The 127,613-nt window shown below is 43.2% G+C and overlaps 5 protein-coding genes and 2 long non-coding RNA genes across 15 annotated transcripts; 5 read left to right on the top strand and 2 right to left on the bottom strand.

The window, feature by feature from the left end:
• Positions 1-6,753: 6,753 nt before the first annotated feature.
• On the top strand, positions 6,754-18,517 carry fam185a (family with sequence similarity 185 member A). 2 transcript variants are annotated; one of them, XM_071343633.1, is made up of 8 exons: positions 6,754-7,481; positions 7,748-7,857; positions 13,115-13,207; positions 13,342-13,480; positions 16,486-16,527; positions 16,644-16,742; positions 16,931-17,065; positions 17,216-18,517. In XM_071343633.1, the coding sequence occupies exons 1-8, from the start codon at positions 7,058-7,060 to the stop codon at positions 17,326-17,328; spliced, it is 1,155 nt and encodes a 384-aa protein (XP_071199734.1). In that variant the 5' UTR covers positions 6,754-7,057; the 3' UTR covers positions 17,329-18,517. The 2 variants fall into 2 exon arrangements, with proteins under 2 accessions (XP_071199734.1, XP_071199735.1); XM_071343634.1 differs by lacking the exon at positions 16,644-16,742 and having other exon boundaries at positions 6,836-7,481.
• A 2,638-nt stretch (positions 18,518-21,155) lies between these two features.
• On the top strand, positions 21,156-55,676 carry LOC139540077 (leucine-rich repeat-containing protein 17-like). Its single transcript, XM_071343632.1, has 8 exons — positions 21,156-21,382; positions 27,026-27,290; positions 27,445-27,581; positions 30,468-30,807; positions 30,990-31,216; positions 51,692-51,847; positions 53,023-53,164; positions 53,310-55,676. Exons 2-8 carry the CDS (start codon positions 27,163-27,165, stop codon positions 53,584-53,586), a joined length of 1,407 nt encoding a protein of 468 aa, XP_071199733.1. The 5' UTR covers positions 21,156-21,382; positions 27,026-27,162; the 3' UTR covers positions 53,587-55,676.
• LOC139540078 (uncharacterized) lies at positions 55,016-65,023 on the bottom strand. Of its 2 annotated transcripts, XR_011668078.1 has the most exons (4): positions 64,903-65,023; positions 56,353-57,034; positions 56,067-56,147; positions 55,016-55,858 (listed from the first exon to the last, which is right to left on the bottom strand). It is a non-coding gene; the product is annotated as an uncharacterized lncRNA (long non-coding RNA). The 2 variants fall into 2 exon arrangements; XR_011668077.1 differs by having other exon boundaries at positions 56,067-57,034.
• A 10,487-nt stretch (positions 65,024-75,510) lies between these two features.
• On the top strand, positions 75,511-78,014 carry LOC139540076 (uncharacterized). The gene is made up of 3 exons (XR_011668076.1): positions 75,511-76,741; positions 76,791-76,897; positions 76,936-78,014. It is a non-coding gene; the product is annotated as an uncharacterized lncRNA (long non-coding RNA).
• Positions 78,015-90,718: 12,704 nt separating this feature from the next.
• Positions 90,719-95,046, top strand: LOC139540075 (uncharacterized). Of its 2 annotated transcripts, none has more exons than XM_071343631.1 (5): positions 90,719-90,973; positions 91,067-91,125; positions 91,410-91,910; positions 94,861-94,898; positions 94,981-95,046. In XM_071343631.1, the coding sequence occupies exons 1-5, from the start codon at positions 90,951-90,953 to the stop codon at positions 94,999-95,001; spliced, it is 642 nt and encodes a 213-aa protein (XP_071199732.1). In that variant the 5' UTR covers positions 90,719-90,950; the 3' UTR covers positions 95,002-95,046. The 2 variants fall into 2 exon arrangements, 1 of the variants encoding a protein (XP_071199732.1); XR_011668075.1 differs by having other exon boundaries at positions 90,819-90,973; positions 91,410-94,786.
• Positions 95,047-108,702: 13,656 nt separating this feature from the next.
• Positions 108,703-116,708, top strand: armc10 (armadillo repeat containing 10). The gene is made up of 6 exons (XM_071343630.1): positions 108,703-109,313; positions 109,799-109,944; positions 110,220-110,354; positions 114,388-114,564; positions 114,686-114,757; positions 115,097-116,708. The coding sequence occupies exons 1-6, from the start codon at positions 109,046-109,048 to the stop codon at positions 115,346-115,348; spliced, it is 1,050 nt and encodes a 349-aa protein (XP_071199731.1). The 5' UTR covers positions 108,703-109,045; the 3' UTR covers positions 115,349-116,708.
• Positions 116,709-118,685: 1,977 nt separating this feature from the next.
• Positions 118,686-122,410, bottom strand: LOC139540073 (putative nuclease HARBI1). Of its 6 annotated transcripts, XM_071343627.1 has the most exons (11): positions 121,670-122,410; positions 121,406-121,582; positions 121,254-121,315; positions 121,085-121,171; positions 120,956-120,997; positions 120,714-120,887; positions 120,599-120,634; positions 119,946-120,500; positions 119,761-119,876; positions 119,553-119,664; positions 118,686-119,458 (listed from the first exon to the last, which is right to left on the bottom strand). In XM_071343627.1, exons 8-11 carry the CDS (start codon positions 120,415-120,417, stop codon positions 119,088-119,090), a joined length of 1,071 nt encoding a protein of 356 aa, XP_071199728.1. In that variant the 5' UTR covers positions 120,418-120,500; positions 120,599-120,634; positions 120,714-120,887; positions 120,956-120,997; positions 121,085-121,171; positions 121,254-121,315; positions 121,406-121,582; positions 121,670-122,410; the 3' UTR covers positions 118,686-119,087. The 6 variants fall into 6 exon arrangements, with proteins under 6 accessions (XP_071199728.1, XP_071199730.1, XP_071199724.1 ...); XM_071343629.1 differs by lacking the exon at positions 119,761-119,876; XM_071343623.1 differs by having other exon boundaries at positions 120,714-120,997; positions 121,406-122,410.
• Positions 122,411-127,613: the final 5,203 nt, after the last annotated feature.

The raw sequence follows: 127,613 nt of genomic DNA, 5'->3' as shown, positions 1-127,613 counted from the left end.
AAGCAGCCAACAATATGTGGGAACTCCTTCAAGACTGTTGGAAAAGCATTCCAGGTGAAGCTGGTTGAGAGAATGCCAAGAAGTCATCAAGGCAAAGGGTGGCTACTTTGAAGAGTCTCAAATATTAAATATTTTAACTTTTTGGTTACTACATGATTCCGTGTGTTATTTCATAGTTTTGATGTCTTCACTATTATATAAATGTAGAAAATAGGAAAAAAAGAAAAACCCTTGAATGAGTAGGTTTGTTTGCTAAATATGCAAGTTAAAGCTTCTCGGATTTAATTTGATCCTGCCTCGTCCTTTACAAAAATGTTTCAAACAAGCAAAGTATGTGGGGCATGGGTTACAGAAAAGCTTTAATTTTGATTGCCTTTTGATTTCTTAGATATTACATGCTCTGTTGATTAGAACCTACAAGGTATTTGCTTGTGCTTTTTCCAGAAATGCCCCTCGGTTCTGCTATCAGTTGTTTTGTTGTCTGAGCATTACACTTACTGGAAATGTTTAGACTGTGAATCAAAGGTGTAATGCCCATAGGCATATGCCCCCTCAGATGTATCCTGTTTAAAAATGTTCAATTTAAAAACATGTATTTTTTAAATATTTTTTGTTGTTGATGTTTCTCTGTAATACTAGCCACCTAGCAATTTTATGATGCTGGCCCAGATATGAGTTTGAGAACCTAACTAGCTCCCAAGAAGCCATTTCAGGCTATCAATGAAGTTAGAGTAGCTAGTGTGTCTAATTATCTTAGCTGGCAAGGTTGGTAGACTTTAGAAAAGCAAGCAATTACTAAATGTACTCAATAAGACTCACATTCCTTTCAATCTTGTACCCAGATTTTAGCAGAGATGTGGAGAAGCATATTTTGCTTATTTAATAAAATAACCAGTCAGGAGGATAAAGACAGCGCAAGAGGTATGCAGACAAATATACATTTTTTTTTTTACATAGAAGGAACCATAACAATTATGGCTCTAAATTGCAGTAAAATGTGTTTCAGGGGTTTGAAAAAGGCTAAATTTCCTTACGGACAGTAGCAGTGCGTACATACAATCACAGGGGAAGCCAAGCCAGGGAAAAAAGCCATATTACAACCTGTGTTGTGATAATGATGTTGTTGGCTCTATAACCTGCTAGTTCATATGCCTTGCCACTGTGATATATATATATATGCCTAGACAATAAGACGGTGGCAGAATAAATTCAACCACACCATTGTTTCATCACAAAACCGGAGAGCAACATCTGTCCGATGGAGTCAACAAAGCATATTGAATGTAACAAACAGTTACATGACCATCAACATGGTCAATCAAGTTAATATTTGACATTTTTGGAATACACGAACACCAGAGTTACGGAAAGTCGCAAAGAAAACAGGAACTGCCTCCATTATTTCAACATCATCAAATCACCTATGCTTAGTCTAATACTGTGACAACTAAAATATTCCCAAAACAATTTAGTCCAATCAACGTAAGCTTAATATCATGTGGCTGTCCATGGTACTGTTGTGTGTGTGTGTGTACGTACATAAATAAGCAGAAAAAACATGTTGACTCACCCTACCTACAGTACTTGTAGAGAAACGCAAATACCATCCTCCTGTCTTTCATGTTGCCGAAGCGGTCTGACTGTCATACAGTACAGCTTTTAGTTGTTGTCCTAGGTTAACTGGCTAAATTGCTTGCTCACTAGCTTAACTTCCTTGTCATGGGCAACGATTAGCCAGCTAGTTAACATTAACCTACCAGAGGTACAATGTATGAATTTATGGTTGGATCAGAATCGCCGTTATAATCATTGTCCAGAATGAGGAATTAAGTAAAACCACAAGTCCAAATCCCTATCTCCATCCATGGCTAATTTAGGAAAAGGCCAATTTTAGCTAGCCACCAGAGGACAACAACGAAATGTAACAATTAAAAAAAAATAATTGTCAATGACTTTCGGCTTTTGATGAGATGTGATTGATGTGAAGCCAAATCCAAACTGGCTTCCCTTGACACTTTTTTTGGCCAGGACCATTCAGAGTTAATTCAGTTTAGCACAACGCTGATTGGCTATTATTGTATAACAAAAAAATATCAACGAACGCCAAATGCCCCCCGGCTTCCCTTGCATGCAATACTACGGGCGGCAACAATATCATACTTTTTAACCAGACAGCATCAGATAAACGGGCTACACAGAGATAGTTGGGCAGTGTTTCACTCGCTCAGATGCTTTCTCTGGTGAGATACATTGTCTCTTGAGAATTGAAGGAAAATTATTTTAAAAAGTTACATGTTTTTTGGGGGCGGGTGTTCAAGGGGCCGTTCAAGAACCTTGAACGGCCCCACAAACCGGGGGCTCAGCTTCTTGCAGGGCAGGCGGAGTGGGACGTTCCTAGTGGAGAGCCAGACGCGATCACCAGGATGGAACACGGGCGACACACTGCGGTGGCGATCCACCTGCTCCTTCTGGAGACTGACACGCTGGAGCTTCACGCCAAACTTCTGCACGCCGGAACCATTCGTCCACCACAGGGGCTTCAGTCTGGCTCGGCGTCAATGGAGCCAGGGCTGGCTGATAACCCAGGACACACTGGAAGGGAGTAAGCCCGGTGTGAGTGATACCTGGGTGTCCAGTGAGGGATGTGTGCGCCCAAGTCAATAGCCTATCCCTTACCTCCGAGGGGGATGTAGATGCTTTCAGGAGGGCAGGTAGAGGTCGCGGTTTCCCTCTCCAGAGCCTGGCGGATGTCCACATCCACGTCCCAAAACACGGGGCCAACAGTAAAGGGGGGGGGGGGAATAGGCTGGTGGGCGATACCCGGCTCTCAGAAGTGGAACCACAAGGTGGGGGAAAGCAGGTCCTCCGGCATCCTGGTGCCCAGGCGGTGATTCTCATCCTCGACCAGGAGATGGTGGGGTTATGACGTTGAAGCCACGGGAGGCCGAGGACGACTGTGCGTGGGTGTAGTGATGAGGAAGGGAAGGTTATCCTGGTGCATAGGTCCCACAGTGAGGGTGAGTGGTGCGTGTGACATTTCAGGATCCCAGTGGTCGTCCAGCCAACGCTTGAACTGGAAATTGAGAGCAGATATGAGGGGGATGTTCAGTGAGGCTGCAAGGGCCTGTTCAATGAAATTCCCCGTGGCCCACTAGAGCAGTAGACAACATTTGAGGGACAGCCAGCTAGTGATATGGATTCTGGAAAGGGTTTGGCGGAAAGTTAGGATGGTGGAATACTCACGCCAAACCCAGGAGACGGATGATCACGGGACCGTCCCTCTACTCTTGTGGACCCCGGGTTGGGACATATCAGACACTGCTGAAGGTGGTGCCCCTCCTGTCCGCAATAGGTACAGAGCCCCAGCTGTCTCCGACAGTGTCGCTCAGCCACAGGTAGGTGAGGGGCCCCTACTTCCATGGGTTCAGGCTCTGACTCAGATTGGTCAATGAAGGAGGGAGAGAGGTGGTGGTACCGATGCTCCCACAGAAGGTTATCTAGATGGATGGCCAGCACGATAAGTACGTCCAAGTAGAGATCTCAGCACGCCAACACCGTCTGGATTTCCTCGCGCAAACCCTCTTGAATAGGGTGCGGAGTGCCGGCTCAGTCCATCCGCTGGATGCTGCCACTGTCCTGAAGACTCCGTAGGTGGAGTAAGCACTCGCCTCCATCTCTGGTGGATGATCGAAGACCCCCTGAACAGAGCTGACCTGGACAGACTGCTGGATGGGCTGGGATACTGGCTCAACAATATCCCAGCCTCTTGGGCAACGATGATACACCTCACCCATAGTCGTCACCAGTTGAGCCAGCTGGTCATGGTGTTGGCGAAGTATGTCTTCCTGTTCGTTGACCATCTGGGAGATGCCTTGATCAACTGCTGCTTCCATGAGGTGAGGTGTTATTCTGTAAGGAACATGCAGGGCGTTAGCAAGCAGTTGTGTTCATTTTTATAAAATTCTCCGTAATGATACACATCCAAGCAAAGCATCTGGACATGAGAACATAAACAGAGACAATAACGCCTGATGGGAAATGACAATGGAGTGATATATATATATATAGGGGGAGTAATCAGGGAAGGGATCAGGTCCAGGTGTGCCAAATGATGAGGCACAGGTGTGCGTAATGAGTGTTGCCAGGTGTACGCAGTGATGGGTTGCCAGGCCTGGTGGTTAGTAGACCGGCGACGTCAAGTGGTGGAGCTGGAGTAGACGTTAGTCTTTTTCTACCATTTTCTGCTACACGGGGCACAGACATAACAAGAATATCTGGTGTGGTGGTCCAAACAGTCTGTCTAATCAATACACCATCACATTGACTGCATTTTGTGTGTGCACCGCCTTTAGTGATTAATTGCCTGAATAGAATATCTAGCAATGAAGTGTCTGTATTTAGACTAACCTGAAAAATGTAGCTGAAGTAATGCTCATTGTGTGAGATGCTGTTTTTGCAAGTTCCACAGCTATCAGTATGCATAGCACTGATCACTGTTTTAATGCCCAACTCTTTTAACCAGGAGTAATTGATACGTCAAATCTAGATGTGTCCAGGCCTCTGAACTGCAGACAACAAGAGAGCAGCAAAGTTCTTATTTAATATCTGAACATTTTGTCATGGATTGTGGGTCAAAATGTTTGAAGGTAGTTTTCACTATCCTGAGATATAACAATGATGCAAGGATGAGTTGAACTAACAGTTTGAAGCACTGTTTGCAAATCTACATATTGTTATCTTTGTATCATTTAAGAAATCCTGCTGAAATTTCAACCTATTGACTGGATTTGGCACATTACACTGTAAATTCTGATCATTGTTCATCCCTGTCTTTTTCATTAAGACTGAATGATTCAGAACTTATAGCTGGATTCATTTGAAAAGACCTATAGAGATGCTTTGGTGCTTTTTTTCCTTTTCTCACAGCTTTCCTCGGGTTGCGGAAGTATGCGTTGCCTTTTGGGATTTCCAAGTTAGGTTTTCTCACATGTTTCTCTGGATAGCTTTATTCAGAGTATAGATTTTGACAATGCACTCGTCAATTCTATGTTTTGTATCATCAAGAAATAAAACTATGATTTTGAACATTACCTCACTAATTGCTGTACTTATTCTGTCTTGGTTTTGACTTGTATGATGCAGAAAACCTCTGTACATTTCCTGTCAAAGGTCAGACCAAGTTGGTTTTACAGGGACAATGGTTTTGAAAAGTGTGTCCAACAGCCCTTTCTTAAAGTAAGGGTTTTGATTAGTGTCCAATGCACAGATACTAATGTCTCACAAGAAATCACAAGAGGCCCGTACATTTTTAATGACTAACAATAACAACAAAGAAACACACTATTGATAACTATACCTACTTGAAAATAGAGTTAAACTGTAAATGAATGTGAATTGGATAGCCTATGGATCTGTAATGCATTGAGTGTAGTGCGATCCTCATCTCATTTGAGTGCTGGATTTAGGCCTCAGGGTTGGGGTCAATTTGAATTGAAGGCTGTTTATTTTCATTTTCTTCAAAATAAGCTGATAAGGAAAAGCTATTTAAGTCAAGAAGCAATTTTTCATTTTCATTTTCTAATTTAAAATTACTTCCAGAATTTATTGACTTCAATTTGACTCCAACTCATGTAGACCTATTAAATTAACAACACATAGACCTCCATACACAAACAGTAATAGTGACACAAAATGTACCAATAACAACCAAAACACTGTATTGAGACCAATGTGGGTTTAACAGAATCGTTGGAAGGCAATGAATATTTGGGATAATATATAACTATAGCAATATGATTTTACTAGGATATGGCCTCAAAAATATTTTACTTGTTGGGCCAAGATACATTTTTGGCACAGGTGAAGGCTGGCCTTGGGTTGATTTTAATGTGTAGTCCCGTGTGGCTCAGTTAATAGAGCATGGTGCTTGCAATGCCAGGGTTGTGGGCTTGATTTCCATGGGGGACCAGTATGAAAATGTATGCTCTCACTACTACTGTAAGTGGTTCTGGATAAGAGCATCTGCTAAATGACTAAAATGTGTAGAAGGTGCAACTGGCTCATCCTTAATCTAGGTTAGTATGTCAGTCCTACATTGTGTCTTTGAAGTAACTAGTCACCTGCTAATAATTGGTATGTGGCACCTCCATTAGGGCAAAGCATGGGTTCATGAAAGTCTAGTATGGAATGGCATTTTATTTCACACTGGAAGCAAACAGGGTAAGCTAAAACATCATTTTATAGACCTACAGTGTATTATTGCATTGGGGGTGGAGTAGAAAGTGTTGCTGGGTATTTAGACCAGAGTCCCCCATGAAATGACACCATATATAGATTTTACACCAGTGGAGGCTGCTGAGGGGAGGACGACTCATAATAATGTCTGGAACGGAGCTTATGGAATGGCATCAAACACGTAGAAACCATATGTTTGACACCATTCCACCGACTCTGCTCCAGTCATTACCACGAGCCCGTCCTCCCCAATTAAGGTTCCACCAACCACCTGTGCTACAGACTCTACAGACTATTCCCAACCCTCTTTTTACAGTGGCACATAGTACTTTTTTCTCTACAAGCCCATGTGTAATTTATAGGCCTACAGTGTATTGCATTGGGGACATTTGTTTAACTTTGGGGGGAAATGTAAATGTCACTTAAATATGAACAAATATGAATCATTGTTAATGTTTAGACAATTATCTTTCATATATTATGAATAAATACAGGTTAATTACAGTGTTCTACTATTACGTGGGGGACTTTTATTTAGACAGTTACAAAAATTCCCTCACCCGGAAGTACTTAGACGCCGATAGTGGGTGACGAGAGGCTGGGTTATTATAGGACAGGGCTAGAACACAGTGCTTCATTCCAGTCTTTGGTTAGAATATCACCTAAGGAGTTCGAACTTGTTTCATCAACCTTTGGCCAAAAGTATTGTCTATCCGTAGGACGTGGAACGTAACGCAACGAAGTTCCGTGCCTCAATAAAGGAGCCCTGGTGCAAATGTTTAACCGCAAGTTTTTTCAAGACTGTTTATGATCTGTGACCGTGATGTTTTGTTGTTCCGCGAACCAACGTATACGTCTCGGACTTTTACGTTGGTGGTCTCTGGCAGCGTGTCCAAATAACCTCCAAGACTCTTCCTTGTTGATTCTGAAGGCGTTCTCGACCTCTCCCTGCTCTTCAACCAAGAAAGAGGCGAGCAAACCCTTGAAGCAGTGGACTCTTGTTGTTAACCCCTTCAGCAAAGTACGGGTTCAGCTCCAATGTCACATCTCCGTACGACCTCTGGACCCGCACGCTTTCCCCGAGGCGAACCGGGCCTTCATCACCATTCATGGCACCAGCGCAGATCAAGCCGTCCAACTAGACAACTTCCAGGTGCACTATGATGACCAAAACAAGGAACTGTACATCTTGTCCGAGGTCAAAAACAGCAACGTGTCAGTGGAGTTGACCGCTCCCATCAAAAGTGGTGAGTGTTTTGGTTTGTGAAGTTGAATCATGAGTTTAGAGCCACTGTCTGCTTCATGAATTAAAGAAGTCCATTGAGAGAATGGCTCTAGGTGTACTAACTGTACTAGGATCAGACTGTCAGCTGATGCTCATGATTACATTATTGATATGATGACCCCCTAGCCAAGCACTTCCCCTCCCTCTTATAAAACCAGTGATTAGTTAGATATATGACAGCAAAACGGTGAGTGAAATCACGTGTGTGTGTGTGTGTGTGTGTGTCAGACCTTTACATCACCACTCAAGGAGAGGGCGACGTGCATGTCCAGAAGATGGAGTGTGATACCTGCAGGGTGCAGACAGAGAGGGGGAATTGTGTGCTGCACTCAGTCAAGGTAAATATGAATATGATTAAAGTCTGTACAGTCCAGTGAAATATGAATAAGGTTATAGTTTGACTAAAACTACAGCCACATCTGTTATAATGACCCAGCAGCCCCTTCAATTCTTATTCAAAGGGCTTTATTGGCATGGGAAACACATGTTTACATTGCCAAAGCAAGTGAATACAGAATAAATATATAAAGCATATAGATAAACATCGTAGCAATTGAAAAGGAACAGTTTGGAGATTATGAGAATTATTAAACCAAAAGGTGAGGCCACAACAGTTCACCTGACATGAAACTTAATCCAAACATTACATTAACCACGTTTACATCCACAACTTTCATTTTATTTGATTTCACCTTTATTTAACCAGGTAGGCTAGTTGAGAACAAGTTCTCATTTACAACTGCGACCTGGCCAAGATAAAGCAAAGCAGTTCGACACATACAACAACAGAGTTACACATGGAATAAACAAACATACAGTCAACAATACAGTAGAAAAAGTCGATATACAGTATGTGCAAATGAGGTAGGATAAGGGAGTTAAGGCAATAAATAGGCCATGGTGGCGAAGTAATTACAATATAGCAATTAAACACTGGAATGGTAGATGTCCAGAAGATGAATGTGCAAGTAGAGATACTGGGGTGCAAAGGAGCAAGATAAATACAGTATAGGGATGAGGTAGTTTGATGGGCTATTTACAGATGGGCTATGTACAGGTGCAGTGATCTGTGAGCTGCTCTGACAGCTGGTGCTTAAAGCTAGTGAGGGAGATATGAGTATCCAGCTTCAGTGATTTTTGCAGTTCGTTCCAGTCATTGGCCGCAGAGAACTGGAAGGAAAGGCGGCCAAAGGAAGAATTGGCTTTGGGGGTGACCAGTGAGATATACCTGCTGGGCGCGTGCTGGTGGGTGCTGCTATGGGGACCAGTGAGCTGAGATAAGGCGGGGCTTTACCTAGCAGAGACTTGTAGATGACCTGGAGCCAGTGGGTTTGGCGACGAGTATGAAGCAAGGGCCAGCCAACGAGAGCATACAGGTCGCAGTGGTGGGTAGTATATGGGGCTTTGGTGACAAAACTGGTGGCACTGTGATAGACTGCATCCAATTTGTTGAGTAGAGTGTTGGAGGCTATTTTGTAAATGACATCGCTGAAGTCGAGGATCGGTAGGATGGTCAGTTTTACGAGGGTATGTTTGGCAGCATGAGTGAAGGATGCTTTGTTGCGAAATAGGAAGCCAATTCTAGATTTAATTTTGGATTGGAGATGCTTAATGTGAGTCTGGAAGGAGAGTTTACATTCTAAACAGACACCTAGGTATTTGTAGTTGTCCACATATTCTAAGTCAGAACCGTCCAGAGTAGTGATGCTAGACGGGCGGGCAGGTGCGGGCAGCGATCGGTTGAAATGTAAAGCAGTGGAACCTCCTCTGAGGAGGAAGGGGTGGACCATCCTCTGAATTTCATAAAAATAGAGAAATATTAAAGTTATGCTAAATAGATTCACATGTCACCAAATAATGGATTAAAACACTGTTTTGCAATAAAGGTCTACAGTAGCCTCAACAGCACTCTGTAGGGTAGCACCATGGTGTAGCCGGAGGACAGCTAGCTTCCGTCCTCCTCTAGGTACATTGACTTCAATACAAAACCTAGGAGGCCCATAGTTCTCACCCTTCCATAGACTTACACAGTAATTATGAGATCTTCTGGAGGACACCCTCCAACCAATCAGAGCTCTTGCAGCATGAACTGACATGTTGTCCACCCAATCAAAGGGTCAGAGAATTAATCTAGTACTGAAAGCATAAGCTACAGCTAGCACTGCAGTGCATAAAGTGTGGTGAGTAGTTCAAATCAAACTGTATTTGTCACATGCGTCGAATACAACAAGTGTAGACTTCACCGTGAAATGCTTACTTACAAGCCCTTAACCAACAGTGCCGTTCAAGAAGAGTTAAAATATTTACCAAGTAGACAAAAATAAAAAGTAATAATAAAAAGTAACACAATAAGAATAACAATCATGAGTCTATATACAGGGGGCACCGGTACCGAGTCAGTGTGTGTGGGGGTACAGGTTAGTTGAGGTAATTTGTACATGTAGGTGGTGGTGAAGTGACTATGCATAGATAATAAACCGCGAGTAGCAGCAGTGTACAAAAGGGGGTGGTGGTGTGTGTCAATGTAAATTATCCGGTTGCGATTTTATTAATTGTTCAGCCGTCTTATGGCTTGGGGGTAGAAGCTGTTGAGGAGCCTTTTGGTCCGAAACTTGGCGTTCCGGTACGCTTGCTGTGCGGTAGCAGAGAAAACTGTCTTTAACTTGGGTGACTGGAGTCTCTGACAATTTTATGGGCTTTCCTCTGACACTGCCTATTAAAGAGGTCCTGGATGGCAGGAATCTTGGCCCTAGTGATGTACTGGGCCGTTCGCACTACCCTCTGTAGCTCCTTACGGTCAGATGCCGAGCAGTTGCCATACCAGGCGGTGATGCAACCGGTCAGGATGCTCTCGATGGTGCAGCTGTAGAACCTTTTGAGGATCTTGGGACCCATGCCAAATCTTTTCAGTCTCCTGAGGGGGGAAATGTTTTGTTGTGCCCTCTTCATGACTGTCTTGGTATGTTTGGACCATGATAGTTCGTTGGTGATGTGGAGACCAAGGAACTTGAAACTCTCGACCCGCTCCACTACAGCCCCGTCGATGTTAATGGGGGCCTGTTCGGCTGCCATTTCCTGTAGTCCACGATCAGCTCCTTTCCCTCACTGTTAGCAAGACAGAGGTTGTTGTCCTGGCACCACACTGCCGGTTCTCTGACCTCCTCCCTATAGGCTGTCTTGTCAGTGATCAGGCCTACCACTGTTGTGTCATCAGCAAACTTAATGATGGTGTCGGAGTCATGTTTGGCCACGCAGTCGTGGGTGAACAGGGAATACAGGAGGGGACTAAGTACACACCCCTGAGGGGCCCCAGTGTTAAGGCTCAGTGTGGCAGACGTGTTGTTGCCTACTCTTACCACCTGGGGGCGGCCCGTCGGGAAGTCCAGGATCCAGTTGCAGAGGGAGGTGTTTAGTCCCAGAGTCCTTAGCTTAGTGATGAGCTTCATGGGCACTATGGTGTTGAACGCTGAGCTGTAGTCAATGAACAGCATTCTCACATGGGTGTTCCTTTTGTCCAGGTCAGAAAAGGCAGTGTGGAGTGCGATTGAGAATGCGTCATCTGTGGATCTGTTGGGGCGGTATGCGAATTGGAGTGGGTCTAGGGTGTCCGGGAGGATGCTGTTGATGTGAGCCATGACCAGCCTTTCAAAGCACTCCATGGCTACTGACGTGAGTGCCACAGGGCGGTAATCATTTAGTCAGTCCCTGTGCCCAAGGAAGCGAAGGTAACCTATGGTGGTCTGCTTGAAACATGTAGGTATTACAGACTTGGTCAGGGAGAGGTTGAAAATGTCAGTGAAAATACTTGACAGTTGGTCCGTGCATGCTTTGAGTACACGTCCTAGTAATCCGTCTGGCCCAGCGGCTTTGTGGAATGTTGACCTGTTTCTAGGTTTTGTTCACTTTGGCAACCTTTATCGCGTTATTACAAAGTCATCCAGAACAGCTGGTGCTCTCATGCATGCTTCAGTGTTGCTTGCCTCGAAGCGAGCATAAAAGGCATGTAGCTCGTTTGGTAGGCTTGCGTTACTGGGCAGCTTGCGTCTGGGTTTCCCTTTGTAGTCCGTAATAGTTTTCAAGCTCTGCCACATCCGACAAGCGTCAGAGCTGGTGTAGTAGGATTCAGTCTTAATCCTGTATTGACGCTTTGCTTGTTTGATAGTTCGCCTGAGGGCATAGCGGGATTTCTTATAAGCGTCCGGATTAGTCTCCCGCTCCTTGAAAGCGGCAGCTCTAGCCTTTAGCTCGATGCGGATGTTGCCTGTAATCCATGGCTTCTGGTTGGGATATGTACGTACTGTCACTCTGGGGACTACGTTGTTGATGCACGCTTGTAAGCAGGAATCAGAAGGATAGAATCATGGTCAGATTTGCCAAATGGAAGGGGGAGAGCTTTGTTTGCATCTCTGTGTGTGGAGTAAAGGTGGTCTAGGATTTTTTTTTCTCTGGTTGCACATGTGACATGCTGGTAAAAATTTGGTTAAACTGATTTAAGTTTGCCTGCGTTAAAGTCCCTGGCCACTAGGAGCGCGGCTTCTGGGTGACTCTAGAGAGACAGTTTTGAACAAATTAATTTCTTCAAAAATGAAGGAGAAGCAAAAGAGAGCGCTAGCTATATTTCATAGTGTTTTTCTTTTCACTTAGTCAATCCAGCTAGCTAGTTTAGCCTACTCAAACAGAGGGGTGCTATTTTAGCTAGCTAGCTATGGCTATCGAACACTGGAACTCTTCCAAGTCAAGGTAAGCTTTTGGTAATTTATTGCCACTGAGGCCCGCCAGTGTAACTGCTTGCTGCTTACTGTACTGCATGATTGTTTCTTAACTATTTTTTCCTTTGACACATACCAAAAAACAGGTGTGATCATTCTATAGGGGTCCCTGCAGCGTACGCTCAAACCGGTGTGATTAGAACGCTTATTTAGAGCGTCCAGTTTCAATTGACGCAAGTCAGCGTTTGAGCTGGCCACACTGTTTTTTAACAGAAACATTTTGCACAAACACAGTCCCTACAAAGTTATGTTCTGAATGTGCCCAGTTTGTTTTTGGATGCAATGTTCAGACATTCACAGAATTAGAGACAGCATAACACAATCATGCAAACCGGAAGATGTAGGCTACATAAGAATTTTACACACATCATAGGTGTCCATTACAATCTATGCAATAATCGGAATGCATTATTTGTCACAGTACTTGAAAACATGTGAATAATACAGTAAATACATTATCATAAATATATACCTACATACAGTAGAAACTACATGATATACAGATAATTAGCAGGCAGCGCGGGTTAACTGTCCTGTTGCGTAACAATCACATTTTGTAACAGTGAGTGCATTCTGACATCACGTGCATAAAACAACTCACGCTGGGGTGACCGTTAGAGATATTTGGAACTCGCACGTGAAAAGGTTGATTTCGATTTGTCAGTGGGTGCTTCACCCTCAGCACCCCTACTTCCTGTGGCTATGCCTAGAAGGTTAGGGGGGGGATTAGATATTGCTTGGGCATGCATCTTCTTGTGTGGGTTTTGGGGGCAATAGGAGGAGAGCAAAAAATATTTCCATCGTAAAAAAATCTTCTATTCTACAGGGTCACCAGGTGCAGGTCCACTCCCAGGGGGGCAACGTCACTGGGGTGGGAACCATCCATGGCAATGTGGACATCAGCACCTCTGGACACAGTGTACAGTAGCTGCTGTTATACTCTGAGACCTACCCTACCCAATTCTGTTTATTTTATAAAAGTATATTTGTGCTGAATGGTATGTGTATTACAGTTAATAGTAGATATAAGCTCTTTTTGTGCTCTGTCTGTAGGCGGTGAATGTGAAGAAGATCCAGGGTACTACTATGAACGTGTCGACAGAACATGGCCCTCTGAAGGTGAAAGCCATCTACGCTGAGTCCACCACCATATCGTCCTCTTCAGGGAGGATACAGCTGGGACACATACATGGTGAGGAGGGGAGTGCTGCGCATATAGTGGATAGTACATTTAGCATTGCATAGTAACATGGCCTTCATGAGACTTGAAACATGGTCACCCCAGAGCTTTGGCTTTAATGAGTCAATGGTATTGACAGTGGTTTGTGGAATACTTTGTTATTGTGATATCGGTTTGAATTCACACATACAGTTGAAGTCGGAAGTTTCCATACACCTTAGCCAAATACATTTAAATTTACCACAGGTGGACTCCAAGTTGTAGAAACATCTCAAGGATGATCAATAGAAACAGGATGCACCTGCACTCAATTTGGAGTCTCATAACAAAGGGTCTAAATACTTATGTAAATAAGGCATTTCTAAAGACCTGTTTTCACTGTCATTATGGGGTGTTGTGTGTTGATTTGAGGGGGGAAATGAATGTAATACATTTTAGAATAAAGCTGTAACGTAACAATATTTGGAAAAAGTAAAATGGTCTGGATACTTTCCGAATGCACTGTATATGTTGGCCAAAATATAATACTGTATACCTAGTCATATACAGTTGAAGTCGGAAGTTTACATACACCTAAAACTCAGTTTCACAATTTCTGAAATGTAATCCTTGTAAAAAATTACATGTCTTAGGTCACATTTTGAGAATGTGAAATGTCAGAATAATAGTAGAGAGAAGGATTTATTTCAGCTTTTATTTCTTGCATCACATTCCCAGTGGGTCAGAAGTTTACATACATACACTCAATTAGTATTTGGTAGCGTTGCCTTTAAATTGTTTAACTTGAGTCAAACGTTTTGGGTAGCCTTCCACAAGCTTCCCACAATAAGTTGGGTGAATTTTATCCCCTTCCTCCTGACAGAGCCGGTGTAACTGAGTCAGGTTTGTAGGCTTCCTTGCACACTTTTTTAGTTCTGCCCACAAATTTTCTATGGGATTGAGGTCAGGGCTTTGTGATGGCCACTGCAATACCTTGACTTTGTTGTCCTTAAGCCATTTTGCCACAACTTTGGAAGTATGCTTTGGGTCATTGTCCATTTGGAAAACCCATTTGCTACCAAGCTTTAACTTCCTGACTGATGTCTTGAGGTGTTGCTTCAATATATCCACATAATTTTCCTGCCTCATGATGCCATCTATTTTGTGAAGTGCACCAGTCCCTCCTGCAGCAAAGCACCCCCACAACATGATGATGCCACCCCCATGCTTCACGGTTTGGATGGTGTTCTTCGGCTTGCAAGCTTCACCCTTTTTCCTTCAAACATAACGATGGTCATTATGTTCAAACAGTTCTATTTTTGTTTCATCAGACCAGAGGACATTTCTCCAGAAAGTATGATCTTTGTCCCCTTGTGCAGTTGCAAACCGTAGTCTGGCTTTTTTATGGAGGTTTTGGAGCAGTGGCTTTATCCTTGCTAAGCGGCCTTTCAGGTTATGTCGATATAGGACTCGTTTTACTGTGGAACACCTGTTTCCTCCAGCATCTTTACAAGGTCCTTTGCTGTTGTTCTGGGATTGATTTGCACTTTTCGCACCAAAGTATGTTCATCTCTAGGAGACAGAACGCGTCTACTTCCTGAGCAGTATGACGGCTGCGTGGTCCCATGGTGTTTATACTTGTGTACTATTGTTTGTACAGATGAACGTGGTACCTTCAGGCGTTTGGAAATTGCTCCCAAGGATGAACCAGACTTGTGGAGGCCTACAATTTTTTTTTTCTGAGGTCTTGGCTGATTTCTTTGATGTTCCCATTTCTTTGATGTTCTCAAGCAAAGAGGCACTGAGTTTGAAGGGAGGCTTTGAAATACATCCACAGGTATAACTCCAACTGACTCAAATTATGTCAATTAGCCTATCAGAAGCTTCTAAAGCCATGATATCATTTTCTGGAATATTCCAAGCTGTTTAAAGGCACAGTCAACTTAGTATATGTGAACTTCTGACCCACTGGAATTGTGACAGTGAATCATAAGTGAAATAATCTGCCTGTAAACAATTTTTGGACAAAATTACTTGTCATGCACAAAGTAGATGTCCTAAACAACTTGCCAAAACTATAGTTTGTTAACAAGACATTTGTGGAGTGGTTGAAAATCACATTTTAATGACTCCAACCTAAGTGTATGTTAACTTCTGACTTCAACTGTATTTTTAATTTATTTTATTTCAACTTTATTTAACCAGGTAGGCTAGTTGAGAACAAGTTCTCATTTACAACCTGGCCAAGAATAAAGCAAAGCAGTTCAACACATACAACGGAGTTACACATGGAATAAACAAACATACAGTCAATAATACAGTAGAAAAAGTCTATATACAGTGAGTGCAAATGAGGTAGGATAAGGGATGTAAGGCAATAAATAGGCCATGGTGGCGAAGTAATTACAATATACCAATTAAACACTGGAGTGATTGATGTGCAGAAGATGAATGTGCAAGTAGAGATACTGGGGTGCAAAGGAGCAAGATGAGTAAATAAATACAGTATGGGGATGGGGTAGTTGGATGGGCTATGTACAGGTGCAGTAATCTGTGACTATACTGTATACTGCCAAATACTGGCCAGCACTTTTAGTTAGGGCCCTGAATTTTTATTGAACATGTGACATGACATGCAAAAACCCTGGGCCCTATTTATCAGCTATATCTAAGGTAGAGTTTTTCCTGGTCAGGACTGTTTTGGTTTAGTGACTACCATTATTCAGACTAGACTTAAATGCTTTCCCTAACTTGGTGTAAACAAGATGATTAAGTTGTGGATGGCCTGAGTGAGTCACTGCTTAGATAAATCAAGGTTAGGTAGAGTGAAAGAAGAAGAGGAACCTCTGGCAAAGAAAACAACCAGGAAGAGCAATTAACAGAGAGAAAGTGAGGCGAAGAGGATGAGTCAGCCATAATTAATGGAGATTTCCTCTGAGATAGACAGCCTCTCTGTTCTCCTAGAGGACATGGAAACCATTAGCCTGTGAGCTCTCTGGGTACATCAGCATCTCACGTTTAGTTTCTTTGTCATACAGGTGATGCCACAGTGCGGAATGAGACTGGAGATATAATTGTAGGTAAGTGGGCCAATACTCTGTGCTACATTTGAAAACCGATTGTGTCAAATTTTGTTTGAGGCTATTTTAACCAGATTTTAAGCGTAATATTTTTCTCCTTTGACACGTTTTGCCAGATGGTTCTAATAATGGCTACCTGAAGGTGTTGTCAAACAGTGGAAACATTGATGCATATGTAGGAGACAGTGGCAGTGCAGAAGTCCACTCTCAGCAAGGTAAACATAATAACATTCTGGGTGGATGTACTAGGTATAGAATGCTCAATAGGATGAGCCATATCTGGTCATCCCTCTGAATTGACTCTCTCTCTCTCCAATGTTGCACCTCTGACCCAGTCTTTTCCTGTCACTGTCTTCCCATCACTCTTTTCTCTCTTTTGCTTTCTATTCCCCCCCTCTCTCAGGTGCAGTGTCTGTGCGTGTCCACCCCTCTATAAGAGCAGGAGTGCAGCTGTGTGGAATGTCAGTAGAGATCAGCCCAGAGATAGTCCTTCAGCAAGCAGAGAGAGATTCCAAAGATAGCATGACTACTGTCACTGGTCAGTCATCCCTATAAATACTACTGGGACTAAACTCACCAATGAGTTACACTTACTCCTACTATGTTTACTCACCCAGTGAGTACAGTACACAGCTGCTACTGTTACTACTAAACCCACCCGATTCCATTTTTTCTGCTCTCCCTGTAGGCCATATGAATGGGCAACCCCAGGGTGACCAGTGGATCAGGGCCCAGGCAGACAGAGGCTCCGTCACCCTGAAGGCACAGAGCTGGTTTGAGTCTCTGAAGCTGGGCAGCTGAGGCTTCACTCCTACGCTCCATTCCAACACTTCCAAAAATGTCCTACCTCCTTCCTGTCTACCTACTGAACTAAGTCCTCAGGGACAAGAAGTGTAGACATAACTATCTCACTGACTGTGACTGTTGGGCAGAGTCCAACCACAGTTGTCTTTCTCAACCACAGTTGTCTTTCTCAGTTGTCTTTCTCTGTTGTCTCAGTTGTCTTTCTACTGCTAAGCTGACATAGGAGAGAAAAAAGAAGAGAAAGTTGCCAATGTGGAACTGGGAGACAGATCAGTGATAGGATAAAAGGAATCGCCCTCTGGGAGTCTTGACACATGCAGACGGAGAACCCCATGAGAGCAGATTTAAACAAAATAAAATCTAATTGATTTCTGTTCTCAATCAATAGTTTTTGGTGAATATCATGAAGTTAAAATCACATCTGTAGCATTGACAACGCCTACTAGGCTTTATTACGTGTCTAAATGCAGTTGCAAAACATGATCACGGTTAGTAGAGGCAACTCAGTCATAATGTTTCTGCTTTAGCCAACTGTTGTCATGAAATGGCTCAAGCATAAATCTAGTGGCAGCCAGGCTAGTTCAGTCATTGGCTGTTTCTGAATACCCGCGCTTGCGTTTTAAATACTATGCGAAAATAGAAAGTTTGATAGTATGTGAAATGTAAATGTTTTAGCTTTCTTTTAATGGCAGGATGTATATTCGCTTTGACTTTTCATCTAGTAGAATTCATTGCACACTATTGAGGAAGATAATTGCCTTGTTTGTTATGACAAACCAGGAGAACCTCACTCTTAAGACTTTCTGATCGTAGGGTTGAAACTGCAAAATGTACTAAATGTTTTTGGATGCTTCGTAAAGGATGTGACCACTGTTTGTTGTTGTTGCCTTTATTTTAAACTATTCATGGGGGGTTCAATTTACTGTGAATAAAAAATACTGGGAAAAGTGTTGACACCAACACTGACAATGAAATCATTGAGGCAATTTAGTTTTTTAATATTATTTAAATGCAAAACATATTTGCTGTATGATGTAAATGAAATTCAATCTGTGTTGTAATGCATATAAAAATCTAGATCCTTTCTCCCACTCAGTTGAAATGTTTTGATGTAAAAGCTTTACATAAATGTATATACTGCATTGATGTTCTAAAATAAATTCAACAATATTTCCTAGCCTAAAAATAATCTGTTGTGGTTATTCATCTGTGGTCATTTGAGTCAGGTGCTTGACATTGAGCTAGAGTTAAAGGTGCAGTGAATGGTAGGGATTTGGTTTACCTTAAATTGGTAGTTGGAATGTATATATAAACTCAGTCCTCGTGTGTTTGTCTGCATGGACTGTGTACTCATGTTGTGTAATTGTAGTCCTCTCCACAGGCCTTTATCAAATTCCTATTTTTGTTATTTTTACCTGGTGCTGGCTCGTCTTCCTCCTAGGTGTCCTGGTTCTAGTCGGATCATCTGATTGGATTCAGTAGTCATAGCCAAACTAGTAGGGGGCTACATGGTTACTGTGCTCCCACTGCTCAGGACTGCAGTCTCATGGCCTGGAAACACGAGTAAGGTTGTTGGGGTGTTTGACATGGCTAACTGTAATTCTACACACATATACAGCAAGCTATGGAAGCATTACCTAGTCCATGATGTTGCATCAACTGATGTCCAGAGGGAGGAGAGAGGAACTGCTACTGAGCCAGATCAGACCAGAATCAGACATGTTATCACAGTAAAAGGCTCTGCATGGTCAATCCAACTTCTGCATTGGACATGCAGCATTTACTGCGATGCGGCCTCCGCAGAAGTCAGAGCAAACACACTTTTTGCACTTCGCAGAGCTGTTGTGAAGGAAGTTGTCAAGGAAGTGAGTTTGTTTATACAGGACCTCCCGCCCCCACCTACCGTCAACCAATCAATGCGGAGCTATATGGAGCCTACGCATTATTACAAGATTTGGGAGGCGCATGGCAATGCAGTACGGAGCTCAATTTGGCTTCTGCAAGCCTCCAGAGGCTCCGCAATTGCGTCAAACCCTCCACGAGGAGCCTCCGGATTACATTTTCAGAGCAAGCATAAGTTGGCTTTAAGACACACTCAGGTGGTTCAGGTCACTGCAACTAGTACAAACACATCACGCCAGTCAATCAATGCGTGTACAGTACATGTGTGTGTAATATGTGTGTTTATTTTGTTTGTATGACCTTACTTTGAGCCACCCTCATGATAGATCAGTTGATGTGGCTGCAGTTGCTCAGATTCAGCTCCCTCAGTTTAGAGGCAGAGAGCCCTTAAGTCAGGTATCACTGTCCCTATTATTCACCCTGCAACAAGCATGCACTCATACACACACACACTGTCAGGTGACGCAACCGGATGTCATCTAAAGTAGAGAGACAGTACACACACACAAACACCTACTGCAGTGTGAGATGTTGAGGTAGACCAGGTTTTGGAGGGCGCCCATAGACTTGACTGGCGTCAGTCATTCTGTGGCAGTCAGCAGCATGGAGTGTAGCGAGGCCTGGAGAGCTACGACACAGAGCTCTGACTGCTACCTACAGGAACACACAGATATACTGTCAGAACAACACACACCATAACAAACTATGTGTGTGTTGATAATGCCCCTGAACCATCTGTCTTGACTAATCACATCTTCAGAAACAATCTGACCATCTCCTTTGGCTGAAGAGCTATAATCATTGACTGATCACTTAACAGTGACCTGTGCCAGATACAGCACTGTATAAGGCCAAAAATTTGTGGATTTCCAAAGTTCCAGGGTTGACCCACAACATGGCCCACAAGATGTTTCTCTGGATGCTGCATCATGGTTTGATGTCACAGACCAATCACATGAAATAAGGCGTGTAGCACGTCACTTAGTCACCCAATCAGATTCCCTGTAAACATCACACCGGCAACGAGACTCACCACAACGTGGGTTGCCAAGACAATCAACGAACACTTATACACAGATATGGAACATGAGTCATAGCACACGCACTCACAGACACTCACCATCCACTCTGAACTTGGTGAGGTTGTCCATGTCAGAGATGGAAAAAGTCTGAGAGATGTGCCGTGTTCCATAGTGAGATGGCAGACAGAGAGTGATACTTAGAGGCTAGCTCCAACTGGAGGAAACCAGACAGTGACAGGCAGAGGTCCATTAACTCATTCACTCACAAAATACACAGGTAGCCAATGGTGGTTAAAAAAGATGGTACTACTCCCTAGAAAGAGAACAACTATTGGCCAGAGCCTAAATTAGTTGTCTGGTAGCTCCATACGTACCAGCCCACAGTTGTCTGACAGAGTTGGCATGTCATTGACAACTTCTGCTGCAGCAGTGGGCAGCCCGCTGCTATGTACCTGAAACCATCCACTGAGATCTTTAGGGACAAGAGAGAGAGACACACGCACGCACACACACACACACACTACATTAGAACATTAGAGAGCAGTGGGGTGAGGGAGAGGGTGAATATGGACATGTTGTAATTTTCAACAAACAAGTTAGCTGCAGCCTTTCTGTCTCTCTCTCGCAGCAAAGTACAACCACTTAACCAGCTGGGAAAATGCTGGCCCTGGTGAGAGTCCATGTTCATGCTGGAGTACATGTGCATGTGGGTGTGTGTGTTGTAATTTAAAACCAGTGTGTAAGTTGTAGCCCCCTCCCCCTCCCTCTCTCTCTCTCTCTCTCTCTCTCTCTCTCTCTCTCTCTCTCTCTCTCTCTCTCTCTCTCTCTCTCTCTCTCTCTCTCTCTCTCTCTCTCTCTCTCTCTCTCTCTCTCTCTTCCTTTCAGAGCCAGAGAGAGAACCTTTCTCATTCCCCAGGGTCAACATACAGACTTGGTGAGGAGCACACAAACTGACTCTAGTGCAGCCAGGGGGCAGAGGACACAGATGTGTTGGAAAACTGATCTGGATATAGTTTAAGCAGATAGAAGAGGAGACATATGGATCAGAGAGGACCGCAGAAACTGACCTGAGTGCAGCCGGAGAGATTGAGGTGGATGAGCTTGTGGCAACCCTTCCCTTTGTCCAGGTACTGTAAGCCTTTAACAGTGAATCTACCTTCCGACAGGTCCTGGACAGACATACAGAGGGGGTTTAAGATCAATATGTGAACAGTGCTGGGCCACAACTGGCTGTGTGTTAGCCTCGTATTCATACGGGATGTTCTGAAGGCACCTCTAAAGATCTATGATTTGTAACAAGTAATTGGACAAGTAATACTCCATAGTATTTATAAAGACAATGTGTTCTTTTATTACAGCTCTGCACCTGCAGCCTGTTATCAGCCTGATTTCACTAATTCAAGTCTTCTCACTTTCTTCAATTTGTGTAGGTATGGGTGTTGGGGTTATGACAATATATGACTGATTATTTGACTTCTGGTAGGGTTGCCCCAGGTGAACGTCCAACGTAGGATGGCAAGAAAGGGGCGAGCGGGTTGGTGGAGGGATGTGAGGTAGGCAGTTGTAAATTGACTGTGGCATTTGATTGGGAGAAGATTTTTAACCTGAGTTTAGACCTTGATAATCAGGAGGAATCCCATAAGAACAGCAGAGGAAGGATGGACAGGGAGAGGAGGGACTACCAGAGAAAAAGGGGAGTGTAGGTATGTGTTGACAGCAGCACTGACAGTCAGATGGTTAAAAGTCTTTGGAAATGAACTGAAATGAGACTTTATTTCTGCAGGTTCATTCTTAGCCAGCTCTGTGAAGCATTTTCCACAGATTTCTTCTCTATGAGCTCATAGGGTTTAACAGAAAACAGAGCCTATGGAATTGCTTTCAGGTGTAAATAATGTTGGAATATAAACACTTATGGAGAGGATACAAAGACACATGGTCAAGGTCCCTGTTTATCGAAGGCTGTTCGGGTCAGTAGACAGCTCGTTATTTAACGTCTTAATTTTGACACAAAGACCTGTACGGGCTTCCATGCCTTTTGGGGTTGACACACAAAGCCTGTTTTTTTTCTCTCTCTGTTGCTCTCATTCATTGTTTCAGCTTGCCACATTATCTCACTACATAACTGGGATAACAGTATTGGGCAATCATAACTGGTGTACGATTGAAGTCGGAAGTTTACATACACCTTAGCCAAATACATTTAAACTCAGTTTTTCACAATTCCTGACATTTAATCCGAGTAAAAATTCCCTGTGTTAGGTCAGTTAGGATCACCACTTTATTTTAAGAATGTGAAATGTCAGAATTATAGTAGAGCATGGGTAGCATTGCCTTTAAATTGTTTAACTTGTGTCAAACATTTCGGGGAGCCTTCCACAAGCCTCCCACAATAAGTTGGGTGAATTTTGGCCCATTCCTCCTGACAGAGCTGGTGTCAGGTTTGTAGGCCTCCTTGCTCGCACAGGCTTTTTCAGAGCTTTGTGATGGCCACTCCAATACCTTGACTTTGTTGTCATTAAGCCATTTTGCCACAACTTTGGAAGTATGCTTTGGGTCATTGTCCATTTGGAAGACACATTTGCGACCAAGCTTTAACTTCCTGACTGATGTCTTGAGATGTTGCTTCAATATATCCACATAATTTTCCTCTCTCATGATGCTATCTATTTTGTGAAGTGCACCAGTCCCTCCTGCAGCAAAGCACCCCCACAACATGATGCTGCCACCCCCGTGCTTCACGGTTGGGATGGTGTTCTTCGGCTTGCAAGCCTCATCCTTTTTCCTCCAACGATGGTCATTATGGCCATACAGTTCTGTTTTTGTTTCATCAGACCAGAGGACATTTCTCCAAAAAGTACAATCTTTGTCCCCATGCGCAAACCATAGTCTGGCTTTTTTATGGAGGTTTTGGAGGAGCGGCATCTACCTTGCTAAGCGGCCTTTCAGGTTATGTCAATATAGGATTCGTTTTTACTATGGATGCAGATACTTTTGTACCTGTTTCCTCCAGCATCTTCACAGGGTCCTTTGCTGTTGTTCTGGGATTGATTTGAACTTTTTGCACCAAAGTACGTTCATCTCTGAGACAGAACACGTCTCCTTCCTGAGCAGTATGACGGCTGCATGGTCCCATGGTGTTTATACTTGTGTACTATTGTTTGTACAGATGAACATGGTACCTTCAGGCATTAGGAAATTGCTCCCAAGGATGAACCAGACTTGTGGAGGTCTACAATTATTTTCCTGAGGTCTTGGCCGATTTTTTGGGATTTTCCCATGATGTCAAGCAAAGAGGCACTGCGTTTGAAGGTAGGCCTTGAAATACATCCACAGGTACACCTCCAATTGACTCAAATTATGTCAATTAGACTGGCTTCTAAAGCTGGTGTACAGCAATCTTCTAAAGCTGGTGTACAGCAATCTTTAAGTCATACCACAGATTCTCAATTGGATATAGGTCTGGGCTTTGACTAGGCCATTCCAAGGCATTTAAATGTTTGCCCTTAAACCACTCGAGTGTTGTTTTAGCAGTATGCTTAGGGTCATTGTCCTGCTGGAAGGTGAACCTCCATCCCAGTCTCAAATCTCTGGAAGACTGAAACCGGTTTCCCTCAAGAATTTCCCTGTATTTAGCGCCATCCATCATTCCTTCAATTCTGACCAGTTTCCCAGTCCCTGCCGATGAAAAACGGATGGTCTTCTCGGGGTGATGAGAGGTGTTGGGTTTGTGCCAGACATAGCATTTTCCTTGATGGCCAAAAAGCTCAATTTTAGTCTCATCTGACCAGAGTACCTTCTTCCATATGTTTGGGGAGTCTCCCACATGCCTTTTGGCGAACACCAAACGTGTTTGCTTATTTTTTTCTTTAAGCAATGTTTTTTTTCTGGCCTATTCCGTAAAGCCCAGCTTTGTGGAGTGTATGGCTTCAGTGGTCCTATGGACGTTTCAGCTCCTTCAGGGTTATCTTTGGTCTCTTTGTTGCCTCTCTGATTAATGCCCTCCTTGCCTGGTCCATGGGATTTGGTGGCCGGCCCTCTCTTGGCAGGTTTGTTGTGGTGCCATATTCTTTCCATTTTTTAATAATGGATTTAATGGTGCTCTGTGGGATGTTCAAAGTTTCTGATATTTTATTATAACCAATCCCTGATCTGTACTTCTCCACAACTTTGTCCCTGAACTGTTTGGAGAGCTTCTTGGTCTTCATGGTGCCGCTTGCTTGGTGGTGCCCCTTGCTTATTGGTGTTGCAGACTCTGGTGCCTTTCAGAACAGGTGTATATATACTGAGATCATGTGACAGATCATGTGACACTTAGATTGCACACAGGTGGACTTTATTTAAAGAATTATGTGACTTCTGAAGGTAATTGATTGCACCAGATCTTATTTAGGGGCTTCATAGCAAAGGGGGTGAATACATATGCATGCACCACTTTTCCATTTTTTAATATTTTATTTATTTATTTTGAAACAAGTATTTTTTTTTCATTTCACTTCACCAATTTGGACTATTTTGTGTTTGTCCATTACATGAAATCCAAATAAAAATAAATTTAAATTACAGGTTGTAATGCAACAAAATAGGAAAAATGGCAAGGGGGGTGAATACTTTTGCAAGGCACTGTAGCCCCTTATAACAAACAAGCCCTCAGAGTTCATTAGATGGTTCATAAAAAATCAAACAGGGCCACTTAACAAACAACAATATGTACAGTGCCTTTGGAAAGTATTCAGACCCCTTGACTTTCTCCACATTTTGTTACATTACAGCCTTATTCAAAAATGTATAAAATATTTTATTTTTTTCAGCAATCTACAGACAGTACCCCATAATGACAAAGTGAAAACAGGTTTTAGAATTTTTTTCAAATGTATTAAAAATTAAAAACATAAATAACTTATTTACATAAGTATTCAGACCCTTTGCCATGGGACTGAACATTGAGCTCTGGTACATCCTGTTTCCATTGATCATCCTTGAGATGTTTCTACAACATGATTAAATTCAGTTGATTGGACATGATTTAGAAAGGCACACACTTGTCTATATCAGGTCCCACAGTTGACAGTACATGTCAGAGTAAAAACCAAGCCATGAGTTCTAATGAATTGTCCGTAGAGCTCCGAGAATGTAGTGTTATCGGTAAAGATGAATGGTGACTGTAAATCACATTATACGACAAGCAGTTCCCTCCTCCACCCGAGTCCCCATGTGGTCCTGATTTCACTGTAGCTTTACACCTAAACAGTATTGGGAAGTATACAACATATGGAATAAAGGGAAAAGGAATGATTCCCTGTAGTCCTCTTAATGTAATGTTGTAGATAATAGTAGGGGTGCTGTATAATCAAGCAATGTCTAGTTTTAATAATCTGACTTCAACTGTCAGTCTGAGTGGTGATGAGCTTCAGAACAGTGGCATTCCATCAAGGCTAAGCACTTGGTTTACTAGGTGTTTGTACCTGTGCAAAGTTTGCACCCATTATCAAAAGGGAATGAATGAAAAGCATAAACTAAAGATGTTCTTTCTGTTCTACCGTTAATTCCACCCCTGGAAGATAAGATAAGAGGGTAGTTTGTACCCGTGACAAGATGTTGCCGTTACTCATGTTAATGTTGTAACAATGGCAGGTTCAGCTCCTGTAGGTTTCTGCATTCACCTCTGAAAGAGGGGGATACAGAAAGAGAGAGAGGTGAGAGAAAAGCAGCAGAAGGAACATTAGAATGTTTCCAGATGTGTGTGCTTTATTTGAAATACTATACTCAGGAGCAAATATATATAAACACACACCAACAAACAAATCGCTGACTGTGAGGAATGTTACAGGGAGGGACTGGTTTCTGCCATAACTTGTCTCATCAAGTTTTACAAAGCTGTTTTTATCTGGGTAATCTCGCACACATTGACTTCATGGTTTCAGCTGAATTTACTGTCACATGTAAGTAAAATAAGCAACTGCTAAATGCAGAAAGAATGTGTAAATCAAACAATATTTGAAATGTTGAAATTTAACCATTGTGTTGCTTTAATGCCATCCGTCAACTTTCTCTCTGTCCCAGTCGCTCACACTGTCTGTTTTCTCTCTGTCCCAGTCGCTCACACTGTCTGTTTTCTCTCTGTCCCAGTCGCTCACACTGTCTGTTTTCTCTCTGTCCCAGTCGCTCACACTGTCTGTTTTCTCTCTGTCCCAGTCGCTCACACTGTCTGTTTTCTCTCTGTCCCAGTCGCTCACACTGTCTGTTTTCTCTCTGTCCCAGTCGCTCACACTGTCTGTTTTCTCTCTGTCCCAGTCGCTCACACTGTCTGTTTTCTCTCTGTCCCAGTCGCTCACACTGTCTGTTTTCTCTCTGTCCCAGTCGCTCACACTGTCTGTTTTCTCTCTGTCCCAGTCGCTCACACTGTCTGTTTTCTCTCTGTCCCAGTCGCTCACACTGTCTGTTTTCTCTCTGTCCCAGTCGCTCACACTGTCTGTTTTCTCTCTGTCCCAGTCGCTCACACTGTCTGTTTTCTCTCTGTCCCAGTCGCTCACACTGTCTGTTTTCTCTCTGTCCCAGTCGCTCACACTGTCTGTTTTCTCTCTGTCCCAGTCGCTCACACTGTCTGTTTTCTCTCTGTCCCAGTCGCTCACACTGTCTGTTTTCTCTCTGTCCCAGTCGCTCACACTGTCTGTTTTCTCTCTGTCCCAGTCGCTCACACTGTCTGTTTTCTCTCTCTCTCCCTACCCCTCCACCCTCCCCCTCTCGTTCTCCCTCCCTCTCTCTCTCTGCAGGAACAGCAGCTGAATCACATTATATTAGACACTGTCAACATGCAATCCTCCACTCCCATTTTCCAGTAAAACCTCCACTCCACCCACTGCTTCGCTCCAGCTATCCCGAGCGAGAGGCAGCCCCAGCTGGGCTCAGGATGCGTGTGACCTCCCCTCTCCTCCTGGCTCTTCTAGTACTCCTGCTGCTCCCACCACCCTCCCAGCTGAGGAAGGCAGGCCAGGGTAGGCGGCTCAAAGTAGGCAGACGCCTCCTCAGACGGGACAGGTATGGATGGATTCTAGGTTGTTTCTCTCATTTGATATCTTACTCGTTTGAACCACTATGTTTTATTGACTTTATTAGGTGTTATAAGTAAGTCTATTTAGCTGCAAATATTATCTACATTAATTATGCTGAAATGTATTGTTCTCATCATTAGGGTGAGAGGTCGGGGGCGCCAGGGCAGGTCAGGAGACATCAGGCATCAGGTCCCTGAATGCTCAGAGTACAGCGACTCCGAAGACCTCTTCGTGGACTGCCAAGGGAGAAAACTTTCCTCCATCCCCACTGCCTTATGTAATTATAATGCGAGGGATTCTAGCTTATTAACTTTATGGTTTTACTGTCTATAAAGATCAAATAGGGCCAGATTTAGCCTACTCCTGGACAAAGCATCACTTTCAATGGGGATTGTTCACTGAACACGCTTTTTAGTCCAGGACTGGATTAATCTAGTATCAGGTCACTGGCGAGGGCCGAGTGTCTTGAAAAGTGCTTACAGTATCTGTCTTTTTGGCGCGCAAAACGTTTTGTGGATGGTACTGCGCTGCGTACAGAACCACCACGCTGGGTACAGAACCACCGCGCACTCAACGTTATGGAGATACATTGAGTTTCCTTTTATATCCACAGAGGGCACTTGAGAAGACTCTTGAGACCATATGCCTACTGGTAAAATGCACATGAGGGGCTACTTCAGGGATACTCTGGGAAGAGCAACATTCAGTTAGTGGTACAGTAACTGAAAAAGGTTGGGAATCACTGGCCTAGGTTATCCTACACAATTGCACACAGAAGCCTAACTCTGTGTCCAATCTGACGCACAGAAACATGTGAAAACATTCACTCATTACCTTGATACTTTCTCTGTTAAATATTTTAGACCCTGCTGTAAATCAAGCAACAAAAAAAAGCAGAAAACAAATGTAGGCATATTGGATTGGATCCAACGTGGATCAAAGGTCTTCACTGGCGCAATGACCAAAACATCAACATATTCTGGACATTCTTAGAACACCATTTTCCTGCACTGACTGTTTTTGCATCAGGTGCTATAACACAACAGCTGCTTGTCACTTGACTGTCATTCAGAAAAATATCTCCTGGATCAGCTGATGATGGTCAACAATATCACTAGGCCTAACTAAACAGCTGGATATAACACACATCCAACAAGTAGGTCTATTAGCCTTGCATAGCCTATTGAAGAACGACACAAGTTAGGTGACTTTCGGTTGGAAGCATTTGATTTTGCAAATCTCATACATCATTTTGGATTTGTGTGCCCATAAAAACAGTTTTTTTGGCGTAGTCTAAAGTACTAATATGAATTGATAAAGTGGTGCTGCCGTTAATAGCGCAACATCTTTTAGACTCAGCAATACTTTTGTCCCGCTGATGGCCCATAAGGGGTAGGTTTCGGAACATTTCACACTTATAGTCTATTGGTCAGGACACGTTCCTATCTGCAGGGCAGTCAAGATTTAATTCAGTCTCATTTTCAGATAAAACAAATTGCAACTGGTAGCCTGTTGATACCCCAGCTAGCACAGTGGATCTGGGCCGATTCCGGCTGAGAGTCAGCGCACTCGGCTGTCAGACTCGGCATATGTCATGTGGTCCGAGTTTGGGCCGCCTTTGGCAGTATTACTTATGACTAGAATGCGGGGATTGAGCTCTGGCAGATTCCAGTGTGAGTTATCTGGCCCAAATGTATTACTCGGGGCTCAGGCCGATTCCGGTGTGAGTTATCTGCCCAAATGTATTACTTGGGGCTCGGGCGATTGTGGCTACTCTCTGGCAGATGATTACACAGGCTGCTTTATATAATTAACATTTCATTATTTATTTATTTTCCCATATTTTCTGTCATCAGAAAATAAAATTAACATTTAAATTAAATTCTTTAAGAGTCCTGTTTAAGAAGGATTTTTGTATTTGGATACTTTGTGCAAGGCAGTTGATAAGCATTAAAACCTTTGTGGATGGGGCCTCCCGAGTGGTGCAGCGGTCTAAGACACTGCATTGCGTGTGGTCCCGTGTGGCTCAGTTGGTAGAGCATGGCGCTTGCAACGCCAGGGTTGTGGGTTCATTCCCCACGGGGGGACCAGGATGAATATGTATGAACTTTCCAATTTGTAAGTCGCTCTGGATAAGAGCGTCTGCTAAATGACTTAAATGTAAATGTAAATGTAATCGCAGTGCAAACTATGTATGCTGGTTTGCTACTGATGCTGGTTTGCTACCCATGCCGGCTGCGACCGGGAGACCCATGAGGCAACGCACAATTGGGTTAGGCCGGCCGGGATGTCCTGTGGGCCAAGCACATGTACGCTTCCTCCGACACATGGGTGCGGCTGGCTTCCGGGTTAAGCGTGCATTGTGTCAAGAAGCGGTGCGGCTTGGCGGGGTTGTTTCGGAGGACTCATGGCTCTCGACCTTCGCCTCTCCCTAGGCCGTATGGGAGTTGCAGAGATGGGACAAGACAATTGGATATGACGAAAAGGGGGTAAAAAATAAATAAATAAAATTATTTAAAAAATATGTGGATGGGTATAATTTGTATGTATAATAGTCATTTTTAAAATGACTAAATCAGGTAATTTTGTATACATTTATTTAAAATTGCATTGGGCCGCTTCTGGGGGGATTCTGGTAAAATACCGGCAAAGTCGGCTGAATTCCGGAAGATGGAAACGGCCTGATGTTCTTGGGCCGATTCTGGGCAGTCATTCATTTTGATTCCGGTCCGAGTCCGACACCCGATTCTGGGCTAATTCAATCAGTTCCGGTCCCCCGGAATCAGTTCCGGTCCCCCGGGTCGATTCCTCATTGCTAACTTTGACAGACTTTACATAGGTTATTGATGCCGATCAATGTATTAGTAGGCTTATGGATTACATTTTTCAAGTTATTCATCCAACCCTGTTTTATTTATTCCATCTAAAAGGAAGGCAACGAATGCAGCGCATTTGTATTTATTTATTTTATAACATTTTCTGCCAATATGAACAAATGTATTTTTTGGCGTAAGTGAACACCTTCCTAATATTGAGTCGTCGATAAAGGAGTCTACTTCTGCTGCAACCTTCACTGTAACAAAATATAACACGTTGCGTTTGTGCTTTGCTTGAAAAGTTTTATGGAAATGAAACATAATATCATGATCATTCTTATTGTCAGCCTGGTCACGGGCTCCAGACCACCTCCTGCTGGCCCGTAACCGTATCCAGGCCCTCCACGACGGGGCCTTCTCTGGCTTCGAGGGCCTGAGGAGCCTGGACCTGCAGCAGAACCGGATCTCAGTGTTGGAGGAGGGGGTGTTCCTGGGCCTGATACACCTCACCACCCTTCTGCTGCAGCACAACCGTCTGGGCACGCTCAGCGAGGAGGCTCTCATCCCCATGCCAGCCCTGCGCTACCTGCGTCTCCATGACAACCCCTGGAGCTGCCGCTGCACACTCGACAGTCTGGTTCGCACCCTGCAGGTGCCCAGCAACCGTAACCTGGGGAACCATGCCAGGTGGGTGGGAATAGAATGTGACACAGGGCTCAACAGAGGTGTCCCAAATTACATCTGTGGGCATTGGTCTAAATAAGTGTACTATACTTTATATAATGGACAACAGAAATCTGTGTTCTCATCTTCATGTTGCTATAGCACCTCCCTGTTTTAAAAGAAAAGCTCTACTGAACACAACCTAGGTGTGCGGAGCCAGTTGGGCTGAGGGGCAGGAAGCTGAGACAGGTGGACCCAGAGCTGCTGTGTCTGGAGCTGGAGCCTCCCAGCGACCCCCCAGACCCGCAGGGGGAGGACCAGAGAAACTCCACATACCCTCTGCAGCCCATCCCCATCAGGGGCAAGCCTGACGCCACCACCTCCTGCCATACTTACCTGTTCCCCACATCCCGACTGGACTGCAGAAGCAGAGGTGAGGTCACAAACTATCAGACCCACCTGGTTCAAATACTTGAGGTGCACTTTATTTACACTGAACAATAATATAAACACAACATGCAACAATTTCAAAGATTTTAACAGTCTGAAAATACAGATATGCATGTGTTGGTCACAGATACCTTAAAAAATGTAGGGGCGTGGGTCAGAAAACCAGTCAGTATCTGGTGTTACCATCATTTGCCTCATGCAGCTTGTGGCCTGTGGAATGTTGTCCAATTCCAATTCAATGGCTGTGCGAAGTTGCTGGATATTGGCGGGAACTGGAACACGCTGTTGTCCTCAATGGGTGACATGTCTGGTGAGCATATAGGCCATGGAAGAACTGGGACATTTTCAGCTTCCAGGAATTGTGTACAGATCCTTGTGACATGGGGCCATGCATTATCATGCTGAATCATGAGGTGATTGCGGCTGATGAATGGCCCAACAATAGGCCTCTGGATCTTTTTTGTTCAGTGTAGTTTGCTTGACCAGCATGTAGGGTGGGTGGTATTTGCACTTTTGGAACTATTCCATTGGTTTCATTGTACCATTTTACCTATCTATGTGTAGGCAGACCTGTTTACAGACTGGTTGCTTTTACGCTAGGAAGCGAAGCAGCAGGAGCATTAACAGTTGGCAGCTGTAGGTTGTGAATATCTTAACCAAATCAACATATTTTAGTCTTTCAGCTTGTTTTATCCAACCGTATGTTTGTGTTTCTCTGGAAATTCACTACAGATGTGGATTACCATAATTACATCAATTTACTTCGTCAGAGGGCCGGTTAGAATGAAAACAAGAGCATGTGTATATGTGAGTTTGTGTGTAGAGATTGGTATTTGGTATTTTATTGGTATTTTATTAGGATCCCCATTAGCTTTTGCAAAAGCAGCAGCTACTCTTCCAGGGGTCCACACAAAACATGAAACATGACATAATGCAGAACATTAATAGACAACAGCTCAAGGACAGAACTACATAAATACATAAAGAATTAATAAATTATCATTATAAAAGGCACACGTAGCCTACATGTCAATACATACACACAAACTATCTAGGTCAAATAGGGGAGAGGCTTTGTGCCGTGAGGTCGTTCTGTCCCTGAACAAGGCAGTTCAATTCGTTCTTAACTGACTTGCCTAGTTAAATAAAGGTAAAATAAATAAAAATAAAAAGGTGTTGCTTTATCTTTTTTAAACCAGGTTTCCTGTTAACTTGAACAATATGAGATGGAACAGAGTTCCATGCAATAATGGCTCTATATAATACTGTACACTTTTATGAATTTGTTCTGGATTTGGGGACTGTGAAAAGACTGGTGGCATGTCTGGTGGGGTAAGTGTGTGTGGAAGAGTTGTGTGTAAGTTGACTATTTGGGATTTTCAACACATTAATGTTTTTTATAAAAAGAAGAAGTGATGCAGTCAGTCTCTCCTCAACTCTTAGCGAAGAAAGACTGGCATGCATAGTATTTATATCAGCCCTCTGATTACAATGAAGAGCAATACGTAGCGCTCTGTTCTTGGCCAGCTGCAGCTTAACTAGGTCTTTCTTTGCAGCACTTGACCATATGACTGGACAATAACCAAGATAAGATAAAACTAGAACCTGCAGGACTTGCTTTGTGGAGTGTGGTGTCTGCTTTATTACGGACAGACCTCTATCTTTTCAACCATTGAATCTATACGTTCTAACAATGACAGTTTACAATCCAAGGTAACGCCAACTCTTTGTTAATGCTTTCAGTGACTTTATTAGCCGTGGTTGCTGATGCGTGTATGGTTAAATCATCAGCATACATGGACACACATGCTTTGTTTAATGCCATTGGCAGGTCATTGGTAAAAATAGAAAAGAGTAGAGGGCCTAGAGAGCTGCCCTGCGGTACACCACACTTTACATGTTTGACATTAGAGAAGCTTCCATTTAAGAAAACCCTTTGAGTTCTATTAGATAGATAGCTCTGAATGGCAGAGGTTGATTAAGCAATAAGGCCTGTTTTTTCAACAACAGGTTATGGTCAATAATATCAAATGCTTGACTGGAATCTAACAGTACAGCTCCCACAATCTTCTTATTATCAATTTCTTTCAACCAGTCATCAGTCATTTGTGTCAGTTCAGTACATGTTTAGTGCCCTTCTCAATAAGCATGCTGAAAGTCTGTTGTTAATTTGTTTACAGAGAAATAGCATTGTATTTGGTCAAACACCATTTTTTCGAACAGTTTGCTAAGAGCTGGCAGCAAGCTTATAGGTCTGCCGTTAGAACCAGTAAAGGCCACTTTACCACTCTTGGGTAGCGAAATGACTTTGGCTTCCCTCCAGGCCTGATGACAAAGACTTTCCTCTAGGCTCAGATTAAAGATATGACAGGTTGGAGTGGTTATAGAGTCAGCTACCATCCTCAGTAGCTTTCCATCTAAGTTGTCAATGATATGTTTGTCATTATTGATCGATAACAATCATTTCCCCACCTCTCCCACACTAACTTTATAAAATTACTATGCAATGCTTTTCTTTCATTATTAGTTTTTTTATGTATGAATATGATGGCTCACTGTTCATTGTTGGCATTTCCTGCCTAAGTTTGCCCACTTTTCCAATGAAGTAATCATTAAAATAATTGGCTGATGGTTTTGTGATAAATAAGCCATCTGATTCGATGAAAGATTGAGTTGAATTTGTATTTCTGCCCATAATTTCATTTAAAATACTCCAAAGTTTTTTTTCCATCTCTCTTTATATTATTGATCTTGGCTTCATAATACAGTTTCTTCTTCTTTTTGTTGAGTTTAGTACCATAATTTCTCGATTTGCAGTAAGTCAGCCAGTCAGATGTGCAGGCAGACTTATTAGCCACTGCTTTTGCCCCATCTCTTTCAACCATACAGTTTTTCAATTCCTCATCAATCCATTGAGCCTTAACAGTTCTAACAGTCAGTTTCTTAACAGGTGCATGTTTATCAATAATTGGAAGAAGCAATTTCATAAATTCATCAAGTGCAGCGTCTGGATGCTTCTTATTTATCACATCAGACCAACAAATATTTTTAACATTATCCACATAAGAGTCACAGCAAAATATTTTGTATGATCTCTTATACACTATTTTAGGCCCAGCTGTTGGAACTTTGGCTTTCCTGGATATAGCCACTAGATTGTGATCACTGCATCCAATGGGTACGGATTTAGCTTTAGAACAAAGTTCTACAATATTAGAAAAAATGCTATTGACACATGTGGATGATCTTGTTCCTGTAGTGTTTGTTAACACCCTGGTAGGTTGATTAATAACCTGAACCAGATTACAGGCGCTGGTTACTGTGAGAAGCTTCCTCTTGAGCAGACAGCTTGATGAAAACCAGTCAATATTCATGTCCCCAAGAAAGTAGACCTCTCTGTTTACATAACATACACTATCAAGCATTTCACATACAGTGGGGAGAACAAGTATTTGATACACTGCCGATTTTGCAGGTTTTCCTACTTACAAAGCATGTAGAGGTCTGTAATTTTTATCATAGGTACACTTCAACTGTGAGAGACGGAATCTAAAACAAAAATCCAGAAAATCACATTGTATAATTTTTTAATAATTAATTTGCATTTTATTGCATGACATAAGTATTTGATCACCTACCAACCAGTAAGAATTCCGGCTCTCACAGACCTGTTAGTTTTTCTTTAAGAAGCCCTCCTGTTCTCCACTCATTACCTGTATTAACTGCACCTGTTTGAACTCGTTACCTGTATAAAAGACACCTGTCCACACACTCAATCAAACAGATTCCAACCTCTCCACAATGGCCAAGACCAGAGAGCTGTGTAAGGACATCAGGGATAAAATTGTAGACCTGCACAAGGCTGGGATGGGCTACAGGACAATAGGCAAGCAGCTTGGTGAGAAGGAAACAACTGTTGGCGCAATTATTAGAAAATGGAAGAAGTTCAAGATGACGGTCAATCACCCTCGGTCTGGGGCTCCATGCAAGATTTCACCTCGTGGGGCATCAATGATCATGAGGAAGGTGAGGGATCAGCCCAGAACTACACGGCAGGACCTGGTCAATGACCTGAAGAGAGCTGGGACCACAGTCTCAAAGAAAACCATTAGTAACACACTACGCCGTCATGGATTAAAATCCTGCAGCGCACGCAAGGTCCCCCTGCTTAAGCCAGTGCATGTCCAGGCCTGTCTGAAGTTTGCCAATGACCATCTGGATGATCCAGAGGAGGAATGGGAGAAGGTCATGTGGTCTGATGAGACAAAAATAGAGCTTTTTGGTCTAACTCCACTCGCCGTGTTTGGAGGAAGAAGAAGTATGAGTACAACCCCAAGAACACCATCCCAACCGTGAAGCATGGAGGTGGAAACATCATTCTTTGGGGATGCTTTTCTGCAAAGGGGACAGGACGACTGCACCGTATTGAGGGGAGGATGGATGGGGCCATGTATCGCGAGATCTTGGCCAACAACCTCCTTCCCTCAGTAAGAGCATTGAAGATGGGTCGTGGCTGGGTCTTCCAGCATGACAACGACACAAAGCACACAGCCATGGCAACTAAGGAGTGGCTCCGTAAGAAGCATCTCAAGGTCCTGGAGTGGCCTAGCCAGTCTCCAGACCTGAACCCAATAGAAAATCTTTGGAGGGAGCTGAAAGTCCGTATTGCCCAGCGACAGCCCCGAAACCTGAAGGATCTGGAGAAGATCTGTAGGGAGGAGTGGGCCAAAATCCCTGCTGCAGTGTGTGCAAACCTAGTCAAGAACTACAGGAAACGTATGATCTCTGTAATTGCAAACAAAGGTTTCTGTACCAAATATTAAGTTCTGCTTTTCTGATGTATCAAATACTTATGTCATGCAATAAAATGCAAATTAATTACTTAAAAATCATACAATGTGATTTTCTGGATTTTTGTTTTAGATTCCGTCTCTCATAGTTGAAGTGTACCTATGATAAAAATTACAGACCTCTACATGCTTTGTAAGTAGGAAAACCTGCAAAATCGGCAGTGTATCAAATACTTGTTCTCCCCACTGTATATTATTTAGATACTGACTGTTAGAAAAGCCTTCAGATGTGCCAAGTGAACCTGTAACCACAACACTTCAATAACACTTGACATAAGATCTTCTCTAAGCATTACAGGGATATGGCTCTGAATATATGGAGCAACACCTCCCCCATAAGAATTTCTGTCTCTTCTATATTTGTTATAACCTTGTATTGCTACTGCTGTGTCATCAAATGAACTATCTAAGTGAGTCTCAGAAATGGCTAATATATGAATGTTATCTGATGTTAGCAAGATATTGATATCATGAACCTTATTTCCAAGGCTACATATATTAATATGGGCTATTTTCAGCCTTTTCCTGGGTAGCTTATCAGAGATAGAAATAATATGGAAAAGAGCAAACAAAGCAAGAGAAAAATATATTCATTCAGCAGTCCATTAATCAATTTGTGTGTGTGTGTGTGTGTGTGTGTGTGTGTGTGTGTGTGTGTGTGTGTGTGTGTGTGTGTGTGTGTGTGTGTGTGTGTGTGTGTGTGTGTGTGTGTGTGTGTGTGTGTGTGTGTGTGTGTGTGTGTGTGTGTGTGTGCTGCGGGATTGAAGCTACGAACCCATATGCTTGGCTCTCTCATCCCTTCCAGACTTCTGAGAGGGAGGGTGAACAATGAGCCTGTCATAGCGGATATAAGCAATGTCCCCACATGCTCTGGCAGCTTTCATGGCTGAGATAAGTTCTTTCCTCTTCTGGCGCACAGCTTCAGGATGGTCCTTGTTGGCTCTTTCCAGAACAGCTATCTTGTCCTTGTACCTCAGGAACCTCAGGAACTTGACCACTATCGGCCTGGGCATGTCACCTGGGCCGGTGGTGGGTTTTCCAGTCCTGTGGGAACGCTCCTCCTCAATCTTCCTGTGGTCCATCTTCAAATTCTCAGTGATCATTTCCCTCAGTTTGTCCTCAGACTCCGTCCTGGTCTCATGTGGAGAATCTGCAATTCCGTCCACAAGCATGTTATTCCGCCTTGATTGTCCCTCAAGTCTGATTTATCCATCATTGTTATCATGGATTCACAGACAGAACTGATGTCCTCTCTCAATGACTTACAGATTGCTGTCATCTTGTCGTTCTCCTGTTTCACCTCATCGAGCTGACCCTGGGAGAACTGCAAGCTTGGATCTCAATCCAAGATGGCGTAGCAGTCGTACGTGTGTCTTTGTCTTGTCCCGTCCTGTCCCGTGTATATATATTTTTCTTCAAATATATTTTGTATATATTTTAATCTCATTTTCCATCTACGGACTGAATATACTCTCCTGCAACCCGCCTCACCCAATGTGGTACGGATCTGCTATTTTTATAGTTTAGAACCGGAACCCCCTTCAGGAGCTAGCCAGCTAACTAGCTACTAGCTAGTAGTCAGTTAGGCACTTCTAGCGGTCCTCACCATTAACTCGGACATCAGCCAGCCTCAACCCAGTCAATTCCTACCAGTCTGCACAGCACGATATCAGCCCAGAGCATATCGGACTGCTTTTTCTCTACCACATCTCCGAATTCCTACCTCAAACTCTGAACCTTTACACCGGATCATCGCAGCTAGCTAGCTGCTATCCGAGTGGCTACTCCTGGCTAAGGTCTCTGTCCCGAAGCAAGCACCAGTTAGCCTGGAGCTAGCCTGGAGCTAGGCCCATCTCCCGGCTAGCCAAAGAGGTCCACCAGCCATTTCTTGGGCTACAATACCTCTTTTGCCAATTGGCCTGGACCCTTTACTGCTGACACAGAGCCCCGCCGATCCATCACGACTAGTCTGCCGACGTAACCGTCCGAGGTGGTCTCAACAGGCTCTTTCGTTGCGATGTTGCCGGATGCCGGTCTGCTAGCCCCGTCCCGCTAGCTGTCTGAATCACTGTGTCTCCAGCTCGCCTAGCATAGCAGCAACTACGGAATTGGCTCCCTGACTCCTCTAGTGCTACTCATTGGACCCTATGATCACTCGGCTACACATGCCTCTCCCTAATGTCAATATGCCTTGTCCATTGCTGTTTTGGTTAGTGATTATTGTCTTATTTCACTGTAGAGCCCCTAGCCCTGCCCAATATGCCTTAGATAGCCGTTTTGTTCCACCCCCACACATGCAGTGACCTCACCTGGCTTAACTGGTGCCTCTAGAGACAAAATCTCTCTCATCGTCACTCAATGCCTAGGTTTACCTCCACTGTACTCACATCCTACCATACCCTTGTCTGTACATTATGCCTTGAATCTATTCTTCCGCGCCCAGAAATCGGCTCCTTTTACTCTCTGTTCCGAACGCACTAGACGACCAGTTCTTATAGCCTTTAGCCGTACCCTTATCCTACTCTGTTCCTCTGGTGATGTAGAGGTTAACCCAGGCCCTGCAGCCCCCAGCACCACTCCCATTCCCCAGGCACTCTCATTTGTTGACTTCTGTAACCGTAAAAGCCTTGGTTTCATGCATGTTAACATTAGAAGCCTCCTTCCTAAGTTTGTTTTATTCACTGCTTTAGCACACTCTGCCAACCCTGATGTCCTAGCCGTGTCTGAATCATGGCTTAGGAAGGCCACCAAAATTCCTGAAATTTCCATCCCTAACTATAACATCTTCCGACAAGATAGTATAAGGGCACAAGGCGAGACCCAGATGCAGACATAGGAGGCAGATGATTAGAGTCCAAGATGTTTATTAACAATCCATAAGGGATAGGCAACAGAATGGTCGTGGACAGGCAAAAGGTCAAAACCAGTTCAGAGTTCAAGAGGTACAGAATGGCAGGCAGGCTCGATGTCAGGGCAGGCAGAATGGTCAGGCAGGCGGGTATGGAGTCCAGAAAAACAGGCAAAGGTCAAAACTGGGAAGACTAGTAAAGAGAATAGAAAAGCAGGCGCACAGGAAAAAGACGCTGGTTGACTTGAACATACAAGACGAACTGACACAGAGAGACAGGAAACACAGGGATAAATACACCAGGGAAAATAAGCGACACTTAGAGGGGGTAGAGACAATCACAAGGACAGGTGAAACAGATCAGGGCGTGACAGATAAAACTGCCTAAGGGGGCGGAGTTGCAATCTACTACAGAAATAGCCTGCAGAGTTCTGTCATACTATCCAGGTCTGTGCCCAAACAATTCGAGCTTCTACCTTTAAAAAGCCACCTTTCCAGTAACAAGTCTCTCACCATTGCCGCTTGTTATAGACACCCTTCAGCCCCCAGCTGTGCCCTGGACACCATATGTGAATTGATTGCCCCCCATCTATCTTCAGAGTTCGTACTGTTAGGTGACCTAAACTGGGACACCCCGGCTGTCCTACAATCTAAACTAGACACCCTCAATCTCACACAAATTATGAAGGAACCTACCAGGTACAACCCTAAATCCGTTACCATGGGCACCCTCTTAGATATCATCCTGACCAACTTGCCCTCTAAATACACCTCTGCTGTTTTCAACCAGGATCTCATCGATCACTGCCTCATTGCCTGCGTGCATGATGGGTCCGCGGTCAAACGACCACCCCTCATCACTGTCAAACGCTGCCTAAAACACTTCAGCGAGCAGGCCATTCTAATCGACCCGGCCCGGCTACCCTGGAAGGATATTGACCTCATCCCGTCAGTAGAGGATGCTTGGTTGCTTTTTAAAAGTGCTTTCCTCGCCATCTTAAATAAGTATGCCCCATTCAAAAAATGTAGAACTAAGAACAGTTATAGCCCTTGGTTCACCCCAGACTTGACTGCCCTTGACCAGCACAAAAATATCCTGTGGCGTTCTGCATTAGCATCAAACAGCCCCCACGATATTCAACGTTTCAGGGAGTCAGGAACCAATATACTCAGTCAGTTCGGAAAGCTAAGGCTAGCTTTTTCAAACAGAAATTTGCTTCCTGTAGCACTAATTCCAAAAAGTTTTGGGACACTGTAAAGTCCATGGAGAATAAGAGCACCTCCTCCCAGCTGCTCACTGCACTGAGGCTAGGAAACACTGTCACCACCGATAAATCTACGATAATCAAGAATTTCAATAAGCATTTTTCTATGGCTAGCCATGCTTTTCACCTGGCTACCACTACCCGGCCAACAGCTCAGCACCCCCTGCAGCACCTTGCACAGGCCCCCCCTGCTTCTCCTTCACCCAAATCCAGACAGCTGATGTTCTGAAAGAGCTGCAAAATCTGGATCCCTACAAATCAGCTGGGCTAGACAATCTGGACCCTCTCTTTCTAAAATTATCTGCCGCAATTGTTGCAACCCCTATTACTAAACTGTTCAACCTCTCTTTCGTATTGTCTGAGATCCCCAAAGATTGGAAAGCTGCCGCGGTCATCCCCCTCTTCAAAGGGGGAGACACTCTAGACCCAAACTGTTATAGACCTATATCCATCTTGCCCTGCCTTTCTAAAATCTTCGAAAGCCAAGTTAACAAACAGATCACCGACCATTTCGAATCCCACCATACCTTCTCCACTATGGAATCTGGTTTCCGAGCTGGTCATGGGTGCACCTCAGCCATGCTCAAGGTCCTAAACGATATCATAACCGCCATCGATAAAAGACAGTACTGTGCAGCCGTCTTCATCGACCTGGGCAAGGCTTTCGACTCTGTCAATCACTACATTCTTATCGGCAGACTCAATAGCATTGGTTTCTCAAATTACTGCCTTGCCTGGTTCACCAACTACTTCTCAGACAGAGTTACATTTACATTTACATTTAAGTCATTTAGCAGACGCTCTTATCCAGAGCGACTTACAAATTGGTGCATTCACCTTATGACATCCAGTGGAACGGCCACTTTACAATAGTGCATCTAAATCTTTTAAGGGGGGGTGGAGTGAGAAGGATTACTTTATCCTATCCTAGGTATTCCTTAAAGAGGTGGGGTTTCAGGTGTCTCCGGAAGGTGGTGATTGACTCCGCTGTCCTGGCGTCGTGAGGGAGTTTGTTCCACCATTGGGGGGCCAGAGCAGCGAACAGTTTTGACTGGGCTGAGCGGGAACTGTACTTCCTCAGTGGTAGGGAGGCGAGCAGGCCAGAGGTGGATGAACGCAGTGCCCTTGTTTGGGTGTAGGGCCTGATCAGAGCCTGGAGGTACTGAGGTGCCGTTCCCCTCACAGCTCCGTAGGCAAGCACCATGGTCTTGTAGCGGATGCGAGCTTCAACTGGAAGCCAGTGGAGAGAGCGGAGGAGCGGGGTGACGTGAGAGAACTTGGGAAGGTTGAACACCAGACGGGCTGCGGCGTTCTGGATGAGTTGTAGGGGTTTAATGGCACAGGCAGGGAGCCCAGCCAACAGCGAGTTGCAGTAATCCAGACGGGAGATGACAAGTGCCTGGATTAGGACCTGCGCCGCTTCCTGTGTGAGGCAGGGTCGTACTCTGCGGATGTTGTAGAGCATGAACCTACAGGAACGGGTTCAGTGTGTCAAATCGGAAGGCCTGTTGTCCGGACCTCTGGCAGTCTCTATGGGGGTGCCACAGGGTTCAATTCTCGGACCGACTCTTTTCTCTGTACATATCAATGATGCCGCTCTTGCTACTGGTGATTCTCTGATCCACCTCTACACAGACGACACCATTCTGTATACATCTGGCCCTTCTTTGGACACTGTGTTAACAAACCTCCAAAAGAGCATCAATACCATACAACACTCCTTCCGTGGCTTCCAACTGCTTTTAAATGCTACAAAAACTAAATGCATGCTCTTCAACCGATTGTTGCCCACACCCGCCCGCCCGACTAGCATCACTACTTTGGACGGTTCTGACTTAGAATATGTGGACAACTACAAACACCTAGGTATCTGGTCAGACTGTAAACTCTTCTTCCAGACTCACATTAAGCATCTCCAATCCAAAATTAAATCTAGAATCGGCTTCCTATTTTGCAACAAAGCCTCCTTCACTCATGCTGCCAAACATACCCTCGTAAAACTGACTATCCTACCGATCCTTTTTTTTTTTCAATATTTTTTTTTTGCATTTTCCAATTAACAACATTCAAGACAAAAGTGAAAAGATATTAGACAACAATAGGACAAAGTGACAGTAACAGACGAGCGTAACAAAGAAAGAAAAAATAAAACAAATTATAATTATATATACAAACATGCAATAAAAAATTAAAAAATGAGACATTGGATCATATGGTCACCTGCCGTAGGCTACATATTATACATTACGTGTGAAACATTATATAAGGATAATATAGAGATTCATTCAATGTGATGTGGGGGGAGATTCTCCATATAGTCAATAAAAGGTTGCCAAATTCTGTAAAATCTCTTTAACTTATTCCTCAAGCAGTAAGTAATTTTCTCCAGTGGGATACAACTATCAACTTCTGATAGTCACATTGCAACTGGCAGGGAGGAATCCAATTTCCATTTCAAGGCAATACATTTCTTGGCAATCGCTAGCAATATTTCTGTTAGCTTTATAGTATGGCTTTGCCTAAGATTGGTGTTAGTAAAGTTGCCCAGTAGACAGACCTCCGGGTCTAAAGGGAATGCAACCCCGTGAATTGAGGATATGGTATCGCATACCCCCTGCCAGAAACCGTGTAGTTTTGAACACTGCCAAGTGGAATGGAGGAATGTTCCTTCATCTGAGCCACATCTAAAACATAGGGAGGAGATATCAGGGTTGAACATGTGCAGTCTAGATGGGGTGATATAGAGCTGATGGAGGAAATTAAACTGGATCAGTCTGTATCTGGAGTTCAATGTGGATGTAACACCATCCCTGCATAGGTCACTCCATAGACCCTCATCAAGATCAATACCCAGATCTTTTTCCCATCTAAGTCAGGGTTTATCTAGCCCAGGCAGTGTTGGTCCTGACATAAGAGCATCGTAAACACGGGAAATGGTCTTGAACAGTGGTTGGTCTGCGTGGCAGAGTTGTTCAATAGGTGACATCTTAGGTAGGTTCCATTGTCCCTTGAGAGACACCCTAATAAAATTTCGTAGTTGTAGGTAGCTAAAGAAGTCCCTGTTAGGCAAGTGGTATTTCTGTTTCGGCTGATCAAAAGACATAAGAACTCCCTCCTCGTAACAATGTTCCAGAAGAGTGATCCCCTTATCAGACCATGGTCTAAAGTTACTATTCTGGAAAAACATAGGAATCAATCTATTGTTCCATAAAGGGGTTTTAGGGGAAAGGAATCCCCCCCGTCCGAACAGCTCATGCAGTTTGCACCATGCCAGGACAGAATGTTTGATTAAAGGGTTGTCTGTGATGGTTTTTATAGATTTTCTGTCCCATTTGTAAAACAATTCTGCCCCAGTGTCATCATTTACCTCAAGCTTTTCAATGTTCAACCATGAGGGAGAGGGACCCTTGTCAAACCTCAGCCAGAAACCTAGACTGTGCTGCCCAGTAGTACATTCTAAAATTGGGGAGGTTTAAGCCCCCTTGACTGTAATCAAGGGTCAGTTTATCCAGGCCAACCCTAGGGGTTTTACCGTGCCAGATAAACCGTCTGGTCAGCTTGTCGAGAGAGGAAAAGAATGCTGCGGGAACAGGGATAGGGAGAGATTGAAACAGATATAGAAATCTGGGCAGGACATTCATTTTAATTACATTGATTCTACCCAGTAGAGTGAGAGGTAAGTCCATCCATTTCCAAAGGTCACCCTCCACCTTTTGCAACAAACTGGCCAGATTGAGTTTATAGAGGTTGTTCAGATTACCATCCACCATTATGCCCAAATATGTGAAGCCCATAGGCGACCATCTAAAAGGAAACTTGAGCTTGATGGTATGATGGTCAAAGACAGACAACGGTAAGATTTCGCTTTTATCAAAATTGACCTTATATCCAGAGAAAGAACTATAACACTGTAGTAGGATCTGCAAGTGAGAGAGGGAGTGTTCTGGGTTTGTTAGAAATAAGATAAGGTCGTCCGCAAAGAGTGATAATTTATGGGTATGGCGGCCCACCTCAAAGCCATGTATGTCAGGGCACGTTCTAATAGCCTCAGCCAACGGTTCGATGGCGAGGGCAAAGAGGTGGGGGCTAATTGGGCAACCTTGTCTGTTCCCCCTATAGAGAGGGAAAGAGGAGGAAGTAATCCCATTGGTAGCAATCCTAGCTTTAGGAGATTTGTAGAGTGATTTTATCAAATTTACAAACACGGTACCTAAACCAAACTTTTCCAAGACGCGAAAGAGGTATGGCCATTCAACCCTATCAAAGGCCTTTTCAGCGTCGAGGGAGACTGCGACACTAGGTATTTTGTTTTTGTTAGCAAAGTGAATTATATCAAAGAACTTTCTGAGATTATTGGAGGACAATCTATTAATTATGAAGCCAGTCTGATCTGGGTTGACCAACAGGGGAAGACATGACTCCAGTCTCTTAGATAGCATCTTGGTGACCAGTTTACAATCTGTGTTAAGGAGAGAGATTGGTCTATAGGAGGCGCACTTTAGTGGGTTTTTCCCTTTCTTGTTGATTACAGTAATCACTGTTTGAGAGAAAGACTCTGGAAAGCAGTTGTCTTCCCTGGCTTTTTTAAGTACCTCCATAAGGTAGAACTCTGGAGGGAAGACATCCAGGAGATTTATTAGAAGGTAAGGATTTAATGGCCTCCAACAATTCAGGAACTGAGAAGTGTTCACTCAGGCGCTCGCTGTCTTCCTCTGACAGGCGTGGGAGGTTGAGAGAGGAGAAAAAGGAGTCGATCTCTGATAGATCATCGCTTGATTGGGAAGTGTAGAGGTCTTCATAGTATTTCTTAAAAGTATTATTAATTTCAGTAGGGTCGAAAGATATCTCATTAGTAAGAGTTTCTATAGCATTAATTGTCCTCTTACTTTCCTCTGCTTTCAGTTGCCATGCCAATACTTTGTGAGCTTTCTCTCCAAGCTCGTAATAACGCTGTTTTGATTTAGTGATGGCCCTCTCAGCTTGATATGTGTTCAGAATATTATATTTCAGTTTTTTATTTACCAAAAGCCTGTATAGATCTTTAGTCGGGCCTCTTTGGTAGGTTTTCTCTAGCTCTGAGATTTCAGAATCAAGGGCACTCATTTCCGCCTCGTGTTTTCACTTCAGCCCTTTAGTATAGGAAATGATCTGTCTCCTCAGGTAGGCCTTCAATGTGTCCCAAAGAATGAAACTGTCAGGAGCGGAGGGTTTGTTTGTCAAAGTAAAAATATTGATCTGCTCTTTGATGAATGCACAAAATTCAGGTTGCTTTAGGAGTGTAGAATTTAGTCACCATCTATATGCTCCATTTACCTTGGTAGGAATGGAGATTGATAATATCAGAGGAGAATGGTCACTAAGTAATCTGGGGAGATACTCGACATCTAACACTCTATGAAACAGTTGTGTCGATAGTAAAAAGTTATCTATGCGTGTGTGTGTCTTGTGTGGGTGTGAATAAAAAGAGTAGTCCCTATCCTGTGGGTGCAACTGTCTTCAGATGTTGAATAAATTGAGATCTTTCATGAATGACATGGTGAGCTTGCTGGCTTTAGTAAGAAGTGAGGGTTTATCAGAGGACCGATCAAGAACTGTATCTAAACAAAAATTAAAATCTCCTCCAACCAGTAGCCATCCTGGTGGTGCTTGAGCAACCTGAAGGAAGACATTCTGAATAAACATATGGTCATCGAAGTTAGGAGCATAAATATTCAATAGGGTCCAAGGCTCTGAAAACATATGCCCCTGCACCAAAACAAACCTGCCAGAGGGATCAGAGATGGTGTTGTTGACGCAGAAGGGGATGTGTCTACTTATCAAAATTGCAGTTCCTCTTGCTTTGGTGTTAAAAGAGGACGCAAAAACTTGTCCTACCCATTCCCTCTTCAATTTCTTGTGTTCACTGGCTGTAAGATGTGTTTCTTGTAAAAACACAATATCAGCCTTTAATTTCTTAAGGTATGTATAGACTCTTTTCCTTTTAATCGGGCTGTTAAAACCTTTTACGTTGAATGTGACATATTTTAGTAGATTAAGCATAGGTTGGGTTTCAAATATGTAACTGAATGGAAATCTATCATATGTAGATAGTTAGGAAATGTTTCAACTTTGGTTTGAACACAGAAGTGACCTATGTGTCTCTTTAGGAAGGAAACAATAAACATAGAAAAAAGGGGGGAAAAATAAAGAATCCCACCCACCCCGATTGTCAGACTAAAACCACAATCCCAACAATCAAACATGAATACACTTGTAGAGATACGTTGCTGCTCGCTTTCCATCTTGCTCTTACTAGCTAAACCTTGGCGTAAACTAAAACCTGCGAGCTCTCTAAGTTGAAAACAAACGTTGTGAATAGACATTTATGGTTGAATATTTACTGCCCACGGTAAGGGCTGCTTGAGTCTCTTTTCGAAAGATTAACATAAATGAGGGGGAAAGCAGTGGGCCTAAACCCACTTATTTGCTTTGCCCAGTGGATGTGGACTAAACCAAAATAGACTCTCCTGTAAATGTAATAGAACTCACCCCGGAAAGATACGGTTAGTTGAAAATGTACAAATCAATTATAGCGACCGGAGGATATCAGCGGTTCAGTCCGGATAAGAGAAAACAAACAAACTGCATCTTATCCCCCAGAGAGACCGTCCTGGCTCAGACGTTGTTCAGTTCTTTGAGAAAAGTGTACACTTCTCCCGGTGTGTTGAATAGATGGCTTCGGCCTTTGTACTGAACTTTCATCCGCGCAGGATGGATGAGGTAGCCGGTGATGTTCTTCTCCTTCAGTGCTTTGGCGGCAGGTCTGAACTGCTTGCGACGTCTGGCGAGATCCGCGCTCATATCCGGGAAAAGGCTGACCCTCTTGCCATCGATGGTGATGTCCCCTTTGGCTCTTGCGAGTTGCAGTATCTTCTCTCTGTCTTGGAAACGGAGGAACCTGATCAGGACGGCCCGTGGGGGCTCATCTGGCCGGGGTTTCGGCGCTGATGTTCTGTGGGCGCATTCGATTTCCAGTGGCTTGGTGAAGTTGATTATGCCTAGGACATCCGGGATCCATTGAGTGAAGAAACGGACCGGGTCACGGCCCTCGCTGTCCTCTTTCAATCCCACCACACGGATATTACTACGTCTGCTCTGGTTCTCCATCTGATCTACCTTGTTTTTGAGGTAGGCATTGTTCTTTTGCAGTTGTATCAAGACCTGGTCATGTCGAGCGATGCTATCTTCAACTGTGCTAATGCGCAACTCTGCCTCAGTCGTTCTCAAAAGGAGATCATTCATGGAGGATTTCAGGTCGTCAATGGAAGAATGGAGTTCAGCCGTTTTCTTATAAATTTTCATAGAAAGACCTTTGTTACCATCCTGAATTTCCCGGAGGAGAGTAGCCAGCATGTCGGCAGGCTCGCAAGAGGCCGAGAGCAACAGTCTGGAACTGTCGTCTGAGTTATGAGGGCTAATGCTAATCTTGCTAGCGTTATCATTATCTTGGGAATCAACAACGTTTTGGTCGTCCTTCTTGCCTCTCGGTCGGAGGTCCATGGCTCTTTGTTGAGGTAAGTACTTGACAATTTATCAGCCGATGTTAGAATATTGTTTCAACGTTGTTATTTAGGTAATAATAGAATAACTTTGAAGAGCTCGGTTTGTCAATGTCTGCTCAGCTCCGCGGCATCACGTGCTCTCCATCCTACCAATCCTTGACTTCGGTGATGTAATTTACAAAATAGCCTCCAACACTCTACTCGGCAAACTGGACGTAGTCTATCACAGTGCCATCCGTTTTGTTACCAAAGCCCCATATACTACCCGTAGCACGCGCTCCAGCAGGTATATTTCACTGGCCATCCCCAAGCCAACACTTCCTTCCAGTTCTCTGCTGCCAATGACTGGAACGAATTGCAAAGATCACTGAAGCTGGAGTCTTATATCTCCCTCTCTAACTTTAAGCATCAGCTGTCAGAGCAGCTTACCGATCACTGTACCTGTACACAGCCAATCTGTAAATAGCACACCCAACTACCTCATCCCCATATTGTTATTTATCCTCTTGCTCTTTTGCACCCCAGTATCTATCACTCCAGTGTTAATGCTAAATTTGAATTATTTCACTTCTATGTCCTATTTATTGCCTTACCTCCCTACTCTTCTACATTTGCACACACTGTACATATATTTTTCTATTGTGTTATTGACTGTACATTTGTTTATGTAAACTCTGTGATGTTGTTTTTGTCGCATTGCTTTGCTTTATCTTGGCCAGGTCGCAGTTGTAAATGAGAACTTGTTCTCAACTGGCCTACCTGGTTAAATAAAGGTGAAATAAAAAATAAATACAAATTCTGTTCTTTAGGTCCTGGACCTCTCTGCTCAGGTCGTCCATTATTTTATTAGTTGAATCCACCAGTATTTGGACAAAACACATGAAGCTATTTTCTTGGTGTTGTGACAACTGCTTGTAGAACTCTTTCTGATCGTTTAAAAGATCCTTCACCTGTGATAGAGAGACAGCACTGTCCTCAACAGTACACCCGTTGGCTTTGGTCTTTGTCATGGTAGCTAGCAATGTAGGTTACGCTGTTACTCATCGCAGTTCCAGACAGGGCAGGTCACAGGAAAGACTGAAAACAACAAACAGCAGGGATCTAGACAGCCACAAACCCGGGACAATCCGCGGTCCCAGCCACAATGGCTAACCTCGTAGCGGGCTGCGTTCAAGCCCTCAAGAAACCCCGCTAGCATGATAGGCAGCTAGCTAGCAGCTAGGCTAGCTGCTTTGTCAATTAGCTCCTCAGACCTGGCCTTGGTCGGCAGGATGACTGGACAGAGAGTAGCAGTCCCAGCAACTGATGCCAACTGCTTCGCTGGATCCAAACTAAAAAGTTAGCAAGCTACTAATAAACTTTCCAATATACTTTTAAAACAAACTTTCCAAAACAAGTTTTGAGAATGACACAAATATTAATTTTCACAGTCTGCTGCCTCAGTGTCTTTAGATATTTTTGTCAGATGTTACTATGGAATACTGAAGTATAATTACAAGCATTTCATGAGTGTCAAAGGCTTTTATTGACAATTACATGAAGTTGATGCAAAGAGTCAATATTTGCAGTGTTGACCCTTATTTTTCAAGACCTCTGCAATCCGCCCTGGCATGCTGTCAATTAACTTCTGGGCCACATCCTGACTGATGGCAGCCCATTCTTGCATAATAAATGCTTGGAGTTTGTCAGAATTTGTGGGTTTTTGTTTGTCCACCCGCCTCAATGGGATTAAGGTCTGGGGAGTTTCCTGGCCATGGACCCAAAATATTGATGTTTTGTTCCCCGGGCCACTTAGTTATCACTTTTGCCTTATGGCAAGGTGCTCCATCATGCTGGAAAAGGCATTGTTTGTCACCAAACTGTTCCTGGATGGTTGGGAGAAGTTGCTCTCAGAGGATGTGTTGGTACCATTCTTTATTCATGGCTGTGTTCTTAGGCAAAATTGTGAGTGAGCCAACTTCCTTGGCTGAGAAGCAACCCCACACATGAATGGTCTCAGGATGCTTTACTGTTGGCATGACACAGGACTGATGGTAGCGCTCACCTTGTCTTCTCTGGACAATCTTTTTTCCGGATGCCCCAAACAATCGGAAAGGGGGTTCATCAGAGGAAATTACTTTATCCCAGTCCTCAGCAGTCCAATCCCTGTACCTTTTGCAGAATATCAGTCTGTCCCTGATGTTTTTCCTGGAGAGAAGTGGCTTCTTTGCTGCCCTTCTTGACACCAAGCCATCCTCCAAAAATCTTCACCTCACTGTGTGTGCAGATGCACTCACACCTGCCTGCTGCCATTCCTGAGCAAGCTCTGTACTGGTGGTGCCCCGATCCCGCAGCTGAATCAACTTTAGGAGACTGTTCTGGCACTTGCTGGACTTTCTTGGGCGCCCTGAAGCCTTCTTCACAACAATTGAACCGCTCTCCTTGAAGTTCTTGATGATCCGATAAAAGGTTGATTGAGGTGCAATCTTACTGGCAGCAATATCCTTGCCTGTGAAGCCCTTTTTGTGCAAAGCAATGATGACGGCACGTGTTTCCTTGCAGGTAACCATGGATGACAGAGGAAGAACAATGATTCCAAGCACCACCCTCCTTTTGAAGCTTCCTGTCTGTTATTCGAAATCAATCAGCATGACAGAGTGATCTCCAGCCTTGTCCTCGTCAACACTCACACCTGTGTTAACGAGAGAATCACTGACATGATGTCAGCTGGTCCTTCTGTGGGTGGGCTGAAATGCAGTGGAAATGTTTTTGGGGGATTCAGTTCATTTGCATGGCAAAGAGGGACTTTGAAATTAATTGCAATTCATCTGATCATTCTTCATAACATTCTGGAGTACAGGCAAATTGCCATCATACAAACTGAGGCAGCAGACTTTGTGAAAATTTATATTTGTGTCATTCTCAAAACTTTTGGCCACGACTGTACAGTATCCCTGTCCCTCTTACCCCTATCTCGCTCTGCATATTTTCCTCTCTCTCTTTATAAGGGATCAGCGATCTATTTGCCAAATCAGATTAAAATCAAATCACATGTTATTGGTAACATACACATGTTTAGCAGATGTTGTTGCGGGTGTAGCAAAATACTTGTGTTTCTAGCTCCAACAGTGCAGTAATATCTAACAAGCCATATCTAACAGACTACATTCCCTCTGAAACAATAACATCTTCATTTTATTTGGGAATAAAGTAAACCACTATAAATCCAGGACTGAGCCATTGTCAGGGCACCAGGGGATGCTTTGCACAGGGCAATCAGAGGAGAGTTTCAAACTGTCCCCCTACCAGTTTTCCATCTGTCCCTCCTCCAGGGTTTACCTTTGCGAGTCCCAGTCCTGCCTGTATAGTAATTAACCCACGATAACTGGAAAACCATTCCTTCAGGAATTCCTTGAATATTATCGATACTAAGCTGTAAAATTCGAGTTTTCCCCAAAGACCTGAAACAGGTCTTTAAAGTGGCAATCAGAAGTTGAAACAATAACAAAGCAAACTCCCTGCCCCTGTTTTGGTAAAAAACTGAGGGATGGGGCTGGAGAAATTGAACTACTCTCAAATTCAGACTGAGCTATGGATGAAAAGACTGACTATCCATGATATAAAAATGATAGTTTCTAACATGTTTTAGGTTATATCGTGTCTGATTTACATTTACTTTATTTACAAACATTGGAATAAAACAAGCCTATATTTGGGGTTCTGATGGGGTTCGACAGTTGAACTAAGCTCATGAGGCATTTAGAAGTTATATTCTTCAAGAATCAATGGATACATATCATTAATTCACAAGTCCAAAAATGTATGTAGCAATTGCAGATTGCCCCTTTAACTACAGCCATCTTGTTCCATGCCGATCTGTTAGAGAGGAAACTTTGGAAAAACAATTGTGACAGAGAATGACTATCACCCATCAACTCTCTCTGTTATCTCCCCCATTCCCCTCTCGGTCTCTAGATCTGGCGGAGGTTCCTGCAGACATCCCAGGGGACATGGTTCACATGGACCTGTCCCAAAATTCCCTCCGGCGCCTGAAGGCCAGAGACTTTGTGGAGGCCAGAAGCCTAAGGTCACTCAATCTCAGCGACAACAACTTGGAGGACATGGACACAGGTGTGTGTGTAAGTGAGTGTGTAAGTGAGAGAGAGAGAGAGATAGTGAGAACGAGGCGGAGAGACAGAAAGCCTGATTATCATATCAACCTGTTATGAGTGGGAGTCAGACAGGTAGAATATTCCATAACCAGATCATGGATAAATGAAAACCATATGTTTACTATTCACTGTGATATCCAGGAGAAACCTGTAAACACAGTTGTGTATCCCATCAGCAGATGCCTAACATATGGGAGGTTTGAAGCATTTGCATTGCCAGAGAACTAATTCTGTTTTGAATTCACAGGACAGTCTTGGAAGTACTTAAAAAAAGGGAAGAAAATATTATATTGAACTAAAATATAAATCGCAACATACAACAATTTTTAAGATTTTACTGAGTTACAGTTCATATAAGGAAATCAGTCAATTTAAATAAATTGATTAGGCCTTAATTTACAAATTTCACATGACTGGGAAAACAGATGTGCATCGGTTGGTCACAGATACCTTAAAAAAATAGGCCTCATGATCTCGTCACAGTATTTCTGTGCAAATTGCCATCGATAAAATGCAATTTTGTTCATTGTCCGTAGCACATGCCGGCCCATACCATAACCCCACCGCCACCATTGGGCACTCGGTTCACAAAGTTGACATCAGCAATCCGCTCGCAAACACACAACCGCAGACCACATGTGTAGCATTGAGGCCAGTTTGACGTACTGCCAACTTCTCTAAAACGAATGAACATTCAATTCTCTGGCAACAGCTCTGGTGGACATTCCTGCTGTCAGCATGCCAATTGCACGCTCCCTCAAATCTGTAGCATTGGGAGATATCTGTAGAATTGGGTGGTGTGACAAAACTGCACATTTTAGAGTGGCCTTTTATTGTCCAAAGCACAAGGTGCTCCTGTGTAATGATCATGCTGTTTAATCAGCTTCTTGATATGCCACACCTGTCAGGTGGATGGATTATCTTGGCAAAAGAGAAATGCTAACTAACAGGGATGTAAACACATTTGTGCAGAAAATTAGAGAAATAAGCTTTTTGTGTGTATGGAACATTTCTGGGATCTTTTTATTTCAGCTCATGAAACATCAGACCAACACTTTACATGTTGCGTTTATATTTTTCTTAAGTGTAGTTTGACCGTACTAATGATGATAATCACACTTCTCTGCTTCTCAGCCTCCCTGTCTGGCCTTCTCCACCTCCATGAGTTGGACCTTTCCAACAACAACCTGCACTTCTTCCACTATGGTGTTCTAGAAGACCTCTATTTCCTGTCCCTGCTAAGGTTGGGGGGAAACCCCTGGGTCTGTGACTACAGGTGGGTAGCACTACTTTTAGAGTTACCTAACAACTAATTACAGGTACAATGCATTTGACCATGAATCATTCAATGTGTCAATGTTTCAAATGGGCCTGTCCCTCATAAATAAACCATGAAATAAATAGATAAATTAATATTCCAGCATCCACTACCTGGTGTACTGGCTACGTCTGCACCCAGGGGTGACCCACTCTGGCCTGCTGTGCCACTCCCCTCCTGAGCTCAGAGGAAAGAGTGTGGAGGACTATGTTCACTCCTACAACAGAGCCTGCAGCCAGACAGAGCACAGTCAGACAGAATACGGCCAGACAGATCCGGAATTGTGGGTCACATCTATGGAGCTGCAGGAGGAGCTAGAGGAGATGGAACCGGCACATCTGAGAGGACCGCAGAAATACCACGTCACCAGGTTGAATTAACAAACTACCCCAGGATGGAATGACTGACATCTTGAACACCTTTAAATACTTTGTCTTCCTTTTATAGAGCATTCAAATGAATTATGTATCAGATGGTAAACTTGAACTTTGTTCAATATTGTTGTTCCTGCTTTGTCCCAAAAAAATCAAAAAACAAGAAATCAAGAAATAACAATCCAAGTAGATATATTGGATTGAGCATGTGTGAGAATCCAGAATATACATGTGGTGTGTATAGACAGTATATAATTTGGAAGAGAAATTGGTATGTACAGTATTAGGTATATTAGGATGAGCTATATCTAGAATACAATATATACATACACAGTGAGTAAACAACAGTATATAAACAGAATATGAGGTGACCAGCATTCAATAGATTTTTTGGGGGCGGCAGGTAGCCTAGTGGTTAAAGCGTTGGGCCAGTAACCGAAAGGTTGCTGGATCGAATTGACAAGGTAAAAATCTGTCGTTCTGCCCCTGAACAAGGCAGTTAACCCACTGTTCCTCGGTAGGCCGTCATTGTAAATAAGAATTTGTTCTTAACTGACTTGCCTAGTTAAATAAAAATAAATAAATAAAAATGGCTCTACATAAATGGGGCATTAGTCTGTAGGCCTTGATTTACTGCAGTTCTACTCAAACTTTTCACCCATACTGTTTATGCCATTTGCACTCCCATTGTGAGTCAATCTGAATCCATTTCATTTAGAGAGCACACAGCAGAACAATCGCTCTGCCTCCATTCCTCATGCTATTTTCCCACAATTATATTAAGATTTTGCCATAATACAAATACTAAAAATACTGTCTAAACTGTCAACAAAGCATTTAGGAGCCCTGCTCCTTTCCCAAACATAGTCATGGCCCAGGAATATTTATTTGGCAAGATGTTTGATTTAAAAAAAAAAAAGCATAGTAATCTCTGCCAAGAAATAAGCCTTGGTACCATAGCTACTCTGTAACTGCTAGATTCCTACAGAATGGTCCCAGACAAAACAGTCCTGTATAATATTATTATAGGTAAACATTTATTTTATGTGACCCATTTCCTAGCATATCCCCACACTAAACATGAACCACTGCTGATTAGTTTCCCTGCGGTTACAACACCCCTGGCCCTAGAAATCAAAAACAAGTCACTAAAAATGTGCTTTGCTAGCAGACATAAAACACACAGGGGAACTTGTTATTATGGGGTAACTGCTTTAAGAAAAGGGTCCAATGACACTATCATCGAGAGAAAGAGAGCAATTCCATCCACATAAACCCAATTCAAACTAAACGTTTTTTTTAAAGTGCGCGAACGCTGGAAATAGAATGCATATAGTGTGTGATGACAGCCCATGTACAATTAGCACAAGATGCTGCGCGGCGAAACACCACTTCCCATTCATTTCAATGGGAGGAAAGCGGTGAGAACCGGAGAGGGCGTGGGTCCTTTGGGCGGTGCGAAGGTGGCGTGGGAGGCTGTGAAAAAGATAAACTTTTCCCAACTTTATGGAAAATCACCAGCGGCGACCGCTGGGCGATGACCAATCATATCGAGTGGTTCCTATGACGAATTTGACACAATGCGACCCAAGGCTGGAGACTTTCTTTAGCAAAGATGGCTGACAAAAATACTAGGATGGAAGCAAATGTAAGTGATTATAACGGCATAACGAATCATGCAAAAAATGTACAGTTGACAGGAATATGTCAGTTAATGTAGAGACAAACGATTATGCATATTTTTTTGTCAAAGTTTATTTACGAAAATCGCAATTTAACAAGACCACCTGACTGGCTAACATTAGCCAGCTAGCTGTCTAGCTTTATGGGTGTTGTGACATGAGTATGACATTGTAATTCTGGTTGTTTAATGTTGTATGGACTCCTGAAACAACCAGCAAATCAGGCCGTTGTCTTGTGAAACAGTGGATGTAAAGAATCTAGCTAGCTAAAGCATTTACTGCACATTTAATGTACAATTGTGTAAGCTTGCCTTGCTGATATTTGCCATGCAATGCAGATAGCTAGCTACGTTATTTAATCTAACTATTTTCTTGCTTATTGTGCAGTGGAGAATAAAAAAACCTGTATGTCTATGGATGTGTAGCTAGCTATGTAGCTGATCTGTGTATGGACCCTAAAACGTTTGGTATACATATTAGTTCAGAACCTAGCTATGAACCTTGGGCTCCCAGTCGACCCGAAGGTTATCTTAAGAGCGGGTGAGGTGGCGATGATGGGACTGGGGTTTGGCATCATCTCTCACATCAAAACATACCTGCAGACGAGAGACAGATGAGAGAGATATCATGTTTAAGCCAATTTTCTTTTAAATTCTAACACTGTCAGTCATCAATCATCAGGAGGTGAAATGCAAAACTGACCTTGGATCATTAACTCTGGGACTACTACATCTCTATCTGTATTTCAATGTAAAGCATCTCTTTAATAATACTTCCTGTTGACCTGACCAAGTGACCTCTCACCTCTGATCATGCTGTGCCCTCTATGTAGCCAGTTCAGATGCGGGAGGGGTTCACCGACACAGCTGATATAACCTAGAGGATCTAGGGAGAAGGGGAGAGAGGGATGAAGTGAAGGAGAGAGACTGTTTTTGAGAAAATACGGTAGTTAAAGAGACAGTGTTCAACAGGAATATGTGCGTGTGGCCTCACCTGGTGTCCACACTAAGTGGCTACAGAGTACTTTATACTGAAAAACATGCAGACACGAGGACAAACAATATAGCATATAAATAATGAAGTGTCTTACTGTTCTCCATGGTTGGCCCTCTTGCCTATTCTTTGAAGGTGGAAGGAGCCACAGTTATAGACCTGAGCCTGTTTACTGCACAACACAATCAGATTGATACATGAGTGTGTAGGTGTGGGTTATAGGGTGTCTAATTGTTCTAAAAAAAATCAATATGGGTGACTTAAAATACCCTGTTTTGTTTTTGTACATACATCACACCCTTACCTACACAGCACTCTCAGCACTCTCACCTGAGAAGTAGAAATCAAAGGGAGAGAAAATGGGAATTGAAACTGCAGTTGACATAGCTAAGTACTCTTATTGCAATGTGGATGGCTCTTAAAAGAGTCTTTGGTTGTGCATAGTGTATTCTATGGTGTTGCCAGGGAACAGCACCCTCCTCGAAGAAGTAGGAGGTGAAGATCTCCCGCACACGAATTGCCTCTCTTGCTGAGTTGTTGGACACCATCCTTGAAACATCCTGCAGAGCAGCAGACTTCTCCTCTTGCACATGGCGGTGAGCTGCAGATCCTCTTCTGGACCTCGTGTCCATCCTCAAGAAGTTATGGACATAGGTAGCCTTCACACGCCTGAATTCCTCCAGGAGGCAGTCCCAGATGGCCCTGGTCACCCAACCTTGCAGTGCCCTACACGGTAACTGTAGGTCATTGTTTTGAAAGAATCTCCAGTTACAAGGTATCTGTAGGAATATGGAAGATAATGTCATTATTAGATTTTTACATCACCAGGTAATTGTGGATTACTAAAGTATAATATCCCTTATAACAAATCTGTCCGCTAGCGTCAACGGTGTAATCGCACGTAAAATTAGTAGTCTATTTTTCTCCAGTCTACACGGAGCAATGCTGGTAAAATAAACAGATACATTGCTTGGTCATTTGTACAATGGGAATTAAGCCGAAACCACATCATCAACGGGGTCAAAATTGCGTGCGAGAGTAGTGTCAATTCACATACGCTACGCAGTGTATGTCAACCTAATATTTATGAGAATCCATAATAAACAGTTGTATTTGTTATGTTCTCTATATAGCCCTTGTGAATTATTGTTATGTGTTCCTTTTGACTCACCTTATACGGGGGGCTCCGGCCCCCCAGGAAATAACTCAACATTTGAAAACTAATTTCCTGCCATTCTAAAATATTTAGAAATTCACTAACACATGGGATGAACATTATTATTATTTTTTATTATTTTTTTTTACAATAATTTCTAATAGTGTATTGTATTACATTGCTCTGTTTTTTCTTTTTTACCTTTTCTTGTATGTAATGGCAGAGATTAGGGATTAATAAAGTACAACCATAACCGTAATCATATAAACAGAAATCTATGCATTGTTATATGAAGACAAGTTCAGATATTGTGGCCAAGGTTAAGCAATCTGTTGTTTTTACTTACAAGTAAACTTGGGTGGGCAGCAGGGGCATTTGCTCTGCTCTGCTCTTGAGCCCTCTCCTATATTCTCCTCTCCAGTTATCTCTTCTCCTATCCTCTCCCCTGCTCTCTCCAGTAATCTCCTTTCCTCTGCTCTCCTTTCCTCTCATCTCCTCTCCAGGCAATGACATGTGTTTTGACTTGCCATTCTTCAAGCAAAGGATCCAAAGGCCTTTTTGCGCTTATCGTTGACACCGATAAAAGACTGGCATATTCCTTCAAGGTCCAGTCTGTCCAGTTTCTCCAGGTGCATGTGACACATGGCCACATTATTTAGCCTTGTTTGACTCATCGATGATCTAAGCCATGTCTTAAGTCTCCTCAGGGCACTAAAACTAATTTCAGCCTCTACAGAGGAGGCAGGGATGACCAGCAGAAGCCTTACTAAAGCTTCCACCTGACTGAAGAGACCTCTCACCTCTGGCACCATTTCCCAAATAATGCTAGCAACATCTGAGCTCGTTTGATATGTGTAATTAGCACCAAACATGGCCAGCTGCACCTGCAGTAGTCTTGAATTAAATTCAGGATACTGGTCTACCACCTTGTCCATGTCTCTGCGTAGCAGCACATCTTCAAGCTGCTGCAGCTTGTGGAATCCAGTTTGAGCAAACCTATGAATTTAGTTTTCACTGTGTCCAAGGCGTTGTAGAATTGGGCTCTGTACAGACTGGGCATCCGGATGGATATGGACTGTAGCCTGACTGGTGTAATGTTTTGTAGGTTTGCGGATATAAGACTCTTAACCATCAATATTTGCACGATCTGATATCGCCGTCTTGGTGTTGTTCCTAAGACATCATAATTAATGTTTCTCCAGGACCATCATTGCAACTGACCTGTAGTTAGTTGGTTACCCCAGTCCAAAGACAGAATATTCCCTTGCACCCCACCCTAACCTCAGTGGCACCTGTGCCTAAACCTAAGCTCAGTTGTGCCAACATTAATTATGTCGTAGGAACAACACCAACATGGCGATATCAGATCAGTCATCAATATTTGCTCCTTTTCTCACTCACCTCCATGTCACCTGCTCTCCCTGCCCTGTTAGCATCCTCATGCTTTCTCTCTCCCTCTCTTTACTCTGAGCGCACCAGAGTGAACATGAAATAAATATGATCAGTAAACAAGTGGTGTTTCTTGCCCGGATGTTCAGGAATGGATTACTAACCATTTCTGATCTGAATGGCAATGATTATTATATCAAAAAACTTGTACTACTGTGTACTTCTATCATCTGTTGGTACTCATTTCCTCACAACATACTTTTCTTCTTTTCTGAGGCCCAAAAAACGGACAAATGTCACTGCCACCCTTCCTCTTGATGACACTCAATGTGAATGAAAGCTGACTAATAAAACTGCTTGCACTTTAATCAAACAAACACTAATAATGCTATTTATCATAAGCAAGTACAGCTATACAGTATACAAATATGCAGTAAATTAAAGGTACTACTGTCTACATAAATTACACATGCAGCGCAACATAAATGATTGACACTTTACTCAGACTTCAAATGGGCTTTCTGACAAATATAACGTAATAAAGACATTAACGTTAGTTGAATACGCCCGTGTGCACCGTTGTTGGTCGCTGGGTGAATGTGTGGCTAATTAACTTTATGTAATTTAGCTATGATAGCTAACGTTAGCGATGGTTGATTGATTAGCACTCTCAAATCGGCTTGTGTAAGGAATTGTAATAGATACTGGTAACTTGTTTTAACAACTTCTCAACACTAGCTATACTTGACACAACATGCACCCATCCCCCACTATACCCCCACACTTCGTACCCTTATAATAACCACAGACCCACACACACTCCCCTCCCCCATGAACAGGCCCCTGTTAAAACAAGCGCACATGCATTCTGCTCGAGGATGAGATTCTAAGACAAAGAACTGTGTTAAGAGCCAATGGAACGTCGACATCAGGCCCGGACAGGACTACCCACGACCCAGATCGACCAATCGGAAGGCCAGACTACAAGATCAACCTACTTTACTTGTTGCATATATAACCAGCACAACCTGTTTAGAGCTCTCTTTTCCGACGATTCCATACGAGTCAGACAGAAGGGGCCGTGCTGCACGATTGCTAAGATATTTTTACCTGTGAATAAACTGCCTTATTATACAAATATCCACCTCGTCCTATGTCTCAACTTGATCTCCTGTCTCCAGTAAACGTTTTATCAACAAAACTTGGTATGCAGAGGATGGTTTGTTAAAACCTTTGAATTCGGTCCATAGAAAGTTGATGAGACAGGAGACGAGTTGGAGAAAGATTCCAGAAGGAGGGGTGACCTGTCCGCAGGAGACATCGGCGATTCAACTCACCCAGGAAACTGATCAAAGAGCTCGAAATTATAAGGTAAGCAGAGCCTATTTAATCAAAATCTGTATATTGTATTATAGCCAATATCTAAATTGAGATCAGGAGTACTGGCGTGAGTATGAATTACGGTTAAATTTATGTGAAATTGTTTAGAATCTAAGGCATTGTGTAAAGATATCTAAGTAATAATAGGTCAAAGACTTGTTCACATAGTCTGGCACTAGTCGATATGTTGATCGACTAGATGTACAGTGAGGAATAAGCTTTATAAGGATTCATATAGTCAGGCCATAGGTGAGAGTTGACCACCTAGGGGTTACCGTGAGGAATCCACAAAATTAAAAAAAAAGGGGATTCATATAGTCGGGCCATAGCTGATAGTTGACCAGCTAGGGGTTACCGTGAGGAATCCACAATTAAAAGAAAGGATTCATATAGTCGGGCCATAGCTGATAGATGATCAGCTAGGGGTTACCGTGAGGAATCCATAATTAAAAGAAAAGATCCATATAGTCGGGCAAAAGTTGATTTGGCAATCAATTAGGTGTTACCGTGAGGATCCAAAAAAAATAAAAATAAAGATGAGATCCATATAGTCGGGCTATAGTTGAGTTGGCAATCAATTAGGTGTTACCGTGAGGACCCATAAAAAATAAATAAAAATAAGATTCATATAGTCGGGCTATAGATTGATCAGCTAGGTGTTACCGTGAAGATTCTAATGTGATATTGTATGTTCAAGTTGTGTTAGCGAGATTAACCTTTTGTCAATAGGGGGAGCTGTTAGCATTATTTTTTTTTTTACATTTCCAAATTAAACTGCCTCGTACTCAATTCTTGATCGTACAATATGCATATTATTGTTATTATTGGATAGAAAACAGTCTATAGTTTCTATAGGAGTTGAAATTTTGTCTCTGAGTGGTACAGAACAATTTCTACAGCACTTTTCATGACAGGGTTCAGATTTCAGAAATTTTTACCTCTGATCTGGGGTCTGTTTTTAAGGCGACAGTGAATGCTATGAAGAAACCGACACTGCCTACGTCTTCCTCTGGGTGTCTGTACGTCATCACGTTTTCAATGGAATCGATGGGACGTTCACAGCCATTATAAAAGACGAAAATGTACAGAGACCACCCTTTCTCAACGTGCGCCTGAAGCGTAAAGGACATCGGACCTGCCTCGTTCCAAATCGTTTTCTAACCAGCAGTATTTCTCCGGTCATGTTTTCAGTCGTTATAGTTGTTAAAAACATCATAATGTAGTGAATTTTAACCGTTTTATATCAATTTATATCCGTTTAGTGCGATTTTGAGGAATTTCTTTGTCGTGCACTCTGAAAGTTTGGACACGCTTTAGGGTGTCGGTCGTTGGTGATGGACATTTCGAAGGACAGAGGACATCTATCGACCAAAAGACGTTTATAACATAGAAAGGATACATTGCCCAAGAATATGATGGAAGATCAGCTCAAAGTAAGCAATATTTAATATGATAAACCGTGTTTCTGTCGAAATATTTTAAACGCATATATCGCCATTTTGTTTGGTATAGCTTCACTTGGCCAACCCTGTATTGAAAAGTAAGGATAATTTTAAAAATGTAAATCAGCGGTTGCATTAAGAACTAATTTGTCTTTCGATTCCTGTCAACCCTGTATTTTTTAGTCAAGTATATGATTAGCTTTTAATTAAACTAGATCACTCTGATAGATGACGTCAGACATATTGAGGCTTGATTTCCTAGTATTTTCATTGTGTAACCACGGTTTTGTATGGCTAAATATGCACCTTTTCGAACAAACTGTATATGTATGTTGTAAAATGATGTTACAGGAGTGTCATCGGAAGAATTCTGAGAAGGTTAGTGAAAAAATTAATATCTTTTGGCGGTGGTTACGTTATAGCGCTCTTTGGCTGGAATCGATGCTCTGGTAACGTTGGAACATGTAGTATGCTAACTTATCGATTTATTGTGTTTTCGCTGAAAAACGCTTAGAAAATCTGAAATATGGTCTGAAATCACAAGAACTGGGTCTTTCCATTGCTATGCTTTGTCTATTTTTATGAAATGTTTTATGATGAGTAAATTGGTCATACACGTTGCTCTATCTAGTAATTCTAGTGGATTTGTGATGGTCGGTGCAATTGTAAACTGTGATTTCTACCTGAAATATGCACTTTTTTCTAACAAAAACTATCCTATACCATGAATATGTTATCAGACTGTCATCTGATGGTTTTTTTTATAGGTTATTGGCTATCAATATCTTAGTTGAGCCGAATTGGTGATAGCACCTGAAGGAGTAAGAAACTGATGGAGTTAGAATAGTGGTGTATTTTGCTAACGTGTTTAGCTAATAGATTTACATATTTTGTCTTCCCTGTAAAACATTTTAAAAATCTGAAATGGTGGCTTTATTCACAAGATCTGTATCTTTCATCTGGTGTCTTGGACTTGTGATTTAATGATATTTAGATGCTACTATCTACTTCTGAAGCTATGCTATCTATGCTAATCAGTGTGTGGGGGGTGGGGGGTGCTCCCGGATCCGGGTTTCTGAGGCAGTAAAAGTTAATGGTAGAAGGTATTAAACCTGAAACTCTCCAAATCAATGTGAGTGATTGAACGTTCCACGAGACCGATTGCTACTAATTATTGATATGCTAAATTGAGGCTGTGTTGAAAGTGACCGCCGAGTCAAAATGTTTAGGCCATTGTGAAGCTACCGCGCTGAAAGTTGACTTGATTTTTCCCTCTTGTGCTGCTGGTTTTGCCTTAAGGACTAGAAATCATTTGATAATTATTCTAGAAGCGCTAGGATATACTAATATACTGTCCCAAAAGGACACGTTTGAAATACTTTGGGAAAGTATTTAATTAATTAGTTGAATATGTGATAATAATATTTTTTGAGAAAAATGAGTCCTAGAATTAATTAAATAATTATTCTAGAAGCGCTAGGATATACTAATATATTGTTCCAAAAGGATATAGCTGAAATATTGTTGGAAAATGGAAAAAATTATTCGCTAAATATACGGCAATAAAATTCTTTGTGTAAAGAGAGTGGGACACCAAAGATAAGTCTGTGTAGGCACCAAGAATACATCGCTGGGCGATCAGTGACGGGCTAAGAGCACCAAAAATAGTATAGACCCAGACATAGCTTAACGACAAAATGGCCACGACCACCGTCCCCAAACACAAATTCAATGAATACTTAGATCAGAGAATAAAAGACAGAGCAGGGGGAAAGATACAGTATAAAATAATTAAAAAGGTCTGGGAAGAAGTGAGGCTAAAATGGACACAGGCAGGTTACCTTAGTGGAGCTGCCCCATCAAAAGGGCAACTCCTCACTATGGAGAAAGAATTAGAGGAAGTAGTGAAGGAAGGGATAGAAAGTGAAGTTGAAAGGAATAAGAACCACTTATTCACAAAGGAAGGTACAAAACATAGGGAGAAAGCAGAGGCAGAACTAAAAATAGGCACGTGGGCGATTGAAGAAATCAGAAGGGCACTCCCTTACAGAAAACCTGACATGATGGGGGTGGTCACTGGAGCCCCAACTGACACCAAAGAGGGCATGTCCAACAATAATGACGCCCCACCTACCACCACAGCCCCATCGGCCCCAACCCATCTATACCCAGAACTGCCACAGCGAGAGAAAATAACACCACCTCCCTATTTTCAAAATCCATTTACCCACCTCCCTCAAAACCCTTTTCTGACCCCTGCTGTGGTACAGGCACCGGTGTTTGTGGTGCATGAAGGACACCTAAAAGGTAGCATGACTTTGGGGATCCAAGAAGGGCAACTCATGTGTGAAGAGAGAACTGATCATCGAGAAAGGAAGGATAAGGGAGGGGCTGAAACACAAGTCCAGTCCCTACAGGTACAACTTTTGAAACTGCAACTGAAAGAGGCCCAGAAAGGGGAAAAACCCAAGAAACAGATGGTGGCTGAAGATCAACCAGACATCTCACAAATCATTGAAAAAACGGTTTCACAAATGATACAGCAACAACAACCACCCATGTCAACCCCACAGGGAACTCCCCTACCATCACAACTCCTGGATCAGTCACTACCCATGGTCACCTCACCATACTATCAACCAACACAACAAGGCTATCCTTCAACATGGGGACAACAACCACGTTACCCATCACCCTGGGGGACAGGTCAAGCACGACCAATGGACTGCTACAATTGTAAACAAACTGGACATATGGCACGTCAGTGCCCATACCCATTGACACCGACCCAACATTACTGGATGGCCAATCGGGCACGACAAACCACCCCAAGAGGACGTGGAGGAGTCAGGCCAATGATGTATCAACCACGTGCAGCCCTTCAACCCGCATACAATCACCCCAATCCAGACCCAAATCAGCAATCACCTCCCCCTTTCCAGTGCATGTCTGACGAATATGCCCCATGGCCCTGAAGCTGCCCACCACTAACCTACACTCATCATTGACCTAGACTACTGAAGCATCAAAGGCTTTTCCACTCTTGAAAACAGATCTCTCAGTGGCAGCAGCCTTAACAGCACCTGACTACAAAAATAAGTTCCATCTGGATGTTTCTGAAAAAGAAGGATTTACATCATCCATCCTTTTCCAGAAACAAGAGGGGGAGAGAAGAGTGTTGATGTATCACTCCTCCAAACTGGATCACATTGAAGTGGGACAAACCACATGCTCCAGGTATGTGGCTGCAGTGGCAAAAGCTATTGAAAAAACAGCCCACCTGGTAATGTGCCATCCATTGGAAATCCACACCCACCATGGGGTTGCTGCATATCTGATGAGCAAAGAATTCACGTTCAGCGCTGAAAGAAAAACAAAAATCCAGAATAAATGCACACAATCACACATCACTTTTGTCAACACTGACAAAAACATGGCAGACGCACTCAATGCTGAAGAAGGTCTACCCCACTCCTGTGCAGAAAGAGCTGCACAAGAACTGAAACTGAGACCTGGGGAACGAACCACTCACTAACCCGGACCTATGGTTATACACAGATGGATGCTGCTATAGAGGAGAGGAAGGGAACATAGCAGCATACGCAGTGGTACAACAGCTTCCAGACGGGTCACACGTGACCTTGGAATCTGCCATCATCCCACAACCTGCATCGGCCCAACTGGCAGAAATCATAGGTTTAACACAAGCTTTGGAAAAGGCTGAAGGAAAGACTGTAAACATCTACACCGACTCAGCGTATGCTCATGGAGCAGTCCATACTGATGGACCACAATGGGTTAGACGCAACTTCACCACCACAGGAAACCTTCCAATCAAACACAAAGCACAGATGGAAAAACTGATTAAATCGGTCTCACTACCTGAGAAGGTGGCCATCATGAAGTGTAAAGGACACCAACAACTGAAAAACAGAGTCAGCGAGGGAAATGATGCAGCTGATAAAGCAGCCAAGAAAGCTGGCGGATACACCCCGAGACAAATGGTACTACAGATCCAACCAGCTCGGACTGAGCTCACAAAGCAACACATAAAAGAACTCCAGTTCACAGCAGGACCCTATGAACACTCAGTATGGGGACAGAAAGGGGCCACCAAGGGACCTGGTGAACTGTGGAGATGCCATGATGGCAGACTAGTGGCACCAGCAAACCTATGTCCAGAACTAATACGAGAAGCTCATGGGCCCACACACGAAGGCAAACTAAAGACTTTACAGAAGGTGTCCCACATCTGGTGGCACCCACACATGAAAGACATGACAGACTTATTCTGTGATGAATGCGGCATTTGTGGTAGCCACAATCCAAAGAAACCATATCAAACGCCCATGGGTTCATACCCAGTCCCTAACGCTTGTTTTCAGGACATCAGCATAGATTACACTGACATGGGGCTGGACAATGTGACAAATGGGAAAAGGTACCTTTTGGTAATGGTAGACAGGTTTTCCAAATGGGTCGAGGAAATACCAACAGCACGTGAGGATGCCAGGTCAGTCATTAAGTGGCTGCAGACTGAACTCATACCAAGGTATGGAGTTCCAAGGCAAATCCGATCCGACAAACGGGTCCCATTTTAGTAACCAACACCTGAGACAGGTGGAGGAAAGATTGGGTATTGTGCACAAGTTTGGGTTAGTGTACAGGCCACAATCTCAAAAGCCTCGTGAAACGCGCCAATCAAATGTATGTGCAGGTTTGAAGTTGATTTGGGTTGAAGCCCTGCCCCTGGTGTTGATGGCCATGAGAGCCTCTCCAGGTGCAGGCACCCATCTCTCTCCTCATGAGATAATGGCTGGAAGAGTCATGCCTGGTCCACCAAGGGAAGGAGGTCATATGCCCGCCCTTGATGTACAACAAATTGTAATGTCTGATATTTGTCAGAAAATTGACGGAACTTTCTGCAGCTCTCTCCACACAGATTCACAAGGTCCAAGAGGGGGAGCTGACGGGAGATCCGCCACCACTGAAGGTAAAAAATTGGTGACTGGGTGGGGTTAAAGTCCACAAGAGAAAGTGGCTAGAACCCAGGTGGACTGGACCGTACGAAGTGAGGGAGGTTACTTCACACTCAGTCCAGGTCAAAGGTAAATCAGGCGCACCTTGGCACCACCTCACACATTGCACTCCAGCCCCAATCCCTTCTAGAACACTGACAGAAGTCAGAGCTGATTTAAACAGCTTAAATTCGATTCCAAATGAAGACATTCCTGACTCAGGGGATGCGGCATCAAACTCCGCCTCCCCTGAAAAAGGAACCTCGCCCAGTTAGAGGGACATTTCTCCCTCCCTGGGCAAGGCTAGGGATATCTGGCCCCTTATTTGGGATATTCCTACTGATATTTGGGGTGTCCCTGGGCACTTTCACATGGTTAATAGAATAACTATAACCGGATCCCCATGGATGTATGTCACGGACACTCTAGTCTAACTAGGTAATAACAGATAAAAAAAATCAAAAAATCAAAAATTATAAAACAGTTAAAATAAGAAACTAATATGGCTCAAATTGAGAAGGTTGAATAAGAGCGGGTGGAGAGCTGTGCAGAGAATGGACAGAAGATGGCAGTATTGCAGCACTCAACGGTCTCCCAGCCGACGGGGAGCCTGGTTGAATGCTGGTGACATAATTTTGTTTTTGTAGTAAACGTTTAGGTTAAGGGTTTCCGTGTTCCCAGAGATAAGATATCTTAAAGGAGTACACTTATATATATATATATTAGGAGGATTATTTTCTGAGTTTTATTTAGACAAGGGATTTTTTAAGATAAAGGGTTCTTTTAGTATGTCTAGATATAGTATGGAACACGAATGTAAGGAGGTGATGTAACCTTTTGACCTATCTTCATTGCATTTTCATGTGGTTTGATCACCCACGGGGGAATGTAGTGAGGATAATGAAATTGTGGTCATTTGGAATAATAATTTTGAGGTAAATTGATTATAATAGAGTTTATAACTCTTGACCATAATTGTAGTTTTAACCACAGAGGAGTCAGGTTTCTGTTTTTAAACATTGGCTATGACGGTTTTGAATGGGCTGTTATTGATTTGGTAATACAACAGAAAAAATCCCATTTGTCATCGATAATAAATGGGGGAAGATATGATACATTGAGGTGTGAACAGGAGATATTTTAAGCCTATAGGGCAGGAAAATACATTGAGGTGTGAACAGGAGATATTTTAAGCCTATAGGGCAGGAAAATACATAAGCATTTAAATATAAGAATATTTTACTAATCTTACCTAAGTCAATATTAAGAGTAGGTAAGGTTGATACCTGGCCAGGGCCAGGTATCAAACGGGAGAGGGGTACATTGTGGTCTAGGATAGGATTGGGGCCTATTGGATAATAAACTAATTTAAAATAAAAAATTACTAGCTAACAAATGGGTATAGAAGTTAAATATATAATCAGATAGAACAAATGAGAAACTGTTTGTTAGCCAAACTTGTATGTCCAGGATTTTATGCGTTACAGGTGAATTAAAGGAGAAGGTGATTCACTCGACCTGGGGGCATATCGCACTTGGAGGGTGAGACACACTGACACTGCCGAATGATCACAGAGTTAAGGAGAAGAACCGTTGCTAATAGAGCTCGGGGATCAACTCTTTAATGAAGAATCCCTGACCCCGACCTCTCAACACTGTGTACGTTCATAGAAGTGAAAGTGTTGCTTGATCTCTGGCTGCTTGTAGTCCTGAGCTGTCTGATTGAGATACGATGGGGATGTTACCATCATAGTGCTGCCAGAAGCACCACCAGTTCCAACGGACCAGGGTTCAGCCGGCCTCCTCCACCACTTCAAGACCAAGTCCCACGCCATCACCTAAGCTCTCAAATCTGGTACAGGTAATAAATGTAAAAGACATCTCAGATAGTGAACAATTGGAGACTGAAACTGGTTATGAGGAAAGGGAGAATATGTGGTTGGCCTATATGAGATACACAGCCAAAACACTTAATAGAAAGGACTGTGTCGTATGTGGACATGCCAGACATATTCTGGCTGCTCACCCATTTGCCCTAAGCAATGGGAAAGGTTGGATGTGCATATTGGAAAGTTTCTATTATAATAAGCCAAATACAACCCTGTGTAAAACTCTGAGTCTTGTGTTCCCAGAAGTCCCTCCCACAAGATACCATGGGGGGTTAAGGCATATGGGGGATATTACAGCTGTATCACTGGTACAGGTAGAGGTATAGACTATGGGAGGCTCCCTACTACTGCCTGCATCACTAATGTCACTATTAACTAGAGGTGTTGCTGATGTATGGTGGATGTGTGGACCTGCCAGGCGGTTGACCCCCATTTTGAAAGGAAATTGTCGTTGCACATGTGCTTTGGCCAGTCTGATACCACCATTGCCTATTATTGAGGTTATAGCTAACCAACTTCTGGGAGCTGCACATGACACAGAGACTCGGTACCAACCCAGGAGACGGCAGAACCGTGACGCTCCTTGGTCCGAGGGTACAGATAACATGCACACCAACCTGTTGGGGTCCCAATAGGGGTCCCCCACGAATACCAGACATCAAACAGGAATGATGGCCTGTGGCATTTATTGCCCATTTTTGGCCCAGCTATTGTTGATGCTAAGCAGAATGCCTGGATCAATTATATCTACTATAATCAACAATGATTTGTTAACTACACCCACACAGTACTTACGGGGATGGCTGAATGATTGGATGCTACCTCTCAAACCAGTAGACAAAATAGACTAGAACTGGACATGATTCTGGCCAACCAGGGAGGTGTATGTAAAATGATTGGAGAACAGTGTTGCACGTTTGTTCCTAACAATACTAGTCCGGATGGGAGCATTTCAAAAGCTCTGAGTGGGTTGGCAAGGTTATCAGTGGAGATGAAGGGTCTTGCAGGTGAGGAGGAGAGTGGACTGTTCCCTGGCTGGGTGGTTGGTTTGGTAAGTACACTACAATGATGGTTACTGGATTTCTGACTCTAGTTGTTGTTTTTCTTATGCTCATGTGCTGTGCTGCCTGTATCATACCTTGTTTGAAGAAGTCTGTTACAGATGTGGCAAGGAGGCTGATACGGAATCAAGCTTTCGCAGGAGAGTGGGCCTGACAGAGGAGGACCTTTGGTTTGCTGTAGTAGAGGTTGTCGAATGAATAAAAAGTGATGTTTGTCCTCCCTGTTGTGAAGGTTTGAAGTTCCCGGGTGGCGACGAGCCCACCTGGTACAGGTTGTATAGAGGGATGGACCTGAGGGTTTAACATTTTCTCGTTTTTTGGTTAATAATGTGTGATTTTGGACTCAACAAGGCTTTGAGGCGGTCCATGGACAATTGGCAGCTACATCCCTGATGGCATTTCAAAATAGAATCGCGGTTGATATGTTATTGTCAGAACGGGGGGGGGTCTGTGCCATGTTTGGTGAGCAGTGTTGTACTTTCATTCCCAACAACACAGCTACGGATGGGAGTCTGACTAACATTGGAGGGACTTCGTACCCTTAATGGTAAGATGAAACAGCATTCTGGAGTGGACACTTCTATGTGGGACTCATGGATGGATGCTTTTGGTAAATATAAGACGCTGGTTTCCTCTATCCTAGTATCTATTTCCGTTTTTGCGGGTATTCTTGTACTTTGTGGATGCTGTTGCATTCCATGTGCGCGCACGCTTGCTAGCCGTGTTATCACTGCCGCCATAGACCCTAATCAGGAAAGGGCCCAAATGTTCCCATTGCTTGATGATGGGGAAGCTGGACCTGTCTATCTATTTGAGGACTAAGAAACTTTTATGTCACGTCTCTTGTGAGACGTGAAGAGGGGGAATCAAAAATTTGTCTTCTGACAAATTTTAAATAGTTTATTCACGTCTATAAGACGTGAAGAGGGGGATTTGTAAGGAATTGTAATAGATACTGGTAACTTGTTTTAACAACTTCTCAACACTAGCTATACTTGACACAACATGCACCCATCCCCCACTATACCCCCACACTTCGTACCCTTATAATAACCACAGACCCACACACACTCCCCTCCCCCATGAACAGGCCCCTGTTAAAACAAGCGCACATGCATTCTGCTCGAGGATGAGATTCTAAGACAAAGAACTGTGTTAAGAGCCAATGGAACGTCGACATCAGGCCCGGACAGGACTACCCACGACCCAGATCGACCAATCGGAAGGCCAGATCAACCTACTTTACTTGTTGCATATATAACCAGCACAACCTGTTTAGAGCTCTCTTTTCCGACGATTCCATACGAGTCAGACAGAAGGGGCCGTGCTGCACGATTGCTAAGATATTTTTACCTGTGAATAAACTGCCTTATTATACAAATATCCACCTCGTCCTATGTCTCAACTTGATCTCCTGTCTCCAGTAAACGTTTTATCAACAAAACTTGGTATGCAGAGGATGGTTTGTTAAAACCTTTGAATTCGGTCCATAGAAAGTTGATGAGACAGGAGACGAGTTGGAGAAAGATTCCAGAAGGAGGGGTGACCTGTCCGCAGGAGACATCGGCGATTCAACTCACCCAGGAAACTGATCAAAGAGCTCGAAATTATAAGGTAAGCAGAGCCTATTTAATCAAAATCTGTATATTGTATTATAGCCAATATCTAAATTGAGATCAGGAGTACTGGCGTGAGTATGAATTACGGTTAAATTTATGTGAAATTGTTTAGAATCTAAGGCATTGTGTAAAGATATCTAAGTAATAATAGGTCAAATACTTGTTCACATAGTCTGGCACTAGTCGATATGTTGATCGACTAGATGTACAGTGAGGAATAAGCTTTATAAGGATTCATATAGTCAGGCCATAGGTGAGAGTTGACCACCTAGGGGTTACCGTGAGGAATCCACAAAATAAAAAAAAAAGGGGATTCATATAGTCGGGCCATAGCTGATAGTTGACCAGCTAGGGGTTACCGTGAGGAATCCACAATTAAAAGAAAGGATTCATATAGTCGGGCCATAGCTGATAGATGATCAGCTAGGTGTTACCGTGAAGATTCTAATGTGATATTGTATGTTCAAGTTGTGTTAGCGAGATTAATGGTAGAAGGTATTAAACCTGAAACTCTCCAAATCAATGTGAGTGATTGAACGTTCCACGAGACCGATTGCTACTAATTATTGATATGCTAAATTGAGGCTGTGTTGAAAGTGACCGCCGAGTCAAAATGTTTAGGCCATTGTGAAGCTACCGCGCTGAAAGTTGACTTGATTTTTCCCTCTTGTGCTGCTGGTTTTGCCTTAAGGACTAGAAATCATTTGATAATTATTCTAGAAGCGCTAGGATATACTAATATACTGTCCCAAAAGGACACGTTTGAAATACTTTGGGAAAGTATTTAATTAATTAGTTGAATATGTGATAATAATATTTTTTGAGAAAAATGAGTCCTAGAATTAATTAAATAATTATTCTAGAAGCGCTAGGATATACTAATATATTGTTCCAAAAGGATATAGCTGAAATATTGTTGGAAAACGGAAAAAATTATTCGCTAAATATACGGCAATAAAATTCTTTGTGTAAAGAGAGTGGGACACCAAAGATAAGTCTGTGTAGGCACCAAGAATACATCGCTGGGCGATCAGTGACGGGCTAAGAGCACCAAAAATAGTATAGACCCAGACATAGCTTAACGACAAAATGGCCACGACCACCGTCCCCAAACACAAATTCAATGAATACTTAGATCAGAGAATAAAAGACAGAGCAGGGGGAAAGATACAGTATAAAATAATTAAAAAGTTCTGGGAAGAAGTGAGGCTAAAATGGACACAGGCAGGTTACATTAGTGGAGCTGCCCCATCAAAAGGGCAACTCCTCACTATGGAGAAAGAATTAGAGGAAGTAGTGAAGGAAGGGATAGAAAGTGAAGTTGAAAGGAATAAGAACCACTTATTCACAAAGGAAGGTACAAAACATAGGGAGAAAGCAGAGGCAGAACTAAAAATAGGCACGTGGGCGATTGAAGAAATCAGAAGGGCACTCCCTTACAGAAAACCTGACATGATGGGGGTGGTCACTGGAGCCCCAACTGACACCAAAGAGGGCATGTCCAACAATAATGACGCCCCACCTACCACCACAGCCCCATCGGCCCCAACCCATCTATACTCAGAACTGCCACAGCGAGAGAAAATAACACCACCTCCCTATTTTCAAAATCCATTTACCCACCTCCCTCAAAACCCTTTTCTGACCCCTGCTGTGGTACAGGCACCGGTGTTTGTGGTGCATGAAGGACACCTAAAAGGTAGCATGACTTTGGGGATCCAAGAAGGGCAACTCATGTGTGAAGAGAGAACTGATCATCGAGAAAGGAAGGATAAGGGAGGGGCTGAAACACAAGTCCAGTCCCTACAGGTACAACTTTTGAAACTGCAACTGAAAGAGGCCCAGAAAGGGGAAAAACCCAAGAAACAGATGGTGGCTGAAGATCAACCAGACATCTCACAAATCATTGAAAAAACGGTTTCACAAATGATACAGCAACAACAACCACCCATGTCAACCCCACAGGGAACTCCCCTACCATCACAACTCCTGGATCAGTCACTACCCATGGTCACCTCACCATACTATCAACCAACACAACAAGGCTATCCTTCAACATGGGGACAACAACCACGTTACCCATCACCCTGGGGGACAGGTCAAGCACGACCAATGGACTGCTACAATTGTAAACAAACTGGACATATGGCACGTCAGTGCCCATACCCATTGACACCGACCCAACATTACTGGATGGCCAATCGGGCACGACAAACCACCCCAAGAGGACGTGGAGGAGTCAGGCCAATGATGTATCAACCACGTGCGGCCCTTCAACCCGCATACAATCACCCCAATCCAGACCCAAATCAGCAATCACCTCCCCCTTTCCAGTGCATGTCTGACGAATATGCCCCATGGCCCTGAAGCTGCCCACCACTAACCTACACTCATCATTGACCTGGACTACTGAAGCATCAAAGGCTTTTCCACTCTTGAAAACAGATCTCTCAGTGGCAGCAGCCTTAACAGCACCTGACTACAAAAATAAGTTCCATCTGGATGTTTCTGAAAAAGAAGGATTTACATCATCCATCCTTTTCCAGAAACAAGAGGGGGAGAGAAGAGTGTTGATGTATCACTCCTCCAAACTGGATCACATTGAAGTGGGACAAACCACATGCTCCAGGTATGTGGCTGCAGTGGCAAAAGCTATTGAAAAAACAGCCCACCTGGTAATGTGCCATCCATTGGAAATCCACACCCACCATGGGGTTGCTGCATATCTGATGAGCAAAGAATTCACGTTCAGCGCTGAAAGAAAAACAAAAATCCAGAATAAATGCACACAATCACACATCACTTTTGTCAACACTGACAAAAACATGGCAGACGCACTCAATGCTGAAGAAGGTCTACCCCACTCCTGTGCAGAAAGAGCTGCACAAGAACTGAAACTGAGACCTGGGGAACGAACCACTCACTAACCCGGACCTATGGTTATACACAGATGGATGCTGCTATAGAGGAGAGGAAGGGAACATAGCAGCATACGCAGTGGTACAACAGCTTCCAGACGGGTCACACGTGACCTTGGAATCTGCCATCATCCCACAACCTGCATCGGCCCAACTGGCAGAAATCATAGGTTTAACACAAGCTTTGGAAAAGGCTGAAGGAAAGACTGTAAACATCTACACCGACTCAGCGTATGCTCATGGAGCAGTCCATACTGATGGACCACAATGGGTTAGACGCAACTTCACCACCACAGGAAACCTTCCAATCAAACACAAAGCACAGATGGAAAAACTGATTAAATCGGTCTCACTACCTGAGAAGGTGGCCATCATGAAGTGTAAAGGACACCAACAACTGAAAAACAGAGTCAGCGAGGGAAATGATGCAGCTGATAAAGCAGCCAAGAAAGCTGGCGGATACACCCCGAGACAAATGGTACTACAGATCCAACCAGCTCGGACTGAGCTCACAAAGCAACACATAAAAGAACTCCAGTTCACAGCAGGACCCTATGAACACTCAGTATGGGGACAGAAAGGGGCCACCAAGGGACCTGATGAACTGTTGAGATGCCATGATGGCAGACTAGTGGCACCAGCAAACCTATGTCCAGAACTAATACGAGAAGCTCATGGGCCCACACACGAAGGCAAACTAAAGACTTTACAGAAGGTGTCCCACATCTGGTGGCACCCACACATGAAAGACATGACAGACTTATTCTGTGATGAATGCGGCATTTGTGGTAGCCACAATCCAAAGAAACCATATCAAACGCCCATGGGTTCATACCCAGTCCCTAACGCTTGTTTTCAGGACATCAGCATAGATTACACTGACATGGGGCTGGACAATGTGACAAATGGGAAAAGGTACCTTTTGGTAATGGTAGACAGGTTTTCCAAATGGGTCGAGGAAATACCAACAGCACGTGAGGATGCCAGGTCAGTCATTAAGTGGCTGCAGACTGAACTCATACCAAGGTATGGAGTTCCAAGGCAAATCCGATCCGACAAACGGGTCCCATTTTAGTAACCAACACCTGAGACAGGTGGAGGAAAGATTGGGTATTGTGCACAAGTTTGGGTTAGTGTACAGGCCACAATCTCAAAAGCCTCGTGAAACGCGCCAATCAAATGTATGTGCAGGTTTGAAGTTGATTTGGGTTGAAGCCCTGCCCCTGGTGTTGATGGCCATGAGAGCCTCTCCAGGTGCAGGCACCCATCTCTCTCCTCATGAGATAATGGCTGGAAGAGTCATGCCTGGTCCACCAAGGGAAGGAGGTCATATGCCCGCCCTTGATGTACAACAAATTGTAATGTCTGATATTTGTCAGAAAATTGACGGAACTTTCTGCAGCTCTCTCCACACAGATTCACAAGGTCCAAGAGGGGGAGCTGACGGGAGATCCGCCACCACTGAAGGTAAAAAATTGGTGACTGGGTGGGGTTAAAGTCCACAAGAGAAAGTGGCTAGAACCCAGGTGGACTGGACCGTACGAAGTGAGGGAGGTTACTTCACACTCAGTCCAGGTCAAAGGTAAATCAGGCGCACCTTGGCACCACCTCACACATTGCACTCCAGCCCCAATCCCTTCTAGAACACTGACAGAAGTCAGAGCTGATTTAAACAGCTTAAATTCGATTCCAAATGAAGACATTCCTGACTCAGGGGATGCGGCATCAAACTCCGCCTCCCCTGAAAAAGGAACCTCGCCCAGTTAGAGGGACATTTCTCCCTCCCTGGGCAAGGCTAGGGATATCTGGCCCCTTATTTGGGATATTCCTACTGATATTTGGGGTGTCCCTGGGCACTTTCACATGGTTAATAGAATAACTATAACCGGATCCCCATGGATGTATGTCACGGACACTCTAGTCTAACTAGGTAATAACAGATAAAAAAAATCAAAAAATCAAAAATTATAAAACAGTTAAAATAAGAAACTAATATGGCTCAAATTGAGAAGGTTGAATAAGAGCGGGTGGAGAGCTGTGCAGAGAATGGACAGAAGATGGCAGTATTGCAGCACTCAACGGTCTCCCAGCCGACGGGGAGCCTGGTTGAATGCTGGTGACATAATTTTGTTTTTGTAGTAAACGTTTAGGTTAAGGGTTTCCGTGTTCCCAGAGATAAGATATCTTAAAGGAGTACACTTATATATATATATATTAGGAGGATTATTTTCTGAGTTTTATTTAGACAAGGGATTTTTTAAGATAAAGGGTTCTTTTAGTATGTCTAGATATAGTATGGAACACGAATGTAAGGAGGTGATGTAACCTTTTGACCTATCTTCATTGCATTTTCATGTGGTTTGATCACCCACGGGGGAATGTAGTGAGGATAATGAAATTGTGGTCATTTGGAATAATAATTTTGAGGTAAATTGATTATAATAGAGTTTATAACTCTTGACCATAATTGTAGTTTTAACCACAGAGGAGTCAGGTTTCTGTTTTTAAACATTGGCTATGACGGTTTTGAATGGGCTGTTATTGATTTGGTAATACAACAGAAAAAATCCCATTTGTCATCGATAATAAATGGGGGAAGATATGATACATTGAGGTGTGAACAGGAGATATTTTAAGCCTATAGGGCAGGAAAATACATTGAGGTGTGAACAGGAGATATTTTAAGCCTATAGGGCAGGAAAATACATAAGCATTTAAATATAAGAATATTTTACTAATCTTACCTAAGTCAATATTAAGAGTAGGTAAGGTTGATACCTGGCCAGGGCCAGGTATCAAACGGGAGAGGGGTACATTGTGGTCTAGGATAGGATTGGGGCCTATTGGATAATAAACTAATTTAAAATTAAAAATTACTAGCTAACAAATGGGTATAGAAGTTAAATATATAATCAGATAGAACAAATGAGAAACTGTTTGTTAGCCAAACTTGTATGTCCAGGATTTTATGCGTTACAGGTGAATTAAAGGAGAAGGTGATTCACTCGACCTGGGGGCATATCGCACTTGGAGGGTGAGACACACTGACACTGCCGAATGATCACAGAGTTAAGGAGAAGAACCGTTGCTAATAGAGCTCGGGGATCAACTCCTTAATGAAGAATCCCTGACCCCGACCTCTCAACACTGTGTACGTTCATAGAAGTGAAAGTGTTGCTTGATCTCTGGCTGCTTGTAGTCCTGAGCTGTCTGATTGAGATACGATGGGGATGTTACCATCAAAGTGCTGCCAGAAGCACCACCAGTTCCAACGGACCAGGGTTCAGCCGGCCTCCTCCACCACTTCAAGACCAAGTCCCACGCCATCACCTAAGCTCTCCAATCTGGTACAGGTAATAAATGTAAAAGACATCTCAGATAGTGAACAATTGGAGACTGAAACTGGTTATGAGGAAAGGGAGAATATGTGGTTGGCCTATATGAGATACACAGCCAAAACACTTAATAGAAAGGACTGTGTCGTATGTGGACATGCCAGACATATTCTGGCTGCTCACCCATTTGCCCTAAGCAATGGGAAAGGTTGGATGTGCATATTGGAAAGTTTCTATTATAATAAGCCAAATACAACCCTGTGTAAAACTCTGAGTCTTGTGTTCCCAGAAGTCCCTCCCACAAGATACCATGGGGGGTTAAGGCATATGGGGGATATTACAGCTGTATCACTGGTACAGGTAGAGGTATAGACTATGGGAGGCTCCCTACTACTGCCTGCATCACTAATGTCACTATTAACTAGAGGTGTTGCTGATGTATGGTGGATGTGTGGACCTGCCAGGCGGTTGACCCCCATTTTGAAAGGAAATTGTCGTTGCACATGTGCTTTGGCCAGTCTGATACCACCATTGCCTATTATTGAGGTTACATGACACAGAGACTCGGTACCAACCCAGGAGACGGCAGAACCGTGACGCTCCTTGGTCCGAGGGTACAGATAACATGCACACCAACCTGTTGGGGTCCCAATAGGGGTCCCCCACGAATACCAGACATCAAACAGGAATGATGGCCTGTGGCATTTATTGCCCATTTTTGGCCCAGCTATTGTTGATGCTAAGCAGAATGCCTGGATCAATTATATCTACTATAATCAACAATGATTTGTTAACTACACCCACACAGTACTTACGGGGATGGCTGAATGATTGGATGCTACCTCTCAAACCAGTAGACAAAATAGACTAGAACTGGACATGATTCTGGCCAACCAGGGAGGTGTATGTAAAATGATTGGAGAACAGTGTTGCACGTTTGTTCCTAACAATACTAGTCCGGATGGGAGCATTTCAAAAGCTCTGAGTGGGTTGGCAAGGTTATCAGTGGAGATGAAGGGTCTTGCAGGTGAGGAGGAGAGTGGACTGTTCCCTGGCTGGGTGGTTGGTTTGGTAAGTACACTACAATGATGGTTACTGGATTTCTGACTCTAGTTGTTGTTTTTCTTATGCTCATGTGCTGTGCTGCCTGTATCATACCTTGTTTGAAGAAGTCTGTTACAGATGTGGCAAGGAGGCTGATACGGAATCAAGCTTTCGCAGGAGAGTGGGCCTGACAGAGGAGGACCTTTGGTTTGCTGTAGTAGAGGTTGTCGAATGAATAAAAAGTGATGTTTGTCCTCCCTGTTGTGAAGGTTTGAAGTTCCCGGGTGGCGACGAGCCCACCTGGTACAGGTTGTATAGAGGGATGGACCTGAGGGTTTAACATTTTCTCGTTTTTTGGTTAATAATGTGTGATTTTGGACTCAACAAGGCTTTGAGGCGGTCCATGGACAATTGGCAGCTACATCCCTGATGGCATTTCAAAATAGAATCGCGGTTGATATGTTATTGTCAGAACGGGGGGGGGTCTGTGCCATGTTTGGTGAGCAGTGTTGTACTTTCATTCCCAACAACACAGCTACGGATGGGAGTCTGACTAACATTGGAGGGACTTCGTACCCTTAATGGTAAGATGAAACAGCATTCTGGAGTGGACACTTCTATGTGGGACTCATGGATGGATGCTTTTGGTAAATATAAGACGCTGGTTTCCTCTATCCTAGTATCTATTTCCGTTTTTGCGGGTATTCTTGTACTTTGTGGATGCTGTTGCATTCCATGTGCGCGCACGCTTGCTAGCCGTGTTATCACTGCCGCCATAGACCCTAATCAGGAAAGGGCCCAAATGTTCCCATTGCTTGATGATGGGGAAGCTGGACCTGTCTATCTATTTGAGGACTAAGAAACTTTTATGTCACGTCTCTTGTGAGACGTGAAGAGGGGGAATCAAAAATTTGTCTTCTGACAAATTTTAAATAGTTTATTCACGTCTATAAGACGTGAAGAGGGGGATTTGTAAGGAATTGTAATAGATACTGGTAACTTGTTTTAACAACTTCTCAACACTAGCTATACTTGACACAACATGCACCCATCCCCCACTATACCCCCACACTTTGTACCCTTATAATAACCACAGACCCACACACACTCCCCTCCCCCATGAACAGGCCCCTGTTAAAACAAGCGCACATGCATTCTGCTCGAGGATGAGATTCTAAGACAAAGAACTGTGTTAAGAGCCAATGGAACGTCGACATCAGGCCCGGACAGGACTACCCACGACCCAGATCGACCAATCGGAAGGCCAGACTACAAGATCAACCTACTTTACTTGTTGCATATATAACCAGCACAACCTGTTTAGAGCTCTCTTTTCCGACGATTCCATACGAGTCAGACAGAAGGGGCCGTGCTGCACGATTGCTAAGATATTTTTACCTGTGAATAAACTGCCTTATTATACAAATATCCACCTCGTCCTATGTCTCAACTTGATCTCCTGTCTCCAGTAAACGTTTTATCAACACTTGTTTCACCAAAAACGTTTTTTCCACTCCATGCAATTACTGACACTTTTTAGCAAAATATTATTTATTTCCACAATTACAGTTCCAGCGCAAAATTACATGTTGACGTTAAAACTAGCACAATCGACAGCGTTATAGCCTACGTAACATTCATATTACATTCTAGGTTTCCCACGTTTTAATACATTTGAAAGTAAAGAAATAGAGAGACAGTACAGTGTTTGACATAGATTGTACCTACCCACAGCAGTCGAGCAACGTCTTCTGCTGGGGCCCGGCAACTCCACTTGGAGAAACCACACGCAGAGCTGCAGTACGCCGTAATACTAGAACCGGTAGTAATAATAAAGGCAATTTGTTACGTTTAGTTATGATTATTATTACATTTGCTTATGATTATTTCCGACGGCGGTGCGTGGTTGCCTGTCGTAGCATAGCAAATGTTTAATTTATTTATATTTTTTATATCAATACATTGAGCATATTTGAATATTGCACCCCCCCCCCCTCCAATATATATTATAATTACGGCCCTGTTATACAGTATGTCTAACGGGAACCACCATACCTGCCTCCTGTTATGTTGGCTCAGGAACATGAGGAGAGTTGTAGCTAATACACCCTAGCAGTTAACGAATTTAGCTAGTCTCTTTCTACATAACATTATTCTCTCTTGAACGGAGATCCTCGAGTTTCCCAGCCCACCCAGCCGTGCACAGGCTATATGCCTGTGCACGAAATCAACAAAGATGAGCATAAAGTTATTGTTTTCAAATTTGTATTATTGGCAATGGCAGCTAAACTTATCAACACTAAATAGACACTTTTAACCTATACATGTAACAATGCACAAATCGTCTATTTTCTATTATCCGCTCAATTTACCATCATTGCTTCATGTAGACAAAAGACAAATAGACTTGATTTCGAATTTGAAGCGCGTGATGCCCACAGCCCGTCTGTTCTCTCATTCACTAATTTACCGTGCAGTCTAATTCCATCGTGTACACATGAAAAAGTAAATATACTGTAGAAAAAAAGATATGTTTGTGGGAAAAGTTTTTGTAGAAACATGGATGTTGCAACTGTATTTTTGCCAAACACTAACTCAATAAACATGATACAGAGAATAAGTAAATAGTCACAGCATAATCAGCAATACTAAACAGCAGAAACTAGCCTGGATAAATAATTGTATTAGCTAATAACTTTAAGCCAACCCATGCAGTGAGACACATCTCCTTCAGATAGTGTTGATCAGGCTGTTGATTGTCACATGTGGAATGTTGTCCCACTCCTCTTAAAAGGCTGTGCAAAGTTTCTGGATATTGTCGGAAACTGGAACACGCTGTCATACACGTCGATACAGAGCATCCCAAACATGTTCAATGGGTGACATGTCTGGTGAGTATGCAGGACATGGGAGAACTGGGACATTTTCAGCTTCCAGGAATTGTGTACAGATCCTTGCGACATGGGGCCATGCATTATCATGCTGAAACATGAGGTGATGGCAGAGGATGACTGGCATGGCAATAGGCCTCAGGATCTCGTCACGGTATCTCTGTGCATTCAAATTGCGCTACCAACCTGCGGGCTCTCCTTCACTGCAGCCGAGGTGAGTAAAACGTTTAAACGTGTTAACCCTCGCAAGGCTGCAGGCCCAGACCGCATTCCCAGCCGCGTCCTCAGAGCATGCGCAGACCAGCTGGCTGGTGTGTTTAAGGACATATTCAATCAATCCTTATCCCAGTCTGCTGTTCCCACATGCTTCAAGAGGGCCACCATTGTTCCTGTTCCCAAGAAAGCTAAGGTAACTGAGCTAAACGACTACCGCCCCGTAGCACTCACTTCCGTCATCATGAAGTACTTTGAGAGACTAGTCAAGGACCATATCACCTCCACCCTACCTGACACCCTAGACCCACTCCAATTTGCTTACCGACCCAATAGGTCCACAGACGACGCAATCGCAACCACACTGCACACTGCCCTAACCCATCTGGACAAGAGGAATACCTATGTGAGAATGCTGTTCATCGACTACAGCTCAGCATTTAACACCATAGTACCCTCCAAACTCGTCATCAAGCTCGAGACCCTGGGTCTCGACCCCGCCCTGTGCAACTGGGTCCTGGACTTCCTGACGGGCCGCCCCCAGGTGGTGAGGGTAGGTAACAACATCTCCACCCCGCTGATCCTCAACACTGGGGCCCCACAAGGGTGCGTTCTGAGCCCTCTCCTGTACTCCCTGTTCACCCACGACTGCGTGGCCATGCACGCCTCCAACTCAATCATCAAGTTTGCGGACGACACTACAGTGGTAGGCTTGATTACCAACAACGACGAGACGGCCTACAGGGAGGAGGTGAGGGCCCTCGAAGTGTGGTGTCAGGAAAATAACCTCACACTCAACGTCAACAAAACAAAGGAGATGATTGTGGACTTCAGGAAACAGCAGAGGGAGCACCCCCCTATCCACATCGACGGGACAGTAGTGGAGAAGGTGGAAAGTTCCTCGGTGTACACATCACGGACAAACTGAATTGGTCCACCCACACAGACAGCGTTGTGAAGAAGGCGCAGCAGCGCCTCTTCAACCTCAGGAGGCTGAATAAATTCGGCTTGTCACCAAAAGCACTCACAAACTTCTACAGATGCACAATCGAGAGCATCCTGTCGGGCTGTATCACCGCCTGGTACGGCAACTGCTCCGCCCACAACCGTAAGGCTCTCCAGAGGGTAGTGAGGTCTGCACAACGCATCACCGGGGGCAAACTACCTGCCCTCCAGGACACCTACACCACCCGATGTCACAGGAAGGCCATAAAGATCATCAAGGACAACAACCACCCGAGCCACTGCCTGTTCACCCCGCTATCATCCAGAAGGCGAGGTCAGTACAGGTGCATCAAAGCGGGGACCGAGAGACTGAAAAACAGCTTCTATCTCAAGGCCATCAGACTGTTAAACAGCCACCACTAACATTTAGTGGCCGCTGCCAACATACTGACTCAACTCCAGCCACTTTAATAATGGGAATTGATGGAAATTATGTAAAAATGTATCACTAGCCACTTTAAACAATGCCACTTAATATAATGTTTACATATCCTACATTACTCATCTCATATGTATATGTATATACTGTACTCTATATCATCTACTGCATCTTGCCATCTTTATGTAATACATGTATCACTAGCCACTTTAAACTATGCCACTTTATGTTTACATACCCTACATTACTCATCTCATATGTATAGACTGTACACTATACCATCTACTGCATCTTGCCTATGCCGTTCTGTACCATCACTCATTCATATATCTTTATGTACATATTCTTTATCCCTTTACACTTGTGTGTATAAGGTAGTAGTTGTGGAATTGTTAGGTTAGATTACTTGTTGGTTATTGCTGCATTGTCGGAACTAGAAGCACAAGATGGTCTTCTCGGGGTGATGAGAGGTGTTGGGTTTGTGCCAGACATAGCGTTTTCCTTGATGGCCAAAAAGCTCAATTTTAGTCTCATCTGACCAGAGTACCTTCTTCCATATGTTTGGGTAATCTCCCACGTGCCTTTTTGCAAACAGCAAAAATGTTTGCTAATTCTTTTCTTTAAGCAATGGCTTTTTTTCTGGCCACTCTTCCGTAAAGCCCAGCTCTGTGGAGTGTATGACTTAAAGTGGTCCTATGGACAGATAGTCCAATCTCCGCTGTGGAGCTTTGCAGCTCCTTCAGGGTTATCTTTGGTCTCTGTGTTGCCTCTCTGATTAATGCCCTCCTTGCCTGGTCTGTGAGTTTTGGTGGGCGGCCCTCTCTTGGCAGGTTTGTTGTTGTGCCATATTCTTTCAATTTTTTAATAATGGATTTAAATGGTGCTCCGTGGGATGTTCAAAGTTTAAAATATGTTTTATAACCCAACCCTGATCTGTACTTCCCCACAACCCCTGACCTGTTTGGAGAGCTCCTTGGTCTTCATGGTGCCGCTTGCTTGGTGGTGCATCTTGCTTCGTGGTGTTGCAGACTCTGGGGCCTTTCAGAACAGGTGTATATATACTGAGATCACGTGACAGATCATGTGACACTTAGATTGCACACAGGTGGACTTTATTTAACATATTATGTAACTTCTGAAGGTAATTGGTTGCACCAGATCTTATTTAGGAGCTTCATAGCAAAGGGGGTGAATACATATGCACGCAACACTTTTCCATTTGTGATTTTTTTAGATTTTTAAAAAACAAAATTGGAAAAACGCCAAGGGGGATGAATACTTTTGCAAGGCACTGTAAATAAGATTCAGAATCGAGAATTAAGAAAGTATTGCAAGAACAGGTTGAAAAATTGCTTCTGTCCCTTTCTACTAGCCAAGGTATATGAGGGCTACTATGGAAGAATTCACATATCGCTGTTTTAATGTATAGCTAATAAGAGTCTCTTACATTTTAACCAAAATATAAATGCACTACAGTACATGACCAAAAGTAAGTGGACACCTGCTTGTCAAACATCTCATTCCAAAATCATGGGCATTAATATGGAGTCCCCCCTTTGCTGCTATAACAGCCTCCACTCTTCTGGGAAGGCTTTCCATTAGATGTTGGAACATTGCTTTGGAGACTTGCTTCCATTCAGCCACAAGAGCATTAGTGGGGTCGGGCACTGATGTTGGGCGATTAGGGTTGGCTCACAGTCGGCGTTCCAATTCATCCCAAAGGTGTTCCATGGGGTTGAGGTCAGTGCTCTGTGCAGGCCAGTCAAGTTCTTCCACACCGATCTCACAAACTCTTTCTGTATGGACTATGCTTTGTACACGGGGGCATTGTCATGCTGAAACAGGAAAGGGCCTTCCCCAAACTGCTGCAGAAAAGTTGGAAGAACAGAATCGTCTAGAATGTCATTGTATGCTGTAGCGTTAAGATTTCCCTAACGGGCCTAGCCCGAACTATGAAATACAGCCCCAGACCACTATTCCTCCTCCACCAACCTTTACAGTTGGCACTATGCATTCAGGCAGGTAGCTTTCTCCTGGCATCCGCCATACCCAGATTTGTCCATCGGACTGCTAGATGGTGAAGCATGATTCATCACTCCAGAGAACATGTTTCCACTGCTCCAGAGTCCAATGGCAGCAAGCTTTACATCATTCCAGCCGACGCTTGGCATTGCGCATGGTGATCTTAGGCTTTTGCACGGCTCCTTGGCCATAGAAACCCATTTCATGAAGCTCCCGACGAACAATTATTGTGCTGACGAACAGTTATCGTGCTGACGTTGCTTCCAGAGGAATCGGTAGTGAGTGTTGCACCTGAGGACAGACACTTTTTACGCGCTTCAGCACTCTTGCGGTCTTGTTCTGTGAGCTTGTGTGGCCTACCACTTCGCTGCTGAGCCGTCGTTGCTCCTAGATGTTTCCACTTCCCAATAACACCACTTACAGTTGACCTTGGCAGCTCTAGCAGGGCAGAAATTTGGAGAACTGACTTTTTGGAAAGGTGGAATCCTATGATGTTGCCACGTTGAAAGTCACTGAGCTTTTCAGTAAGGCCATTCTACTGCCAATGTTCGTCTATGGAGATCACAAGGCTGTGTGCCTTATTTTATACACCATTCAGCAATGGGTGTGGCTGAAATAGTCTAGTCCACTAATTTGAAGGGGTGTCCACATACACTATATATACAAAAGTATCTTCTAAATTGCCAAAATTGCACCCAATAAAATTACAGAGGCTTAAACTGTAGTTTGCCTACAGTAACTCTGTAGGCTATAACGATCAATCAATCAATTTTATTTTATATAGCCCTTCGTACATCAGCTAATATCTCGAAGTGCTGTACAGACACCCAGCCTAAAACCCCAAACAGCTAGTAATGCAGCTAGTAATGCAACGATGACTCTGCAACACATGGTGTCAGTAGTTGCTAGTGATGGGATGATTGATTCGCGGAGCTCCGATGCTGTTTTCAAAGCACTACTGATCCGACTCAATGTAGCGATGCTTGTTTCAAAGTAACAGCATCACGTTATAAATTACGTCTGAAGCTTTGTTTGATCAAGTGGTTTTTGAAACCGTATTTTGCAAAATACGAAATCCCACTGATTTCGCTGTGGTTCCGATGCTTTCTTCGATTCCAAGTTGCTCTTGAAACACCGACCTTTACTTGACACCATACTTACAATGTAGTTAGGATTATTTCATGTAGTGTCACCTGAACGGTAGTTTAGCAGGTAGAGTTGAAAATTGTTTTGCGACACCATACTTTCTGCAAATTGTTGTTCAAACAATTCATATTATTTAGTAAAGTATAAGCTTCTATCCTAAATAATGCCATACATTCAGTTTTTGACAGCCAAAAAATTGTATTCACAACAAAAAAGGGAAGCATGATGGAAGGTGCGAACCTGTAACGGTAACTAATAGGAGGCTAACCACTGCGCCTCAGAGATTTAATTAATATTGTTTAAAAAACTTCTACTGTATATGAACATCAAACACTGCTTTTCATTACTGACCAGAAGATGTCACTAAAGTGTCAAAAGCTCAGAGTAATTAACCTTTCTCGGGAACAGGCCCAGATCCCCGTGATTTGCGTGAAGAGGAGGCAGAGCAAAAGGGGCCAGAGGGCGGGCTGCCTTCTGAGAATTAGTAGGCGATCGAATAAACCCCCACTTCCTTCCATTCTGCGAGCAAATGTGCAATCTCTGAAGAATAAAATAGATGACCCACGCGGAAGATTAAACTACCAACGGGACATTCAAAACTGTAATATCTTATGCTTCACGGAGTCGTGGCTGAACGACGATACTATCAGCATACAAATGGTTATACACTGCACCGGCAGGATAGAACAGCGGCGTCTGGTAAGACAAGGGGCGGCAGACTATGTATTTTTGTAAATAACATCTTATCTAAGGAAGTCTCGAGCTATTGCTCGCCTGAGGTAGAGTATCTCATGATTAGCTGTAGACCACACCATTTACCTAGAGAGTTTATCTATATTTTTTGTAGCTGTTGACATACCACCATAGTCAGAGGCTGGCACTAAGACAACATTGAATGAGCTGTATTCCGCCATAAGCAAACAAGAAAACGCTCACCCAGAGGCGACGCTCCTAGTCGCCGGGGACTTTAATGCAGGGAAACTAAAATCCGTTTTACCAAATTTCTATCAGCATGTTAAATGTGCAACCAGAATGAAAAGAACTCTGGTCTACCTTTACTCCACACACAGAGATACATACAAAGCTCTCCCTCGCCCTCCATTTGGCAAATCTGACCATAATTCTATCCTCCTGATTCCTGATTAAAAGCAAAAAATTAAAGCAGGAAGCACCAGTGACTAGATCAATAAAAAAGTGGTCAGATGAAGCAGATACTAAGCTACAGGACTGTTTTGCTAGCACAGACTGTAATATGTTCCCGGGACTCCTCCGATGGCATTGAAGAGTACACCACATCAGTCATTGGCTTCATCAATAAGTGCATCGATGACGTCGTCACCACAGTGACCGTACGTACATACCACACCCAGAAGCCATGGATTACAGGCAACATCCGCACAGAGCTAAAGGCCAGAGTTGCCACTTTCAAGGAGCGGGACTCTAACACGGAAGGTTATAAGAAATCCCGTTATGCCCTCGGACGAACCATAAAACAGGCAAAGCGTCAATACAGGACTAAGATCAAATCGTCCTACACCGGCTCTGACGCTCGTCGGATGTGGCAGGGTTTGCAAACCATTACAGACTACAAAGGGAAGCACAGCCGAGAGCTGCCCAGTGACACGAGCCTACCAAAAGTGCAAAACTACTTCTATGCTTGCTTTGAGGAAAATAGCACTGAAACATGCATGAGAGCACCAGCTGTTCTGGAAGACTGAGTGATCACGCTCTCCGCAGCCGATGTGAGTAAGACCTTTAAACAGGTCAACATTCACAAGGCCACAGGGCCAGACGGATTACCAGGACGTGTACTGCGAGCATGCGCTGACCAACTGGAAAGTGTCTTCACTGACATTTTCAACCTCTCCCTGTCCGAGTCTGTAATACCAACATGTTTTAAGCAGACCATAGTGCCTGTGCTCAAGAACACTAAGGTAACCTGCCTAAATGACTACAGACCCGTAGCACTCACGTTTATAGCCATGAAGTGCTTTGAAAGGCTGGTCATAGCTCACATCAACACCATTAACCCAGAAACTCTAGAACCACTCAATTTGCATATCGCCCTAACAGATCCACAGATGATGCAATCGCTATTGCACTCCACACTGCCCTTTCCCACATGGACAAAAGGAACACCTATGTGAGAATGCTATTCCTTGACTACATCTAAGCGTTCAACACCATAGTGCCCTCAAAGCTCATCAATAAGCTAAGGACCCTGGGACTAAACATCTCCCTCTGCAACTGGATCCTGGACTTCCTGACGGGCCGCCCCCAGGTGGTAACGGTAGGCAACAACACATCGCTGATCCTCAACACAGGGGCCCCCCAATTGTGCGTGCTCAGTCCCCTCCTGTACTCCCTGTTCACTCATGACTGCACGGACAGGCACGACTCCAACACCATCATTAAGTTTGCCGATAACACAACAGTGGTAGGCCTGATCACCGACAACGACGAGACAGCCTATAGGGAGAAGGTCAGAGACCTGGCTATGTGGTGCCAGGACAACAACATCTCCCTCAACGTGATCAAGACAAAGGAGATGATTGTGGACTACAGGAAAAAGAGGACTGAGCACGCCCCCATTCTCCTTGACGGGACTGCAGTGGAGCAGGTTGAGAGCTTCAAATTCCTTGGTGTCCACATCACCAACAAACTAACATGGTCCAAGCACACAACAAAACCTATTTCCCCTCAGGAGACTGAAATGATTTGGCATGGGTCCTCAGATCCTCAAAAGGTTCTACAGCTGCACCATCGAGAGCATCCTGACCGGTTACATCACTGCCTGGTATGGCAACTGCTCGGCCTCCTACCGCAAGGCACTACAGAGGGCAGTGCGAACGGCCCAGTACATCACTGGGGCCAAGCTTCCTGCCATCCATGACCTCTATATCAGGCGGTGTCAGAGGAAGGCCCTAAAAATTGTGAAAGACTCCAGCCACCCTAGTCATAGACTGTTCTCTCTGCTACCGTACGGCAAGCGGTAACGGAGCTTCAAGTCTAGGACCATGAGGCTTCTAAATAGCTTCTATCCCCAAGCCATAAGACTTCTGAACACCTAATCAAATTCGGTACCCAGACTATTTGCATTAACCCCCCCCCTCCCTCTTTTACACCGCTGCTACTCTCTGTTGTTATCATCTATGCATAGTCACTTTAATAACTCTACCTACATGTACTTATCACCTCAACTAACCGGTGCCCCCGCACATTGACTCTGTACCGGTACCCCCCTTTATATAGTCTCGCTATTGTTGTTTTACTGCTGCTCTTTAATTACTTGTTACTTTTATTTCTTATTCTTATCTGTAATTCTTTTAAACTGCATTGTTGGTTAGGGGCTCGTAAGTAAGCATTTCACTGTAAGGTGAAACCTGTTGTATTCGGCGCATGTGACTAATAAAATTTGTTTTGATTTGATAAGCTTCTGTCTTAAACATCCAAAGTAATACCATAGATTGTTTTTTTGTATTGTAAACTTGAAGGCAAAAAAAGGGAAGAATGATATAAAATGCAAACCTGAGATCCCAACTGATTTTTGGCTATGGAGTTTTGACAAAAACAGTGGCAAATGTTTTTTACATCTGATAATCAGATGCTGCTATATTGCTGACCAGCAGATGTCACTAATGTGCATTGTGAACAGATAATGAAGCTCCGAGTAATGAACTGGTTTTCAGCACATTTTGGTGAAAGTGCCGAAGCCTTCAGAAAGCCTCGGTTTCCCATCACTAGTAGTCAGTGACACTGGATACTAATATCAGCCTCCCAGGGCCTGTGCTACCTGAAACATTAGGCGGTGAAAGGAAATCCAAGGGTGTATTCATTTCGGAAACTGTTTACCGTTTAAGAACCAAAGGGACGGAAACAGAGCAAAACCAGAGTTTATTTTGGACAAGATCATGTAGGTCCCTCCGCTTTCTGTTCCATTTGCTTCCGTTTAAGAAAAGTTTTGCAACCAATCTTTTGACCAATCACATCAGCTCTGAATGTGATTGGTCAAAAGACCAATTAGTGGAAAAAACATCAGAATTGTTCTGCCTGTGTACCTGCAGCCATATTGATGTCTAAGCTGATGATTTACTTTGGAATGGACTAATCAATTGGAAGAGTGGTGTTCTATTCAAAATGGGACCCACTTATCTAATGGCTACACATTTATGTGGGCTTGGGTCACAGATTGGTCACATTATCAGCTGTGTAATCAGCCAGCCAGAGAGCAGGGGCGCCTTCAGTATGACAAAACGTTGTGCAACGTTGAATTCAAAGGAAAAGTACTGTACTGAACGACCAGTGAAGAATGGTGTGATCATGGTGGCCCAGAGGGAGATTGTATGGTGTGTGCTGCATGAGTTTTGTGATTTCAAATGGTCACAGTTATCGATCAGGCCACACAGACAAAACGATAGCAAATGTACCTCAAAAGTTGCTGAAGAGTGGTGCGGAAAACGTGTCATTAGGTACAAACCGTCACACAACGTAGTAACCATTGAATTGAACTGAATGCACCCCAGAGGTATATAACAAATGGAACCGAACAGAATAAAACTGAACAAAATGGGGTGGGACCTACCTGAATTTATTCAATAGGAACTTTAGTTGTTGTTGCAAAACGTTTCCTCTACGAAACGTTTTGCTCCGGTGTGCACTAATGAATACATGACACCAGCACTCACCCAGTTAAGGCAGAAAGGCTCTCACAGGGAAGTTCTACTGGGCTGGTATCTCACTCCATAGCTGCTGGGGGTTTCTAGTGTGGTGGCGTATCAAAAGACTGCTATGGCTTCTGGGCTCACTTTCAGGTAAGTTCAATTGCTGAATTAATTGTCTTCTGTTTGTTTGTAAGTTGGTAAAGTGGTTTATGGTGACCTATTTCTAATTCCAATGTTTTACAGGGCCTTCTGGATTTGTTTTCTATTGTTTGACGGTGCTAACTGTTTACCTGCCCAAAAAGGTGCGAATTCTGCAGACACAGTTCCATTTGCATATTGACCAGAATAGTACAGCAACCTTAATAATATTAAACCATGTGTGAAACTCATTCCACGGAGTGACGATTGTCTGCGGATTCTCTCCCCCCTTGTACTTGATGGATTAATTAAGGTCACTAACCAGTAAGGCACTCCCCTCACTTGGTTGTCTAGGTCTTAATTGAAAGGAAAAACCTGCAGACACTCAGTCGTCCATGGAATGAGTTTGACACCACTGGGCTAAACTTTACACCTTGTTTGTCCTCAGGAAACCCTGTTCTGCGTGAATATCCTTTCAGTAACATTGAATCCAACAGTTATGGAGGTGTGCCTGCCCCGTATGGAGATGACTCAGGCCTCCTGAACTCTGGAGGCTTCCCAAGGTCTGGTTCGGACTCTGGCTCTGCTGGCATAAGCTACCAGTTTAGTGGAGGGAAACCAGTCCCCAGCTTTGTCTCTGTGCAGAGAGAACCAGTCCCCCAATCCCAGGAGCCTGGGCAATACACACAACTTGTCTCCACTCCAACTAAACCAAAGCCTACGCCAAGCAGATTAAGCCTCGCCAAGGGTGGAACTGTCCCAAACGAATATGAGCCAAGAGAAACCGTGGAGCAGGCAAACTACCCCAGTCACTCCAGCGTTTATCACAATCATGTTTCTAGCCATTCTGGATCTGCCCAGACCGGAACCTCCACAGGACATGAGCCCAATGAGTTTATCTCAGCTCCGTCCGACACCTTTGTTCAAGGGCCTGAATATGCTAGCACTGGTAAGGATGTCCAAACTCCCTACAACCCTTTGCATGAGAGGCCAGCACTGAGCAGCATTGTCAAGGATGTCAGTTTTGCAACCATTCATGATTTAAAACAATTTGTGAAGTCTATGAGGAACAGCTTCCTTAAGCCAGATCGACCTTTCCAAACAATCTTTGACAACAATGAAGTCCCCAGCATTCAGCTGCCAAGCCAAATATCCCAAACCAGCTATGTCCCTATTGATCAAAGGCTTGCCCAAAATGGCTACAGTTCAACCTGGGGTTTGAGAGAGCCAGTCCGTACTGGATCCAACCAGAATGAATGGGTCACAACCATCATCCTACAGCCCCATGAGCCTCTCCAAAGCCCCAGTGCAAGGACATCTGATCCTCTCATCTATACCCAAGATCCAGATTCTCACAGTGGTTATTATGGCTGTAAATGCCCTGATCCTGTACCCTTGTATCTTTCTAACAAAGTCCCCGCAGGGGAATCTGTTTCAAATACTTATGGAAGCCTTGCTAATGCTGGCTCAACCTTTGGAAACGATAGTGGTGCTAATAACAGTTTTGCGGCCCAGACTGAACAAGTCCCTAATGTCAAGAAGCCGTTCAAAGTGTCAAAAACTGGCTATGCCCCTCCTATACAAAGGCCTTCCCCTTCCAGTTCTTCCTCTGGCCAGGATGGACAAGTGTTGTCTTCCAAGAGTGGTGGCTACCTGAGTGCCCCAAGACTCAGCCCCCCTCGCCCATTCATCCCATTCCCTTATACCCTGGGTCATGGGAAGACTTCTCCATCTGAATTCTACAAATCTGCACAAACTGGTCATGTCCCTATTGTGCAGAAACCTTCCCTGTCTAGACCTTTCTCTGTTCAAGGCTCTCCTAGCAGTAGTGACTATGTGAGTACCTCAAAAGTTAATCCAGCTATCCAATTTCCCAAGCCCACAAGCTACCAGCCAGGTCCCAGGAAGATGTCTCCATCCGTCTCTGAGCGGGGCCAGCAAATCCCCATTGAACAAGGAACCAAAAATGTAGCCTACAAACCAAGTAACTTTCATAATGCCGACTCTAGGTTTGGAAGCTATGCAGCTGTCTCTATCAGTTATAATGCTCAGGGTGAACAAGTTCCCAATGTCCAGTCGTCAAGCAAAGCATCCCATACTGGCTATGCCCCTAATGTACAAAAACATTCCCACTCTTCCACTGGACAAGGTGGTCCTTACAAAACTGGTAGCTATGTGAGCGACCCAAAGATCAGTCCCCCTAGCCAATCAATATTATTTCCCAAGGCAACAAACTACCAGTCCTCTGGTCATTCAGTTTCTGAGCAGCAGAACAAAGTCCCAATTAATCGGACCCAGAAGCCCAAAGACATGACCTCCAGACCCAGACAAGGGAAGACATTTCCTGTCTCTGAGCAACAGGTGAAAATCCCCATCAGCAAGAAGCCCAAATATGTGACTTCCAGACCCGGGGTCCAACTTCCAGCATCCAGTGGCTTTGGAAACTATGTAGGTGACTCTAGCAGTTTGGATGCCCCTAATGACATAGTCTCCAATGCCCAGCAGCCAAACAAAGTGTCACAAACTAGCTATGTCTCCAGTGTACCAAGACCTGCCCCTTCCAGCTCTTCTGGCCTAGATAGACACGGCTTCTCTAGTCAATCCATCTTATTTCCCAAGCCCACAAGCAACCAGCCCTTGGGTCAAGGGAAGACATTTCCTGTCTCTGAGCAACAGGTGAAAATCCCCATCAGCAAGAAGCCCAAATATGTGACTTCCAGACCCGGGGTCCAGCTTCCAGCATCCAGTGGCTTTGGAAACTATGTAGGTGACTCTAGCAGTTTGGATGCCCCTAATGACATAGTCCCCAATGCCCAGCAGCCAAACAAAGTGTCACAAACTAGCTATGTCTCCAGTGTACCAAGACCTGCCCACTCCAGCTCTTCTGGCCTAGATAGACAAGGCTTCTCTAGTCAATCCATCTTATTTCCCAAGCCCACTAGCAACCAGCCCTTGGGTCAAGGGAAGACATTTCTTGTCTCTGAGCAACAGGTGCACATCCCCATCAGCAAGAAGTCCAAACATGTGACCTGCGGAACCAGTGTCCAGCACCCTGTATCCAGTGGCTATGACTCTACCCAGACTGGAGGTTTTCCTCAGAGCAGTGGAAGCTATGTGAGCACTCGGAGAATCAGCCCACCCACCATCCCATCTAAAAGGGAAACAGTCCCTAACATTGTCTCAGAGCAACATGTCAAAGTCCCTGTTAAACAAGGGGCAAAAGAAGTGCCTTACAAACCCTGTGGCTTTGGAAATTACATGAATTATGTTGACTCCTCTTTTGGAGCTAATAAAGTTGACTCCAGCAGTTTTGATTTACATGAAGAACAAGCTGCCCAAATCCATCAGCCCAGCAAAGTATCACAAGCTGGCCATATCCCTCTTCGTCCTTATATTGGTAAAGGCCATATGAGTGCCTCAGGAGTTGGCCCCACTCAACCAGCCATCCCATTACCCAAGTGTTCTGGTCAAGGGAAAATATCCCTTTCTGGTTCTGAGCTGCAGCCTGTATCCAGTGGCTCTGATTCCAGACAGTGGTGGTTCTCCTGAGAGCAGTTGTTGCTATGCGAGTACACAGAGAATCGGCCCATCTACAGACTTCTATATGCCCCCTTCTCCTCAGCCCGCTATGTCTGTCAGTCCCACAACAGCTATGAGAGGCAAGGTGGTCTTCTCCAAAACCCGCTACACTGGATACATTTATTTTGCTAAACCCTCCACTAGCAGTGTTGGCTCAAAGAGTGGCAGTAGATCCAGTAGACCTGTCCCTAAACAACCTCGCTACTGCCAAAGAATCAAATCCCATGGTGTGAAGATTCATCAGAGGTAATTTGCAGTCTCTACGAAACCTACTTGGATTTTAAAATGTCTCTACTTTATATTTGAAATCTATTTTGCAGGAATACATTGTGATTTGACAACCAGTTCTCCTTCGAAGGTAAGACTTCCAATATTGTGAAACCATCCAACACATTACTTGCATCTACACTAACTATCCCTGTTTTTTTGCCTTTAACTAGGTTCCATGTGTCATGGCCTGAATCCCTGCTGTTCTGCAAAGATGAATAAAATTGCTTTAACTGAATATTTTCTCTTCAGTCTTTGATGTACTGTAACTTGACAATTTCCAACTACAGTAGTTGCTGGTACTGGTTTATTGGTTGTATTGCTTATGTAGTGGAGTTCACACCCTGGTTAAACAATCTGTTCCTCTCTGTATCCTAACTAAACATGGTTCTCAAAATGGGACACTTTCTTTTATTCAATAGGTTTGCTTTAGATAACAGGGGTTACTTACTTGAAGCACATTGAACACACTGAACAAAAATATAAACGCAACATGTGAAGTGTTGGTTTCATGAGCTGAAATAAAACAACCCAGAAATGTTCCATACACACAAAGCTTAATACACACTCATTTTGTGCACACATTTGTTTACATCCCTGTTGGTGAGCATTTCTACTTTGCCAAGGTAATCCATCCACCTGATGGGTGTGGCATATCAAGAAGCATATTAAACAGCATTATCATTACACAGGTGCACCTTGTGCTGGGGACAATAAAATGCCACTCTAAAAGGTGCAGTTTTGTCACAACACAATGCCTCTGTGTCTCAAGTTTAGGGAGCTTGCAATTGGCATGCTGACTGCAGGAATTTCATTTGAGAGAATGAGAATGAAAAACACCAAGGGAGATGAATACTTTTGCAAGGCACTGTAAACGTCAGCCCAGGACCTCCGCACCAGGCTTCTTCACCTGGGGGATTGTCTGAAACGAGCCACCCGGACAGCTGATGAAGCTGTGGGTTTGCACAACCAAAATAATTTCTGCAGAAACCGTCTCAGGGAAGCTCATCTGCATACTCGTCATCCTCACCAACGTCTTGGCCTGACTGCAGTTTGGCGTCGTAACAGACTTCAGTGGGCAAATGCTCACCTTTGATGGCCACAGGCACTCTGGAGAAGTGTGCTCTTCATGGATGAATCCAGGTTTCAACTGTACCGAGCAGATGGCAGAGCGGTTTGTGGGTGAGCGGTTTGCTGATGTCAACGTTGAGCAGAGTGCCCCATGATGGCGGTGGGGTTATGGTATTGGCAGGAATAAGCTACGGACAATGAATACAATTTCATTTTATCTATGGCAGTTTCAATGCACAGAGATACGAAATCCTGAGGCCCATTGTCGTGCCATTCATCCGCCGCCATCACCTGTTACAGCTTGATAATTCACAGCTCCATGTCGCAAGGATCTGTACACAATTCCTGGAAGCTGAAAATGTCCCAGTTCTTCCATGGTGTGCATACTCACCAGACATGTCACCCATTGAGCATGTTTGTGATGCTCTGGATCGACGTGTGCGTCATCGTGTTCCCAGTTCCTGCCAATATACAGCAACTTCGCACAATCATTGAAGAAGAGTGGGACAACATTCCACAGGCCACAATCAACCGCTGATCAAAACTATCCGAAGGAGATGTGTCACGCTGCATGAGGCAAATGGTCACACCAGATACTGACTGGTTTTCTGATCCACGCCGCTACCTTGTTTTTAAAGGTATCTGTGAATTTATTTCAGTTGACTGATTTCCTTATGAACTGTAACTCAGTTGCATTTATATTTTTGTTCAGTGTATTTGTTAAATGTACAGTGCAGTTGGAAAGCATTAAGACCCATTGACTTTTTACATATTTTGTTACGTTACAGCCTTATTCTAAAATGGATTAAATGTTTTTTCATCAATCTACACACAATACCCCATAATGACAAAGCAAAAACAGATTTTTAGAGTTTTTTGCTAATTTATTAAAGAACTGACATATCACATTTACTGAAGTATTAAGACCCTTTACTCAGTACTTTGTTAAAGCACCTTTGGCAGTGATTCCAGCCTCAAGTCTTCTTGGGTATGACTCTACAAGCTTGGCACACATATATATTTGGGGAGTTTCTGCCATTCTCCTCTGCAGATCCTCTCAAGCTCTGTCAGGTTGGATGGGGAGTGTTGCTGCACAGCTATTTTCAGGTCTCTCCAGAGATGTTAGATCGGGTTGAAGTCTGAGCTCTGGCTGGGCCACTCAATGACATTCAGAGACAAGTCCCAAAGCCACTCCTGCGTTGTCTTGGCTTTGTACTTGGGGTTGTTTTCCTGTTGGAAGGTGAACCTTCCCCCCAGTCTGAGGTCTTGAGCACTCTGAAGTAGGTTTTCATCAAGAATCTCTCTGTACTTTGCTCTATTCATCTTTGCCTTGATCCTGACTAGTCTCCCAGTCCCTGCAGCTAAAAAACATCCCCACGGCATGATGCTGTCACCACCATGCTTCACCTTAGGGAAGGTGCCAGGTTTCCTCCAGACGTGACGCTTGGTATTCAGGCAAAAGAGTTCAATCTTGGTTTCATCAGACCAGAGAATCTTGTTTCTCATGATCTGAGAGTCTTTATGTGCCTTTTAGCAAACTCCAAGTGGGCTGTCATGTGCCTTTTACTGAGAAGTGGCTTCCGTCTGGTCACTACCATAAAGGCCTGATTTGGTGGAGTGCTGCAGAGATGGTTGTCCTTCTGGAAGGTTCTCCCATCTCCACAGAGGAACTCTGGAGCTCAGTCAGAGTGACCATCGGGTTCTCTGTCACCTCCCTGACCAAGGCCCTTCTCACCCGATTGCTCAGTTTGGCCGGGCAGCCAGCTCTAGGGAGAGTGTTGGTGGTTACAAACATCTTCCATTTAAGAATGATGGAAGCCACTGTGTTCTTGGGGACCTTCAATGCTGCATTCATTTTTTGGTACCCTTCCTCAGATCTGTGCCTCGACACGATCCTGTCTCGGATCTCTATGGACAATTCCTTCGACCTCATGGCTTGGTTTTTGCTCTGACATGCACTGTCAACTGTGGGACCTTACATAGACAGATGTGTGCCTTTCCAAATCATGTCCAATCAATTTAATTTACCACAGGTTGACTCCAATCAAGTTGTAGAAACATCTCAAGGATGATCAATGGAAACAGGATGCACATGAGCTTAATTTCTTGTCTCATAGAAAAGGGTCTGAATACTTATACCTTATTTACATATGTTTTTTATTTTTAATACATTTGCAAATATTTCTAAACCTGTTTTCGCTTTGTCATAACGGGGTATTGTGTGGAGATTGATGAGGGGGAAAAAATATTTTATCAATTTTAGAATAAGGCTGTAACAACAAAATGTGGAAAAAGTCAAGGGGTCTGAATACTTTCCAATTATACGGTAAATCTAAGAGGAGTAGGCCTTCTCAAACAAATGGGTGATAATCTGTTGATGAAGGGAAAGATGTACAGTAAATTAATAGAGCTTGAGAAAATCTGCAAGGAAGATGGGGAGAAAATCCCCGAATCCAGATGTGCAAAGCAGATAGACATACCCAAAATGACTCAAAGCTGTAATCGCCGCCAAACGTACTTCTACAAAGTATTGACTCAGGGGTGTGAATAATTATGTAAATTGATTTCTGTAATTCCTTTTCAATAAACTAAACAACATTTCTATAAAACATGTTTTGACTTTGTCATTATGGGGTGTAGATCGCTGAGAAGAAAAAAAATGTAATCAAATGTGAATTTAGGCTTTAACATGGCAATGCAGACATTTTTGGGGGACCGTGCTACAGACCGCTATATCAGCCAAAAGGCTGTTTTAGCATGGGCAGCACCATTGAGGGCTTCCACTATGCTTCCGCCATTTTAAAGTAGTAAAAGTAGTCAACTGGGTGGGGATTCCTTTGGGTTGTAGCCTCAATGGCACAGATGTAAAGCGAGTCCTCTATCTCTATGGGTGGAACTGCAGGCATTGTCAGCAGACAACAGGATATCCCCTTTATGGTAATAAAAAATGACAATCTTAGTGGTGAATCTTCGTGTAGATAAAATGCTTTTTTGAAGATTTATGGTACCAATAATTGCTTCTAATACACTAGATGTATGTCCTTGAACAGATTATTTTAAAAACGCACACAGAAGAAGTTATAAGGGTAATTTAGTTGCAAATGACAGCCTGCAGTACCCCAGTCAGCCTTCAATTTGAGGTACTCAATGAGAGGGGTCAGCACTGAGCAAACCTGCAAGATTACCTCCTGGAGTAGCTCAAACTGCGCATGTTATGGGTCATCACTAGTTACCACAGCCAGCCACAAAGTCATAAAACCCACCTATTTCTAAAATGTATCTTATTAAAAAGGGATTTAAACCTAACCTTAACCACACTGTAAACCTTATGTTTAACCTTAAATTAAAAACAAAAATCACATTTTAGTTTCTATGAATTTGTATGATATAGCCTGTTAACTTTGTGGCTGTGGTAACTAGTGGAAATCCAGGTTGTCTCCATGAGACGCCATCTTACATTTACATTTGAGTAATTTCCAGTGGCGATCCGTCATTTGAGCCCCATTTTTTAGCAAAAAAACAAACAAAAACAGGGCTTGCCTGTTTTGCATGTTATTTTGGCATTAATACGTGTCACATTAATATGCAAACAATGTAAAAAATAATATATATCATTGAGTTAATAAAGCCGCATACAAACATTTTGTTTTCTTGAGTAAGTCAGCTCCAAAATGCAGGTGTTTCAGCCTAGCTCAGTGCTTTCTGTGGTGGTGGGGCAAGCCAGCAGAAAATACAGAGCTTTGCGCCGTGATTGGCTCAGTGTTCTGTCACTCATGGAGACTTTATATCACTGCCAAGTGTAAGAGGAGACCTTGAAAATGTTAGCCCTTCGGCTGCTGCCATAGAAGTGCCCATCCAATAAGGCTCAAGGTCATTGGCCACAGATTATATTACGTCAAATCACGTTATATGTACAGTAGCTTTGATTGGACTGATAATGTCAACATCATACTTTCACAATCTTAGCTAGCAGTCATCATCATGAATCTAGTTGATAATCTACTGAAAAATCCTTTTTAATCCTTGTTATATGAAGAGAAATAATGAAGAGAAATTATAGATAAAACGTATCGGTGCTCATTGGCTATTGGACATAAACATTACACAACAACTTAGAAATCACAAATTCAACGAGTGGTTTGGAAGGAATCATTGGCAGTGGCTGTGGTCCCAAATTTGGGATTAAGGGGCTCTTTTCCAAATTTAAAATGATAAACATTCAACATTGGCCAGGCTGTCAATAAAGTATGATTTGTGCCGCGCTCAAAACAACTAACTCGGAGGACCACAGCGCCATCTTCCTGTTCTAGTGAGCACAGCATGAACAATGTGAGTCCAAAAATGTATAGTATGCTGCTTCATAAATGATGTAATATGCCATGGAGATATGTATACTGTAGCTAAGAAAGTAATGCTAAGTGTTTGTTGTGTAGTAAGATGTTAGTAGCCCATGTCCCTTGCTCTAATAATTTGGTCTATTTACCCCTATTAATTTTGCTTACTGTTTTGACTGTTCTACTGTAGCCTATAACCTGTTTTAGAGAAATGTAATCATCAAATATTGTAAGAGATTTCACTGTCTGCTTATATGGCCCCTTTATTTATCCTACAGTTCTGACTTGGTGTACAGGGAGAACACTGTAAGAACGGCCCATGTTCTGAATTCTGTTGCTGTACATTTTAAAAGTGCTAAACAAGTAGTTATATTGACTGTTACGTCCACCCTAGCTCGCTCATTAATGTCTTAATGAGAATTAAGAATAGCCTTTTATCCGCTTGTTGTCCCCTTATGCCATAGTTTGTACATCTCAATTGTCAATAGAAACCACATCTGTTTAAGCAAGTCAGCCATATCAGCTATGTTTTTTTTAAAGGCAGTAAATGAGGCTGAATTAACTGTTTCGGTGCCAGACAAGGCTCCGCTGATAGCCAGGTGTAGCAGTGGTAAAATGTTGGGACTGTTGGGACTGCTGTTGGGACAGCTTTCTAGACCCTAACAGTTTGTGGGCACCGTTTGTCACCGTTATTGTGCGATTAATGTATTGTTTAGTGTTGTGTAGTGTAACTGGTTGTTGACCTACCCCCAAGCCATAAGACTCCTGAACACCTAATCAAATGGCTTCCCAGACTATTTGCATTGCCCCCCCCCCCCCTCCCCCCTTTTACACCGCTGCTAATCTCGGTTGTTATCAAATCAAAATCAAATCAAATCAAACTTTTTGTCACATGCGCCGAATACTACAAGTGTAGACTTTACCGTGAAATGCTTACTTACAAGCCCTTAACCAACAGTGCAGTTCAAGAAGAGTTATGAAAATATTTACCAAGTAGACTAAAATAATAAGTTATAATAAAAAGTAACACAATAAGAATAACGAGGCTATATACATGGGGCACCGGTACCAAGTCAGTGTGCGGGGGTACAGGTTACTTGAGGTAATTTGTACATGTAGGTGGGGGTGAAGTGACTATGCATAGATAAACAGCGAGTAGCAGTAGTGTACAAAAAGGGATGTGGGGGGGTCAATGTAAATTGTCCGGTGGCAATTTTATTAATTGTTCAGCAGTCTTATGGCTTGGGGATAGAAGCCTTCGAGGAGCCTTTTGGTCCTAGACTTGGCTCTCTGCTACCGCTTTCCGTGCGGTAGCAGAGCAAACAGTCTATAACTCGGGTGACTGGAGTCTCTGACAATTTTATGGGCCTTCCTCTGACAGCACCTATTGTATAGGTCCTGGATGGCAGGAAGCTTGGCCCCAGTGATTTACTGGGCCGTTACGGTCAGATGCCGAACAGTTGCCATACCAGGCAGTGATGCAACCGGTCAGGATGCTCTCGGTGGTGCAGCTGTGGAACCTTTTGAGGATCTGGGGACCCATGCCAAATCTTTTTAGTCAACTGAGAGGGAAAAGGTTTTGTCGTGCCCTCTTCATGACTGTCTTGGTGTGTTTGGACCATGATAGTTCGTTGGTGATGTGGACACCAAGGAACTTGAAACGCTCGATCCGCTCCACTACAGCCCCGTCGATGTTAATGGGGGCCTGTTCGGACCGCCTTTTCCTGTAGTCCACGATCAGCTCTAGTCTTGCTCATATTGAGGGAGAGGTTGTTGTTCTGGCAACACACTGCCAGTTCTCTGACCTCCTCCCTATCACCGTCTCATTGTTGTCGGTGATCAGGCCTATCACTGTTGTGTCGTCAGCAAACTTAATGATGGTGTTGGAGTTGTGTTTGGCCACGCAGTCGTGGGTGAACAGGGAATACAGGAGGGGACTAAGTACCCCTGAGGGGCCCCAGTGCTAAGGATCAGCGTGGCAGACGTGTTGTTGCCTACTCTTACCACCTGGGGGCGTCCCGTCAGGAAGTCCAGGAACCAGTTGCAGAGGGAGGTGTTTAGTCCCAGAGTCCTTAGCTTAGTGATGAGCTTCATGGGCACTATGGTAGTAGAGATGTAGTCAATGAACAGCATTCTCACGTAGGTATTCCTTTTGTCCACAAGGGCAGTGTGGAGTGCGATTGAGATTGCGTCATCTGTGGATCTGTTGGGGTGGTATGCGAATTGGAGTGGGTCTAGGGCTTCCGGGAGGATGCTGTTGATGTGAGCCATGACCAGCCTTTCAAAGCACTTCATGGCTACTGACGTGAGTACCACAGGGCGGTAATAATTTAGGCAGGTTACCTTCACTTCCTTGGGCACAGGGACTATGGTGGTCTGCTTGAAACGGTAGGTATTACAGACTCGGTCAGGGAGAGGTTGAAAATGTCAGTGAAAACACTTGACAGTTGGTCAGCGCATGCTTTGAGTACACATCCTGGTAATCCATCTGGCCCAGCGGCTTTGTGAATGTTGACCTGTTTAAAGATTTTGTTTACTTCGGCAATCGAGAGCGTTATCACACAGTCATCCAGAACAGCTGGTGCTCTCGTGCATGATTCAGTGTTGCTTACCTCGAAGCGAGCATAAAGGCATTTAGCTCGTCTAGTAGGCTCGCGTCACTTTCCCTTTGTAATCCATAATAGTTTTCAAGCCCTGCCACATCCGACAAGCGTCAGAGCCGGTGTAGTAGGATTCAATCTTAATCCTGTATTGACGCTTTGCTTGTTTGATGATTCATATGAGGGCATAGCGGGATTCCTTATAAGAGTCCGGATTAGTCTGCCACTTCTTTAAAGCGGCAGCTCTAGCCTTTAGTTCGATTCAGATGTTGCCTGTAATCCATGGCTTCTGGTTGGGATATGTACTTACAGTCACTGTGGGGACGACGTCGTCGATACACTTATTGATGAAGCCGATGACTGAGGTGGTGTACTCCTCAATGCCAATGGATGAATCCCGGAACATATTCCAGTCTGTGCTAGCAAAACAGTCCGTTAGTGTAGCATCCGCGTCATCTGACCACTACCGTACTGAGCGAGTCACTAGTACTTCCTGCTTTAGTTTATGCTTGTAAGCAGTTGGTTGAGAGCGGTCTTAGTGCCAGCTTCGTTCTGTGTTCATAAATAGAATGTTACAAATAACATAGATGAGAACTCTCTTGGTAGATAGTGTGGTCTACAGCTTATCATAAGGTACTCTACCTCAGGCGAGCAATATCTCGAGACTTCTTTAATATTAGACATCGCGCCCCAGCTGTTATTGACAAATAGACACACAACCCCACCCCTCGTCTTACTAGAGGTAGCGTCTCTGTTCTGCCGGATGTTACAGTTGTTACAGTTTTTGATGTCCCGTTGGTAGGATAATCTTAATCGTAGGTCATCAAATTTATTTTCGAATGATTGCACGTTAGCAAGAGGAACGGATGGCAGTGGGCGTTAACTCGCTCGCCTACGGATTCTCCTAAGGCTGCCTGATCTGTGGCCCCTTTTCCTACGTCTTTTCTTCACGCCAACAGTGTAGATCTGGTCCTGTTCCAGTGAAAGAAGGATATCCTTCTCGTTGGACTTGTTAAAGGAAAACGTTTCTTCCAGTCCGCAGTGAGTAATCGCTGTTCTCATGTCCAGAAGTTATTTTCGGTCATAAGAGAGGGTAGCAGCAACATTATGTACAGAATCATCTATGCATTGTCACTTTAATAACTCTACCCACATGTACATATTACCTCAACTAACCGGTGCCCCTGCACATTGACTCTGTACCGGTACCCCCCTGTATATAGTCTCGCTATTGTTATTTTACTGCTGCTCTTTAATTACTTGTTACTTTTATTTCTTATTCTTATCCGTATTTTTTATATTTTTTAACTGCATTGTTGGTTAGGGGCTCGTAAATAAACATTTCACTGTAAGGTGAAACCTGTTGTGTTCGGCACATGTGACTAATACAATTTGATTTGATTTATACACGTGCCATGTTCAACCAGTTAGCAAATCCTAAATTTCCAAGTTCCGACTAACACGTGAACGCGGCATATGTACAAGGTATGACAGCAATCCATGCTTTCATTTAGTTTCCCTGGCAGTGGCTGGCACTGTTTCCAAATGCTAACCTTTTAGCATTTGTGGCACAAATCCAATTCAAGACATGGGTCTGATATTAGCATTTTTCAGGCATCATGTTCAAAGCATGGATAGGTAGCTCAATATATGGTAGTTGTGTGGTAAGAAACGGAAGGAAAAAAACACCGCTCACTCAAGACTGTCTAACTTATAGCAGAGCACTTTTGACACACCCACTACTTTCCACACGCCCACTACATTCTTTTCAACACACCTACTCGTCCATACTCCGGTCGCCATATTGGGAGGCAGTTATCCCCTTTTCAAGAGATTTCCTCTTGAATTTTCCCTGAATTAATTTAGTTAACCAACATGTAATCTTGGTTACTAGGTAAAGGTAAACCATACAGGGAAGTCTCCAAACACAGTGAGGCATGGCTTAATGTGACCACGCCCCAATAGACGGTACAGCCATAGGTAATATAGCTAGCTATAAGTGCAAAATTATCTAAATATTTGTCACATTACGTACGTAGTGACGTCTCCAGCTTCAGCAATTTTTGCAATTCGTTCCAGTCACTGGCAGCAGAGAACTGGAAGGAAAGGCGGCCAAAGGAGGTGTTGGCTTTGGGGATGACCAGTGTGATATACCTGCTGGAGCGCGTGCTATGGGTGGGTGTTGTTATCGTGACCAGTGAGCTGAGATAAGGCAGAGCTTTACCTAGCATAGACTTATAGATGACCTGGAGCCAGTGGGTCTGGCGACGAATATGTAGCGAGGGCCAGCCGACTAGAGCATACAGGTCGCAGTGGTGGGTGATATAAGGGGCATTGGTAACAAAACCGATGGCACTGTGATAGACTGCATCCAGTTTGCTGAGTAGAGTATTGGAAGCTATTTTGTAGATGACATCACCGAAGTCGAGGATCGGTAGGATAGTCAGTTTTACTAGGGTAAGTTTGGCAGCGTGAGTGAAGGAGGCTTTGTTTGCGAAATATAAAGCCGATTCTTGATTTGATTTTGGATTGGAGATGTTTAATATGAGTCTGGAAGGAGAGTTTACAGTCTAGCCAGACACCTAGGTATTTGTAGTTGTCCACATATTCTAAGTCAGAACCGTCCAGAGTAGTGATGCTAGCTGGGCGGGTGTGGGCAGCGAACGGTTGAAAAGCATGCATTTGGTTTTACTAGCGTTTAAGAGCAGTTGGAGGCCACGGAAGGAGTGTTGTATGGCATTGAAGCTCGTTTGGAGATTAGCTAACACAGTGTCCAAAGAAGGGCCAGATGTATACAGAATGGTGTCGTCTGTGTAGAGGTGGATCAGAGAATCACCAGCAGCATCATTGATATATAATATATATATATTATCACGGCATCTGGTCATTACATACACCTCTGAAGGTAAATAACGTACTTATTTTCAGTAATCTTGAGGGTCCCAGAGATAAAATGTAGCATAGTTCTGTTTGATAAAATCTATTTTTATATTCAAATGTAAGAACTGGGTTCTACAGTTTGAACCCCTGCCGTCTCTTATCTGATTGTATTTTATTTATTATACCTTTATTTAACTAGGCAAGTCAGTTAAGAACAAATTCTTATTTACAATGACGGCCTAGGAACAGTGGGTTAACTGCCTTGTTCAGGGGCAGAACAACAGATTTTTACCTTGTCAGCTCGGGGATTCGATCTGGCAACCTTTCAGTTACTGGCCCAACGCGCTAACCACTAGGCTACCTGCCGCCCCAATTATACCTGAAAATGTACAATTATTTGTGTAAAACTAAGTGAAATACGACTCATACGATCCACTGGCTCATGAATAGAAGTCCCAAACTCTCGTGGTAAGGTGACTTTGGTGAGCTTAACAATCAATTTTAGATACTTTCGGTTGATTATGAACAAAAGATAATACAAACAAAAAAACATTTTCACATTTATTTATTTTTCATCTTTGAAATGCAAGAGAAAGGCCATACAAGCTTTCTCTTGCATTTCAAAGATGGGCAAAAAAATGAAAATGTTTTTTTTGTTTGTATTATCTTTTACCAGATCTAATGTGTTATATTCGCCCACATTAATTTCACATTTCCACAACAAACCTCAGTGTTTCCTTTCAAATGATATCAAGAATATGCATATCCTTGCTTCAGGTCCTGATCTGAAGGCAGTTAGATTTGGGTATGTCAACTTAATTGAAAGAAAAGGGTCAGATCCTTAAGAGTTGGTTAAAGGGCTAGTTCACCCAAATTACAAAATGACAGCCTATTGGTTTCCTTACCCTGTAAGCAGTATATGGACACGGTATGACAGCAATCATTGGTTTAGTTTCCCTGGCACCGTTTCCAAATGCTAACATTTTAGCATTTGTGGCACAAATCCAGTTCAAGTAATGGGTCCGACATTAGCATTTTTCTTGCATGTCCAAATCATCCGAAAGTATCTCAAATTGATTGTGAAGGTCACCAAAGTCACCTTACCTCGAGAGTTTCTTCTGTTTAAGCCAGAGGTTGAGTCTGAGTCGTATTTCACTTGGTTCTAAACAAATAATTGTACATCTTCAGTTATAAAACTGACGATTGTTTATTTTTATTAAAAGTATCGATGATGGTTGTACTGTTGTTTCATGCGTTGTATGCGTGTGCTTACTGTGACCGTCACCCTGATATTGGCTACTAGGTAGCTACTTCCCAAGTTGTTGCTGGACTGTAGTGCTTGTCAAGCGGGAGCAAAGGGCACTGTGTCCACTTGCATAATGGTATATACCATATAGTTGCTATTTATAAACTTCTAATAAAAATTACATGTCAATATCTGAACAATGAGGAAAAAAGTAGTCAACTTCAGGATAAATTCAGCCACTACTCAGGGGGTTTTGTCTGGCTAATAGCCAACACAAATGGGATGCAATATTCAAGATCAATTAAATTAAATCCCACTTGAGAGACTACCCTGGTCTTGTGAAGTCCCATTTTGTGTGCAAATATTTTCAGCACAGCCTGTAGGCATAGTGCCGTTGCAGAATTATATATATTTTTATTGGTCCGCTAATACATGACTAGTAAAGGCCCAGTGCATTACTTTTGTGAATAAAAATATATATTTATTTTTATTACGATTTTTCAGGGGTTGCCGCAACACTCTCAGAACCCTTACTTCCCGCGGCTATGCCTGTAGGTCCAGGTTGTGGGAACGACTGTTTTCTATACTGACTATTGCCAACCCAGCAGTGGTGTAGTGGTGCTTGGAGAAGTGGGTATACTCTAACATTGGACACATTTTCAAAGCAGCCCGCCCGGCAAAGAAAAGGCGCCCTGTGTAAAACATTCTAACAGTGACCTACATTCTGAATTATAAAACCCATCATATTGGTCTTTCACAGTCAGGCCAACCCCAGCTTTACTGTGCAGTAGGCTAATGGTAGGCCTACTATTGAAACAGAAACTGAGTCTGAAATTCCCAGGTTTCAGATTTTCCCCAATGTTTCCAGGTTTTCGTTCAGTCATTTTCTTTTTTTTTTTTACAGAAAAACAACTAAATTGTATGATCTACACTGCTCCCCATAAACTTGACACCTGTAACAACGTAATGTATTTGGTACAAAAGCTCATACAGGATAAATTATATATCCTAACATCACTTTGTCGGGCAAAGACTCAACATCAAAACTCAAAAGAACAGACAATGACTCTGTTTCACCACTCTAGCAACCATGTCTACGTCGCACCAAATGACGAGCGTCACAAACACCGGGATTCTTCCACTTCAGTTGGTCAACTTTAACATTTACTACAACCCCAGTAATAACTCCTTTCAATGGCGCCATTTTCTTGAGCGAAACAAGTCACACATGCCCCCATTCGTTTAACGCCGAGCACCTTCTTCTCCCTCTGACCTGCAGAAACACAAACTATCACAAGACCACTTTTGGTTACCCTCATCGATTTCAAAGTACCCAACTCTGTTTTCACCCACCCTGAACCACAAATGGATCAGCCAAAAGGCAAGTAAGCCTCGGGCTCCGAGAACTTCACCACACCTACCACCTCTGATACTTCGCCCTGATTCACTTCTATTTGTCCTCAGCTCACTTGCTACCATTCATCTTTAACAAACCATCTCCCTTTCCCCACAATTTTTAACCGGCTCAAGCTCGTTTTAACCGACTCAAGCGCTCTCGCTCTCTCTCGTGACATATCTTGTTCTTGCTTTCCCAAGGGACGCCATGTCACAATCTCCGTACAATCAGCATGAACCCCTCGGGATGTAGCGCTCAACTGTGCATCCCACTTATAATGCAGCTGCTTCGTGTTGATGTTATTATTTATCAAAAGCTACAGCGACACTTTTCAATTTCAAACAAGCTCGCTCTCCCCCTTCCTTCTCCGACGTGCCTGCGTTCAGCCACGCAAAACGGTCTTGATCTGCCCAATTAGCTGATTCGCTTTCCATACACCCACTCCTTTCGACACACCCACTCTCTCATACTCCGGTCGCCACCAACCCATACTTGAAACTCATGAACAAGGAACTCCCGTGAAAGCAGTTGGGCGGCCATTGGGAAAAAGTGTACGGACTAGCTAAATTGTCATCTTCAACCTAGCTCGTAGCGTGTGTGCAAAATGAGTTAAATTCGTCATAATAATCTTTAGTTTGGCTAGATGATTCACTTTAAAGATCTGTATTTACTATTTGAAGATCTGTTCATGCGTTTCACTGAATTTCCAGCATGGGAGATGGCAGTGTCATACCCAAGTTCGGTAGTATGAAGGCTTTGCTTGGGATAGTGGCCGGGGCTGGAGCCTCATACGGGATTTATAAACTTCTCAGTGTAACTAGCTTCAAGGAAAATAAAAAAAGTGCCTACAGCGAAAGTCATGGCCCCAAGAATAACTCACCCGGTGGTATAGTTCTGCAGCCAGGGAGCTTGTTAGCTAAAGTGTCCGGGTTGGATGTGGTTCGTGGAGGCGAAAGTCAGGCCGTGGATGTTACATCAAGTAAGAACATTAGCTAGCGAGGTAACGTTGGCTAGCTAGCCAATAAACTAGCGAGCCAACTGAGCCTGTCATTTTGTCAAGCTTACGTTACCAAGTCTTTAGTTAGCTAAGCTAGCTAGTCGGTTTGTTTAAATCATTAATGATCGTGTAGATTATCGAACGTCTTATATATACTTAGCTAGGTAACTAGTAAATTCGTGCGTTGCCGTGGTTGAGCATAAATCATTATTCATAACCTTAATTGTCGAGTTAGCATGTTTAGTCCTCTAGCTAACATGCAGCTTACATGTGTGTTGAAAAGGTTGCTGCTAGCCAGCTAGGTAACTAGCTAGCATTGTTGACCGCATGATCTAGTTTTGCTGTTGACAAACATGCCAGCGAACTTGCCAGCTAGCTTGAGTAACTAGTGATTCATGGGAAGAGTACTGTATGTCCTGTTGTCTACAAGCATTTGGCCAGTTTAAGACATTGCTTCTCTTCCTCAGGTGACATCATCTCTAGATCACCTGGAAGCCTGGAGCCACAACACTTGAAGATGCTCCTGTCACTTCTTCAGGGCAGCCCCAACCCCTCTGACAGAGCCCAGATCCTCATCACTTTAGGAAATACTGCTGCCTTCACTGTAAACCAGGTGAGACAGGCTTCTCTAAAGCTTGTCAGTTGCCTCAATTCAAACCACTGTGAAAAGGTTTCAAACGATAATTTTCCAATTCACATGTTTGGCTTTCTAGCGGTGTCATTACTCTTTAGTGGAAAATCTGTATTTTCTTGTTATATTCAATTGGTGTAATATTTCTGAAATGTACCATATGTTAAGGGATTCAAATACCTGTATTTAATGATTGTGCCCTGTCTGAGTATTGCACATACAAGCCAACTTAATTTTCTACCCCCTCTCCCTCCCAGGATCTCATCCGTGAGTTTGGGGGCCTTCACATCATAGCTGGCTTCCTGTCAGATCCTGCACCAGAGGTCAGAGTGCAGACTCTGAATGCCTTGAATAACCTGAGCATGAACCTTAGGAACCAAGAGCAACTGAAGGTAAAACCCACCAGATTTATTTTAGTCTTTTGCTTGATTCCAAAGTAAAACATCACCCCTCTAGGCACTTATAGTACATCTGAAAGGATGGATGCATGTGCAAATCAGGAGGGCTATGATTTCCTACTATGCCAATTTCTCTACATGAAATGGGACATAACTATAAAACTATCCCACTCTTGAACTTTGATATACCTGTAGAGTATATTAGGTTCAACAATAAATATATTTTGTGGTATATTTTCAATATTCATGTTTATATTTTTCAATATTCATGTGAGAAATACTACTCATATTACAGAGCAAATGGTAAAGCTTCATATGACACTGTTGTTTCATTATGGAGTCTTCAAAGGGGGCCTGGTTAAAGCCAAAATGTCACAAACGTTGGAACTTCAATCAATTATTTCTCAATTATGCTTTAAGATACAAGTGTCAGATATGTAAACAATCCTTCCTCCAAAATATCCTTCTATGTATTACATTTCATGAAAAAAAAATTTTTTTAAATCATGGTCCGGTTTTGTTCTAGTTTCGTGCGGTAAATAAGGTAAAAATTCCCAGAGCCTACCAAATGTCTAGCAGTTATCATATTGCAGATTCTAATCAAATCATTTTGGTTCTTCAGGAAGTTAATTCATTTAAAATTGAGTACCTGAAGATGGTTAGGATTAAAGGTCCCGAACAGTCATTCTAAAACATCACCCATAATATTTGTTTTGGATAGAAATGCAAAAATATTGAGAAATCACTCATGGCTAATTACCAAAACGTTTTAAAAGACATGCTGAGTTGGCTGGGCGCTTATATTCTTGAGCTTGCATTGACTGAAAGCTCTTTGAAATGCCGATGTCAAGCAAGTTCAAATAACATTTTATTTGTCACATGCACCGAATACAACAGGTATTTCACCTTACAGTGAAATGCCTACTTACAAGCCCTTAAACAACAATGCTTTAAGAAGTTGAGAAAGTGTTAAGTAAAAAATAGGAAAAAGGAAAAAAAGGTATCGTAATTTAACAGCAGCAGTAAAATAACAATAGCAAGGCTATATGCAGAGGGTACCGGTAAGGAGTTAATGTGCGGAGGCACTGGTTAGTTTGAGGTAATATGTACATGTAGGTAGAGTTATTAAGGTGACTGCATAGATTAAAAAATAAAAAAAATAAAAAAACAGTAGCAGTAGTGTAAAAGGGGAGGTGGGGGGGCATTTGATTAGCAGTTCAGGAGTCTTATGGCTTGGAGGTATTTGTATTTATTATGGATCCCCATCCTGGGGTCCAGCAAAATTAAGGCAGTTTATACAATTTTAAAACATTACAATACATTCACAGATTTCACAACACACTGTGTGCCCGCAGGCCCCTACTCCACCACTACCACATCTACAGTACTAAATCCATGTGTATGTATAGTGCGTATGTTATCGTGTGTGTGTGTATGCATGTGTCTGTGCCAATGTTTGTGTTGCTTCAGTCCCGCTCTGTTCCATAAGGTGTTTTAACTGTTTTTTTAAATCTAATTTTACTGCTTGCGTCAGTTACTTGATGTGGAATAGAGTTCCATGTATTCATGGCTCTATGTAGTACTGTGTGCCTCCCATAGTCTGTTCTGGACTTGGGGACTGTGAAGAGACCTCTGGTGGCATGTCTTAAGGGGTATGCATGGGTGTCTGAGCTGTGTGCCAGTAGTTTAGACAGACAGCTCGGTGCATTCAACATGTCAATACCTCTCATAAATAAAAGTAGTGATGAAGTCAATCTCTCCTCCACTTTCAGCCAGGAGAGATTGACATGCATATTATTAATATTAGCTCTCTGTGTACATCCAAGGGCCAGCTGTGCTGCCCTGTTCTGAGCCAATTGACATTTTCCCACGTCCTTTTTTTTGGGCACCTGACCACACGACTGAACAGTAGTCAAGGTGCGACAAAACTAGGGCCTGTCGGACCTGCCTTGTTGATTGTGTTAAGAAGGCAGAGCATCGCTTTATTATAGACAGACTTCTCCCCATCTTAGCTACTACTGCATCAATATGTTTTGACCATGACAGTTTACAATCTACTTCCTGCTTTAGTTTTTGCTTGTAAGCAGGAATTAGGAGGATATAATTATGGTCAGATTTGCCAAATGGAGGGCGAGGGAGAGCTTTGCACGCGTCTCTTTGTGTGGAGTAAAGGTGGTCTATAGTTCCCCGCCTCTGGTTGCACATTTAACATGCTGGTACAAATGAGGTTAAACGAATGAGTTTCCGTGCATTAAAGTCCCCAGCTACTAGGAGCGCTGGCCTCTGGATGAGCGGTTTCCGGTTTGCTTATGGCCGTATACAGCTCATTGAGTGCTGTCTTAGTGCCAGCATCGGTTTGTGGTGGTAACGAAAGTTACGAAAAATACAGATAAACTCTCTTGGTAAATAGTGTGGTCTACAGCTTATGATGAGATACTCTGCCTCAGGCGAGCAAAACCTTGAGACTTCCTTTGATTTCGTACACCAGCTGTTGTTTACAAATATACATAGAACGCCACCCCTTGTCTTACCCGAGGCCATTGTTCTATCCTGCCGAAGAAGCTTAAAACCCGCCAGCTGTATGTTATTCATGACGTCGTTCAGCCACGACTAGGTGAAAAGTAAGATATTACAGTTAATGTCCCGTTAGTAGGATATACATGATCGTAGTTCGTCTATTTTATTATAGATTGATTGTACATTGGCTAATAGGACCGATGGTAAAGGTAGATTACCCTCATGGAGACGGATCCTTACAAGGCACCCAGATCTTTGTCCACAATACCTCCGTCTCTTTCTCCTGCAAATGACGGGGATGAGGGCTTTGTCGGGCGTCTGAAGTAAATCTTTCCCGTACGACTCAAAGAAAAAGTATTCCTCCGGAACGGGGTGAGTAATCGATGTCCTGATAACTAGAAGCTGTTTTCGGTCATAAGACACAGTGGCAGAAACATTATGTACAAAATAAGTTACAAATAACGCAGAAAAACATACAACAGCACAATTGGTTACGGGATGGTAAAACGGCAGCCATCTCCTTCGTCGCCATTCTTATGGATGCAGTGTTGCAGTGAAATCATCTCAAGCAAATTTTGTGATACACAAAGCAACTCAAACAACATTCAAATTGCATCAGTGATGTCAAATGTTTTATACTTCTCCCGTTTGTCATGTCTCTTGTGACGCAGTTAACAGCAGCACTGATGGATGTGTTGACTTGAACAGCCCCTCCCTCCCTCCCTCCGTTTGTTCCATGCTGGCTGAAGACCTAGCTAGCCAGTAACTAGCTAACACCAGACACAGGTGAAAGGGGAAACATATAAGTAACTTTGCCATAGATGAATATGGTAAACTTTCAGTTATATTTGCTGATACCCTACAGCAGAGGTGTCAAACTCATTCCATGGAAGGCCTAATGTCTGCAGGTTGTTGGTTTTTCCCTTCAATTAAGCCCTAGACAACCAGGTGTGGGGTGTTCCTTACTAATTAGTGACCTTAATTAATCAAGTACAAGGGAGGAGCGAAAACCCATATACACTCGGCCCTCCGTGGAATGATTTTGAAACCTGTGCCCTGTAGTCAAATGTTGGCACCAGTAGAGTAGCTATATAAACCACACTCCACTGCAAACATGCATTCTCTGATGTTGGTTACAATGCAGTACTTATTTAAAGTAGGTAAGAGAATATCGTGTTACCATTGGTGTGTTAAAATAAGAGAGTTAGGGTGATGTCACCCTGTCCCGCCTCTGGAATCAAAGTGTTTGACATGGGGGAGGGGACCTGTAACTTTATGATCAAACTTTATACATGTAGAAGCAACAGTCATTTTTCATACTTTGGTCAGCATTCTCATGAAAAACATGATTTTGACTGTTCGTTGCCTTTTAAGACCTTCCATCCTTAAGTGTTTCTATACTCAATACTCCATTCAATACCTAACCTTCTTTTCAAAGAGGAGAGGGTTTTTAACTACAACATCAATTTCTTCAGTTTAACAATCAACGTGTCTGTCCTCTGTCTGTCAGGTGTACGTGGCCCAGTTGCTGGAACTAATCGAGATGTCTCCAGTGAACTCTGACCTCCAGATGGCTGCCCTCCGGCTGCTGACCAACCTGTCCGTTACAGACGACCACCACCAGCTACTCAGGGGGTCCATCACCCTCCTCCTTTCTCTGCTCGTTGTTAGCAACCAAGTGTTACAGGTACAGTAGGAGCCATTTATGGACTGTTGTATAGCTTGTGTATATTGGAACTCAACCCAAATGTGATTCAGAGTAAATCCCAGTTATGATTGAATAATGTATTCCTACTTTTTCTTTACAGATCCAAGTTTTAAAAGTGCTTGTGAATTTATCCTCCAATCCTGATATGATGGATGACATGGTGCAAGCTCAGGTAAGACCGACATACAAATACATTTACAGTCAAAACAGACACACGGTCATCAACTCTGATATGGCCTCGTATTACGATGATTGATAATTTAGCCTACATTTAAGCTTGAACTATCTAGTCACAAACCAGATCTGTTTTCTTTGAACTGTTGGCTCAGTTCAACACCTGGGTCTTTGGGTGTGCATATCATACCTAGTCTCATGAGCCAGACTCAGTCTTCCTTTAGTATTCCCCTGATGGGTGTCCTATGCGCCAGCCTCCATGGTCCTGCTGTGTCATTATTGTTTAGAGCTCTAAACTTGACTTGAGCTGTGTTGTTGCTCTCTGCGTCCTTCCCAGGCTCCAGCCTCTGTGGTGCTGCTGTTTGACGTGCGGACCAGCTCGGCGGTTCTCCTGCGGCTGCTGATGTTTGCAGGGAACTTGAAGGCCTGGAGGCCTTCTGCCCAGGTGGCGGAGGCCCTGAGGAGGAGACAGGATGGCCTGTACCGAGTCCTGCTGGATGAGTCCTCCCAGCTCCAAAGCAAACTGATCCAGCTGCTCTCTCACCCCGATGGCGAGGTCCGAGCCCAGGTGGCCCGTGTTCTCTTGTAGACCCCCATACCGAACTCCAAATCTCGACACAACCTCTTACCTACATTATTAATTTAACCTCCAACTCCAGCCTGATTTTTCCCAACCTTGACTCCTTTAACCTCCAGCTCCTCCAATCTTCCTAATCCCCAGTCCTCCTTAATCATGCCACCAAACATACATCCTACTTTCAAACCACCCTCTTACCTCCACACCCCAACCAGACTTAATCAATCTGCCCAGGCCTGCCCGTGCCTTCAAACACCACCCTGCCCTTCACCCCTTCTGTCAATTTCCACCCAATCTGTGTCCTACTTCTCCACTCCAAACCTCAACCCAACCATCATAAACCTTCACTTCAGAAAAATCACCTACAGCCATTGGAAATCTATCCAATTATCCACCGATCAGTGATCATAGAGGAAGGAGGCGAGGTGGAGAGGAAGCCATTTAATAGTATTGAGACTCGGGCCACCTCTCCCTCCCACTCCTCCTTCACTTAGGCTGGAATTTTAGGCTGTATTTAGAGGCAGTGCTCCACTTCCACTGTGTCTTTCTCTCTCCTGAGAACATGTTGTCCACTTTCTCTTGAGGCATCCTGTTCTAGGCGAAGCCCCTTAACCTAAACCCACTGCCAAAACCTTTCAAGCAAGGAGAATGTGTCAGTAATATGCCCTCCAACACCTCACCCAACTAACTGCCCCTGCGTGGTGTGCTGTGCATATGTAATGGCGTTGGTTTGGTGAACCACACTTGCATGATGCGTAAACTTGCCTGAGAGCTGAAGACTTGCAATTGCTCCCCGACCTAATACCTAGGCTTTAGCAGAGTGGGCTAACACATCTTGTGGAGGAGACAAACTGGAGAGGCTGGCCAATCGTTACTGTACTTTGAAGTTACTTGATGCACACAATTTGAATGCCTTGTTGACACCAGGGATACACAGCTCCAGTCTTCGAGTGTCAAGTCTTGCCCTCTTAAACTATCAATCAGTAACTGATTTACATCTGGGAAACAAAGGTCAAGTTAGGTATATCTGAAATGTGTGCACTAGCAGCTTAACGCTTTCAAGCGGAAGGGGTACTCCCTACAGACTGCTTAAATAAATTATAGGCTGAAACATTCCGTGACTTGAATTGTTTGTTTAAAGCACTGAGATAAGAAAGATGACAACCAGCTCGTCTCAGGCTTCCTATAAAATCATACAGCTGGTGAATGAGACTGAGCCAGGTCAGACCTGAGAGGACTGGAGTTATGGACCCCTGATGCTGGTGTGTCACACACTAGACAGTTTACAGAGGAGCGAGGGAGACTACTGTCACTGATCTCCTGTTTGTATGACTCAATAAATGTCAATGGGGTTTTCCCTGATCCAACAACATTCACATCATCCAAATGGGATTTTTTAGCATTGATCTCATAAGACATGAGCTGAGGCTGATTTGAAGTATAGGCTGCACTGTACTAGGTTTCTCCAACTCCCAGCACCTAGTTCAGGTAACCGTGGCCAGATTGAAGACCATGACTGTTTCAGTGTTTCCCCTACCCATTGTTTCCCCCCCCCCCCCCCTTGTATAGTTGTTCCCCGTCTCAGCAATTTTTGTGCCAAAAGGCCTGGATGTGGCTTTGGGGGCCTTTGCGCCCATCTGGAAAGTCATCTAGGGGGAAGACTGGATAAATAGATTTTTTTTTAGATAGGTGTGTCAGTGCTGGTCTGGAACAAAAGCATGCACACCCAGAATTTCTCTGGGACTGGAGTTAGACCTCACTGGTCTGGTCTGTACAAATGCTGCAAAATTCTGATGTCGAGAGACTCCGTGCCAGACCCAAAACTATCTCTTCTCCCAGGCTTTTGTGTTTTAGAGCAGAGATGGGAAGATGGATGTGTATTTTTTAATCAGTACCAACGGTAGCATCCCCTTGTGTAAAGCTTATCTACTACAGTTATTCAGGAAATATTTATTTTGGATTATTCAATTGTTTCTTGTTTCAACCCAGTGTTGGCCTTCTTAATGTATAGATTTGTTTAGTTTGTTTTACATTTGTGAGTAAATATGTTTTATTTTAAAGGTGACTGCCTCCAACTCTCCATGCCTCATTATTTGAGGTTCCTTTATTTCCAGTAAAATACGATGTGCAATCTATGCCCTCTAGTGTTGAAGCTGGTAAGTGGTTCAAAGCCAGCATATTATTATGGCACTGTCGGTTTCTCTGACCAAGAGGGAGGGGAAAGGTTTGTGAATGCTCCCCCCCACATAGCAAAAGATTATTCATGTTTTCATGCTAATACAACTCTTTCCACAAACAAAAGCAGTGAGAGCACACATATTGATTGTATTGTCAAAGTCAGACCATGTAGACCAGGAGCATAACAGTTGATTTAAGCAGAAAGACATTTGTCAATCACAGTGAAGACTCCTCAGAGGAGGAAGGGGAGGACCATCCTCCTCAGTGAATTTCATAAAAATAGTGAAACATTAAAGTTATCCTTTTTAGATAAAACTATACTAAATATATTAACGTCACCAAATAACTGCTTAAAACACACTAATTGTCAATGAAAGTCTAAAGTAGCCTCAACAGCACTCTGTAGGGTAGCACCATTGTGTAAACGGAAGACAGTTAGTTTCCGTCCTCTGGGGCCTGTTGCACAAAACTAGGATAAGGGATTAAGCCAGGATATCTTGGTGATCCTGGCTCAATTGATCCGTAATCCGGTTGCACTAAAGATGGATAGGGGGCAGGAGGATATGTTATGGTATAAATTACCATGGAGATTTATTCTGTGGAGCTAGCCTGCTCCAGACCAGGCTAAATTCCAGGATCTATTTAATCTCATCCCTAATGTCAGTCAGCAGTCACCACAAATGGAAACCAATAGTTATTTCACTGCTCACTATACATTGTTATCACATATAACTAGACCCACTGTTATTATTTAAACGTTTGTGATCATTAATTTCAATGATTTTGGATAAAAAATGATTTTTAGATGATGTTGCTATCATTAGATAATTTACAGTTTCCCATAGACTATAAGGCTATATATAAAATGATAGAATATTAGGGCCACAGAGGGGAAAAAAACACAAGTCATAATATTGTAACCAGTTGTTTTAAAGGAGGACAGTTGTTAAAATGACAGATGTGGGGCATTTCGTGAAATTGTACTTCAGTATGGTTTCATAAACAAAGACATGCTGATGTGCCAGAATATTAAGTATCACATTGTCATAAGTATCAAAACTGTAAAAACAATATGTAGCTTTTCTGCAGAAAGAACCAGCCTCATAAATTTATGACTTTATCTTCAGTGTGGCCCTAGTACTCTGTCATATAAACAAATACACATTCCATATGAATATAAAAACACAATGTGTAACATTATGTTCCTTTATTGAATAAGGACAAAACAAAGCAGGTAAACCATCAGCTCCTTTCGAAACTGAAGTCACAGTGACTCTACAAGATGGAAAGCACAGAATCCAAGCATATTATACAAAATGATACATACACATTCAAAGGTCTGTATATAACACACCCTGCATGTCTGCACACTAAAATAAATGCAGGACAAATCCATACACATCAACTGAACAGACAAATGAATGGATGCAGTAGCCTCCCTGCAGCCTTGTATTACACACAGTATACCGCACAAACATCATAAGAGGCCAAATTCGTCAAAAAACGAACCCAAAAAAACCCAAATTCCTCTGCCACCGCAGGACATATTTAACCAAAATTGAAAGCACACATACTAACTAAAATAATTCAACACATATTGGTCCCTCAGCAGCCGACCACTGTCGTCATCAGGGAAGATTGCCGGATTGTCCCAGTCCATGGCTGGTGGCACTCTGGGGGCCCTCTCCTTCCTCAGGCAGGCCACATTGTGGAGGACAGCACAAGCCACAGTAATATCACATGCCCTAACAGGGCTGACCCTTAATTTGTGAAGGCAGTGAAAGCGTGCCTTCAGGAGGCCAAAGGTCATTTCAACTCTGGCCCTGGTCCTGGCATGGGCATGGTTGTAGGCCTGCTGTGCTTCCTGGGGGTCTGTGAAAGGTGTCAGGAGAAAAGGCTGGCAGCCATACCCCCTGTCTCCCAGCAACACACCAGAGAATTCACCTGTCAACACAAAATCTCATCATTACTACCTCATAAACACAGTGATATTCTTGACACAGCCATGATGGTTATAAATAGGGGTTGTGTGGCTTACCTTGTGATAGGCACTGATAGATTTCAGAGGCCCGAAAGATTCTGGAGTCATGGACTGAGCCAGGCCATTTTGCCACAACATTGCTGATCACACAGTCAGCATTGCAGACCATCTGAAATCATAAGATGAGGAATATTACACCAATCAATGCACATCACTGGCAATGCAGAGTGTTCGTCAATGGACAATATCAAAAAGTTATGTTCACCTGAACATTAATGCTGTGAAAGGATTTCCTATTCACAAAATCGGCCTCATGGGCACCTGAGGGGGCTTTTATCCTTATGTGTGTGCAGTCCACTGCACCAATGACATTGGGGAAACCTGTCACACAAAGTAATGAGTATCCTACTATGTGTTAACAGTTGTCCTGTAATTTGTAGATCCTCTTACCTGCAATCCTATAGAACTCCTCTTTGATGTCACAGAGTCTTCTGTGGCCAGGGAAGGAGATGAAGACATCTGCTAATGCTTTGATAGCCAGACACACACTCCTTATTGTGCGGCAAATTGTGGCCTTGTTCAGCTGTTCTGCATCCCCCACTGAGTACAGGAAGGCTCCACTAGCAAAAAAGCGCAAGGCCACACAAACCATTTGCTCCACACTCAGTGCATGGCTCCGTGCAGTGCGGTGCTTAATCCTGGGACCCAGTAGTCTGCATAGATACCTGATGTCATCTGCAGAAAACCTGTATCTTTCATATAGATGGTCATCAGGGAAGGCCAGTGGGTCCAACCGGTCCCTGAAGACCCTTTCTCGCCTGAAGGCTCTCCTCAGCACAAGTGCTTCTTCATCCACCACATCTCGCACGAATGGGCATGCCATTGTCAGAGCAGAAAGGAACACACAATTTTGGGCCTTCATATAGGCTAGTGGCCACACCTGGTGCTGGGGGGGTGGGCAAAAGAGGGCGATGCCTTATAACGATGACTTGGTTGTACTGATTGCTGGGAAAATAAAAAAAAACTTAGAAAGATGCCACCGTCCTGTGTGCTCACAATAAGAGCTCATATGTCATGGCTCACTTGACTTTACGAGAATATACCTAATTTTTATTTTGAGCTGTGTCATCTTCTTGGAGCTGGGGGAGGAAAGAAAAATAATGATTAATACATTTGTGTTACAGTTAGCATACAGTGTACATTGAAGGCATATCTCACCTCCCTCTCAAGTTTTTTTATTTCAAGGTCCAGTTTCCTAATTGTCCTCTTTTTTATTTCGGACTCCAGTGCAAGATTTTCCATCTTTTTCTTCTTGTACTGAATGTCTATGTCTGCCAGTTCTATTTGGCGCCGGAGGTGGTTGCCATACAACTTTCTGATAGCTTGTGAGCTCTGTGAACACAATACAATTAGCGCAGCTGGAATTTGGCAGGATGTGGTGTCCTTTTATTAATACGCACTATGTTGCCAGGCTGGTTTTCCCACTGTATAGCATCTGGGTCCTGTAAAAGAAATTAGATTTTTTGATTTTGATGAGGACTCCTCACCATTGTAGAGTAAATAGTACTTTCACAGTCTTAACATGATACCTCATGCCTTCTGGAATCCAGAGAGATGGTCTCCTCCTCATCATCGTCTCCATCATGTGCTGTTGCTGCTGCACTGGGGCCTTCACCCTATCACATTTAATCGGATTCATATTGAAGCTAGTAGACAAGACATGCCAGGCCTACAGTATGCCTTTGATGGAGTACTCACTGGATCAGCATCGTCTGGTGCTTGTGCTGGTGGCTCTAACAGGAACACAGTGCTGCCAGACACTGCAAGGCAATAGGTAAACCAAAGTCAGACAGTCCAAATTGATTCAATATGAATGTGGTTGTATCCCATGTAGAGATGGAAGGACATACCTTGAATGAAGCGGGTGGCATCTTGGGAGGAACCTATGCTCGTCTCTTTCCCCCCAGGGATCCCCTCTAAGACGGGCCTGCCTTTATTTAGCTCCAAGGCCATGTCCTCTGCTGGGGTAAGGTCAGCCTTTGGTGACCCACCACCCGTGCCTTGTCTGTGGGTATTCTTTTTCACTGCTAAAACAGTACAGACAATGTGTGAGCAGGCACCTTCTGGGTACAATATATGCTTGTGCTTTGTTAAATATTAGTCAGGGACCATACCATTCTGCAGAATGTTCTTGTATTTGATTTTGACCTGCTGCCATGTCCGTTTTGGCCCGTTCATGTTTAATCTACACACACACACACACACACATTTAATGGAGTCACACTGCAAAAAATTACTTGGTATTTTTGTCTTGTTTTCAGTAAAAATATCAAAACATTTATCATAGCTTAATACAGTGTGATGGAGTTACTTTACACAATTTCACTCATATCTGCAGTGCATTTCAATTAAAAATTTAACCGTTTCATAATTACAGTACAACTGCATTTTTGGAGATGTGAATTAAATATTTGAATTGTAATTGTGATGTTTCAGCGGAGCGGTGAGTGTGTAATTGTGCACTACTTACGCATTCAGGCGGTCTGCAATACTTTGCCACGCTTTTTCTCTTTGCTTTATCACTGTGGCGGTGTTGCCTTTCTTCTTAATTATATATTTTACCTCCTCGTATGCCTCCATGAGGATTTGTGCTTCCAACGGGGAAAAGTACGCGGCTCTAGTTGCCATGGTAAATCAGTTAATCTGTGATCTGTGGCGGGGTCTATTTGAGTGAGCCGTGAGCGCGCACCTATCCAGGATTGGTTTCACCTGGCTTAATGAATCCGTGTCTGCTCATCCTGGCTTGGTCTTTGTGCAACCAATTAAGCCTGGACGCACATGTTTTGGCTTCATTGAGCTCAGCTGAGTCATTTATCCCGGATGTCTTAATTCTACTTTTGTGCAACAGGCCCCAGGTCACATTGACTTCAATACAAAACTTAGGAGGCTTAATTATGACAACTTCCAGAAGACACCCTCCAACCTATCAGAGCTCTTGCAGCATGAACTTGTTGGATGCATTTGCAGTTTGTTTTGTCTGTTTCTGAGTAGGGATATCTTCCCTTGACTCGACAGCTTGGGTAATGGGATGGCTGGTTGAGTGGGGCTCCCGAGTGGTGCAGTGGTTTGAGGCACTGCATCTCAGTGCTAGAGGCATCACCACAGACACCCGGGTTCGAATCCAGGCTGTATCACAACCGGACGTCATTGGGAGTCCCATAGGGCAGTGCACAAATGGCCCAGCGCTGGCCGGTGTAGGCCGTCATTGTAAATACGAATTTGTTCTTAACTGACTTGCCTAGTTAAAGGTTAAATTAAATAAATTCAGCTTGTTCATTATAGGCATCAAAACTGCTGGAGTCACCTCTATTAGCTCCAAAAGAGGAGTCAACATAATTCATGTAATTTCCAAAGCCACAGGGTTTGTAAGGCACTTCTTTTGCCCCTTGTTTAACAGGGACTTTGACATGTTGCTCTGAGACAATGTTAGGGACTGTTTCCCTTTTAGATGGGATGGTGGGTGGGCTGATTCTCTGAGTGCTTACATAGCTTCCACTGCTCTGAGGAAAACCTCAAGTCTGTGCTGGAAACTCTTTCCACAGGTCACATATTTGGGCTTCTTGCTGATGGGGACTTTCAGCTATTGCTTAGAGAAGGGAGAAGTCTTCTTTGACCCAAGGCCTGGTTACTAGTGGGCTTGGGAAATAAGATGTTTTGACGAGAGAAGCCTCTAGGCCAGAAGAGCTGGATGCGGCAGGTCGGTACGCTGGAGACATATCTGGATATGTCTCCAGCGTATTGTGTTTGTGGGCATTGGGGACTGTGTCATTATGGCATCAAAACTGCTAGAATAACCTTAATAGTTTCCAAAGCGACTTGAATGCAAGAAGCTGGACACCGGGTCTGGAGCCCATGTCTTTGGGCTTCTGAATCGGACTGATTGGGACTTGGTTCTGCTGCTCAGAAACTGAGTGACCAGAGGGCTGGTAGTTTGTGGGCTTGGGAAATAAGATGTATTGGCTAGGGGGGCTGACCTTTAGGAAACTCACTTAGCCACCAGTTCTGTAAGGACCACATTGTCCAGAGGAAGAGCTAGAGGGGGAAGGTCTTTGTACATTAGCTTTCCTTGACCGCTGGACATTAGGAACTCTTCCCCCGATTGCTCAGTTTGGCCGGGCGGCCAGCTCTAGGAAGAGTCTTGATGGTTCCAAACGTCTTACATTTAAGAATGATGGAGGCCACTGTGTTCTTGGGGACCTTCAACGCTGAATAAGTTTTTTGGTACCGTTCCCCAGATCTGTGCCTCGACACAATCCTGTCTCGGAGCTCTACGGACAATTCCTTCGACCTCATGGCTTGGTTTTTGCTCTGACATGCAATGTCAACTGTGGGACTTTATATAGACAGGTGTGTGCCTTTCCAAATCATGTCCAATCAATTGAACAGGGGTGGGAAAAGTACCCAATTGTCATACTTGAGTAAAAGTAAAGATACCTTAATAGAATAGTGACCCAGTAATAGAATAGTGACCCAGTAAAATACTAGAGTAAAAGTATTTGGGTTTAAATATACTTAAGTATCAAAAGTAAAAGTATAAATAATTTCAAATTCCTTACATTAAGCAAACGAGATGGCACTATTTTATTGTATATATACAGTTGAAGTTGGAAGTTTACATACATTTAAACTCAGTTTTTCACAATTCCTGACATTAAATCATAGTAATAAATCCCTGTTTTAGGTCAGTTAGGATCACCACTTTATTTTAAGAATGTGAAATGTCAGAATAATAGTAGAGAGAATCATTTATTTCAGCTTTTATTTCTTTCATCACATTCCCAGTGGGCCAGAAGTTTACATACACTCAATTAGTGTCTGGTAGCATTGCCTTTACAGATGAACGTGGTACCTTCAGGCGTTTGGAAATTGCTCCCAAGGATGAACCAGACTTGTGGAGGTCTACAATTTTTTTCTGAGGTCTTGGCTGATTTCTTTTGATTTTCCCATGATGTCAAGCAAAGAGGCACTGAGTTTGAAGGTAGGCCTTGAAATACATCCACAGGTACACCTCCAATTGACTCAAATGATGTCAGTTAGCCTATCAGAAGCTTCTAAAGTCATGACATAAGTTTTTGGAATTTTTCAAGCTGTTTAAAGGCACAGTCAACTTAGTGTATTTAAACTTCTGACACAGTGGAATTGTGATACAGTGAATTATAAGTGAAATTATCTGTCTAAACAATTGTTGGAACAATTACTTGGGTAGTGCACAAAGAAGATGTCCTCACCGACTTGCCAAAACGATAGTTTGTTAACAAGAAATTTGTGGAGTGGTTGAAAAACGAGTTTTAATGACTCCAACCTAAGTGTATGTAAACCTCCGACTTCAACTGTATATACGAATAGCCAAGGGCACACAGCCAGGGGTACACTGTTTAGTGAGTCTGCCAAATCAGAGGTAGTAGGGATGACGAGGGACGTTCTCTTAGTAAGTGTGTGAATTGGACCATTTTCCTGTCCTGCTAAACATTCAAAATGTAACGAGTACTGTTGGGTGTCAGGGAAAATGCATGGAGTGAAAAAGTACATTGTTTTCTTCAGGAATGTAGTGAAGTAAAAGTTGTCAAAAATATAAATAGTAAAGTACAGATACCCCCAAAAACTACTTAAGTAGTACTTTAAAGTAATTTTACTTAAGTTCTTTACACCAGTGCAATTGAATTTACTACAGTTGGACTTCAAGTTGTAGAAACACCTCGAGGATGATCAATGAAAACAGGATGCACCTGAGCTCAATTTTGTGTCTCATAGCAAAGGGTCTGAATACTTATGTAAATAAGGTATTTCTGTTTATTTAGAATACATTTGCGAATTAAAAAAATAAATAAATGTTTTCTCTTTGTCATTATGGGGTAGTGTGTGTAGATTGAGGGAATAAAAAAATTAAAACATTTTAGAATTAGGCTGTGATGAAACAAAATATGGAAAAAGTCAAAGGGTCTGAATACTTTCCGAATGCACTGTAAGTGTGGCTTGGAACGCTGCTCGTCCAATCAGCATCCAGGACCCAAACAAGTTGTATAATACACCCATAAAAATTAGAGTTCCAAACCTCTCTGCCAATAACAGCTAGTTTTCTGTTTTTTCCTTCCCTACTCAGACCACTCCCAGACAGTCCTAGCAAAGCTCTTACTTGAGAAACACTCGTTGCTACAAAGCATTTGTGTCATTTAAAAAAAATCATATAGCATATAATCACACATTTCATTTGGCATTTAACAACCATGTCAATCTTAAATGCTCATAAGGGCTCCACAAGGTCACTCCATCCCTTCCTGTTTTGGGCTAAATTAAACATCGCTTTCCAGGTGATCCCTAGTCTGGTCTTGATGGTATGTGAGGGCAGGTACTGTAGTCATAATTGCTAGTCATGATTCATTTTTACTGCCGCACCTGTTTTCACAGTAACTATTGCTGGATATTTACAGTGATGATAAACCACAAAACATGGAACAATATTTCACAGGCAAAATATTTATTTAGATTATTTCTTGCGGACTCCAACTAAATTAACGTAATTAGGAGACTCCTTCCTCCACCATGATATTTAGCAGGTGGTTCCACACTGATACCATGCATGTTTATGAATGCAATTAAGACCTCCATTCAGCTACTGGCCTTTTCCCATGCTGGCATGGCAGTGTACAGCAAATCCAACCTTGTTATAGCCAACCACCCTTAACTTCTAATTTTTATAACAAATGTGTTGAATACCCCAAATTGTTTACATAGTCAACTTACACACAGCTCTGACACACACACACACACTTACTCCACCAGACATGCCACCAGGGATCTTTTCACAGTTCCCAAATCCATAACAAATTCAAGAATATAGAGCCATTATTGCATGGAACTCCATTCCATCTCCTATTGCTCAAATGAACAGCGAACCTGATTTAAAAAATAGATAAAGAAACACCTTATGGCACCACACCAAAGATAGTTTGTGTGTATGTATTGTTATGTAGGCTTTATTCATGTAATTCTGTCCTTGAGTTGTTCTTGTCTATTAATGTTCTGTATTATGTTATGTTTTGTGTGGACCCCAGGACGAGTAACTGATGCTTTTGCAACAGCTAATGGGGATCCTAATAAAATACCAAATACCTTCCCCTGATGTAAATATCTGATGTTCATCTGGCCCAAGCCAGGATCAATTGTACAGTGTCTTCAGAAAGTATTCACACCTAAATAAGTACACATGTGCTTAACAAGTCACATAATAAGTTGCATGGACTCACTCTGTGTGCAATAATAGTGTTTAACATGATTTTTTAATGACTACCTCATCTCTGTACACCACACATACAATTATTTGTAAGATCCCTTAGTCGAGCAGTGAATTTCAAACACAGATTCTGTTTGCAACAAGGCACTAAAGTAATACAGCTTAAAATGAGTCATGTTATGAGTATGCTTGTAAATGTTAAGGACTGGGGAGTTTTTCAAGAAGAAAAATAAACGCAATGGAGATAAGCACATGCAAAATCCTAGAGTAAAACCTGGTTCAGTCTTGCTGTCCACCAGACACTGGGAGATTAACTCACCTTTCAGCAGGACAATAACATACAACACAAGGCTAAATCTACACTGGAGTTGCTTACCAAGAAGAAAGTGAATGTTCCTGAGTGGCTGAGTTACAGTTTTGACTTAGATCTGCTTTAATATCTATGGCAAAACCTGAAAATGGTTGTCAAGCAATGATCAACAACCAATTTGATAGAGCCTAAAAGTTGTTTTAAAGAATAATGGGCAAATGTTGCACAATCCAGATGTGGAAATCTCTAAGAGACATAACTAGAAAGACTCACAGCTGTAATCGCTGTCAAAGATGAGTCTGAAATGTATTGACTCAGGGTTGACTTATGTATTTTTCATTAATTTTGTTCAAATGTTATATATATTTTTAATCCATTTTAATCCCAGTTTGTAACACAACCAAATGTGGAATAAGTAAAGGGGTGTGAATACTTTCTGGATGCACTGTAAATGGATCAGAATCAACATTTCATGTAGTGTACATATCACAGATAGGTGGTTATTGTTGTGCATCTC

The sequence above is a fragment of the Salvelinus alpinus genome, chromosome 15, assembly GCF_045679555.1.
Source record: "Salvelinus alpinus chromosome 15, SLU_Salpinus.1, whole genome shotgun sequence".
Classification (NCBI taxonomy): domain Eukaryota; kingdom Metazoa; phylum Chordata; class Actinopteri; order Salmoniformes; family Salmonidae; genus Salvelinus; species Salvelinus alpinus.
Note: the sequence above shows the minus strand (reverse complement) of the source record. Positions and strands in the feature narration are given on the sequence as shown.

Excerpts from the sequence above, each read along its gene's own strand:
- armc10 (XM_071343630.1), top strand. The coding sequence starts at position 109,046 with ATGGGAGATGGCAGTGTCATACCCAAGTTCGGTAGTATGAAGGCTTTG. Across the intron at positions 109,945-110,219 it reads CTGCCTTCACTGTAAACCAG|GATCTCATCCGTGAGTTTGG; the intron begins GTGAGACAGGCT and ends TCTCCCTCCCAG. Across the intron at positions 114,565-114,685 it reads TTAGCAACCAAGTGTTACAG|ATCCAAGTTTTAAAAGTGCT; the intron begins GTACAGTAGGAG and ends TTTTCTTTACAG.
- LOC139540077 (XM_071343632.1), top strand. The coding sequence starts at position 27,163 with ATGCGTGTGACCTCCCCTCTCCTCCTGGCTCTTCTAGTACTCCTGCTG. Across the intron at positions 31,217-51,691 it reads ACTGGACTGCAGAAGCAGAG|ATCTGGCGGAGGTTCCTGCA; the intron begins GTGAGGTCACAA and ends CTCGGTCTCTAG. Across the intron at positions 51,848-53,022 it reads CTTGGAGGACATGGACACAG|CCTCCCTGTCTGGCCTTCTC; the intron begins GTGTGTGTGTAA and ends TCTGCTTCTCAG.
- LOC139540075 (XM_071343631.1), top strand. The coding sequence starts at position 90,951 with ATGGCTTCTGGGCTCACTTTCAG. Across the intron at positions 91,126-91,409 it reads CTGTTTACCTGCCCAAAAAG|GAAACCCTGTTCTGCGTGAA; the intron begins GTGCGAATTCTG and ends GTTTGTCCTCAG. Across the intron at positions 94,899-94,980 it reads CAACCAGTTCTCCTTCGAAG|GTTCCATGTGTCATGGCCTG; the intron begins GTAAGACTTCCA and ends GCCTTTAACTAG.
- LOC139540073 (XM_071343623.1), bottom strand. The coding sequence starts at position 120,417 with ATGAAGGCCCAAAATTGTGTGTTCCTTTCTGCTCTGACAATGGCATGC. Across the intron at positions 119,877-119,945 it reads GGAGTTCTATAGGATTGCAG|GTTTCCCCAATGTCATTGGT; the intron begins GTAAGAGGATCT and ends TTTGTGTGACAG. Across the intron at positions 119,665-119,760 it reads TTCACAGCATTAATGTTCAG|ATGGTCTGCAATGCTGACTG; the intron begins GTGAACATAACT and ends TTATGATTTCAG.
- fam185a (XM_071343633.1), top strand. The coding sequence starts at position 7,058 with ATGTTTTGTTGTTCCGCGAACCAACGTATACGTCTCGGACTTTTACGT. Across the intron at positions 13,481-16,485 it reads ACAGCTGGGACACATACATG|GTGATGCCACAGTGCGGAAT; the intron begins GTGAGGAGGGGA and ends TTTGTCATACAG. Across the intron at positions 16,743-16,930 it reads AGAAGTCCACTCTCAGCAAG|GTGCAGTGTCTGTGCGTGTC; the intron begins GTAAACATAATA and ends CCCCTCTCTCAG.